This window comes from Mytilus trossulus, chromosome 6 (assembly GCF_036588685.1).
Source record: "Mytilus trossulus isolate FHL-02 chromosome 6, PNRI_Mtr1.1.1.hap1, whole genome shotgun sequence".
Lineage (NCBI taxonomy): Eukaryota > Metazoa > Mollusca > Bivalvia > Mytilida > Mytilidae > Mytilus > Mytilus trossulus.
In genome coordinates, this window is record NC_086378.1 from 87,563,964 (window position 1) to 87,708,142 (window position 144,179).

The window sequence follows — 144,179 nt, forward strand, 5'->3', positions numbered from 1 at the left end:
TAACATCATAAGAGGTGTTCGATTTTTCGAAACATTTTAGGCTAAATAGAAATTGATGACATGACCATTTTTACAATTTCATTATTTTCAATTATTGCCATAGTTGTAGAATGTTAGCCTAAACTGAAGTTTCACCATAACGACCATTGCTGGTTGATCAACTTGATGAAAAACACAAACATTATAGTTGACGACCATTGTTAGTTGGTAAAATTTTATGAAAAACACAAACTTTATTGTTGACGATTGACAATTGATGGTTGATCAACTTGAAAAAATTCACACAATTTATAGTTGACGACCATTGCTTGTTGATCAACTTGATGAAAATTACAAACATTTTAGTCGATTACCATTGCTGATTCATTATCTTCATGACAAACACAATTTTCAAAGTTGACGACCACTGCTGGTTGTTCATCTTCATTTAAAATAAATGTTATAGCTGACGACCATTGCTTGTTTGTCGACTTGATGAAAATCACACACTTTATAGTTGACGACCATTGCTTGTTGATCAACTTGAGGAAAAACACAAAATTTATAGTTGACGACCATTGCTGGTTGATGAACTTGATGAAAACCAAACACTTTTTAGTTTACGACCATTGCTGGCTGTTCAACGTAATCAAAATCACACATTGTATAGTTTAAGACTGATGATGATTGATCAACTACATGAAAAACACAAAATGTATAGTTGACAACATTGCGGTTTGACAACTTGATGAAAAACACAAACTTTATTGTTGACAATCATTGCTGGTTGGTCGACATCCAGAGCTTTTTATGAGGAGATTTTTAAGATTTTTTTTTTAAAGTGTATAGATGACGGTCGCATAGTAATGGCAAAAACTCACTTAATATTACCCTTTGTGCCAGGTGTGTTAAACAAGAAGCTTAAGATTACAAAGGTCTTCAGAAAATAAATAGCAATTGGTGTTGTTAACATCTATAATACTAAAATTACGAGGTCCAATTTGTCAGCCGTCATCACGTAAAAAGGACGAATCAAAGAATTCAACTTTATATATAACTAATATAGTACAAAGGTGTAGTCTAAAAATTACACCACTCCAGGCCCTTTTGTTTTCCACGTAATTAATATTGCCAATTATTAAGAAGTTCCGGGTTGAGTCCGATACCGATACCAATAGTATAATCACCTGTTACCTAATACCTTATCTGTACGTTCCGCATCTGATAGGCGCACCACCAAACGGTGTATTCAGGATCAGTATGCTTAGTTATATACACGGGTCATAATCACAGGGTTGACACTACTAAATTGTCAAATTGTTTTCTATTGTAGTATTAAAATCAGTAAGACTTTCTTAGATAACAATACGAATACTAAAAATCTGGACTAAAAAAAGGCGTATTGGTACAGTTTTCAATTTGTTAGCGGGCATGACGTAAAACAGCGAATCAAAAAATTCAAATTTATTTATAACTAATACAGGATAATGCTGTTGATTAAAAAATACTCCATTCTAGGACCTTTTGTTTTCCAAATTATTGATATTACCAATAACTGATAAGTTCCAGTTCGACGGGTTCAAACAGAAAGATTCGGAAAGCAGAGAAAACTGTGTATCTTACAATCGGCATGACTTTATCAGATGACAATTCTTTTACTAAAATAAGGCTTGCGCATAGTTATATACCAATCTAATTAAAATATTGATCTCTGATTACGTTATACTGCATATGAGCTCATGTGTAGTATAACGTAATCAGAGATCAATATTTTAATTAGATTGAGTTATATACTTTAATTCAGTCACGGACCCACGATATCACGGGTGTGTTCTAATATATACTATAACCCTGAGATAAATTAGAAAATTGTGCCTATAATTCTCATTAAACAGTTTGAAAGGTAATCGTAAACATTATGCTTTCTTCTAAAATATAGAAAAAATCCAAGATATGTATCGTTGTGAAAATGGGCTGCACTCTCATTGGTGTACACCTTAAATATACATGTATTGAAACTTTTTGTTTTCAATGCAAGGCTTGAAAATATTTAGAGTTTTATAACTTAAAGATTCATTTTAATACTGCACACATGTAAATTTTTAATCTCATCTTTGTTCTCATGGCATTGAAACACTATTCTTTATAACACTTTTGGTCTATCTTGAAAGTATTGTCGCTGAAGTTCTAATGCCTTCTTGTAAAGTACCAAGTCCATGCCGTCTATACAACGTACTAACCGTGCATTCAATACAGTTTCTCCACCGGAATACGATAGTTCTCCGATCAACTGAAACAGAGACCCTGCTTCCTCTAAAGGTTCTATGAGAGATGTGTTAACCTTCAAAGAACATCCGGTCTTCGGGTCTGCAAGGACTGCCCGACAGTTTTGAAAGTCGTGTTGAAGTAATCTACAATATAAATAAAACACAGATAGTAATAGAAGAAAATAGTCGAATAGTGTCCTTTTATTTATTTCGTACTATAGTTGTTCTTCCTCTGTTAGTTAAAACAGTATGTATGAATGGAAACAATACAACAATAAAGTACTACAATGTCACACGAAATTCAAACACTAGTATGAGATTCGGAAACATGTTTGAAAGAACTTACATAAATCCGATTCCCCTCGTCAGTTAGTGGAACAACTTATGTTGTCTTTGATGATACAATTTTGCAACATAACTTAAACAACTGATATAACTGTGTTTGCATGCAGCTCATCGGATTCAAAAAAAATCTAAACTTTATCATGCAGGTGCACTCAAGACTAAGTTAAATTAGTTTAAACATATTTATTTATAGGGGATTGAGAAACAAGTTTTGGAATTATATTAATCCCTTTCCACTTTGCGGGTGCGAGTGCTGCCTTATAGCGGCATTAGCCTGCTCGTTTTCGAAATTCACAAGGGTGTCTTTTACGTGCAACAGATATGGCTCTCTCTTAACACGGATCAGCAATTTATCGTCCCCTTCCAACGGACTATCATCGTTCCCTCATGACCATACTCGCAAATAGTGTCGAGGGAGAGCCGAAAATTCAGTCCTTCAAATTTTCTTCACGAAAGGGAATCGAACCAGGAACCTTTGTGTTAGTAGTCCGATGCACTAACCACTACACCACGGCTCTCATAAATAAATTCAAATAAAATTGAGAATGGAAATGGGGAATATGTCAGAGACAACCAACCGATTACTGGTGGAAAGATTATGTCCAATTATATTGAACATATATATCGCGATGATGGTGGACAATAATAACTTGCTATGGCACAAAAGGAGTGAATAACAATAACACTATTTCAGTGCAAGTACTCATTTAATATTTCCCCACATGGTTTCGGTCATATTTGCTTTTGAATATAGTATATTGAAGATCATAATTACAGTTCTTATCAATAGTTCGATAAAATTGGACAAAAATATGACCAATACATAAGGAGTCATCAAATGGTTTTGTATTGCACGTCGTATTTCTATATGTCTATCTATCATAGTATTTGGGATATTTGGCAAAACCAGAAATGAAAATTCATTAACGTATGGCAATAATTCCTTAAAGCGTCATATAATAATTATGATAAAAATAGGAAAGTATGTGAGTCTTAATACTGGTAGCATTTTAACCCCATATCCGACATCTATCTGTTATGATTTTCAAGTTAAAAGACAGGTAATGCATATTCCTTTTTCAATCTATTTTGCTATGGTGGCCATGGTTGTTGTCCGAATGAATAAAAACACAGTTTAAACTAGATCCCATATGACACGTCCAAAGTTTGATTGAAATTCTTTCAGAAAAGACCATTTAAATCAGTGATTCGGCATCCAATTGCTTCCGTTTCTTTTTTGTAGATATTACTCGATTTATTTCACTTGACTGGGCGGAGTTTAACCGGTTCGCTCATAATAAACCAGTCCATCTATAGATAGGTGTATTAGGATAAACTCACGGTGGGTATGGTTGTCCTGCGAGAGAACGTACTGTGCTGGTGATTCGGTCCTGACGGGTGCTGGTGGGTCCTGATTCTGTGCTGGTGGGTTTGTTTACATTGTATCAGAACGGCAATAAAACGACTGTCTTGTTGCTTAATTTTTCTCTGATGCGTTGTAAGTACCATGCAAAGTATATTACAACAATATTATATTTCAAAAGTCGTGCAAGTTCGTTAAACGGAATTGTCCTGACGCTGTGCTGGTGATAAGAAAAACGGTCCTGGTTCTGTGCTCATATGTCCTGGTTCTGTGCTTTTTTATTTTAGTTAAAAATGGCATATATTCAAGATCATTGATGTTGTACTGTTATTGACTAATTAACTATTGTCTGCTTTCTTGGAATTGACATTGTTGTGAATTTGGTTACTGTTATTATGAGAGAAAAAATACCCCTATTTTATATTTTTTTTAAAATTAACTGTACTCTTATTTATTGGCCTGTTAAAGGAACCCTTCTTGCCCCCTTTTAAGATAAGAAAATATGTTTACGGTTTTCGGGATTACGATCATTTTGCAAGATCACCAAAATACGTTGTAATGTATACAGTACTTATTAAAAGTAGATGATGTGGTATGTTTGTTGCCAATGGACAAATTTCCCAAAGAAACCAAAGGAAATATGTGCTAACAACCATACGTCATCGTACGACCTTCAACAATAACCCATAGATAAGTTAGAGCGAGGTTACAGTGAAAGTTGTAGGCTTAGAATAGTTTCCCGTAAGACTTAAAAGTTGTATTTTAAAAGAAAAATGTATCTTATAGCTATTAAAAATCACTTGTTGTATCTGTAAGAAACATATTTTTTTTTGTCTGAACGGTTATCAGGTATTTTTTATTCGAAAATTCGATAGAACACTAAAAAAATCATTATTTTATGAAAGGGCAGACTAGAATATGTCAGGAACCCTTACAGTTTCCATTCACCACAAATCATTTTAAATACAAAATACTTTTCGACTTTTTTCGAACAAATTGAAACATAAAATGAATTATATAGTATAGTGAATTTTAAATGCGTACTCGGCTGTCTATAATCGATCATTTTTAGACACCCTCCTAAAAAACAAGTCGGGGTGGGGTTTTAGAGATGCAAATTAAGTACTTAGATCAATATTTTATCTTTTCGTGTATGGCTTATGACCCCTTCTATGGTCTGTCAATTACGAAATGTGCAAACTGCAATAGTATTAAAACAGCACAGACAATGAAAAATAGAGATATAATTTTGTACATTTATCAAGAACTTCTTGCAAAGAATTATTTTTTTATAGTTCATTATTGTATTTAAATTAGTAGGAAAATGAAATCAACAATTTTTGTAGAAAATTCACAGACCTTTGTACAGAGAGTTTTGTTATGTTTAGCATGGGATCAACACAAGGGTACATTATCCTTAAAAATCTATTTAAAAGTATTTGAAACTAACGTTTGCTGTGTTAATTGTGCCTTCAATTCAAAAATTCTGTTCAGCAAGCAGGATAACCAAAGATATTTCCTTTATCTACATGTAAACTCATTGAAATCGGCTTTAATATTGCAAAAGTTCAAGCAATAAGGGCAAAACTAATACCGAGTGAAAAAAATCAAAATGTCTATCTACCTTGCACATTTCAGAAAATTCAGATCAGATAACGAAACTGGGTCCAGCATCATTCATAAGCAATTTAAGTTTTTGACAGTTTCCATTCACCACAAATATTCTCGTTACAACGAATCATTTTAAATACAAAATACTTTTCGACTTTTTTCGAACAAATTGAAACATAAAATGAATTATATAGTATAGTGAAATTTAAATTGTGTTCAATTCATTGGTTACACCTTTTACCAGGTTAACAATCCTGTCAAGTATGAGCTGGGTAAAATATTTCAGAAAAGAAGATGAAAATGTGAAAGTTTCCGTGCGTCAGGTGCAACAGCATACGAACAGCTAACATGTCTCGTCAGGGTGTAAGCTAAAAAGTCCACGACAATTTGATTTAAAACCTTTATTCGTTCCAACAAAATTATTGAGATTTTTTGAGGATTAAACCATCTACATTTGTACGACAAGATTTTTTTTTTTTTATAATTTAAAGCTCTTCTATAAATATATGCAAAGCGAGCCATTGATTAAATTGCTTGCTATGATTGTACTATATAATGCAAAGAAGCGTTTAAGTCTTTCGCCAAAAAAATACTATCAATTTCTTTTTGTCCTATGTAAACTTCCGTACCGTTTCCTTCCATTCATGATCATTAAATTGAACTGTAAAATATTTATTGGTACCTTCTTAATTCCTTTATAAGTCTTATGTTAACATTATTATGACAATATAAAGTAACTGTTGTGAGCACAAGATTCACTGCACACTTTTAAAGTTCTGCTTCATCAAACATTAAAATGTGAACTTAAGTTTTGAGACTTTTTTAATCGACACGATTGGGATTTTTGTATATGAGAATATGGTTTATCTATTAGTTGAAAATGCGGCTTTGAACTAGCTTTCAGTACCTGCGAGCATTCGTTGTTCAATAATGTGTGTCTTTGTGGGTTTTTTTATGTGATAAATTGTTGTGTTGCTTCACCACTGTAACAAAGAAGGAGGAAATGAGGAGGGTTTGTTGGGTGGAACTGGCCATGGGAGGTGTATGCGGAGCGCTAACAAACATGTCTATGCGGCATGGGCTTTGGTCATTGTTGAAGCATCAGTGTATAAGGGGCATTTAATATCGTAATAAAAATATTTTTATTTTAGATACTATATATTGTTATCTGATATTGGACGAAAGATGTTGCCCTTTTATGTAATTATGTAATACAAGTTAAGATCATTTGAAAACACATATTAAACAGCCAAATGGATGCACAAGAGCTAAAATAGGAGTCATAGATCCTATTGACAACAATTATTTGCCCAATTTTATTGATTTTGTAACATTTGTTTCAAATATGACCAACTTCTTATCCAAAATCACCAGCACCGTATCAGGACCCACCAGCACAATGACAGGACCCACCAGCACAGTATCAGGACATGAATAAATTGAGAAAATGCTAAATTTTAATAAATTGCAATGTTTTTTCACAAAATAGTTTTGTCGTGTGGATTGCGGTATAGAAAGCGGACTCTATGAGCATTTTTGTTTTATTTTTTCAGTTAAAGATTTTCTGAAAATGAGCATTTTTGTGTTACGCTTATCAAAACAGTTTAGATGGTCAACTTTTTAATGGTTTAAATATGAATCCATAAGAAACAAATTTGAAAAATCTCAACTGTTTTCTTCCATTTTTTATGAGTGAAAACGTAAAAAATCATCATTTTCGTCTTTGTTTACATTTTTTCATTTATCACCAGCACCCGTCAGGACCGAATCACCAGCACAGTACGTTCTCTCGCAGGACAACCATACCCACCGTGAAACTCATCAATGAAGTGTCCAGTAATTTGTTTGTAAATTCCTTTGATGACACTGATAGGTGATTAGAAATCAGTAATAATTATAACGGCAATCAACCTTATCACACACATCTTATTAAAACCTAGCTCCGCCCGATCAGTTGAAATAACATTGGTAATATTCACGCCATGCAAGTGAAAGCAATAGCTCACGTTGTATTAATATCCGGTGAGCTAAAACAAATGATTTACGGGCTTTTGAGTAGAATAAAGCAAACTAAACGATTCAACAGTGAAAGATGCGTATCCTTGCATCATGAGGAGAAAGTTTTAGTAGAGGGTTTCCCAATTATGTTTCATCATTCTTATAATTTGAGAAATCTTGTCTGGCATTGCTGTGTCTGAGGAGAAATATATGAGGAAGGTGTCCTGGCATAGGTCTCATATATGATGCTCCCGCTTGAATATACTTTTATAAAAGGACATAACTCAAAAGCGGTAAAAGTGATGCTACCAAAATTTACAGTTGATCTGAGCGATAGTGTAACAAGCATTGTGCATAAGTTTCACAAAATTTGGTTGAGGCAAACTAAAGTAAGAGAACAGAAACCAAAAAATCAACACTTTTTCCAGTTGTAAAGGGGTATAACTCTAGAACAGTAAAAGTAACGCTACCAAAATTTAAGATAAGCATTGAATATAAGATTCATAACGTTTGGTTGTAACAAACAAGAGTTAGAGAACTGAAACAAAAAAATCAGTATTTTTCCTTTTGTAGTAGGGCATAACACTAGAACGGTAAAGGTGACATCACCAAAATTCAAACATACATTGTGTGTTGTAGTAAGTAGCATTGTGTGTATTAATTTCATAACATGTGTTCCTTACGTCGTAACTACAATCCACTTCCCTTTCATGAATGTGACCTACCGAATAAGACTATTTACCGGATTTGTTATCACATAAGGTAGCAATAAACAGTTAGGAAAAAATATCAAAATTTGCTCTCATAAATTTTACCATCCCCTTTTCATTGCTTTCTTGCAATACTAAGCTTACTGTTTGTGTCATATATGTGCATATGTATGTAATCAGAATCTTCCATAGATTTCATTTCCAGTATATAAAATGGCAAAATATAATTTCTTTTGGGTGTATCCATGGCAACAATCTGCACTTATTTTCTATAAAATATTGCAAAAAGGGGGGAAAAGATGTCACATATTCCCCCCAAATTTGACTAAAAGTAGAATTTCAATCGCTTGAAGTAATACCTTTTCTAAAACTGTGTACATATATCATTCAGTAGATCCAATGAAAATCGTATGTCTTTCATCTCATTTTTTTGTAAAATTGGGTCAAAATATTCGTGTAGAAAAAAAGTGTTTGTAAACATTACATTAATTTCTGGACCGATGGCCGGTTAAGCTATGAAAATACGGATTGTCAAACAGAAAATAGCCCATAAAACATGTTAAAAACAATCTTGATGCTCTTATAAACCACCTTTGAAGGCTAAAATAGTACTCAGCTGTCTAAAAATTAATTTTATTACACAATGACTTTCCTATTTGAAAAATCCACAGGGGCCATAATGCGAAACTAAACTCCTAACTGTGTATTGCTACCTAAGCAGCACGACGGCTGCCACATGTAGAGCTGGATCTGTTTACCCTTCCGGAGCACCTGGGCATCTTTTTTTCCATTTTAAGCCATGGCGTTGTCAGTTTGTTTTGATATCTATGAGTTTGACTGTCCCTCTGGTATCTTTCGTCCCTCTTTGGTAGAGGCAAACTAAAGTTACAGAACGGAAACTAATTTTAGGACAAACGGACGTACAGACGGGCAAGGGTAAAACTTAATGCCCGAGCCGTAAAATTTAAAAACTGAGCTAATCCGATCAGAAGATTTTTTTTTACACTTTCCAAACATTGCAAAGTTGTGTTCAATTTGTCCTAGATGAGTTCTTTTAAAATAAATAGTCGAACTCTGCTTGAGTGTAAAATGAATCTTGTTCGTTCAATCATGAGCACTTCCTCCTCCATTCTCAAATTCAGAAGTAGCTATTTACAATATTAATGGAGTTCTAAATGTATGAAGCTCCTGTCGGAGCTCAGGGCAGCATGGCCTTGCACTCTTGGAGTATAGCTGATATTGTTTCTATTCCTTAGTTGATCTTAGAAAGACTGAGTATCTGTACTGGTCTTTTAGAATACGTTGTTGGTGTATGCGTTGACCTCCCCATTCCCTGGTCCATGAATCACTATGTTCTTAATATTTTTAGATGGTTAAATGTCTACCAATCTGTTTTTTTTTTATCGTATAGACCATGGTGAGGCGGTCCTTGGAGCGTCTATTTTTTATTTAAATCTCCCCATTAGAGGGCTGACACAAACTGGAGATACATTTTGATATGTCTCCTCTACACATGTTCAACTTCTTTTTCTAAGTTGTTTTGGATGTTGATTTTTGATTTTTTTTTGTGTTTTAACACAACTTTTAAGCACCGCATTTATGCTATTTCGTGGCCAGTTTTTATTAGTTGAGGAACCCGGAGTCCACCAACCTTCGATAGAAAAAACGACAATCCTAGTCAATTAAGATTGGAGTCGAGTGCACCCACATGAGCGGGGTTCGTACTCACAACATCAGTGTTGACTGGCAAATTATAACAGTAGTAACTACTTAGACCACTCGGCGACCGAGGCCTCAAAGTTGATTTGGAATGGGTCCCATTCAGTGGAAGCATTATTAGGAGTTGGTCTAACCATAGTGATATAGGCGTTGGCCTTGACATCAGGTTAACTTCGCCCTAGGTTCCTTCTAAGGAAACCTAGTGTCTTTGATGATTTACATAGTCTGTTTAATGTACTTTTTTTCACGAAATGTCGTGATCAATGGTAACTCCTATGTATTTCCCATGCTTATCTACAACTTAGGTGTGCCCATGTAGTTATTATTATTATTATTATTATTTATTATTTACAATATTTATATTGCGCATTATCTAATTTAAAATTACTCTAAGCGCTTAACATAAAACAATCAATGCATTTAAAAAAAATAAGGTGTTAAACATTAAAACAATCAATGCAATAAAAATGAAATAAAATTTTGAAACACATATAAAAAATAAAAACAAAAGGAACAGAAAATTTTAAAAATAAATTATCATAATTAAAAGGCATTTATACTACAACGAAAAGAACAAAGTTTAAAAAAAAAGTCATTGTCAGTATAAAAAGTTACATTTAATCACTGAAAGCGAGTCTAAAATAATGGGTTTTCAAATTTTTCCTAAAAAGTTCGATTAAGTGTTCATGTCTTAGATGGCTAGGAAGATTGTTCCAGAGGCTCGCAGTAGCTTTGTCGAAACGTCTTTCCCCATAGATTTTGGTGCGTACACGAGGTTGTATAAGCTGCATGGCATTTTCCAATCTAAGAGATCTTGATGGTTGATAGGCACTAATGAGTTCCTCAAGATAGACGGGCGCTAGGCCATGCAGGATTTTGAAAGTTTACAAAAGAAGTTTATATTGTATTCGGTACTGCACCGGGATCCAATGAAGAGACACAAGAACTGGTGTTATATGATCATGCTTCTTGGTACGTGTAACGAGCCTGGCTGCCGTATTCTGTACTCGCTGTAACTTATTGACTAAGCTGGCATTTACTCCATAAAGCATAGCGTTTCCGTAGTCTAGACGAGACGTGACGAGCGAGCAGACTAAAGTTTTACAGGCATCCTCAGTGATATATTGCCGAATTCGACCAATGTTCCTAATTTGGAAGAAACACGACTTCGTGATGCCATTAACCTGCTTTTCCATGCTTAATGTTCTATCAAAATAAACACCAAGATTTTTTACCACAGATGCATTGCTTACTATTGATCCATCAAATAACAGATGACAATTCGAAAATTCCTTTACACGATTTTTTGGTGAAAATAAGATCAGTTCAGTTTTGTCTTGGTTCAGTTTCAGCATGTTTAAGCACATCCATTTACTAATGTCAGCTAAACAAGTCTCTAGACTGGAAGATATGTTGTCCCAATTATCGAGTGGTTTGATAACTAGGTAGACTTGAGTGTCATCAGCATACCCATGATAGCTAAAGTTGTGTCGCCGACATATTTCACTGATCGGTTTTGCAAAAATACAATACAATCGGGGTCCCAATACCGAACCTTGCGGAACGCCATATTTAATGTTTATTACATCTGACAATACGGCGCCAATTGCTACACGTTGAGTTCGAATTTCAAGATAGGATCTCATTCATGACAGCGCAGAGCCAGTTATGCCGTAAGAGTATTCTAACCGATTGGGCGCCAATTGCTACACGTTGAGTTCGAATTTCAAGATAGGATCTCATCCATGACAGCGCTGAGCCAGTTATGCCGTAAGAGTATTCTAACCGATTGATCAGGATGGGATGGTCAAGTGCCAATGCTATATCATGGTGAACCCGCAGTAGAGCCGTTTCTGTTGAATGACAAGCACGACATGCTGACTGCATGTTGTCGAAAAGTGAGTTTGCTTCAAGATGCTGTTCAAACCGAGTTTCACTCACCTTTTCCAAGATCTTTCGAACTTCTTCAGTTGACGCTGGTTCAAGCGAAGTAAGCGGATTTCCGTCGAATTTTACATCGGCTTCAAGAGCATTGTCAACTTCTGTTGATGTTTTGTTTGAATTACTCAGGTTGTTGCGAATTGTGTCTATTTTCCCAACAAAGAATTCACCAAATCTATTTGATAGTTCATGTTCGTCCTGATGTGATGGTAGTACAGTTTCTGCTTTATTTCCCATGAGATTGTTCGTAAGTTTGTGCAGCTGTTTTTGATCGTTTCCAATTTCTAGGATTTTGTTAGAAAAGTACTCATTTTTACATTTTAAGAGCAGTATGTTTGATTGTACACTTTTGTCCCTATAAATCTGTTTGTGCACTTCTAAATTTGTTTTACGCATTTGTCTCTCCACTTTTCGGCGCTCTCTTTTTGCTGAATGCAATTCATCGGTATACCACTGCGTGTTAGGTCTTAGCAAAATGTCTTTTGTTTGTAATGGAGCATGTTTATCGATGATAATTTGAACTTCAGAATTATATACTTTCACTAGTTGATAGTTCTCAATTTATTTGTAGATTTCCTTTGTTGATTATCCGTTTCGAAATGCACTTCTCGTGGTGGAAATTAATCTGCCATGGTGTCTTCCACTCTTGGAATTTGTTTAAGTCTTGTAAAGTTTGGCTGTTGTTGCTGTTCTTGATATTCTGCTTTATAGCTAACATTGTGGAAGGTCGTTTGTGTACAAAATGTAGGTCAGAAATAAAAGTAGTCCAATGCAACTGTCAACTGTAATCTAGTGTTGGTCAAAGTGGTCCATGATGATGTGTACAATATGTTCCAACAGTTTACAGTCAGCAGAAGGGAGTCAATGAAACTGGTCGGCAGTCGGAAGCTTTTGTATTTTCTCGCTTTTTTAGTACAAAGTTGTCAGCTAACCAGTCGCTGGGTATGGTTCAAGTGTCCAAAGATTTCTAGTGTCAGATATGGTGATATATGTTTAGTTTCTTCTTCAAGTATACATAAGCTGGAATTTTATTTGCCTCACAGTGACTTTTAATGGCCCCAGCTTGTACACCCCCGTCTGGCTAACTGTGATAGTGTTGTATCATGTGTACTATTGTTTTTCTGTTTGTCTTTTTCGTTTTAGCCATGGCGTTGTCAGTTTGTTTTAGATTTATGAGTTTGACTGTCCCTTTGGTATCTTTCGTCCCTCTTTTAATAATTGGAACTGGACTTGGTCCCATATCTGGTATGTTATTGATATGTATGTCTTCTAATCTTTTGTGTAGACAGATTGAAATTGATGGGTTAGTACTGAATATGAATATATGTTGGTGTATCGCTATGAATCGGAGTAGGCCATCTTTGTCTTTTATGGTTACAATGTCTGGTGAGTCTTGGTTCCTAGCTGCTCTATATTTTTTTTTAATGATAGAAATCACAGCCTTCAAAGAATACTTGTGTGCCACTGTAGTCTATAGGATCAGCAAGAAATGTTGCTCCCTAATAGACCACTTTCGAGTTCATCCGTCACCGGCAAAAACTCGCCAATTATGCACGCCTTTATGACGTCATTTACCAGATAGAGGGGCTCGCCTGTATCCCTGCACTATTTACGTTCATCAAGCGTCTTAGTGATCGTTTTTGTGCAGGATAAACTAGAAATAATGGTTGCTCTGTAGGTACTTACTGACAATTCCCTAATGACAGCAGTGTTGATTGTCTATTTTTAGAATTCAATTTGCCGAATAATTCGTACAATATAGAATTATAATTTTCCAACCACTCGCTCAACCTTGTAAGGAAGTGACGACGCCCCTAAACGCACAGATGACTGCGATAAAGGCGCGTATAATTGACGAGTTTTTTCCGGTGACGGATGAACTCGAAAGTTGTCTATTGTAGAGTGTCTCCAAATTCACTATTAAATTCTAAAAAAATTATAACATTTCACCTGTTAGTTTTAGATTAGCTGCAGAACCGTAGCTCTTGAGCTAGCTTCAGATGAGAAGAATTTTTTGAACCATATATATAACATAATTTTTTTATAAAATGCTCCTGAATTTAAAAATCAAGTATTAATTAATGTCTCTTTGGGTAACATGTTTTGTCTGATTACGACGTAATGAAAAACTTTCATAGACACCTTTCAAATATTATTCATGTGATAGTTGACTATATTGGTTACATGCAGTTTATAAAGAACAGTGCCTCTGACCAAACTGATTGTGTCCGAAACGTCAAGAAAAGTGTGCGCCGCGTTTTAAAAATTCCCGCGAAAAAGGTTTTTGGCGGGAAATATTTCTCTTACCTTCCATTAATCCTTACTGATATTCCATCCATTGTGTAGCCATTTTCTACAATTTCGTTCAAAAGATAAGGTTCTCCATGTTTAATACCACCCACACTCTGCATTTTGAACGATGAAAACAACGTATAGCCAGAACAAATTACGTTGTTTGACTCGTTAAAGAACAAGTTAGAGAGGTTCGAATGGAAAGATGTTACAATGACAACAAAATTTGATTGGCCGAAAAGGATATTACAAGTTACCATATTGCATTCAATGATACAAACAAACGAAGTCATTAATATTTTTATAATTTTAATTGACTTTTTCTATTTCAATTATTAAAGGATTTTTAATGTCAACAATCTAGTTGTTATGACAACGTCCGAATCACGTAATCAAAATGGCGACCATCGGCAAGAAATTTTGACAGCCGTAAACTTGCAGAGGTTGTTTTAACATTTATGATTTTACAGGGCTTTAAATCAAAATATTTCTCAGTTAAAGTTAATTTTTGTTTACTCTTGCTACCTATTATATTCTTAAAGATAAAGCAAGCGATGCTGATCTCAAGGTAAAATGATATTTACATCCCTACGCCTCTATTTGCTTTTGACTATATTTGGTAAATTTTGTTGAGAATGAAGCTGATTTTGTGCAGTATAATCATAGAATCAAAACATAATGCAGTTTATAATTCAGAGAAGTGTTTTAATAATGTTGATGATTCAAGAAAAGAAGGCCAACATTTTGGCATCTTTCCATGTCAACAGACAACAGTCAGAACAAATTTTAGTTCTTATTCAGTGGAACTTTTCCATGACATTTTATACACCAATGTTTACAAAATATTTGCTTACTTAAGAAAAGACACTTAATGTATTTTTCGTTGTTTACAGTTAAAAATAATGCAATTATAAATACTTAATACTCCTATCAAGGATTTGTATAGTAACTATACAAATCCTTGCTCCTATTAATGCATTTGGATGTTTAGTTTAGAGGAAGGGGACAGTGATAATTGATGATATATCTTAGTCTGGTCAAAGTTGAAAAATAATCTTGCATTAGACAGAATAAAAATGTATCTTTCTGCAACACTAATTTACTTCATCAATTATTATGATTATGTACAAACGTGTAAATGAATTTCCATGAAAAGGATACAGGACAAAATATAATGCATGTACATGTAACATGTGTAAACAAATTAAACAAACAAACATTTTCTTTGCCAATCGTGGTGCCAAAAATTAGTTGAAAATTACAATATGATTTTCAAAAGTAATATATAAGTTAATTATAAATAGGGTAATCTTTTACAAAGTACATAATATGATTGATTTTGATTTATGTAATGATTTAATTAATTTTAAAACTAAATGAAATAAAAAATTATCATATAGCAACAGTTGAAAACAAATATACCTCCCTTTCCATCAGAATACCTGCAAATGACCTGATGATAAGAAAATATAATGAAAATATATACATACATTGTAGCTCAGCTAGTTGATTCACCCATTAGTTAGGAGATCTGTTTAGTACTGTGAGTTAAACATGTCTCTTGACTACAGCCTGGCACAGTCCATTCTCAGCTGGAACAGCAATTGATTTCAAAATGTCGGAGGAAAATCATGCTTCTAACAGTAGTAATTCAATTTTGTGTTGATGGTCTTCACCCAGATTTTTGGTACAGTCACTGTACATTTATATATATTTTGTACAAAAATTACACCTATGGGAGACAACTATATAAGTTTGATTAACATGTTTCTCATCCCTTTTGCACATTTAGGGTGCTATAAACAGTTTCGTACTAAAAACTAGGGGTTATTCCCCGTCTAAAAATAACCATGGAGGAATACCCCTGTTTATTTACTTACTTGGTGAAAAAGTATCATGTTTTTTGTATTTGATTGTAAAAATTAGTTAATTAGCTTTCAATTAAAACAGGTTGAATGATTGAAATAATTTTAAAAATTATATTAAATAAACATATTTCGAGGGGAGACAACACTGTAAACAGTCTGTTTTTTTAGAAGTGAAAATTGAAAACTGATTTGCAGCCACTGTAGCTCTTTTCGGAGCAGGAAACTGTACCCTGAAACAAGATTTTTTTGAAAGGCCAGGTAAAAACCTACAAAATTCATACAGTTTTGATTATGAAAAATGTGCATGGATCATGTCTTCATGGGTGTGCACTTGACCTGATTTCAAGTTTTTTATGTTAAAATTATACCTTTTTTCCCCCATGTTCATTGGATGAAATTTTTATAATATATTAAAAGTACACATTATTTTTATTTAATTATAAACTAGAGAACATTCTGATTCCAGTGATATCTAGTTTTATACAAGTATCTTTATTAATCAGTCCACCAGTAAGGGTCACATATGCATGGTCCCTCAAAACATGACGTCATAGAAAAAAACTGTTGATTGCACCCTTAAAGGGACAAACATAAAATATAATGATGTTTTAGCAAAGAAATGTGTTAGCAAATGTAGTAAAATTATTTTGAAAAATATTATATGACATGTATACATTAATTTAAAAGCATCAGTTTGGTACATTTAATGCAAATATTACAGATTTGTACATAGCAACCAGAAATAAGAAAACCAGACTCTGTGCGAATATTGAAGTTTTTCGTCTTTTTGCGACGTCATGATATTTTTATTCAATCCCTCATATATTTGAAACTAAAAGTTGCACATGAAAAGTGTAGATTTTTTCTACTTTGACCTTTATTACTGATCAGAGTAACATACATTTTTATTCATTATATTGTATATTTGGTTCTTTTTATAGTCAAAAAGGTACAAGTGCCATTCCTAAGAAAAACATCATTTCAATATTTTTCTCAACTCAGCCTCATCTTAGTTCATATAATACTAGGTACAAAATATGCTTTAAGTACCTTTATTCATGCTTATTTCATAGTTTTTATTCCATTTATTCAAAAGAAACCCTGTTTTATGATTTATTTTCTTTGTAAAACTGATGAAAAAGGGATAGAGGAAATGTTTAGAATTTGCCAGTTAAACTGTTTGCCACTGGCCAAAATGCCATTACTACGCGACATAAAAAAAGAGCTGTAGTTTCACTATTTGTGGTCACAATCCTTAAAGTAAGACATCTTTTTAATCGGTATAGTGTACAGATTCAGAATAGCTGAGAAATTTTAATTTGTCGCATACAAAGTTTTGCCTTAAAGGGACAAACATAAAATATAATGATGTTTTAGCAAAGAAATGTGTTAGCAAATGTAGTAAAATTATTTTGAAAAATATTATATGACATGTATACATTAATTTAAAAGCATCAGTTTGGTACATTTAATGCAAATATTACAGATTTGTACATAGCAACCAGAAATAAGAAAACCAGACTCTGTGCGAATATTGAAGTTTTTCGTCTTTTTGCGACGTCATGATATTTTTATTCAATCCCTCATATATTTGAAACTAAAAGTTGCACATGAAAAGTGTAGATTTTTTCTACTTTGACCTTTATTACTGATCAGAGTAACATACATTTTTATTCATTATATTGTATATTTGGTTCTTTTTATAGTCAAAAAGGTACAAGTGCCATTCCTAAGAAAAACATCATTTCAATATTTTTCTCAACTCAGCCTCATCTTAGTTCATATAATACTAGGTACAAAATATGCTTTAAGTACCTTTATTCATGCTTATTTCATAGTTTTTATTCCATTTATTCAAAAGAAACCCTGTTTTATGATTTATTTTCTTTGTAAAACTGATGAAAAAGGGATAGAGGAAATGTTTAGAATTTGCCAGTTAAACTGTTTGCCACTGGCCAAAATGCCATTACTACGCGACATAAAAAAAGAGCTGTAGTTTCACTATTTGTGGTCACAATCCTTAAAGTAAGACATCTTTTTAATCGGTATAGTGTACAGATTCAGAATAGCTGAGAAATTTTAATTTGTCGCATACAAAGTTTTGCCTTAAGGGTGCTATAAACAGTTTCGTACTAAAAACTAGGGGTTATTCCCCGTCTAAAAATAACCATGGAGGAATACCCCTGTTTATTTACTTACTTGGTGAAAAAGTATCATGTTTTTTGTATTTGATTGTAAAAATTAGTTAATTAGCTTTCAATTAAAACAGGTTGAATGATTGAAATAATTTTAAAAATTATATTAAATAAACATATTTCGAGGGGAGACAACACTGTAAACAGTCTGTTTTTTTAGAAGTGAAAATTGAAAACTGATTTGCAGCCACTGTAGCTCTTTTCGGAGCAGGAAACCGTACCCTGAAACAAGATTTTTTTGAAAGGCCAGGTAAAAACCTACAAAATTCATACAGTTTTGATTATGAAAAATGTGCATGGATCATGTCTTCATGGGTGTGCACTTGACCTGATTTCAAGTTTTTTATGTTAAAATTATACCTTTTTTCCCCCATGTTCATTGGATGAAATTTTTATAATATATTAAAAGTACACATTATTTTTATTTAATTATAAACTAGAGAACATTCTGATTCCAGTGATATCTAGTTTTATACAAGTATCTTTATTAATCAGTCCACCAGTAAGGGTCACATATGCATGGTCCCTCAAAACATGACGTCATAGAAAAAAACTGTTGATTGCACCCTTAAGCAAATAAAATATGTTTAAACTAAACACATATTATACATAGCTGTCAATATGAATTACAACAAAATAATTAATTAATCTTTCTTTTTCTGAATTTCAGATGTAGAAATGAACTGAGGACTTCTGTACTGGTGATTTTTCCACAATTCATGAGTACAGTATGGTGTAAAAGTTTTTACTGAATCATGATTAACACAGAGCAATCTTATTGAATTCAATGTCTCTTACATCTAATTCACGATTATACAATAGCTTATCAAGTTACGCTATGCCAGGTGAAACAAGGTCCTCTCGTGCTAGGGCAGGAAGTTATGGTTTGTCTAGCACAACTCGAGGTGCCAGTCTAGATAGAAGAAAAACCTCTCATGGTTTGTCAACAAGTGTTACTAGTACTGGGTCAAGGTCTTTATACCCAAGACCTCTACCGCCTGGCCCTGGGCCATTGGATGCAAGTGGAAGGCGATTGACAGAATTTAAACCAAAAACAAGAACAAGTCCAACAAGTAGCAGTATTCGTAATGGTCCACTAAAACCTGATTATAAAAGTACCTATTCGAGTACTTACTCTGATTCTTACCATGGTTCATCTTTAAAAGCCAAATCTCCACAAAACGAACATTATGGAGTTTCAGCTACAACCAGTACTTCTTTACGAAGGAGATCATCCAGTATTTCTAGTTTAAGTGATGCAACCAGAGACATGAAGTTAAACGGTGGTAGAGAGGATAATTATATAACACCACGGTCAAGAGATATTGCAGACAGAACTCTGTCGAGGGCTTCAAGGAAAGATTCAAATGACATTGATAATCATGACAATTTATGGTCACCAGCCTCACGAAAAACATCTGTAATTGAGAATGGTACTTCATTGAAGTCAGATATTGGAAGACCTCCTTCTGGAAGGCGTCGTGATAGTAACCAAGATACATTACAAGAATCAAGTTCTAGTAACAGTCTTTCGTCTTTAGTAAGTTTTCTTGACAGTACATTTCTTTTTAGATATTTACATAAATCAGTACACATGTATGTGTAAAATAGTATCTTCAGCAGGTAACACACACATTTAGAGCTTTTACCTTTTATTTGAAATATCAAACTTCAAAATACAAAATTGCAGAAATTGTGTAGGGATACATTGTATAAAACCAGTATCATCATATTGATTTCCAAATAGCCCATTTATAAACATTGATACATGTAGCATATTTTAAAAATTGAATGATTATCATTTATTATGAGATGATAATTTACCATTTCATACATTAAGTCTATTTGTTATTCCTATATGCATGTATATTAAAAATGTATAAACATTAACTACTTTTGCAAATTAAGTTTATAAAAATAGCTCGCCTGGTGACAAACAAAAATGCAAGTTTTTTTACAACAATCAGATGTTATTTGGGATTAATGAAGGCAACAGTAGTATACCGCTGTTCAAAACTCATGAATCCAAGGACAAAAAACAAAATCAGGGTAAAAAACTTAAACTGAGGGAAACGCATTAAATATAAGAGGAGAACAACGACACAACATTAAAATGTAACACACACAGAAACGGACTCAGCATAAGACAAAATCCTATGAGAATAACAAATATTACATCAAAACCAAATACATTATTCTTAACATTAACCAAAAGCTTTTGTTGCAAGTACATGAGCTACATGTACATTTGTAGGTGCTAAATGCATAAATTGGAAACACATGACGTAATCAAGAAATTATTCACACAGAAAACAGCTCAAAGCCAGATAAGGGTCTTCAAAGTAGCGTGTAAATCCCACAACCCAGAGTTGGGCTTCAGCTGGCCCATAAACAATAATGTATTATAGTTCATAGAAATAGACACCACACTAAATTAACATTTTTCTATTTACAGAATTCCAAATACTACAGTTCTGGTAAATGTGGGTTACGTAACCTTGGAAACACATGTTTTATGAATAGTGTTCTTCAGTGCCTTAGTAATACCAAACCTCTTTTAGAATATTGTCTGAAGGAAGATTATCTACTTGATAAAAACACATCGACAAGTTCTCTAAAGGGACAACTTATAACAGGTTAGTTTAATTTAGTTATATACATTGTTTTGTCCTAAAGTGAACTTTTCAATATACAGAACCCTTGCATTTTAAAGATGTTTCAGTCTATCAGCCATTGTCAGCATTATCAGAGTATGTTTTACATATGTATGTATACATTTTTTTCATGTATATATAGTGGTATGTTATAATACTTTCACTTGATTGAACTCAAAATATATCATATATATGTTCAAACTCATGCCTGAGACCATCTTCGCTAGCCAAGAGTTACGATCCACTCCCGCTCTCTTCACCCTTGGCGGATTGAGCCAACATTTGTGAAAACAATGTTGCACCATCTGTCGGAAGATTTAAGTCACGCCAATTCCGAATACATTATTCCTGACAAATGGTAGCACTTGAACTCTTCAATTTGGAGGTAAAAACACGGAAGTTTCTAGATTCTACACACTTTTTAAAGCCGGAAACGAAAATATACGTCACCATTCATGCATTTGCATGAAACATACACATGAAATTCTATTAGTTGATTAAAAACATTCAAGTTGTCACTAAATATAGTCGTATGTTTAGGGATGTACATGTAAAAGTTTGTTGCACAATAAACACGTGGCAATTGTTTACAAACACTTTCTACATTTTCACGTGATCATGTTAAAGGCGCTTTTTGATTGATGCAGCGAGTTTTGACTGCAACCAATAAAAATCCAAACCCTGTGTCTCCGAAATTTTATCTCAATCCGACAAGGGTGAAGAGAGCGGGAGTGGATCGTAACCCTTGGCTAGCGAAGATGGCCTGAGACTGTCCTGATATTTAAGTACATGTGTAGTGTATGTTAACTATGTTTTATTTTTATTACCTTATTTTTTTACAGCTTATGCCAAATTAATGGAGGGTATTTGGAAGGATAAAGATTCTTCTGTTTCGCCAAACTCTTTCAAAACACAGATACAAAGATTTGCTCCTAGATTCATGGGCTATGCGTAAGTTCAGTGAACTTTTTTATCATTCAGTCTTCTTCGCAACATAACATCTTTGTAAATAGTTATGGAAACTTACATTATAAGTTATAACTCTTAAAATAGTATTGACATTATTGAACACATGAAAAAGTAGAAAAAAGTTGTATAATTAAAAAGAAAGTTATTTGGTTTAGAGTATTTCCTAAGCGTAAAATCAAATTTGGAAAGAAAATATTGAAGAAACATGTATTTGTTCATACCATTCATTTGTCATAATTATGTTGTTAATATTTGATCTGTTAATCTTACTTTAATACTTTTTTCAGCCAACAAGATGCTCAAGAATTCCTGCGATATTTGTTGGAAGGACTTCATGAAGATGTTAATCGTGTCACAAAGAAACCAAAACCTGTCACAATTAAAGATGAAGATTTTCCTCAGTAAATTTCTTCTATTTGCATTAATTGCATAGTATTTACATGTATTTGTAAAGAAATTTTAAATCAATGACATCGCAATGTTGATGTGATGTGGTGTGGAAGAGTGATCTAGTAAATTAACTCTATAAGATTAAGGACATGAGGTATGATTACCTCAATCTACTAAAGTTTACATGACTTTGCGGTCACTATATATATATTCAGCCTTCAACAAATCTGTATAGTCAGCTATAAAAGCACTGACATGAAATATAGATATTTACCTTAGATGAACCTTTTTCCTGCATAAGATTTATAAATTACACACTTTCATCACTAAATGATGTTGACATGATAGACAGCACCAGTAGAAAATAATCAAGTCTTCATCCGGATTATGAATTAGATATTTGTGAAATAATATATGGCAAACATATAAAAAAAAAAGTTTCATACCACAGCCAATAATTAAAGTTTTATATTAATAAGGAACTTATTTAGCATGGCAGTTATATGTATTTATATATGTATTATTTTACCATTATTAAATCTGTTGACATTGTGACATTTTATTTATTTTTTCAATTTACTTTGATTTTCAGGGACAAAGATAAAGGCCAAGAATACTGGAGAGTTTACTTAACTTATGACAATAGTCATATTGTTGGTTAGTACTTTTAACATTTATGAATATATTTAATTTGTAAAAACGTAATTTCATAACATGTTTCCTTTTTTATGCCCCACCTAAGATAGTTGATTTATGCCCCACTTATGATAGTAAAGGGGCATTATGTTTCCTGGTCTGTCTGTCCATTTGTCTGTCCTTTTGTCTGTCTGTCCTGCTTCAGATTAAAGTTTTTGGTCAAGGTAGTTTTTGATGAAGTTGAAGTCCAATCAACTTGAAACTTATTACACATGTACCCTATGATATGCTCTTTCTAATTTCAATGCCAAATTAGAGTTTTTATCCCAATTTCACAGTTAACTGGACATAGAAAATGATAATGCAAATTTCTGGTTAAAGTTTTTGGTCAAGGTAGTTTTTGATGAAGTTGAAATCCAACCAACTTTATACAAAAATTTCCCCTATGATATAATCTTTCTAATGTAAATGCCAAATTAGAGTCTTACCCCAATTTCATGGTCCACTAAATGTAGAAATGATAGTGCGAGTGGGGCATCCGTGTACTATGGACACATTCTTGTTGTTTTCTGTGATAAGTGCATTTTCTAGTTGATCATTTGATTATAAAAAAGTTAAAAAATTGTAATTTTTTGTTTAAAGATGTCTGACATGTGAGAGGCTAACATTTTCCAACTGTGTCTAATATTTGACATTAGAGTATGATAGTGTTCAGGTATCAACTTGAATAGTGACCAAAACACAGAAATTAACAGCTATAGGTCACTGTACAGCCTTTAACAATGGAAAAGCCCATACCTCATAGTCACCTATAAAAGGCCCTGAAATCACAAATTTAAAACAATTAAAATGAGAAAACTAACAGCCCAAATAATGTACAAAAAACAAATATGTAACACAGCATCAAACTTCAACCACCGAAGTCTAATTAATGTCAGGATGTAAGCTACCATAAATTTTCTGACATCTATAATTACTTTGGATAAAGTTAAGGCTAAATCTACTACGACGTACTATAAGATCTATTTGCTTTGCAGACCATCATATGTGCTTTTTTTATTTAACAGATATTTTTGTTGGTCAGTTGAGAAGTACTCTGAACTACCATGATTGTGGTCACAAGTCAACAACTTTTGATCCCTTTTGGGATCTGTCTGTACCCATACCAAAGGTGAGTCATTATCTCTCCTTTTTGATATTCTGTCTAATATGAAAAAAAAGATGTGGTATAAGTGCCAATGGGACACCTCTCCATCCAAGTCAAAATGTGTAAAAAGTAACCAGTAATCTGAACAACTTTTAAAGGGCTAAAAAAGACTAATATAAAACAATCGAAGCGAACATCAAGCTATTAAGCGACTCAAAATGACTAGTGTAAAACAAATCAAACAGGATAACCAACAATCTAATATATATATATTAGAAATGAGAACCACACCAACAAACAACAATCACTGAAGAACCTGCTCCTGACAATATTAGCTTTAAAACTCTGTAACAGCATTATCTATCAGAATGGCTGAAGAAGTAATTTTCGGTGAAACTTCAGAAAAAAAAGAAAGGGGAATGGTGGGCAGCACTTTTAATGATTATACCATATGATAGGGTTCAGGCCCATTATCACAAAATGAATCAAATTTTGATAAAGATTATTAATTATGCAGGGACGATCGAATGTGACCTTAGAGTTGTATTCATCTATAAATTTATATTTATTATTCAGGGACGTTCAGATGTGACATTACAGAGTTGTATCAATCTATTTATGAAGGAAGAGGAATTAGATCATGATGAGAGACCTGTATGTATTCGTTTACTGTAGCATTTGAAAAAAAATGTTTATTTTTACACCAATAACTTTAGATAAAAATCATGAATATAGGGTATTTCTAGTTTTATTGTAATATTCCTTTTAAGATAACATGAATTTGATATGGTTATAAATTTATTATCCAGATACAAAAAGTTGTTTGATCATTACATTGAAAAATGAAATACAACCAGCACCTGTCTAAGATAACTATTATGCTTTAGACCATTGATATTTTTGCTAAGGTATCCTGTTCAATTTGATAAGGGCTAGATGCCTTTGGATGTGCATTTGTAAGAATTATTACAATTGTCCTTAATTTTTTATACAGCACAGAACTCAATGTGCTATTTTATCATTTCTTTTGTTATTGACAAAAATACTTGTATCTCTTTTTTAGACATGCTCAAAATGTAAAAGAAAAAGTGCTTGTTCCAAGAGTTTTGCAGTGCAAAAGTTCCCCCAGATATTAGTGATTCATTTCAAACGGTTCAGTCAGGGCCGATACAGTCAAAAAGTGTCCACACGAGTCGAATTCCCAGACAGTTTGGATGTCACAGAATACTCATCAGAAAAAGGTAAACTTAAAGTTAAAGCATGCAGCCTTAAATCTAAGTCATGTAAACTTAAAGTTCAAGCATGCAGCCTTAAATCTAAGTCATGTAAACTTAAAGTTCAAGCAAGCAGCCTTGAATCTAAGTCATGTAAACTTAAAGTTCAAGCAAGCAGCCTTGAATCTAAGTCATGTAGACTTAAAGTTCAAGCATGCAGCCTTAAATCTAAGTCATGTAAACTTAAAGTTCAAGCATGCAGCCTTGAATCTAAGTCATGTAAACTTAAAGTTCAAGCAAGCAGCCTTAAACCTAAGTCATGTAAACTTAAACGTCAAGCATGCAGCCTTAAATCTAAGTCATGTAAACTTAAACTTCAAGCATGCAGCCTTAAACCTAAGTCATGTAAACTTAAACTTCAAGCATGCAGCCTTAAATCTAAGTCATGTAAACTTAAAACTTTAGTCATGCCAAACTTTAAATGAGGATCTGACATCTTGACAAATTTAGAAGTACATACTAACTAATGGAATGAATTACAAGTGTATGTGAATAATTTACAGAGAGATTTTAGTATTATTCAGCAATATATGGATATTATAGGCATGTAAAAACCAATACTCAATTCTACATTATCAAACACTGAACATTAAATCAATTCATCAAAAGCAATATACTAATATGAAAGTTATATATTGATTCAGTTCACATGTAACAATACAAACATAGGCGTTTGAAAGTTTCTTACTATATATAGTCAGTCGGAAGAATGTTTCATTGGACAGTTTGTCAGGTTAAAAAGAGTAATAAAAATGTTTTATTTTGAAGGAAATACCAAAATTATCTACAACTTATATGCAGTCAGTAACCATTCTGGTAGTGTGCATTCTGGTCATTATACAGCTTCCTGTAAACATCCGTATAGTGGAGACTGGTTCCACTTTAATGATAACAGGTAGGTACCAGTGCATGAGTTTTAAAAAAATCATATAATAAAAGTTATTTTAACGTCATGAAATTTTCAGATTTGAAATTAATTTATTGGTTGTTTGAGTTAAGGTTATTGCATGTATTTAAGATTTATGAAAATGATTTACAGTGGAGTCCCCGGTGTCTGCACAGCCGGTGATGCCACTCATTAGCTGATTTCATCATATCAACAAAGAAACACAATTGAAATCATTTGTGCTATTGTTTTAGTCTTCCAAAGAAAAAAAAAGAATAAACTTGATAAGTTTAAGACTTAAATAATAACTGCAATCCCGTGATTTACCATATTTGGACAATTTCTATTAAAAAAATTACATCATCAGATACAATTTGTTTTATTTAAGTCAAATTTATATCAGATTGAAATAATTTTTGCTCTGAATCCTTGGCAGTGTGCTTGGTTCAAATTCAGCTATATATCAGATTAGAAAATCTTTCCTTTATACAAAATAAGCTATTTCTGAAAGGCATGCACGAAATCACTGGAAATTAGAGGAACTCTCAGAACACAGGTTTCCCTAATTTTGGACACACATTACACAAAAACTTATAGGTGAAACTGTACTAAAAGAAGATTTTACAAAATAAAAGTATGTTATGTATGTATTCACACAATATTATTCAGTTATTGGTTTTATCAGTTGAATGAAGTGAAGTCATGAGTCTTAGGTGCATGGATACACCGAACTGCACCGTACCTTAAAGCTAGCAGAGAAAGATTTTAATTTTATGCAATTATGTTTTTGTTTATGAAATTGAGGAAAACTGAATCAATTATCATTCTTGTTATTTACAATTTTCATATTGCATCCATATTGCTTATATTGTGATATACTTATAAATTGATATATTTCAGGGTATCATCAACTTCAGCGCATAGTACAGTATCATCCGAAGCATATTTAGTATTCTATGAACTTTCAAGCAGGTCTTCTAGATTATAGCACAGAGTAACCTGATGGATTTACAGAGGAAAACATAGAAAATTATAAAAGACACTAGAAGAACAATGTATTGTTGCGAAAAATAAATTCAGTTTGCATTTTTCTCTGTCAGAGTCTGAACTTCTTAAAAGAAAATCATAAAAATGTAAGTCCAGAAATGCTAAATCAGCTGCTGACTTCAACTCTCTACAGTTACATAAATATTAACCATATATGATGTTTTTAACAATGTGAATGATGGTATCTACCATTGCTAGAATCACAATATACAAACCTCAGATCCTTTTTGTTTAGATTCATTTCATAATGTAACACAACCTTAAAGTAAAATTGTTTTATTGGCCTCCTTTGGAAGATTTCCTAGTGTAAGAACAGGAGCAGAAATCTGATATTGCATTTATTGTAAGGCTCCTGGAAGTCCATTCAAACTAAAAAAATCTAGGAATATTTGTCAGTAAGGATGTAAAAAGCTAAACTCTAAAAAGTTTGAACAAATTTGAATGTTTATATTTAGTAGTACACTACAAACGTTGTTTATCATTCATGCATGTTATTGTTTTCTGTTTATTGCTTGAATTATTAATATACCTCTTACATGTAAATAATGAAATGGGTAGGAATGCTTTATCAATATATATTACTGTTATGAAATGAATGGTTTATATCCAAGTTGTGATTTGCAATCAGGTTGTACAAAGTTATTAACTTGCAGTGAATGGTTTATATCAGAGTTGTGATTTGTAATCAGGTTGTACAAGGATTTTGTGAATGAGTAAATGTGTAAATCTGCAGTGAAGGAATAAATGTTTTCATTTACGTAAAAATAGTCTCAATTTATAAAGCCGTCTCAGATATTTTACATGAAATCCGAGCCATATATGAACAATACTCTAATATTTATGGCAAATTTTTTAGCTTTTGAATGATTATGTGAATGTTTTGATGTCAGAATTCACTTATTGGGATCAAATATACAATGTACTTAAATTTTGCATCTTTACTTTAAACTGCTTTGTGTTTGTAAACAAATTATTGTAAAGTGCAGTGACTAAATTTTTGTATGAAAATTTAATCTGAAAAAAGTGAAAAAAAGTAGGTTTATGATTTGTAGAATGAGATTTAGATATTGGCCAAACATTTTGACTACAACGAACTTTCTGTGTTGTCAAAGAAAGCAATTAATGTATTTATGGATTATTTAGAAGCTTGAATGTTGATAGTTTGACAGTCCTGACTGTGTAAAATCTTGTGAAGAGTGTGGGCAGCTTTGACATTGTGAAAGATCTTGAATGTTATATTAACTTTCTACATATTTGTTTTTTACCATTTATCAATTTTATATGTTATGAGGTATAGATGTGATCAATATCTATTTAAGTTTGTTATTGAACTTACAGTACTTGTCTTTATTAGTGAGTCTAGAGTCACTGATATAGTCCTAATGAGCTAATTGTTACTCAGTAATCTCTTTAAATGTCATCATTTGCATACTCTTCATGTGTTTCTGTCTGACAGATTTCTTACAACTTGTCAGTACAATTTTATGTCTTATTGTGAAGCTTTCTCCTACATTTATTTTCCTCAGTTCAGCCTGAGCAAATTTAAGTTAGAACACTAAAAATAATTCTCTAGGTTACAATAGAATTGCCCATTTTAAAGAAAATATATTGACACTTGAATGAGGGTTAATCTTTTCAATTTAATGATTCAGTAAAAATATTACAAATATATATTGAATAAGCATCTTAAAACATGAATATTTGACAGACTCATATTTCTGGAGCACTAATTATTCATTAGAGAACACAAAAGGAGGGGAGGTAATGATGATATTTTTAGATTTTAATTACAGCATTTGAGCATTGTTATCAGGAGATATTATACTATGCATTCTAATCATGTTACATTGTATATATTTAAATAATTATTTATTATTATATATACCATGGAAAGTTTTATGTAGTGAAATTTTTACATATTTTTTTTGTCCCAAGTGTTTTTTTAACATGTTTATATCAGTTGTGATTAAAAAAATATTTTATATTTTATTCATCAATACATACATTTTCTTAAAATTTATTAAAAATTAACACCTATTTGTTTAATTCAGACATTTATAATGAGATTGTCAATAATGAAAGAGATAAAATCCTACCTACAAACATGCCTAGACATTATTATAAAAAAACGGAGAATTTTAAGTCCATAAAATGTTTTGCAATGGAAATTTGCTTTCTTGGTCCAGAATCCAAGTTGACAAACATTGACAACAGAAGTATTCCTTATTTATATGAAAATTATTGAAAAAAGAAAGAAAGAAAAAAGATCAGTATATAAATTCTGATTTTTATCCATCTCCAGATGATAGTGCTCTTCTATATGAAGATAATTTTGTTGTCATAAGGCCATTCATAAATAATGTTTAGTTTCTCAATACTTTTATTAGATACAATTTTGCAACACAAACAAGTTAAAAACTACCACTATAGCAAAATCCGTGTTTGATGATGAAAACAAACAGTAACAAACGGTTTGTCAAAAACAGTAAATGTGTAATTCATGTGGACAAAAAATATTATGAAGCAATACCAAACTTTTGCAAAATGAAAGGAGGGAGCATAAACATTAAAATATTTTAAGCCCATCTCATGTTCATGTGTTTGTCCTTTTGAAGTTGAGATCCTCATTATATTGAAATTCATTGTTTTACAGAAATTTTGTTTTGGCAATTTTTTGATAGGCTTTTAAATTTATTTTTGTGGACACCAGTTTTAACAGTTTGACATACATGTATTATATATTGCATTTTCGTTGACCTCTTTTATGCTTGTTTTTGTTGTATTTTTGGATTGCTGTCACATTGATGTAAACCTCACATCAAACAAGAAACCAACGTTATTTTGAATGGCCTTTTTTATCATTTGAATTTGATTGTGACACCAAGCCTGTGATATGTACAGTTAGTATTGTAGAAAATGTAAATACCATATATTTATTATACCCAACCTGGAGAGGGTACCTTTATATAATTCCCTGCTAGGAAGATGTTTATAATGCCCATCCAAGTAGAAGGTGCGAATTGTTAACAAATTATACACTGTTGTTGCTTGTTAGGGATGTTATTATTTCTTGCCGTTAATTGATATTGAGTGTATCAAGCATGTTTCACTAAATTTTATTAAGCCATTTCTCTAGATCAGATATTATTTAACAAAAGTTTAATTTTTGGCTTATTGATAAATAAACAAGGATAAAAAAAAAATCATAAAGATAGTTTCCAAAATTTGAAAAAAAGTTATTTGAAGACACTTTTTCTTGATATGAACTTGATCTTCAATTGTGGACAATCACTTAATAACCAGTCTTTTTAGAAATACTCTATTCGATTAAATGATTCTTTAAATTATATGTATTTGAGCAATGTTTATGAGAAAGGCCACTTACGATAAATTTTTTTAAGATTCTCATCTTCCTGTTCCATTCATTTCCTTCAAGTTCATTTTCAATTTATTAATTTTCAACACAAACAACTACTTACTTTGGTGTTAATCAACATTGAAACCTCTCGACTCCTTAGATTTTTAATAGGGGGGTGATAAACTTAAAATAAGTCATACTGATTTTGACTAGGAATTGAGTGTCACCCATAACAGAAAATGTCAGTTAACTTCATAATATTATTTAATGCATGATATATATGATGTTACATTGAGAGTTTCATGTTTTATATGTGTGGTATTGTATTAAAACACTACATAAGAGTTTAGATATTTTGTCATGTTGAATACATTGATTGTTTATAATGATACTGTTATATTATTGATAAAAGTAATGAGAGACTTGTTTCACAGCTTAATTTATTTGCTCAACCTTTTATATATTTTTTTTAGGTTGTATTAATATTGATTCATAATATTAGTTACATAGTGTGTTAGTGACCTAATATGATATATACAGGGTCAGTAAATTCCATATGGGGTGAGAGCGAAGCTCGAACCCCATATGGAATTTACTTACCCTGTATATATCATATTAGGTCACTAGCACACTATGTAACAAATTTATCTTACTGACTATCTTTACGTGTTGAATTTAGACTAAAGTTGTCTTATTTGCTTTCATGACACATCTCCTTATTTCTGTATTAAAGTGTTCAGGTGTTCAATTTTAAGAACCTACTTCAATTGATATGCACTAAAAAAACTAATGTAAACGATAGATCTTTATAATAAACAACCTTGATATAACAATATTAAAAAGAACTTTCAATATTTGAAATAATCAAACAGTGCCTAAGTCGCAAATTCACTACTAACCTAATATTGAAATAAGCCCCGCCTCCCTACTAACCTAATATTGAATATACACGGTCTCCACGAGGTCGCTTTTAACCAATCATATTCCTAGAAATGTATAGGAGGTAAGATAAGAATGTATACGACACCCAAGTTTAAGTCTATACATGATTTGAATAATAGATTAATTGTCACAAGAAAGTTGATAGCAACTATTGAAAAAAAAATGAAGTAGTAGATTAATTAAATACACTGTAAAAGTTAATTCAACCCTTGATAAACTTGATATCAATGTTAGACAGACCAGGTTGTAAGAAATCTTAATTTTTGTTGATCACCTCGGCTTCATATGATTTATTGACGAGTCCCTATTTGTTTGATTAATTTATTTGTTATTGCTTACATGTATTTCCTATGAAAAATAAACAAGCTGCATTTATAGGGCAGTTATAAATAAAATAGTCTTTCATAATGAATGGCTTTGTTTGTTACCTCATTTCTACATAGGTTATTGTCTATATATTTCTGGTTTATTTTAGAGCCCTACCTAGTGGTGGGTCGACCTATTGTGATCAATCTGACTGTCCATCCAACTGTAACAAATTGTGTCTGCTCTATATCTAGAGAACTGTTATAATTTCATACTTTATACTTGACATGTTTATTAACCTACACCAGAGGATGTTTTATAATGTTTGTACGACTTCCTAGATCAAAGTTCAGGGTGAAAAACTAGTTTCAGTTGACAACCCCATGTCTTATGGTAAAGATTGTGTCCCCTTTATAGCTTGAGAACCATTAGGAATACAAAGGTTATACCTGACAAGTATTATAACCTACATCAGAGGAAGTGTCGTAATATTTGTACAACTTCCTAGGTTAAAGGTCAAGGTCAAAACTGGTTTCTGTTGACAACCCCATGTCCTATATCTTTAGAACCATTGTGATTTCAAAATTTGTACTAGACATGTATATTAACCAACACCAGAGGGTGTGTCATAATGTTTTTACAATTTCCAAGGTCAAATATTTAGGTTAAAATGAATTGGTTTCAGTTTACAACTCTATGTCCTATGTACCGATCATGTCCTCTTTATATCCTGAGAACCATTATGATTACAAAGTTTATACATCAACCCTTATACATCAGAAAGTCACCTAATGGTGAACAATGATTTCACACCATGCAGTCATATCACTATTATACTATGAAAGTAAGTTCAGGATATTTATCAGTTTGATTAAATTGACAAGTATAACACTTCAACTAATAAACATAGAGTAAAATCACTCTCTGCACATAACTAGACTATGTATTAACTTCAAAAAGTGCTTCTTATCAGCTATTGCATATTTTTAGCTCACCTGACCTGAAGGCCTAAGTGAGCTATTCTAATCACTTGGCATCCGTCATCGTCGATAACTTTTTACATTTTGAACTTTTTCTAGACCGCTGAAAGGAATGGTACCAAACATAGCACTAATGTTCCTTATGATGTGCTTAACAAAAGTTGTAACTTTGTAGCCGATCCATCTGCCAAGATAGGCACCAGAGGGGACTCAGTTTTACATTGGACCATATGGGAAATATATACAAATGTCTTCTTTTAGAAAACCACTGAATGGAATGAAATCAAATAAAATAATGTCATAAATGTTCCATATGAGGTGATGATGAAATGTTACGACTTTGTTGCTGATTGACTGTTCAAGATGGCCACAGGGATTTAATATGGGGCCAATGTTAAACCAAATTTAGTCTCAATCATTATTTAAGTATCTGTTATAATTTGTATTTTTCATGCCCCACCTACGATAGAAGAGGGGCATTATGTTTTCCTGTCTGTGCCTCTGTTCGTTCGTCTGTCCGTTCGTTCGTTCATTCATTAGTCCGTCTGTTTGTTGTACCGTTCGTCCTTTCGTCCCGCTTCAGGTTAAAGTTTTTGGTCAATATAAAACAGAAGATGTGGTATGATTGCCAATGAGACAACTATCCACAAAAGACCAAAATGACACAGACATTAACAACTATAGGTCACTGTACGGCCTTCAACAATGAGCAAAGCCCATACCGCATAGTCAGCTGTAAAAGGCCCCGATAAGACAATGTAAAACAATTCAATGGAGAAAACTAACAGCCTTATTAATGTAAAAAAATGAACGACAAACAAATATGTAACACATCAACAAACGACAACCACTGAATATACAGGCTCCTGACTTGGGACAGGCACATGCATAAATAATATGGCGGGGTTAAACATGTTAGCGGGATCCCAACCCTCCCCTAATCTGGGACAGTGGTGTAACAGTACAACATAAAAACGAACTATAAAAATCAGTTGAAAAAGGTTTAACTCATCAGATGGACAAAAATACAAGTGGACAAGGTAGTTTTTGATGAAGTTGAAGTCCAATCAACTTGAAACTTAGTGCACATGCTCCCTCTGGTATGATCTTTCTAATTTTAATATTGACCCCAATTTCACGGTCCACTGAACATGAAAAATTATAGTGTGAGTGGGGCATCCCTGTACTATGGACACATTCTTGTTTTATATGATTTCAAAACCCCACTAGAGTCAGGTGAGTGACACAGGCTCTTGATAGCCTCTAATTTTTTAACCACACTTTATTTACAGATGTGTCTTCTATCTCAATGATGTCTAGTTATAAGTCCTGAAGTAATTAGATCGTCTATACATGTCAAAGCCATTGTATATTTAAAACTGTACAACTCCAATCTTATTGATCTGGACTAAAAGTATTGAATTTGGTACTCATATAAGACAGGAGATTGTTGTTCACAGTTAATTAATTATATTTATGTGCCATTCCTTTGTATTATGTGCAGATTCGAAAAAGGTATGCCAGTATTGTCTTCCTTTAACTGGTTCATTATTTTATAATTAAGTTTAGGTTTCTGATATAATTTTTGAATAATTACAAAATGTATCAATTCAATATATTTCAGTTTTTGTTATTGGTGTATCAAAAACATTGATGTACGAATATACTTTCATAATTTGAAATGTTTAAAATGATTACATACCAATATAAAGAACCGTTCATCATTTTTTAAAAGAACTATAAATGTAAATCAAATTATTTATCTCCCCTTCGTGATAGATTGATTGGGAAATCAACCAGAGTTATATTATATTATTCACAGAGCTCATTTAACGTTTAAACAATTTTCCACTATAAATGAATGTTACTTTATACAAATATAAGGATTTGTTAGCTTAATCTACAAATTTTATTAGATATTATGAATTTTTAATACAATAGGTTATTATGCAAGTGTATGGAATGATTGTAAGGTGTACATGTTTTTATGGCAGGTGTCAAGATAAGGTTTACATGTTTTTCTGGCAGGTGTCAAGACAAGGTGTACCGTATGTTTTTCTAGCAGGTGTCAAGATAAGGTGTACCGTACATGTTTTTCTGGCAGGTGTCAAGATAAGGTGTACATGTTTTTTCTGGCAGGTGTCAAGATAAGGTGTACCTATTTTTCTGGCAGGTGTCAAGATAAGGTGTAAATGTTTTTCTGGCAGGTGTCAAGATAAGGTGTAAATGTTTTTTCTGGCAGGTGTCAAGATAAGGTGTACATGTTTTTCTGGCAGATGTCAAGATAAGACAAGTACATAGACAGCAGGTATGGAATGATTGTAAGGTGTAAATGTTTTCTGGCAGGTGTCAAGATAAAACTGGTACATAGACAGCAGGTATAGAATGATTGTATGTGTACATGTTTTTCTGGCAGGTGTCAAGATAAGGTGTACTGTTTTTTTTCTGGCAGGTGTCAAGACTGGTACATAGACAGCAGGAAAAATAAAAACAATTTCAGACTGAATCTAATTTATTGTTTATAGATTTTAAATCTTTCATGTACAATTCATCAACAAATCACAACTCTACTCCATAACATTAAATAACAGTTTTCTTCATCAAACTTATAAATAAAAATGTGTATTATATTAAAATTACCTATGCATTGAGTCCATTAAAGTTCAATATGAACAGGATTAAGAACTGAAATCACTCATCTTATTCAATAGTGTATATCTGACCAAAATTTTACTTTATAAGAGTTTAGATTCCAGCATCTATGCTAGACAAGGTTCTGGATCGTAACCTGTGGTAAGCAAATATAAGATTCTATAAACTAAACCAAATCAAAAGTGTAAACTTAAATCACAAATGGTCAGGATTTATTTTTTTCCAATTCAGAAATATATGCTTTTTTTAGGGTTTAGAGCATTTAATTCTACGTCTTTTCAGAATCTAGGTGGAGTTCAATATTGTAGCAGCTACATAGTGCTACGAAGTTTTGTGTCTACTGAACGAGTAGCTAGCCTAGCTGCTATCAATATCTATGTAGCAGCTACGCTAGCTACTCATTCTATAGTCGTGAATCTACGTAGCCTTATGTAGCAGCTACAATATTAAACACAACCCAGTTCTCATGCTAAGCAGTATAGTATTTTTTATTATTATTTTTGTATTAGTTTTAGACTTTCCTAAAATGCCTTGAAAAACTTGGCATAATTTTAATCTTTTTTTTTTGTCGGTGGTCTTCTGGTTGAATTTTCTATTAACAATCTAGATATAATTGAACTGATAATGAATAGTCTAATATTGAAGTTGATTTTAGTGGACATTTATAACTAGGTCATGACAAATTTCAACTGTTTTCTTTCAATTGCTATGGTAATAATCCTTACTGACAGTAACATATCTATTGGTACAATAGTTGCTGATGGTTCCTTTGGTTGTTGGAAATTTAGGTTCTACAGCATGAATTAAAAGATCAAAATCAACTTTATTTTGACTTGTTATAAGAGGTCAGCTCTATCAAGCAATAAACTGTCGTCTCGATAACCCTTATTTTGTTCTGCTAAAATACCTTTACAATATGAACCCCAATTTAAAGGTCACCTCTTTTCAAGGTCAGTTTTTTCTGGTCCAACTGATGACCTTTTTATACTTTTATACAGAATGACTTTATAACAATTATGCAAAAAATTCAATAAATGCTGAACACTTATCAATAATAACATATATCATATGGAGTACATGTAAAACAGGTAACCCAACAACATGGGATAACCATAACAAAATGTCTACAGGTTAAAATAGTCTTTAAACAAACGTTAAATTAGTATCTGTACAAAATGTCAAGGTCATAAATACCCAAGGTCAAGATTAGATTTGAACACACTATAAAAGGACTGCCATCTTAGTTTGTTTGCCGAAATTCTGCTACAGCTATTTCGAGTTTTATCAACAATTGGACTGTGATAAATTAATTATATAGTTCACTACTGAACCCATTACAGACATAGAGGATGAGTAAAATACAAAGGAGATTCAGCCTTTAGCCTCATCCCTATTAGGCCTCACCCCCTAAGGATTTATTAACCCTCTATGAATCTGAAGAGGGTCAGTAGCAGCCATATGACTTATAAAGTTACATTATTTTACCTATTTAATTTGTAAAATAAAATAAATGTAAACATAAATGGTCAAAGTCCAACATAATTGCTTGGCACTGTGTACTGTTGTTTTTGGAATGCTGTTCAACAGTGAATATATGTAAGCACAAACTTCATACTGTCATTTTGTTTCAATGCAAGATAAATACATTTAATTGCTATACATATACAATTATACACACATAATGTAAAACTGTGATAAAACAAAAATTTATGACACAAATTTAGGTTTTGCTTGAATGCTTTAGAATAACCTCCCCTGATCTATAATTTATAAAATCAGATAAATATAGATGATTTTCCCAATAATATAACTCCAACTCTACATCAAAATTTAACTCCCAACTGATTATGGCCGTATAAAAGAAAGTAAAAATAAAATAAGCACCAATATGGCACAACATACAAACTGGAGTATCCTGTAGAACCCATCACTTTTGTACTAAAATATGTACTTATCACATAATTATGGTAATGTTATTTACAAATGTGTTCTTACTTACAGGACTTATAATAAGCCCTCAAAGACAAAGTCACATTTATATCAAGCAGAGAATCTCTGTGAAGTGATATTGACATTGTGCTACTTTAATGACCTTTTGTGCTGTTTTGAAGTGCAGAGATTAATAAAATTAAGATGTAAAAAGCAGTTAGCTATGAATTTAATAAATGTTTGCTAAAAACTGGATTCTAAGAGAATTAACCCGAATAATTCAGTCGTTATATTCCGCTGATCTACGAAAGCTACATTAACGCCTGAACGTCTTCCTCGATAAAGACTGTCAACCGGAAAATTCACACCGCTATGCAATATGGGAATTTTGATTTAAGTTGGCAGCTAAAGAAGGAGGAGTTCAGGATGTTAATTGATGTTAAATGATGTAAACTGATGTTAATTGATGTTAATTAATTATTATCGGATTTGTGTTAATTGAACACACGTGTTTGGTAAGACAATTACAAGACAGTTGCGCAGACTCATTATCCTAATCGCCACCGATTGGCTCTCTCTCACAGAGAGCAGGCGACGCGGCCAATGATCATAAGGAGTTCAAGCCCTCGTGTGGGAGAAAATCGGACACGGAAAGGGCTTGAATTATTCGAGTTATAAGAGAATTTGCTCTTGTGAAAATAGAGATTTTTCAACAATAATTATCATTATTCAAAATGGACTCTTCATGATTTGCTTTGTAGAGAATTTTTTTATTTAGTATGGTATCTTTAAAATTCAACCACAGTCTGAGTCACAGCATTAAAATGAGATGTTGAAGTTTATGATATGGTCAAAATAAAGGAAACTGTAACTGCCTATCTGAATTAATTGCACATATAAATTGACCCAATTACACCAAAATAGTGTTAATTGCACATTTATTATAAGTATTTAACAGTTTGCAATTTTTTGGTAAAGTTAGATGAATTATACTGGAACTGGTTTGACTGTTGAAGACAAGATTTGTAGCTTTAACTTTTTTTGCATAATCTGAGGAATTTTCTGTGCACCTGTGCTCAATATTGTTTAAACAATCTCAGCTCTGCAAGATCACATTTAAAACAAACATTGACTTGTGAATGTATGCAAGTTGGAACAGAAATTTATTGGAGTTGACAACTTTAAATCTATAGGATGTGTGATGGACGTGAAAATCTCATTTAATGAGTAGCTTTATAAATTTACTACTTTAAATACATAACACAGAAAACATTTCATATTTAGTACAAACTGCTATTCAGTTTTATGTCTATGGTACAACCAGTTCATGTGGTAACTCCTAAATATATAAAATATCAAGCTATATGCACCAATAGATAAACAACAACAATAATATTTACTTATAACAATGAAGGCAAAACTTGCAGTTTGCATAGGATATACAAAGAACACAATAAAAATGAGCATTTTTATCAACATAAACATGGAAGTGAAGGCTGTATTGTTGTCATGGCAACTGATGAAGTTTGATTATCACATGCCGACATAGAAACTTGCACATTTTGTGTTTCTATTCTATCATCACCATGGGAACTGTCTTCTGTTGTCACAGGAAGAGCAACAGAAACAGCTGTAACCATGGTAACATTGTCTTCATTACCACATAATGTATTATCAGAAGTCCTATTTTTTGTTATCACATATTTTTCTTCTAAACTACTGGAAGATCTGTTGTTGCTATAGTTACAATAATCGGTTTCATTTGAATTTTCATCCTGGTCTGAGAATGGAGTTTTGATGAATGATGGTAAGTCAATTGAAAGTATGGATCTGTCAGTTATAATCTCTTCAGGAGATGTGTTGTCTTTCGTGGTTATGTCTTTTAATTTTGTCAATTTTGTATTACAAACACCTTCTGTCGAATCTATCAAAATGTTAGAACCATTAGAAATATTTACTGCTGTACTTTTCTCTGTAATGTTACAACACTGTTTATCTAAAATCTCATTTGTTCCCTTGTCTAAGATTGGACAACTTGTCCTAGAATCTACACCTGCATTTAAACTTATCATTTCATTCACAGTCTCAACTGAGTTATCTCCCTTTGAAATACTTAATTCATTTCCTTCTGAAGAATTGTTTCCCTTTGAAAAACATAATTCATTTCCTTCTGAAGAATTATCTCCCTTCACATCACTATATTCACGAGTTTCTATTAGCGGTTCGATTGTCTGTTTGATCAATCCTGATATTAATGTTGTTGTTTTATCTGAAATATAAAATACTATGTAGAGTTTAATGATATGGTCTTTCTTTCAGAGAAAGCTTTTTGGAAACTTGTGAAATATATTGAAATTTTGACACTATGTTCTTGAATTTGGTTTGAACGAAATTTCATTAATTTGACACTATAAATGGAACTTTATAAACTAAATAATATTATCGGGAAATTGCAGAAGTTATTTTTTTTTCTAGAATACCTTCCCAAAAAAATCAATTAGTTATAAACAAGCGAAACTGTGAGCTACTGCTCACTAATGAAATCCTCATCCAAATACTTGACAGTGAACAGGAAGTTGTTAATTTATATAAACCCTGAAAACAAGTTTCAGAAATCCTGGTAATGCAGTTCTTGAAAAAATATGAGGAAAATTTTCAACTTGGATGTCATGTGTAAAAAAATGTAAGTGTTCTGAAAGCAGGAAGTTATTGAGTGATGAATTTGAAAACGCATCACAATGTATAGCCAACTCATATAAATTCTGTAACTCAATTTCAGAAATCCTTGTAATGTAGTTCAAGATGAGACAAAAATATTCATGGGAAGGACAGACTGAGGGTTGATGGCCCTGCCAGACTGACTGACAGACAGACAGAGTAAATACCCACTTTTTTGAAGAGGGGTTATAATAAACCTAATGTGATTTCAGCTAATCAATGAATTCCACTTAGCAATCTTCTTACATGGAACATATGAGTAAGCAACATGTTTTTTGTGAAATGTCCCAAATTTAACAGATTTTTAGTGGTTTTCTTACCAATTTTTGGAGCATCTTTGACAGGCTGTAGATGTGTAATGGAGTGTTTTCTAGCTTTTCTTTTCCTACTCCCAACAACTGGAACACCATCATCGGTTGGCTTGGCTTTAATGTGTGGCGGAACTATCAGTTTTACCTCTAGAAAATTTTCTACAAAACAGAAAGATTTTATTTTCAAACATGGAGGGAGTTGATTAAAAGTATTTTCCATCACTTATTTATTAACTGTAATAACAGCAGATATGACTTTTATACTTCTGCAACTCTTCTTTTCTTTTACTGTACGGTATATGATACCTTTTATTTTGAAATTCCATGGTTTTATTTTTGTGCTCTACTAGATTTTCAAAAGATTTTTTGTGTTTACCCGAGGACATTACAGGGACTAAAGTTTGATAAACATTTTTTAACCAATTGTCACTCCTCCCTTATATGATCTTGATTTCTTTACTGTTTAGTCAACAGCTCTTAACAAAAAATGTTTTAGCTTTCAATATTGTGCAACTATATTTTGTCTTATTTTGATGTGAGCGTCACTGATGAGTCTTATGTAGACGAAAAGCGTGTCTGGTGTGTTAAATTATAAGGCTGGTACCTTTGATAACTTTTTATAAATCTTATTGTTCTTTGCTCATAATTTCGGTACACTTGATATGTTTCATTGTGAAAAAATTGGCAATCTTAACTTTCTACTTATTTAGAAGACAAACAGACTATACCTGGTGATGATGATACATCCATCGCTTGGTTACCAGAATCACTCTCAGACAAACATTTCCCAACATTTCTCTTTGGTTTCACCACTTTCTCTAATGAACATGCAGGCAAAGTCTTAATATGGGCTTCCAAGTCAAAATCACTGGAAAATAATAATATAGTACAGCAAAAATATATGAAATTCAATAAAATTAACTTTTAACAAAACTTTGAATTTTTGAAATGCTAAGGCTTTTCTACCTCAGGAATAGATTTCCTTAGCTGTATTAGGCAAAACTTTTAGGAATTATTGGTCCTCAATGCTCTTAAACTTTACTTTATTTGGCCTTTTTTACATTTTTTTATTCGAGCGTCACTGATGAGTCTTTTGTAGCTGAAACTAAGTCTGGCGTTAATTTAATATTTCAATCCTGGTATCTATAATGAGTTTGGATAGTAGACACATTGACGATTATACCACATCTCCTTATTCTATATAAGGAAAGAAAACTATGATCTATCATACCCTGTTCTGTATCTACTAGACTCATCATAAAATGTACGATTTTTCTCTGATTCTGACATGGTTCTTTTGCGTATTTGTCTGGGGTAAACTGACAACACTTCATCTCCTATGTCTTCTGCTCGCTTGTTCAGGAAAGATTCTTTAAAGCTACAATTACATAGATTAATTATTTAAGTGTCTCCTTAAAAGAAAAATGTTGGGTTTAATTTAATAGTATGATTTTGTTTATTTGCAAACAGGCGGAACACCCTTGGAAAAGTGTCTATCAGGTTATATATTATCAACTAAAAGTTCAATCTTCTCTTTTTACAACAAATTCAATTTCAGAAATCAGAGGCCATGAATTCTTTACTTTCTTATTTGTAGATTGAAACAAAATTTCTATTCAAAGACATAACACTCAAGTTATGCAAGTAGGAATTTGATTTGGTCCACCAGAACTTAGTTTGAAAAAGATTAGGTTTAGCAGATTTTTGCATGATAAATGAAATCTGGTTTGGTCCATGGACTCTTGCTAGAAGCATGGAAGTAATATTGAAAGGTTAAATATTACTTTCATGCCCAAAGTAAGTAATCTGGTTTTATTCCATTTAATAATATGAATCATATCTGAATAAAATTCGAAGAATTTTTAAGGCATTTGAGTGATCAAAATGTTAGCAACTGTGTGTTTGACCATTTAAAACATGTTTATTCCAAATGTCAATTAATTCCAGTCATTCTATTACTTTTATCAATTCTTGCTGTGCCTTCTAAACTCACCTTATGCTCCTGACGTTAGCTTCAGTTTTCATGGCTGCAATCCTGGCTTTTGATGGCTGTATAATCCCTTCATTTATCAGCTCTTGGTATCTCTGTCCTCTATTCCTCCGACGAGACTTTCTGGTGGGTTGATAGTCATCCCCATTGGTTGGACTGGTTGATTTTGTATCATCACCATTTTCATTAAAATGATCAGTTTCCATTTTAATTCTTTTCTCTTGATGTTTGTACAATTCTGCACAGCTTTCAGAATAGCATCTTTTTCTCTTAAACTCCTTAACATCAAAACTATCTCCACAATTTTCGTTTCCACTTACAACTTTTGGTCTGCCTTCTTTCTTCAAACAGAAGTCTTTCAATTTCTGTTTAGCTTCAGACACTGTATTTGTAATTGGTTCTTGCATTGGTGTTACTGACTGTCCCTCTATGTTAGCTGCATCACGAGCTGCAGCCTTACGAGTAAATTCAAGAAGGTTTTTAACAGCAATACTAGTGTGATAGGATTTCCTTCCTTGTAAGGGAGGTAACAAGAATGGTTTATTAGATGAATCAATGGTTTCATTTTCTCCTTTTTTAGGAGATTTTTTAGCAGCAGATTTTTTGTTTTGTCCAATATTTTTGATGGTAGACAAATAAAGTTTATCGATTATATGATCCATGACAATTTTTCCGCAAGAATATATGGCATCATCATCTGGATCATCTGGGTTCTCTTCTTGCTGATCTGGGTTAGTTAGATGCTCTGATGAACATGCTTCTTGTTTTACTTGCACTGGGTTAGGTGTGGTATCTATAAGAATGAAAGAAAAAATAAAAGCCTGATAAACTACTCAATTTCACAATGAAGGTGATATTAAAAAGTATTCATTTCATAATTGCTCAATTTGGTGACAAGTCTATCATAAATAAGAAAAGATGGGTTTATATTTTTGTACAGAATTCTTAAACTTTGGACAATATATCAAAAATAAAATTCAATTACCTTTTTTGTAATATTAGCATAAACAAAGTCAGCCAGTGAGAACTTTGTGCAACCTGATCTAATTGAACAAGAATAATTTCCTGAGACAATGCTGTGATGGTTTTTCCTATGAAACTTAAAAAAAATGCCATGTAATTTCAGCCTTTAAGTAATATATGAAAATTGGCATTTTAAAATCAAAGATATCAAAACTAAATAAGGATTTTTTACAAAAGGCTTCACACAAATATAATTCTTGCTTTCAAATTTACTAGGTAGTTTCAGAGAAGATCAAATATTGTGTAAAACATCAGTATAATGGATACAAAAGAGATGCAAAAAGCTCATAAAAACTAAAGTAGAGGTCCTTATAACCATGTGTTGGCGGATAGGTTTGGTTTGGTGAGCTTAAAATGAACTATGAATTTTTGTAACTACATTTAACTTGTCAACATTACACTGATAGTACACTGATAACCTTTTCTTTATTGTAAAAAGCATTAAATAAGCATAAAATATCTAAAATATTCAACAAACTTGTAGTTTCTGTATATATACCTTTTTCTTCTGGTTTTATATTAACTTCATCAATCACCAACTTCCTCTCCTCTTCAAGAGCAAAATCCTAAAATATACATGCGTTAAACATTTTAAATGATTCAAATTATTCCTAGTGAACTTTTGTCAAAAACCACAATAAGTCAGTAGATTTATGTTTTTTTTCTTCAAACTTCTTTTTTGTAAACTTCAAATTTTTTTAATCACTTACAGTAACTACGGACTTTTTACCTCAGGATTAGAATACCTTAGCTGTATTTGGCAACTTTTAGGAATTTTAGGTCCTCAATGCTCTCAATTTTATATTTTATTTGGCCTTTTAAGGTGGTAACCAACACTTTAACTAAAATTAATTTGGCTCATTTAATTTTCTTAAAATTTTGAAAAGTATTTACTTTGACCCTTTGACAAAAATATTCAAAATTTCAAAAAATTTGTTCCAACTGTTTTATCAGAAAAATTACACCGGTTATATAGAAGTTTGACAAAAACTTTTTTTGATCTCTGAAAAGCTTAATTTTCCCTTATCAACACAACGTAATTAAAACATTTAGCTGATTTTACAGCGTTATCTCCCTGTAGTGTTAGGTACCACCTTCAACATTCTTGATTCAACCCTCACTGATGAGTCTTTTGTAGACGAAATGCACGTCTGGCGTATATATAAAATTTGAATCCAGATATCTATTGATGAGTTTATTTGTAGCTAACTACTATATTTGAGCATGTATAATCCATATTTTTTTCCAAACTCAAAATATGCAAATTGACAGACTGGAGTGAGATCAGTCCAAATAATTATGACGTTTTGATGAGCTCTTTTAATTTTTTTTCATTGAAGCCGTCCTAATGCTAAAGCTATATTTGTTTAAGACTTAAGAGAGAAAATTTTGAGTGGAACTTTGAGACCAAATTTTGGCATTTAATCTTCAATGATGGTTGGAAAAAAAAACATTGCCTGTTTAGAAATGCAAAATATTTCCAGAAAAATCCAATAGAAAAGACAATATAAGATACGATTCCATTGGTGGTGCGCAAATATTTAATTTCAAATATTGATTTCAAAACATTTCCAAGATTTTTAATTATACATCACTTCCAGAGAATACAAAATATCAAACTCAGTAAGATTTAATGGACTGGAATTACCATAATTTTCAATTCTATTCTGCCAAATTTTACCAAGTTTTGTATTTTGAAATTTCATACTTTTAATTTACCTGTTGAGAATTCCATGATTGAAAGGGAGATATGCCTGTCAACAAGGGGAGGATAACTGGTTTAGTATTTTGCTCAACATTCTTGGCTGCAATAAATTGATTACTTTTCACTTGGATACCTTCCATTAACATACTTAATCCTCCCATGTTTGATGGATCTGTAAGAAAAAGAAGTTTTTCATAATACAATAAATGGAGAATGTATCCATTAAATGATATCCTCCTAGTGTTGACCGCTATAAAGGGAAATAACTTGAGAACTGTAAAACCACCCAAATTTGATCTTCAGCTGTGTTTTATGGAAATATACGCACAGTCTATTAGTTTTATAACATTCGATTGAGGCAAACTTAAGATAGAGAACAGTAGGAAAACTTCAGCAATTAAAAAGGGGTGTTACTCAGGTACAGTTAAAGTGACACCACACAAATCCAAACTTGATTGGTGTTTTGTGGTAATAAGCTTGATGTGCAAGTTTTATAACATTTGATCAAGGGAAACTAAAGTCAAAGAAAGGAAATCAATTTCGGAAATATATGCACAGACTGACAAAACGAATACATTCATACCAGAACTCTACTTAAAATTATCATATACACATTCTTATATTTAACATGTTTAAAGTTTATTCAAACAAAATGTTCATTACTATTTTGAATGTTAATATTTAAATCAGATAAAATGAATCTGGATGTCAAAAGACATGAAAAATATGACCTTTCTGAAAGAAGTAACACAGTTTTTGGGTATATTTTACCAAATCTAAAGTAGTTTTATTCTAGTTGTCTACTATAAAATTACCAGCAAGTTTCCCTGGTACAATAGGACCATCATCTGGAACAAATGTACTAACAGAAGGTACTCTCTCATTGGTTGGTTTATTTGATGATTTGTTAGTTTGTAACTGTGTCATCCTCTCTGGATTATGCCATTTGTAGTCAGGATTAGCCTTCATGAAGGCATCTTTATACTGTCAACAGATAGAAATTGAACATGATAAAATTGAGAAAGGAAATGGTGAATATGTCAAAGTGACAACCACCCGACCATAGAGCAGACAACAGCCGAAGGCAACCGTGAATTCCTGCACCCGTAGGCGTCCTTCAGCTTGCCCCTAAAAATATGCATAATAGTACAGTGATAATGAACGTCATACTAAACTCCGAATAATACACAAGAAACTAAAATTTAAAATCATACAAGACTAACAAAGGCCAGAAGCTCCTGACTTGGGACAGGCGCAAAATTGCATTGGGGTTAAACATGTTTATGAGATCTCAACCCTCCCCCTATACCTCTAGCCAATGTAGAAAAGTAAAAGCATAACAATACGCACATTAAAATTCAGTTCAAGAGAAGTCCGAGTCCAATGTCAAAAGATGTAACAAAAGAAAATAAATAAAATGACAAATAATACATAAATAACAACAGACTACTAGCAGTTAACTGACATGCCAGCTCAAGACCTCAATTAAACTGATTGAAAGATTATGTCTTCATCATATGAATATCAGGCACAATCCCTCCCGAATGAATTCACATAACAATTCTGAAAAGTCTCAACCTTTTCAATTTACATTTTGTGTACCAATATTTTTTTTTATAATTTATTAATATAGATATACTGATATTCTAATTAGAAAATATGGTAGTTTTTTTTAGTTTTAAATAGTTGTCATTTATACTGTATTTTCCGACAATGAAAACCTTGGAATCTGCTGCATTAGTTTTAAGTCAGGAACCTGTTGTTCAGTGGTTGTCATTTATTGAGGTGGTTCATGAGTGTTTCTACTTTTTCGTTTTTATAAACCATTGGTTTTCCTTTTGGATTGTTTGACTTTAGTCATTGTAGGGCCTTTTATAGCTTGTTGTTTGGGTAGACAAGGCTCGTTGTGGAAGGCCATACTTTGACCAATAACTTTTAACACATTGTGACTTGGATGGAAAGTTTCTCAATGGCAATCATACCACATCTTCTCATTTCTATTCAGTGCTTGTTTTTAATAAATTCACCTGTTTTGCAAGGTCAAAATACTTGAGTTTTTACTCATCACGAATGTTTGTGATTACTAAACTCACCTGCTTTGCAAGGTCAGTATATTTGTTTTTTTCCTCGTCACCAATATTTGCCCACAGATCTCCTAAGATACGAGTCACACTTCGGTTGTCAAGGTGAGGATTTCTCTCCCTTACAATACTTCTATGTCGTTTACAGAAAATCAAAAAGGCATTCATTGGACGACGTACATCTTTCTTGTCCAAATCAGGATCTGCATCCATAATTAATTGAAATTTCTTCTGTTATCTGAAAATGAAACAACTCAATACATTCATAGCTCATACTTAAACAAGTCTATGCCTATTTTGATTTTTGAATGCAAAAAATATTTATATGTTTGTGTGTTTAAATCAACTTGATTTGGTCAGATCAGTTTCTGCTTCAGCTAGTTCAATCACCAACAAAAGTAACCAATTATAACTTTATCTACATCTATGCAATCACAGTGTTTTCAGTTATTGAATTGAGTATTAGATACCACTGAGATTGTATGTAACAATAATTTAATTTTGGAAGTAACACGTCTTCTGATTGGCTGACGTAATTTTGTTATAAGCCCATAGACATAATTTAGTTCATCTAACTGTGACGTCATCAACATTTTTTCGTGGTTTTCTACGGTTTGAAATGGAATTTAAAATTAAACTATAAGAAATGACTGCATGAAGAAATAACATAAAAATTTGGCGCACACTGAATAACGTGTGTAGCAGGTTATTTAACAGTGTGCACCACATTGTTTTATGTTATTTCGAATAGACAGAAAAAATATTACAGTCATTCCTTAAATAGAACATTGATATTTCAGTTTTAAAGGTTAAATCTATTATCAATATACAACTTTGATAAAATTCTCTGATTTCAAGTTTATTATTTTTATTTTGACAGATGCTGAGGTTCATTTATATATGAGCTAAAACTTGTAATCTTATCTGTGTGCTGAATATCTAAGTTGGAGCCCATAGCCTTTGAAATGACCCACAGGCACTAGTTAGTTTTTGATTGATTCTCGCTATAGCATTCTCAAATGTTTTTCAATAACTGACTTTTCATCAACTCTTTTGGTTCAGTTCAATCAACTGACTTTTCATCAACTCTTTTGGTTCAGTTCAATGTATTTTGTGTACAAAAAGGTTGATTTCAACAGAATTTTAAAAAAAACAGTACAAATTAATACATTGTACCATCCAAATTCTTTCAACCATTTTAAAGGGGAAATCATTAATTGTGTGTTTCTCAATGATAATAGTGAATTAGCTCTTAAAGTGTCCCTAAATAAAAGTACATGTAGTTTACCCACCGGGGGCACCCCACCACCCCTTTTTTCCCAAAGTATGAAAGAAACAATTTAAGCAAGCCCTAGGCCATTAAATGTTATGTCCACTATTTAATGATGAAAAGTGTTTAAACAAGGAATTATTTGGATCTGGAATAAGTTTCGAAATCTGGATGAAAACTTAGCCAACAAAATAGTGTTATCCATGGGAGCATGGCTAACAGGTCAGTTAGTTTGTATGGAAATGATAGTGAAAGTAAAATTACTTCTGAAAAAGAGTGCATGGCTAACTCTATTTAGTTGGGTTAGTTTTCATCATACATTTCTAATCAATTTTCCAGATTAGATCAGTTCAAAATTATTCCTTGTTTTGAAGTTTATGCATCAGCATGTGATAAACTGCAATAGAATGAAATGGATTATTGTCATTGCATATTTTCTTATAAAGCTTCTACATTTACAGACCAAGTTAGCCTGTGAAGAGTACATAGTTTAATAAACAAAATGATGTTTCTAGATACAAATAAAAGATATACATGTATTTGGTAGTCACATGTGCTACATATTTTCTTGTTATGTTATTTGGACTTGAAAAAAAAATATACAAAGACCTATTACCTATCAAACCATAGTTGTGTTTACTATTAATTTTCATATTAACACATTTATGTAGTTTGAAAGAAGGGCCAATAATTCCACAGATAAAAAAAACTTTTTACAGCCCTTTCTATTTTTTCACCCTTGCAGAAGCCCCAATAATTGAACAACCAATCAAATTTCAATTTTATTACAGGTGTCTACTTTGATTTACAAACAGCTGATCCAAAAATAACACAATTTCAAACAAATGTCAAATGCACATCCACATTTTAATTCTGAGAAATAAATCCACTTTTAATAATTAGCATGGGCAAACTTAAAAAAAAATATTAGTAAGAGTCACATGCCTTTCAAAATTCCCTTGAAAACCATGCGCAGAAAAAGTTCGAATCTATGCGCACTCTCGTGTCAAAAATACCAAAACAAGCAAAAGAAAAAACAATTTTCTCGTTAATTTCAAAACACTGCGAACATTTTACTCAACTTTTCATTTCCCAATCAACTTTGTCAACTTGTCTGTAACCTCTAAAACTCCTGACACCTTAAATTTTATCAACACAGGCACATTTTGTACTCGGCATTTTAGGGTTGTGTTTACACGTGTCCTTTTTGGATATTCAAAATACACAAAATGTTTACTGAAAATTACTCTAAAGATTACAGTAAATCAGTATATAATGACAAAAATTAGCATTTTATTGTATAGAATTAAGTCGTTAGTGTGTAATATTCCTTCATTTTTATAATTTCGTTACCTCATAATTTATGAGTAACAATGGCAGCCGCTGACAGAAGTTTTGAAAAAGTCAGAAACCATGCGGGCAATATGTTTTTCCAATTTCTGACGTCCCTTTGCCGGATCATCTGATTCTTTTCATACCAGATCCTTTCTTCAGATTTATTTTATATTTTTTAACTCATGAAATATAGTATAATATCGCGTAATAACTTACCGGCCGTTCTTCATCAAGTAAACAGAGGTGCTTGGTCAAACTAGGTCAAGGTCTGCTGCTCTGACAAACATTGGTCGAACGTCGGCACTGCATAGGCCGGTACCGTTATGTTGGGGACAGAAAAGTTAAAGATGAACCATTCGTTTTTAAACAAAAAAAAGATGTATTTAAATTTAATCTGTAAAGGTTAGCGATGTTTGTAATCCTAATTTAACTGTCATTTCTATATTTAGAAATAAAACTACTAGGCTAATCATGAATAATATGGTGCGCCTTTTTTGTCATTTTGCAGAAATTATAACCTTCATCATGTCAATCATTAATTGGTATGATTTCAAAAAAATAACAGTTTTTTTTCAAATCGTGTCATATGACTTTATGGTAGTCTTAATACATTTTTCGACATGTAAAAATTGGCTTTTCAGTTCTTACTCGATTTTAATAGTAATAAAAAAAATATATAAATATTTCAATTCTCGACAGAAGCATATATGTGTACAGATCATTCTAACTTGTTGATCAGATCGTTTTATTATAATATATTTAATGTATAAATGACATGTTTATTTTGTTGACCCTTTTTTTTTAATTGAGTGCGGACGTCAACGAAGACACCAAGCACGTAGGTGAACAAATGTACGTCCTTACAGATATTTTTTTATTTTTGGGGAAAGGGGACTGACAATATCAATCTAACTAGATTTGTTAAAAAATTCAAAGTCCAAAACAGACTCACAAAAATTGTCTAAAAAAGAGAAAAATTAAGCAGGGAAGAACTTAAAGGTTCTACAGAGAACACTATTGAGTATTGTGTCGCTGAATTTTCACACTCTTTAAAAAGACAACAAATATCTAACAGTTTTATTTCTTTAATGCAATTAATAAAGATTAAGGATGGATAATTAAATAAGTAAAGCAAACATGCAAGAATATCCAAAGACCAGTTTTAATCAAGACATTTTGAATTTTTAACTCCCCGTCCAAACATGGACAAACTCAAACTTTTTGATTCTCAGTTAATTCAAATATATTCGTGCAAGCAAAAAAAACCTATTTTCCCGTCAAATTAAAGATAGTGTAATATCATAGGTAAGAGTTGCAGTTTGATTGTCATCTTTTGAAGTTCTATCGCCGGCATAATTGGTAATGGCTATATGACCACACTAAGCGTGCAGCAGAAAGTATTACATGCAAATTCTGGATACGTGGACGACCATTTGATAATATGGAAATGGAATGGGGGAGGGTTGAAAAAAAACTGATGTCATAAAAAATCTTTTCAAAAACATCTTAAAATAAATTTTAAGTCCCAAAAGGCAAATATTATGTGTACATTCCGGAAGACTACCAACTGACCAATGTGGGCATATTAGTTGAAATAAATTAAAAACTTGAATCGGTTTAGTATTTAGGTTTTCGAAAGGTTTATTGATTAGTTTAAAACCTGACTTCGATGTATCAGTATTTAAACAAATCAAAAGCTCTGGTGACTGTTTTTTAACGTTTTAAACCACACCAAGAGGTTGGTAGTTTTAGGAAGCTGAAATCAGCTTCGATGAAACATTTTCCTCCGATAAGTTTAAAATCTGCAAGGTAGATGAACAGCCAGTAATGAAAGTTTGGGAAATTTGGATCGTACCTATGATGGATATTTGGATACAATTTTTGCCTTTCGTCAGGTCGACAATGGACCAAAGGGACTTTTTGCAGGGTTCGGTAACAGTCAAGAGATAGTTGCATTCAAACCTATATGAGGCATCGCATTTCTAGTTCTCAGTCATTCCGACACAACTTCGTGTTTGCATATAGCCGTTTAGATCTGTTTAACACGACCTAACTGAAGTTGTCAACTTCTAGATGTAACGGTTAAGGTATGTGGAAGACTTAAATTCATCTGTGATATCCTTTATTTCGAGTACGTTCAACAATGTATCAAAACGTTTGATTATTCAGAAAAATGATATCATCCATACAAAGCGTAATAGCTAAAAGTAAATTATTTTCAAAGTCTGCCTCACATGGACAAAGGAGCATAAGTACATGGTTTGTGATCAAATATTAAAACTGACAGTTATAGAATTATATTGGATTGACAACGAATTTCTTTTAAACAAATGTTTCATCTTAATGTTTATACCTTATCATATGTATCATCCATCTCATTCCAACCGTTAACTCCTGAGAGTACGTTCCCCCCCCCCCCCCACCCCACCCCCAAATCGAAACACCGCCCGACTGTTAAGACATATTTTCATTTTTTTAGACTTGTGGATGTTATAGTTGGTTTAATGTTGTTGTACTGATGTTTCATTGCCGTATATGTCCCTTCATCTCCGTGTATTTGTAGTTAAAGTCATTACCTAAAATACAGGTGAAATAGATGACGATAATTAAAATAGATAATTAAAATAAGGAAAAATGAAATTCAATATCATACCATATGAAATAATCATTGCAGTTACTAATTGCTAACTCTAAATACTGATTATGATGACAAGGAATAATGCCGTCCTTGAGGCTTATACCAGTTTATTAAGAAGATTTCATACAGCAACACAATAAACAGTATATAACATCGAAATCTTAAATCAAGTAGGCTGACAGACAGATAAGACAGGTGGAAAGTTGTCTGATAAGTAATCATACCGAACCAACTTAAGACCAGCGAGACAGATAGACATGCAGACAGATTTGGTAGGTGGAAAGTTGTCTGATAAGCAATCATACCGTACCATCTTAAGACCAAAGAGACAAACAGACAGACAAACAGACAGACAGATAAGACAGGTAGAGAGTTGACAGACAGACAGACAGACAGACAGACAGACAGACAGACAGACAGACAGACAGACAGACAGACAGACAGACAGACAGACAGACAGACAGACAGACAGACAGACAGACAGACAGACAGACAGACAGACAGACTTCTTATAGCAAATTCTGAATATATAGATTTTTAACAAGTTATAATACATTCTTTTATAATTTATTTATTTCAACTAAGAAACAGGCAACTTTTTGTCCAACTTTCTGCACACCAAGCAGGTGATGGCTTTTCAAAAGCAAATCCGGCAAATCCACTGACCGCCTCAAAGTATGTATATGCAGCTGCAGTACATTGGTAATGGGCTGGTAGTATAAATCTTTTGTTAACATTAGTGCAGGCACTTTTCATATTAGTGTGGAATGTTGAATCACAGTCTTCTTTAGTTTTCCCATAATGATCAGCCTGTAACATAAAAAAAATCGAAATACTAGGTGGTCGGATATGTATAAATCTTTATTTTTTTTTATTTTTTTTTACTTTTAATCTCATATTCAGTATCATAATATTGTTCATGATCTTTTATAGTACTTTCAAATTATTAGCAGGACGGTGATCATAGTCTGTACAATGATTAGTTCAGACGTCATAAATAATCAGGACTAGTGATAGTTATGAGGACACGTACTGGTTGACCAATTGTCTTGTAGACTGACTGGTTGACCAATTGTGTTGTAGGCTGACTGGTTGACCAATTGTCTTGTAGACTGACTGGTCCGGTAGACAATATAAGCACCCGAGTCTTTTCACTTATTTGTGTTGCCTTATTCATGTTACGCTATGTTTTTACACTAGTTTATCGGTCCAGACGTCATTATGAGAACGCTTTGTATTTAAATTATATTTTATTGGGGGGGGGGGGGGGGGGGGGGGGTCAAATTGCCATTATTTAGAATGGTGTGTATGTGCACTGGTTGGTCCAGTCATCAACATAAAGCACTGCGAGTCTGTGCACTGGTTTGTCTAGCTTATTAATTTTACAGTTTGTTCACTGAACGCATGTTTCAGAGGTCATTATGAGAAAATATTTTAAATGTGTTCTGACTATATATAACTAAGCTGACTAAGCTTGAGAAAGGGCCAAAGTTCATCAACTTCACCAAAGGAGGTGGATAGTCATCAAAAAACACATACAGCAAGCCAGTGGTAATCTAGCAACAGCAAATGACTGGGAGATGCAAGCCGACGTCGTGGGAAAGACCACCTTCCCAAAAGAGATTATAACAACAACCCTCCGACCAGGCATTGTGCTGTGGTCCAGAATCAGCAGACAGGTCATTCTTGTAGAGCTAACAGTGCCATGGAAACAAGTCTGGAAGAAGCCTGTTCAGGACTGTGTTCATTAGACGTTCGCGGTACCGCTATGTATGTATTGTAACGTCATGCCTTATGACGTTGAGATTTATGTGCAAATAGAGTTTAGAATCAATACAAGTAGAAACAGCTAGTATTTCTTATTGTGCCTAAAAAGTCTGATATACCACTCTAAGATAAAGCCCATGAAAGAAAGCTTGCCAAGAACCATTCAGGAATTAGCAACAGACATCCTAGAGAAGAATTGGAGGACATGGTATTTCCCAGTGGAGGTAGGCTGTAGAGGCTTTGTTTCGTAAACATTATGGAGAGCCTTGGGGTCCCTATGACCAACTGGATCAGTAAGAAGAAGCTTGGTTGGAAAATTTGGTAAACAGGCAGAGGAAGCTTCTGGTTGGGAGAAGAGGAAGAGAGAAGAGGAGTGGAAGAGCTAGCATGTTCCTGCCTGAGTCTGATGAACTCAGTCGGCGCACCCCTGGAGATTGTCGTGGACAGCGCCGAAACAGTCGAGGAGAGGGGATCCACCTGATGACGGAACCAGCTGAGCAATTGCCATTATCTAGAATGATGTGTCTATGCACTGATTAGTCCAGTCGTCAATATATAAAAGCTCCCGAGTCTGTGCACTGATTTTTCTAGATATGTTGTTATAGTTTGTGCACTGATTGCATGGTTCAGACGTCACTATGAGAACGCTTTGAATGTGTTCTGACTGGGTCAATTGTCATAATTTCGGATGCTGAGTCTGTGCAGTAATTGGTCCATTCTTCAGTTTTAAAACTGAGTCTGAGTGTGTGCAGTAATTGGTCCAGTCTTCAGTTTAACACTGAGTCTGTGCAGTAATTGGCCCAGTCTTCAGTTTTAACACTGAGTCTGTGCAGTAATTGGTCCAGTCTTCAGTCTTAACACTGAGTCTGTGAAGTAATTGGTCCAGTCTTCAGTTTTAAAACTGAGTCTGAGTGTGTGCAGTAATTGGTCCAGTCTTCAGTTTTAACACTGAGTCTGTTAAGTAATTGGTCCAGTCTTCAGTTTTAACACTGAGTCTGTGCAGTAATTGGTCCAGTCTTCAGTTTTAACACTGAGTCTGTTCAGTAATTGGTCCAGTCTTCAGTTTTAACACTGCGTCTGTTCAGTAATTGGTCCAGTCTTCAGTTTTAACACTGAGTCTGTGCAGTAATTGGTCCAGTCTTCAGTTTTAACACTGAGTCTGTGCAGTAATTGGTCCAGTCTTCAGTCTTAAAACTGAGTCTGTTCATTGATTGTTTCATACACCATTGTTAAGACACTAAGTCACGTGTACTGATTAGTTACTAGTACGATGTCATTATAAGACCCCGAGTCTGTTCTGGTTGGTCCAGTCTTCATTATCAGGATGTTGGGTATGGATAATGAATTGATTGGTTGAGTTGTTGAATAGGACACTGAGTATGAGCTCTGACTTGTCCAGTATTCATTTTTTAGGATATCGAATTTGTGCAATGTAATTTACGGGCTAGCCTTTGGCTTGGTCCCAGTACAAACCCAGTACATATATACTTACACAGAAGTAGCAGATATCATGTCTGTTACATGATGGTGTAAACGTATCTTGATAAAATAAATGGATCCCTAATGGAATACTACAGCCATTTACATACTGGTTAGTCTGACATTTATCTCCACGTGCAAACCATGGTGACAAACACAACAGTGTTATCAGGGAGATACAGCTAAACATGATCTGCAAAAAACCAAAGTACAATGAAATGTTGAAAAGAAAAAACATTCACTTACTAGTATCTAGTCTGGGGTTAATATATTTTAAACCCTTCTTTAGGGTAATGAAATACAATGTCCTTTGATGTTCTAGTAACTGCTTCACCATTTTAAGCAACTATAACTGATAATTATGAATAAAAAGTGACTGAAAAAAAAACCTGTAACACCGCATTTGTAAATTACAAACACAGTAGAACCAAAAGAAAGAGTTTGGCAGCCGCATTATATAATTACGTATCAGCAGAAAAACGATCGGAGCAATCATTTTAAACAAAACTTTCATTTCAATGCATTACGATTTATTTACTTTCGGTTATAAAACAACTGTGTTTTTTTCTTTAAATTTTACTTTTATATAAGAAAACCATATTAAGGACACTGGTCATCCAACAAAGGTCTTTAAGTCGGTTCTTCTGTTCAAATTTATCCACATATCTGATGTACGGTAGGATATTCTGTCATTGGTTATAAAACAAATACTAACGAGAACAAACAGTAGAACTTACCTCTCGTACAATGGCTAGTAGTTCCTGATTACCGTAGTTCGTGACTTTATCATAAGTACTTTCTGACCTATGGTAACTATATCGGTCTTGTTCTGTCCTGTCATTTGGGAAGAATGTCACATTGTGGCAGGATATCAACATCCTGATGTTAAACTGATAGAAATTAACAAAGACAGTATTCTAATTGACAAAATGGTAATAGTGCGTAAGCTAAAATGCTTTCTGGATATTAATTTTTATTGAACGTGTTTCCTGGGAAATATATGTCTGTTTTATTTCATTAAACGACTAAATTTCTCTGTATATTGGTTTCTACCAAAAAATTACTCCAAAGGATAACGTACGGATATACTTTATGTAAAAGGCCTCAAACGTCATATATTTAAAATAATACTTCGACTCCTATATGTTATACATGTTCAAAAATTTCTAGGAACTCTATATCTTCATATTAATATCCCCCCACCCCCCTGAAATGCATGAAATATTTGTCACTGGATGTTATGTTATCAACCGTAAAATCCATCTCACAAGTAAGTAGAAGAAAACTCAACAAGTTCGAGTCAAATTATCAACAACAAGTAAACATCACGATTTCGGTGGTAATTCATGGTCAAAATAATTTATGCCAGAAGTTTTTTTTACACAAAAAGTTGTACTGAGTGAGTCCGTTCGAAACCACGCTGGGTGACTGCTCATTCTGGGTACCTAGATTGGCAAATACAATCTAGTGTTGTTGTCAACGAGACAACTATTCAAAGACCAACATGACAAGTATTTTTGTGTAATACTGTATTCTTGTGTAACTGTATTCTTGTGTAATACTGTATTCTTGTTTAATACTGTAATCTTGTGTAATACTGTATTCTTGTTTAATACTGTATTCTTGTGTAATACTGTAATCTTGTGTTATACTGTATTCTTGTGTAATACTGTAATCTTGTGTAATACTGTATTCTTGTGTAATACTGTATTCTTGTGTAATACTGTATTCTTGTGTAATACTGTATTCTTGTTTAATACTGTATTCTTGTTTAATACTGTATTCTTGTTTAATACTGTATTCTTGTTTAATACTGTATTCTTGTTTAATACTGTATTCTTGTTTAATACTGTAATCTTGTGTAATACTGTATTCTTGTTTAATACTGTATTCTTGTTTAATACTGTATTCTTGTGTATTACTGTATTCTTGTGTAATACTCTATGCACAAGAAAGTGAAAAAATCATATCTTCTCTCAATTATAAAATGATTAAGTAGTGCTATAAATCTGTCATTTCATACTGATAAGGCGACTGATATTATTACAACAAACAGATGTTTAAAACAAGAAATTGTTAAACTTTAAAAGTTTAGGGAAAATGCACAGGCACCTTGGGGGTTGACCCTCCCCCTTTTTTCTTAATTTTTTGTGTTAAATTATTTTTTATGGAAATGTTCTTGATGTTGTTTATCCTGACTTTTAAGATTAATTTGAAAACCCAGTTATTTTTAAATATTTTTTTTTTAATATTTTAATCTTGTAATTTATTGAAAAAAATAAATTTTGTAAAAAAAATCAAAATCACATATATATATAAGAAAAAAAGATACATTTCTTGATTGGTATTGTGTATTTATTATAATCTCTTCTTGCAATTGTCACCTATAAATTGAGAAAGAAACCATGTGGCATCTGTGAACTAACATAATATAATTGATGTGACAGTTTAATTTGAAAATATTGTGTTTTGGAAGTGGTGCAGGAGATAAGTTCACTTTTTATTCAACATCATTTTGATGCAAATTCTTGGGCTTAGTTTGAAGACTGTGTAATACTGTATTCTTGTTTAATTCTTGTGGTTTTTAACAGAACTTTGATTCCTTCTGCAATCCTGATGAATGAATATAGCATTGGTGGTACGGACAGTATTTCCTTTTATGTGAATGATACACCAAATCGTCCTTGAATACTAGGTCAATACATGCAATTACTAGTATAATAAAACATTAACAAACATTCTGACTTGTGACCAAGTTGGCTTATTGCTGAAAGCTTTATATGATAACTCACACTTGCTCATATCCACGTTTACTCTAGTGGGTTCTTGTCTCAATTTCAATCATACCGTCATCTTCCTTTTTTAGGTGGAGATACATTTATTTTGGTAATGAAGTAAAGTTGGTTTTTTTATTTTTCAATTGAAACACGTTTCATCTACTAGTCTTTCAGAGTTTTTTTTGTGCATCACACAAGTACATGAACAAAACGTGAAGAACTCGGTTACACGAGTTCCAAAATTTATGCAATTGAAAATCGACTATCTTTTTTAATATCAACTCATAAAACTCGATCCAGTTTTTAAATAAATTCTACTTTGGTGCTATGAAATGGAAAGGATAGGTTTTAAAATTCATGATAAATCTTTCTCAAATGCACATGACAAAACTAAATGAGCAAAAGAACAGTGACTGTATAGCAGTTCTTTGTCTCAAAGTCACAGTAAGGTCTTTTCTTAGCTTCTGCAATAATGGTTTGTGAAAAATAGCATTTTAGACTCATACAAGGAAGTAGTATGATTGACATGTATACGTTTATTATCGACAAAACAATTTTTGAAGACAATATTGCACAAAACTTTTTTTTTATAATTGAGAATTAGGAATTGAGGTGTTAAGTGCACAAAAAAATAGACGGACTTTCCCCCATGAAAAATGAGAGAAGAAAATAAAAACATGTGAATGATATGTTTATATGTGCTGGCAAATGAAGCGAAGGATGAAAAGGATATACCACTTTTATTAAAGCAAGAGAGACAAACTAAACAACGCATGTTCTAGTCCAACTCTCACTACACCACGATGGCGACGTTGTCTGGAAAAACAAGGCACCAAATCCTTTAACTGATTCGTAGAAAGTCAGCGCAGATGCCTTGCATGCAGCATGGTCTGGTAGTAAAAATCTTTTACTCAAACTATTGCATGCTGTCTTCATATTTTGATAAAACTCCGAGTCACACTCTGCTTTTGTCTTTCCAAAGTGGACTCCCTGTCAACATATATAAAGTACAATAAATAATAGATACATACAAGGCAATAACAAAAGTAAGCTGAATGTATGATTTATATGACATTTCAGTGAGGATATCAGAAGATTGTTATGCAGTTTAAACTTTAAAAAGCATGTAATTCTATTTAATTACGGAATAAGATAAGATCAGATAAGATAAGATATTTTTATTTCCTAATCATAGGGCTCATAACAAGCATTTAATCACACAAAGTAAAAATAAAAAGCCTTTCTCTCCCACTTGCATACATACACTCACACATACAACTATCGTTCTGATTAAGGATGATTGATTTAACAGTACAACATGTAAATGAAAAAAATAGAATACATATAAAAATAGTTATGTTGTGTTGCAGTGCTGTTTAGTCATCGTGTTTACATATGTTCCTATTATCAAAGCCCTTCAGTACTTATACTTTGTCCGAAGCATCTTTTTAATTGATGAGAAAATACAGTTGCCCTATCATGTAACAATACTTACACACTTATAGCACATGTCGTGTAAGTTACAAGATGGTGTAAACTTTTGTTTGTAGAAGAAAGGCATGTGGAAAGGGAGGCTGCATCCATTGATGTACGGGTTAGACTGGCATGTTTCTGCTGCAATCAATGGCAAAACGCAGAGCAGAACAGTGACCAAGCTTATTGCAGACATATCTGGAAAAGTGACGAAGTAATAATAAGAATATTAAAATATCCAAATAAGGAGATGAATAACCATGCAGGGCTTTTTATACTAGAAAGTCCCTGGAATAACTGACCATAATAATGACAAATATCTGCTGGTTGAATCAATAGAGATATAAGTCAAGAGGAAGTATATCATTAAGGTTTTAAGTGTATTATAGTCCATACTATAATAAGACAACAATGTTAACAACAATATCAGGTAGAAGTATTGGCTATCTTTAACAGTATGTTTAGCCATATGTAGCTCTCGCATGCATTATAGTTGTTTTTTCTCTGTATTTTATGGTATATATGAAAGTATCTTCTTATTGACAGAGTTAAGGACAGCCATGTAGCACTTCAATTATATATATAGTATTTTAAGAAGTACTTTTCTTTTCTTGAAAAAGTTATTGGTCTTTTAAACCTTTAAATTGGTAACATATTTTATAAAGTATCAAATTTATAAAAATAACAGTCGAGAGAAACTCTATAATGTATATTTAGACGGTTTCATTCCGTAGTTTACGCAGAATTTAACAGACTGACGCGCGTAAAAATTCCAAACAGATGGTTATTCCTAGACGGTAAAAAAGTTATTCAACTAATAACGCTTTATTTATTTGCTGAACGTCCAGTGGCAAATGTTTGAAAGCTAGTTGAAATGATCCCTTTACGATGTCATAATTTGAATATTTTTTCAACCATAATTGCATATGATGACTTACCTAGATCCCGACCAAAACCTTGAAACGTTCACCAGTTATATCTACATATAAACCAAAGTATAAGATAAGAGTTAGCCTGAAATCAGTAGAACGAACCGAAAGATATATCATTAGTATCGCCTTTAATTTGGAAATCTGTACAAACGCAATTCTTCAGAGTTTTTTTTCTTTTCAAATGTTTCATGTAAAAACAAAAAAAAAAATAACGTTTTTTTTTTACGAACAGCATGAAGTTCCTAATTTTTATCAGAGATACACATATTTCACAATATATGTGCCTGCATGTCTTCATTTTTATTGTCAACACTTTTGACGACCCATTCCGGAACGACATTTCAAGTCTGTGTATACTTTGACCTATTTGGCCATAGCTTATCTTCAATGATAAAATATCTTTAATCATGATGTCTGGGGTTGAAGTCATAAAACTTTGCTCAGTGCTCGGAGTACGAAAATCATGCTCGAAACATGAAATGCAACATTTTGATTGGTTGATTTTCGAGTACGAGTACAAAAACAGACTCGAGAGTTTTATGACCACAAGGCCTTGTATGTCAAGCAGCATTTACCATTCTAAGTTTGTTATGTAAAATAAGAAGACATAGTATATGATTGCCTTTGATACAACTATACACCGGCAAAGACAACAGAATACGAGGACTGATGATCACTGATCATCCAGTTATACAACCTTTTTTCTTATTTCAGAATTTCTGTTTCTGTTGTAAGTTTATTGTTTGTGCACTTTGTAAAATAAAATTTTGTTCAATACTAAAGAATGATATGATCAAAAGGTCAACAAGCGACCTTCAACAAAGAACAAATCGCTTTTTTCTAAAAGACTATAGTACGCTGTAAATGTCCAATTTTGTACATGTAAACCGCTCATAAACATACAGTAGGACAACCGAAAGCGCCTGAGTAAGTGAAACTTTTTTACATTCAATATAAAATCAAACAGACCTGTTCATCTAATTGCACGTGGTCGTTATCTGTTTATATGACAGTCGGAAGTTTTTTGGATATCATCTCGATGGTTGATTAGCATGCTTTACTAAAAGAATAGAAAAGTATGGATCATCGTGTTATTTCTAAGCTACAATTCGTGCAAAATTGACAAAATTTGCAGATTATTCATGAAAAAAAAGCACTTATCAGTCAATAAAAAAGCAATTTATGAGAAACAAATTTGAAATACAATATGAGAAGATAGGTTTTATGTTTTAGGAATATTTGAATTATATTGAGTTACTCCCCCTTAAACTGCGAAGTTGAAATATTGATTCAAACAAAGGCAAATAATTGGTATTTTTTAAAACAGTCTCAACCATTCAATAAATCACTTATTTTTTCTTTGTTCAAATAAACTGTTCTATACATTTATTGTCAAAATGTCTCAAAATTTGCAGATTTAAGCAAAAGACAGATGTTTAAGAAATTAAAGCCATACCTTAATGTATGTTTAAGACATACCATCACCATCGATGGGGTATCAAACACCCTGTGACCGACCATGCAAGGGCTGTTATACCAGTCAAGGTCAACATTCCCAACGTCAGTTTTCAACCATCATATAGTCAAGCAGTCAGTTCATGCAGTAATGAATGACTATAACATGAACTATGATGCCACCACACTTTATGTAAACTTACTCAACAGTGGCATTGACAGGGAGACTGGAGCTTTTCTCTTTTCTAACATCGGATTTATTAGTCACTCATTGTAGATGTTATCATGGTGCTTTTGGAACATTTTTTTAACTGATAGGTAGCAGTTATCCAACAGTGTCCAGTGGCGGATCCAGGAATTTTCATAAGTGGGGGCCCGCTTCAGTGATTCCCTATATAAGCAACCAATTTTTTCCCAAACAGGGGGGCCGTGCCCCACTCCCCCCCTAAATCCGCCTCTGGTGTCATTTTAAACTGTAACAAATTAGTGAGCTGTACCCGAGGGACATAAAACTTTTATGATAGATTACACCTCTGGGGACTTATTAAGTCAATTAGGTTGATTAGTAGACTAGTTGCTTTACAGCAGATCTATGTGGTGTTGGTTAGACAACCCTTCAATACAACAGAACACCATACAAATATTCCATACACAAAACATAGGTGACCTTTTGCTAACAGTATTTGAGAAACATATTTAACCATGAAAACTCAATATTGACCAATGAACCATGAAAACAGAGTCAAGGTCATATGAGCACTGCAAGACAGACATGAACACTCTACAATACAGAGTAGACTTATTCAAGTTATTACTTTTCATAACAGATAAGTGGGCAGAACCATGAAAACTAAACATTGACCAATGAACCATTAAATGAGGTCAATTTCAGATGAAACATACAAGATAGATATGTATACCTTGATATCATAATATCATTCAATAAACAAAAGATATTGGCTCCATTGCTTAAGAAATTGACCAAACCGTAAAAACTAAACAAATGACCCATGGAAATTGGTGCAAGGTCAGATGAATTCAAAGTTATACAAGTCTATCATGATACTAATATGACTTATTGCTTATATTTACTATCTGAGATACAGACCTGACCATCATGAAATGAAAACATTACCTTGATCCAGCTGCCTTGATCACCAATCCATAAAATGAGGTTGAATTCATGTCACTTCTGTCTGACAGACAAGTACCCTTACAATGCAGACTGTTCCAGGGAGATATGTTAGTACCCTTACATATGTCAATCAGACTATGAATCAAAGTGTGTGTGAGCACTGGAGGATAAAGATTGCTAACTTAGCAATTTTGAGAATTTAAAACAAAACATTGATTTATAAGTAGGAAAGGCCCATAATAAATTTGAGTTGGAGTTATCTTTCTTTGATCATGATTGTACATTTAGAAGATTTAGGAATCAAGTGATTGCATTTTATGCAATCTTTACACAAAATCAGAATAGAAGACTACATATCATTTTTATGCATTTTTATAGTTTTTAAGAGATGTTAAGTTACACCTTTTTTAAGTTTACCAAATGTAACTAATACAAGATTAGTCAACAGACAAAATGAGAATAAATTAACACATGCGATCAAACATGCTAACATGATAACAAATTTAACTTAACACATAAAGTACACATATTATAATACATTACAAGATAAATACCTAAATCATAATAAATAAATTGCTTTGTCAAATGCCTCTAGATACAACCGCAGAGGTCCAACCCTGAACCTTTGGGGCAAAAATGGACACAATATTCAAGCTTGATACAGGTTTGAATTTCGATTGTAATTAAATATTTGACATATAATAGATTTCTGAAACAGAATAACTGTAGTTTAAGAACCTTGAATTGAAATGGTTATATGATTTGAATTTATACTAAATTTTTGCCCCATCCAAAAATTGCAAAAACAGTTACCTTTTTTATTTTATTTTGTGCAATACACTATGCTTTACACTGTTTCATATTGACCCCAACCAAAAAAATGCATTTTTTTTTTTATTATAGAATTTATATATATGAATTTTTTTATTTAATTTCTGATATCTGAAATGAGAAAAAATCCCCCCCTTTTCCAAATTTTTGTTTCACCTCCCCCTGTCTTTTTAAAAAAAAAAAATCTTTCCCTCAAGCTATGGTCATGATTTCTATTCAAATTTCTATTGGATAATTACCCATTTAAATACATGATAAAAGTCTTATAATAGAAAATAATATTCCTTAATTAATCGAAATTTAGTAGAGACTTCTAAAAGTAAATTGACAGCTTATCACCTGGAGAAAATACCATATTTCTTAATATAGAAACCCATACACTTAAACTAAAGTTATTGTCTGGAAACTAGAAAAATGCCTTTTTGGGCCTCTTTTTGGCCCATAATTTCTAAACTGTTAGGACCATAACCCCCAAAATCAATCACAATCATCCTTTTGTGTTTATGTTCCAGACCATATTAGTATTTGGACCATACACGTATGGTCATGACCATATGGGTATATACTCATATGGTCCAGAACACTTATAAACCTTGTGTTTAAATTTCATAGATTACTATTTACTTTTAAATACGAAAGTCCTTGTCCAGACTGTCTTCTGACAACGCTGACAACAACGTGATATCAATATACGACCATAAAATTTGTTTGGGAGCATTTAAAAAATACTTTTAAAAAATAGCTCTTAACCATTGATAACCATTGCCTAAAGTAAAGGAATTGGCTTTTTTCTATCTATCAAAAGTGTTTTTAGAAATGACCCCATGACCATAACTTCCTATTAGGTGTCAATGCATTATTAGTGGTGCCCATCTTATTCTTGTAGATTTTCTTTAGTACAGGTGAACCATAAATTTAAGTGTACATTGACATCAGGTTTCAATGACAAATTTTTTTTTTATCGGTCCACTAAAATTGGCACACAAAAATAAATCCACAGTAATTGAGAAAAATAAGAAAGTAAATACAAGACAAAACACCTGGAATGTTAAGAAACAAAAAAGAAGTGCTTCATTTGGCAGTCTGAAGAAATGTATCTGACTGTTTAACTACGATAGCTTGGTGTTTTTTCAACTCGTTTTCTATACGTGTAATATGTATTTCTGTCAAAGATGCATACGGCTCTCCTAATTCATGTATCTGTTTATTCTTCATTAAGACAGATGGTTCTTCTGATTGGGCAGCTATATCATGTGACTTTTTGTTTTTTACTTGTGCAGACGACTGTCCTGGTTGGATTGGTTCTTCATGGGACTTTTTGTGCTTCATCAAGCCCCATTGATCAACAAACTTATTTCCACATATAGTGCATTTATAAGGCTTTTCTCCAGAATGCATTCTTAAATGTCGCTTCAACCCTACACTAGAAGTCAGCACTTTATTACAAATCTCACAGGGGAGATAATCACCACCGTAATGTGTTTTGACATGTCTTTTCAAGTCACCAGGCATGGAGAAGGCTTTAGAGCAAATATCACACTTATGTGGTTTTTCTCCTTTGTGAGATCTTTCATGTCTAATAAGACCACTTTCAGCACAGTACCTTTTATTACAAATTTCACATTTGAATTGTTTAACACCTGGTTTCTCTCCATGCACTCTTTCATGTCGTTGAAGGTCACCTTTAGTTCTGAATTTCATGTCACATTCCTGACATTTAAATGGTTTAACACCAGTATGACAGGTAGAGTGTCTTATAAGGTATGTATTCTTGATGAAGGATATTCCACACACATCACATTTAAATGGTTTTTCTGCATTCTCTGAGTGTGTATACAAATGGTTTTCATATGTTTCTTTGATTCTGAATGACTTTCCACAGACTTCACATAAGTGTGGCTGTTTAGTAGAATGTCTTTTTACATGACTTGCTAATTTTTTCTGTGTTTGAAATGTTTTATCACACTTTTCACATTGGTATGATTTATTTTTATGGTTTTTCATATGTTCTTGTAATGTATTTCTATTGGAATACACTTTAGAACAGATTATACATCCATATGTTTTGGGCTTTTTGTCCACAGTACTTTTATCTGTTAAGTTTTCTTTGAGACTGTTTTTTGTAGAATTTCTTGTTTTTGGTCTTTCATATACTGGTAGACCTTTTGGCTTATTCTGACTCCCCCCATCTGACTTTTCTTTATTGTCTTCCACCATTTCAAGACTGGCTAAGATTTCCTTACATGTTTCGTCATCTAGTTTTAGAGCTGTTTCCATCTGATTAATTTCTTCTTCTGTGATACTCTGATCTACATCTGAATCTGATTCCTCCATGCTACTTATATTATCATAATCATCCTCACTGGTTTCTAAAGCAGATTCATCCATTTTATTTTCACTTTTGGAATCACCATTGTCATTTTGTTCAGTAATATTTTTGCTAGTCTTATTTTTAGAAAATTTATGGACTAAGACTTTGGTTAATGGAACCATTTTCATTTCATTCATTATATTTATTTCCTCTTCTAGTAATTCCCCATTGCTGATTTCCTTTTCTGGTTCTGCTGACTTTTTGATGTTAATTTGTCCATTTTCATCTTGAACTTCTTTCCTTATCTTATCATTTTCTAATGTCTTTTGACTATTAACCACATGTGACCTTTCTGTCACCTCTGACATTGTTGTTTTATCAACATTCACTTCTGAAGATAAATCTTTTGGGTTTTCTATTCCAGATAATACAGTAAGTGGTGCTATTACAGAAGGTTTTGGTTCACTAACCACATCTTTTATTTCAGATGCTGTAAAAATGACCTTGGGTAATTTAATTGTAGGAGGAAGGACAACTGTTTCCCTGGATACTGGTACCTTAACAGTTTTGGATACTGGTACCTTAACAGTTTGTTCTGGTTCTGGTTCCAGGAAATCATCCTCAGTCATTGTTCCACAACTTCTGTCCTCAATTTGTTTAAGTTTTTCATCTTTCTCTGTATTTATGATAACTACGTTGTCGCTTTGCTGTGAACAGACATCTTCCTGCAATTCAGGCTGTTCATCTGTTATTTTTTGTAATGTAATAGATTCAGCACTGACGATACTTTCAACACTACTGATCTTTTGTTCTGAGGTCCCATCAGTGAGTATATATAAATATTTGACACCATTGTCTGAAGTGAGTTCGATAGCAAGCTGTTGAACTTGATCTTCCTGTATTGTTTGTCCCACTGGTAAAACAAATTGGTGCTCCACATTATCAATTATACCATCAATAGTAATCTGTTGTTGGTTTTCTAATGGAATGCTGTTGTTATCCATTTCAGTAGGCTTATAATAGTTCCAGTAGGAGAACTACCTGAAAAAGAAAATTGTTTTCTATGTACATTGTATACAAATTATTTTACTCTTTAGTCTTTTTGTAATGTGTTATTGTATTTTCATTTACATGTATGCCATCAACCCCATTGGGGTATAATAGTGCTTTATTATTAATAAACTATATATTAAAAGATATAAATAATTTTTCAGAACATTATTTTAATTTATCTGACCTAATAAATTGTAAAGATGAATTCTGGAAACGCCTTTGAAATTATTTCCCTTTGACGTGTATGGTTAAAAGTAGTCTCCCCTGCATATTTAATCAAACTACTGGGGGTTGGAAATTTAAGTTTATAACAAAATAGTATGGATACTTAAAAATTTAAGGGATAAATTCACCAAAAACAAGGTAAGACAAGCATAGTTAGAAACCAAAATCGTTATTTACTTTAATTCCGAAGACCAATATTCCAAATTTTTCTTATTTGGCCGAAAATAATTTGCAAAAACTCACCAGTCTGAATAAAATTTTACTAGTCTGGGGATTCATACTAGTGGGTTACTGTGCAGACTGGCATAGTATTGTTAAGTACATTGAATGTAACTGTATGTGGTATACATGTACTTATAAAAAGATTATTCACAGCAAACAATGAAAAGAATAAATCAAAATAACAAAATTACATTCCAACTGTCTATATTACGCAAGCAATTTTAAAGAAAGATGCTTAAAGAAATCTGTACTGAATACAGGGATAGGGATTGATGGCTGCTACTACAAATGGCAATTTAAATGTTTTACTTAATACAGAAGCCACATTGGGCCAGCATTTAAACTATTTCTTTTCAAGGTATAACAGTCCGCAGGAAGACTTTTCAACCAGACACATTAATATAATTGAATTCATACCCAACCAGTCTTTGCCCTTACACCTATAAAATACTGTGTGTTAAGTAGTTAAGCAGCAGATACCAATTTTTAAGTCTTTGGTTTACCCAGCTGTGTCGTAATCTATGGTTCACTATGAAAACTGTCTAAATATGGAAAAATAAAAGGTGAAACTTACACGAATGAATAGAAAAATGAAATATGAAAAGATTGATTCCCATTTTTATATAATATAATATTATTTGCATAGTCATGATAGTAGAATACTGGAATGGAATGTATTAATTTATCTTCATTGATATCTGTTAACAAAATAATTGTTTTCAGTTGCTGTAGACAATAAATGACTAGACTCAGAATATAATAAATTAACTTGTAAATCCTTTAATTTTCAAGATTTAAAGTGTGTACATCATTGTTTTTATTAATTCGAAGCTGACTACTAATAAAAACATAATTTTTGTTTTTAATTATTAATCTATCAAAAGACAAGTCTCACAACAATCAGTGACAAATATTATGTCATAGACGTATTTACACTTGTATGCAAATTTGTCCGCCATTACAAAAAATCACACAGGTTCCCGTTAACTTTGACATCATAATTTAAAATATTTGATGTCACAATTAAACAAATTAAAAGTGATTGTTGCTTGACGTCAAAAGGTGATTCAGAGTCAATCTAAGGTCATTCAGAGGCAAGATACAGTTAAATACCAAAAGTTTAAATACGTTTATTGAACAACTAAGGATCCTAAAAAAGCTATCAACTTTTAAATATTTCCATATTATGTTTTCATAAATTTCAAGAATATAAACCATATAAATATCTGAATAAGTTTATTTAACTTCAATGCCCTGAATATTAATATTCTTTTAGTAGGGAGAACAGACTAAAAAGGCGAACAGACTCAATACCATTTTGGACAGGCAAATATCCACTTTTTGATTTGCTCTGACGTCCCACGGCACCAGCTTGTCAGGCAAAACACCTGTTGAATGTCAGAGTAATCTCGGACTATAGGTTACTTTAGAGATTGCTGTTTAGTGTTAAATACCTAGTCCAAATAATTATCACGTCTTGAAAGGCTATTATAATTTTTTTCTTTGACGCCTCTTCTTCTTCTTTCAGTAACTTCCTCCTGTGGTTAGGAGCACATCAATTTCTTGATTTTACACAATGGGCTTCTATGGGGACGAAGTCCCCAATAACAGTAGAAAATTCATTAAAAAAAAATCGGGAAAATTTCCCGAATTTTTCATTGTACTAATGAACTCAAAATCGTTCAATTTTTTTTATGTCATGTTTTGAAATCCTGGACCTGCGCAGAAATGTACAATGTACTTCCTTTTTCCGGTCTGGTGTTGTATGAATCTTTGAGAAAAATATATATTTATCAGTCTAGTATAAAATAGGAAGGAATGCAATACCAATTTCATTTTTAATAATTCTTAGATATGAAAAAACGTTACCTGATGATAGCGTTTCTTTGTTTCTCTGCATTTGACGTCATAGTTAAATAACGTCACAACTAAAATCCCTAACAACTGAACCAAAATCGGAAACGTTACGGTATTTCCGTTTCTTTGTTTTAACAAATATTTTTAAGTTACAAAAAAATAATTCATACAGACTTCGTCCCCATTTACAGGTAATGCCTGCATCATATTATTACACGGACTTATACAGCTAAAATCATTTTGTTATTTCACAGTATAAAACGCCTTACTTCGAAAAAAAATATAATAGCCTTTCAAGACGTCATAATTATTTGGACTAGTTGAAATTATACCGTACTTTGAAATTTAATGGTTAACCTTTACATTTAATATATTTAGTGTGGCATTTAACCTAATGGTTTTTAAGTCGGTGTGTATCTTGGCCATTAATTGGTCCTATTCGTAGTAAAGAGACACATTTGAATAGTTTTTAAAAAAATACCTGAAGAAAATATTTGTCCTTTTGATACCGGAAACTTCAATGGATGAATAATTCTTGAGTCGATTGGGTGATAATTTCCGCGTCTGTCAGCTGCTGTCCAAGTCGTCCTAATACAAACTCGGCCTACTACTATTTATATAAAGAACTAAAATCTCGATTGTTACTGACGTTATAAAAATGTAATGCTGACAGTTATTTTTTGAAATACAGATTAAAAAAAAACTTTTGAAATATTTACATGAAAAAAATATGTCATTGAAATCTTAGACTTTCAGTAAAATATACAAGGGTCGTAATGGGGATACCGGCTAGGTCCTTCTTATAACTGTATTTTTAGCTCACCTGGTCTGTCGTCGTTGTCAACATTTGACATTTTAAACATCTTCTAGAAAACTGCTCAAAATGGAATGAAACAAATATGGCATGAATTTTCCTTATGAGGCGCTGACCAATTGTTGTTACTTTGTTGCCGATCCAACATCCAAGATGGCCAACAGCAGGGGACTTTAATAGTTTAACGTTTTATGTAGGACCCTATGGGAAATGTATACAAATGTCTTCTTGTAGAGAACCACTGAATGGAAGAAACCAAGCATAGCATGAATGTTCCTTTTGAGGTGCTGACCAAGTGTTGTTACTTTGTAGCCGATCCATCATCTAAGATGACCACCAGCAGGGGACTTAGTTTAACAAAGGACCCTATTGGGAAATACATACATTCAAATGTCTCCTTTAAAAGAACCACTGAATGGAATGAAACCAAACATAACATCTGTTATTATTTTATCTTTTTTTATATGATTTCAAAAGCCCAAGTTGAGTTAGGTGAGCGACACAGGCTCTTGAGAGCCTCTAGTTTATTATAAGATAAATTATCTTGTTAAAAAAAATGATTATGCGATGAAAATTTGTGATTATGTGTAAGTAAGTAAGTAAATTTTATTTAGAGTCGGCATATATGTACATAATAGAGAAAACATGAGCTCTGGTGAGCTCTTTAACCGACTATCACATAAAAAATCATGCAGCATCATGCAAATACTACCAAATAAAACTGATAAAACATGCAATATAATGAAAGCAACTCTATTTGATTTGTGAGCCTCCAGAGTCAAAGCTCATGTGGCAAGCGCCTCTATGTGCATTGAAACGGGGGAATCAGCAAATCACTTGAAAATCATAAAAAATAACAGACTAAAAGCATAAAAACAATAAATAAATAAATATAAGCACTAGCATTTAATGGCAGATATATTAAAAAAAAATGCATAAAGCAAGTAGTTTCACCTCATCCTCACATGATATAGAAATACCATTCAAATCAAAGCGTTATCTGCTCTATGGTCGGGTGGTTGTCGCTTTGACATATTCACCATTTCCCTTCTCCATTTTCTCAATCTTTTTATCATGTGTTTGTTTTGCCAAGAGAGATAGCTTGAAATTTCTCTGGGTTGGCCTGCATTTTATTAGGAGAAAACCGCTGTATTAAATAATTGCTGTATTCCTCAAGAGCAGAAATTACATCTTGTAAGGAATTTCCAGACTTTGACAAAGTATTGTCATCAGCATAATTATATAAAGAACATTTTTTTTACAAAAAAGAACAAATCGTTAATAAAAATATTAAATAGGATGGGTCCAAGGATAGAACCTTGTGGTACCCCTTTAAATATGTCAAGCATACCACTTAAATTTTGGTTTACTTTCACACATTGTTTTCTTTTTGTTAAATAACTATATAACATATCAAGTGAGGATTTGGATAGACCATTAAGCTTTTAGTTTCAGTAGCAGTAAGTCATTTGATTGTTACTAAGACACATCCCAATTAGTGGCCTTTTTGCTTTTATGATTCAGATACCTGTTTTAGACAGCAACCATTTAATTTTCTGGCGAAGAACAAATTATTTTTTTAGCGACAAACCGAAAACAATTTTTTTTTCTATCAATTTTAGCATTACATATCTTGGGAGATGAATGTGAAACAAACATTTTTTTTTCTCAGGGTCCAAAACAAATTAATTTTTTCACCAAAACCTGGAAACAAGCTTTTTTTTCCCAAAAAAAACCATACCACACGCTATAAAACCAGGTTCAATCAACCATTTTATGCATAATAAATTTATTAGGACTTATATTTAGAAATTGACTATGAGTCAGTTGAAAACATAAACTTTACGACAAAAGAGATGATTTCAGCTTCCCAATTGTGACCTTTTCGTTTTTAAACCAAGAAGTTTTAACAATCACTTCGTAAATATGACGGACATCATGAGTTGGTTGACAGTAATAGAATATTTGTTATACAGATGATAATTGGATAAATTCCTTATGTCGTAACTACAATCCCCCTTCCCTTTTCATATGACAGCCTGATTTTCTTTCTCAAATGTCTTTCAGCACGCCACGGCCCATACTGGTCCTTAATTGTATTTAATGCAAGGAATCAAAGCTTTGGCTAAGTTACGACATGAGGAACATATCTGATATCATGAAACGGTTAAACGGTCATCCAGCTCATGACGGTGTCCGTAAAATATATGAAGGGATGATTTCACATTCACAATTTGGCACACTTTAATAGTTTAATAGCTTTCTTGTGAGCAGCACCCCTCTATCAAGGAAATCATGGTAGGAATAACAAGCCCGGGCATATCGTATCAATTTGGAGATGTATACGGCGTATACAGGCACTGCTGGAATCTTGCTACATAAAAATGGAAAGTTAATAATTGGGAAGCTGAAATTGTCTCTTTTGTCGTAAAGATTGCATTAACCGACTCTTGTCAATTTCTAGATGCAAGTCAAGATATGAGGCAGACTAGGCTTATCTGTTGTTTCCTTCATCTCTAGTTCCATGGTTTAGTTGAAGGATACTGCTAATTAGTATTGCCAATGTCTTATCTTTCTTCCAGAGAAGTTCCTGTGTGAACTCAGCCTCATAACAACAAAGAAACAAGTCAGCAATAAGAGGGGCATAATTGGTTCCAATTGGAATGCCGGGCGACAGTGTATTGAAAAATACGTTATCAAAAACATAACAAATATGTTGTCAAATAAGAAATCAAGCACCTTGACAATGTCAGTTTCGGAGAATTATAGTGAATTTTTACAAAGTCTGATTTTCCCTCCCTAAGACAAAATCCTTGTATCTGCGTTGCAACTTGGCCATTCTTTTTACAAAACTTGGCCACAATCATCATTGGTGTATCTTGTTCAAAAAATGTGTCTGGTGACCTGGTCAGCAAACCAAGATGGCCACCAATACTAAAAATAAGACATTGGGGTAAAATGTAGATTTTGGCTTATAAATCTGCAACCAAAGCATTTAGAGCAAATCTGTCATGGGAACAAAGCAATCTTCCTATTTCTGCCTTAGTTTCTCTTTCGTGAATTGATAGCTTTATAATATATGTTCCGTGGGCCGCAGCCAAAGATTTTTCTAATCAGATTTCCCAACTCTGTATTTTGTATCAAGTGACATCAATATTTTACAATTTTAGTAGACTATATACAGCTTCTGCAGGACATGAGGACGGTATCTTAAGCATTTCTTGTCAGTTTGTCTAAAACGTACTAAGCAGTTGTAACATCGTTTTCATGCATTGTGAATTTTTCAGCTATCAATGAACTTGTCCTATATTTTATATCCTTTATTAAAGATTGTGTAGGACTTATGGACTAACATGTTATTGTTTTTCATCAGTGAACTTAATCAGACAACCATTACAGATTTTCTTAAATCCGTTAGACAGGAATATGAACATGTGGCTGGAAAAGGGAGATGTAAACGACATCAGTTGCCTAACAAATTGTTTGAATCAAGACCAAGATATTTCTTTACATTTTCACATGGAAAGAAAATATATTTTTTATTGGGGCCTGATCGACGTGGGACCGGATCGACCTGTCTCATTTACACAGTTGTATATTAAACCCACATTGATTGGATACAAGGCAAAATTAAAGAATTAACTATTTCAATACTGGAATTTGACATGCATGGATAGTTCTTATTTGGTTCTTATTGGCCAATAGTTTCTGTGGAGACAATCAAAGTTGAAGTCTACTGATGAAGTTTATAAACAACCAGACATTTGAAGTTTGATTCGTCACTATTGCGACAGTCATATTTTATTGGTGTTGTGAGCTAGAGGGCCTGAAAAAACAGATAGTTGTGCAACATATTTCATAGAATTTTGCACCTTCAAATCACAATAATTGTGAGCACTTACAGGATGTGTGGTATGGCTTTCATATTGCTTTGTGCACTAAAAACAAACCATTTTAATAATACATCGTAATATTCATGCTTTTTAATGGCAGACAATACAGTATAGAATTTTTCACTGTTGAAGGTCCTACAAAGACTTATAATTGCTTACTACCACTTCATTTAAACACTGGTGGATAGTTGTCTCATTCACAATCCTACCACATCCTCCATTTTTTTATGAGAAAACAACAACAAATGGAAGTTTTTAACAACCTTGACTGGCTATGCTGACCCTTTTTATTTAAGGAAGAACAGTGATTTACTACACAATGCACTACTTTCTGCAACTTGTGTTTTTCTTATAAAATGGTTGTTTATTCCAAATATATGTACAACCGTCATTATGGAGACTATCTGTCAGATCATATATTTTTAACAAGTTGATAAGATCCAAAAGGTTTAAGCACTCAGTGCAGGTGTTTGCCTGTACTTAGTAAGTGGCAGATCCAGGGGGTCTAGGTTTTGGCCCCCCCCCCCCTTTTTTTTTTTTTTTACCATTGATGCTCTTGAATGAAGACATATGATTGGAACCTATCTTTTTAAAATGGCTGGATCCTACCCTGTTAGTAATACAACACACATGTAGATATAATGTAAGAATTTAGCCAGTGGTTCAAGATTTCCCCCCTGTGCAATGTGTGCAAACTTAACCTACATTAATTTAAAGCAAACTATTCCTAGCTATAACTATAATAAAATCTTTATTGATCTGTAATTGTGGGTACTGCATACATAAGTGAAAAATTAAAAGACTGAACAAAATAATAATTTATTCAAAAATATCTCTCTATCATTTAACATCATAACAATAGCATTCTTACAATAAATACCGAAAGCCTGTGTCACTTAAAGTGATAGACAGGACACATCAATGCTTTTATCCACAACATTTAACATTTGCAAACAAAGAAACATTAATTTAAAGATTAGGAAATAATCAGGAAAAATGTCAACACTTCAGGGAAAAGAAATCATATTTTCATTTCACACATTTTTAACTCTTCACTAGCCAAAGGTTACGATTCTCTCCTATTGAAAGGTAGATGATTGTAACTCTTGGCTATTGAGAAAGATTTTTGAGATGCCAGGGTTAAAAAGAAACAAGAACAAATTAATAATGTTGGCAGTTTATTCTTAGGCTCTACCGGAGTAGTACTATCAGTGGCACAGCTAGTCATAAACTTTAGTTGCTGCTTCCAATCATAAGAAAAATAAAGACCTCTATATGAGTTTCATTGAGATGTTGATGATCCAGCATATAAACACTAACATACACCACTGAATGATTGTGTAAATGTATCATTGGTAGAGTACGGTCAGGTTTCATTTGTTAAATCTCATACAATCCTCACGCTGGCTACCAACAATAAAAGAGTAATACAATACAATATCCCATTTAACATTTGAATAGAGTCTAAATCAAAACTTTTTTTCTAATTTCAGGTTCTAGAACTAAATAAATATGTTGCCAGAACATTTCCCTCGAATTTTCATGCATTCTCTCATTTCCAAAAATCAAGCAGAAAAAAAAATGTTAACATACATGACCCACACTGCTAATTTTACATTGGAATGATAGACTGTTTCTTTCAAACTACATACACACAAGACTTACACTCTTAAAATCTCATAAACTAACTGTATATACAATGATAATTTGTTTACTCATCATGATAAGTAGTTGCTGAAAATTTATACAGTGAGTGATATACTAAGACATATCTCTTACTTATAAGAGATTCAATAAATTAAAATCATTTACACTTTGGAGCTTTTTCACATAAAATCACAAGTACTTGTTTCTGTCAATGGGGAATTTGACTGTCAATGTATAAAATGAGCCTAGTATACATTGTTAGTTGACCTTCTCATTGATAGAAACAAGTGCCTTAGTAATAAATCTTATGGCTAAATTAATCATACGTTGTAACTAATAAGTGATTTTCACAGAAGATATTTTAAACTAAGCTAGCGCTTGCATTTATATACAAGTTGTTCTTTATCAATATGAATATTACAAATGTTATTTCCCCCCAGCCCTCCCAAATGTCATTCAAAGTTAAAAATTAATCTACATAAATACGATCACCACATATCACTGTATATCACATAGTTTGCGTTCTTTTCTTGATTGACTACAGAGTCAAAATCATCAATTTGCACCATTAACGATGTATATATTAAATTCTTTGAAATATTTATAAATTTTACAATAATAAATCTCTTAAAATAACATTAGTATATATATGGTTATTTACAACTAACAAAAAAGCACTTTAAACCAAGAAAATTGTAGCATCTAACAATTAATCTGTTAAAGCCATGGTTTTCAAACTCTGAACAATTAAATAGAAGTCTACTAGAGAGAACTAACAACAGAATCATTGATAAACACCTCCGAAATGTTAAAATAAAAAATGAACCTATAGAAGAAATCATATTTAACGTTTATGTTTCATTTATCCATTCATAGAAAAAATAATGCATCTAGTGGATACATAAAACTGAAATTGTAACAAATAGTGTATAAAACCAAACAAATTTTAAAACTGACAAACTGAAACATATTTCATACAATAACCTTGAAATGTTTATAATGCTTATGTAAACATACATCTCATTGGATTTCTACAAATGTTTACTAAATGCAGTACATGTATTCTGAACCAATTCAAAGCTCTTTGAGAAAGTATACCAACTGATTCTTCATATCAGGTCATTATTATTAACCAATCACAAAGCAATTCAAAACTGGATATATCTGTATCCGTTAAAACTGGACCTATTTGCTATTTGCCTGAAGAACAATCAGAACTTGATTCATAACATGACAATGAAAATTAAAAAAAACATAAGCATAAAAATATTGGGCTGTTTGGACGTTTACATGAAGCAGTATTGAAAGACTTTGATGATTTTCTGCTGGTCTGTTGGAACATATATGGTCAGAGAAAAACTGGCTCAAGTGGTCCAAATTAAATGTCAATTAAATATCCTAGGTTCAGCTTGTGTTATAATTCTCCCGGATCATGTTTGGATTTTTCTGTTGGTTCTACAAATATAAAATGATTGTTTAGCTATGGCTGAGATATATATCATGCATATGGATGAAATATTTAAGACCTCTTCATTGACAAACAAAAAAAATGATGTTGCTGATAGTGTGGTCTTATAAGATCAAAAGATGATGAGTTTTTTTTCACAATCTAAGTAACAACCCAAGAAATGATGCTAAAGATCTTACTTTTCACTTTTAAAAAATTGACAAAAAAAGAAATTACTAGCTACATACATTTGACAGAGTAGGCTTATTGGGTGCCATTTTTGTTTATAAGTTTTTGGTCTGAGAAAAAAACCTTCATGAAACAAGCGAATTTCCATCATTATCCCTTTCATTAACATGTTAAATACATGCAGCCATTTAGAAGGAGATAAGATTACAAGAGACTATAAACATTATAGCAATACTGTAGTTGGTTAGTTGAATTATCTCCCTTTCACATGAAGGACCAGGATTATATTCATTTCTGCACATTCTAAAGTTAAGCTCTACAACTGTGTAAAATATTATCAATACCCATTTAGCCATTTAGGAATTGGGCTATCAAGGTTCATAAAGAAACCATTTCAAAACTAGGGTGTAGAGGGGTAAATTAAAGTAATCCAGATGCACACTTTTTCAGCATAGGTCTACTACTCATTATTGGCTTTCAAATAAAAACAGTTGAAAGACCAAACCAGTAATTAATAATGACGAGCACTAGAAACATAAAAAGCCTGGCAGACTAGATAACAATGATTGACAAAACTACACTTTAAGGTACCTATATATATATAAACTGTTCAACAAGGTATAAAAGGAGATAAAATATAAATTGGTTTGCAACTGTTTTACATTCCACCAAACAACTACATTGCGACAGACATTTCTAATTTACACATTTAAACACCTTCATGATTTAAAAAAAACAAATTACTAGGGTCAGGTATCTGCATGCCCCTTTTGGGTTAATTATCAATGGAGCCGTCTAGCATAACTGGATTAGAACTACAAATTACCTGTTAAAGTCTCTAAAATGATAGATTTTCTTTTAAAAGGAGCTACAAAGGAAACAGAAATCTTCAAAAAAGGATTCTAGCTTTACAGAGACAAAAAACATCAAATTTATTATAAAATGCCACACATTCAAGACCTGAGATACAAAACACGTCCCTATGCTAGTCTATACATATAAACTTATATAGATACCAGGCTTTAAGTTTTGTACGCAGATGTAAATTTCATCTACTAGACTCATCAGTGACACTCCAATCAAGAAAGTTAAGAAGTACAAATAATGTAGAAAGTTGAAGACCATTGAGGGGCCATAATTTCATATTATCAAAAAATATGACGCCAAATTACAAACCCAGCACACCTATGCATTTCATTCTTTAAACCCTTGCACCTTTACCATTAAGATTTTTGATTTGTCATTCCATAAACAAACTGTTACCTGGTAGAAATTATTGGTATGTTACTTTTTTGTGCAGGAATATAAAAATAAAGATCATGTGCCAGATAGAAGAGTAGACCAAGATTTTGTACAACAGAAATGATAGAGACATTGAAGACAACACAAAGGTAAATACAAAAACAGACAACAACAAAAATGATAAGTTTGAATATCATATTTACCTTCTTTAACTTTTTCTGATTTTTCTATATTTTCTGTAAAGACAAAATAATATAATTTATATACAAATGCTCATCATAAAATGTAAAAAAAAACCAACCATGCTCTACAATTATTTGTATACCTTTTTTATTTTATATTTACAAGGCTGTGGAAAAAATAAGTATCAAAATATAATTCAAAATCCCTTGAATATAATTTATATACCATAAATATTTGTTACATTTTTTTCAAGTTTCTACTACATTTTTAAACAATAAAGTTGGGTTTGAAGACAGGCACTCATAATAATTTAACACATTTTTCAGTAGCTTTACTCAAATTAACTGCTGACACATCAGATGTACTATAAGCAAAACAGAACACAAATGAAGTCTATTTAAATTTCTAAAATGAGTGAATGTAAAGGCAGATAGATCTCAAAGTTGGTATACAAAACGAAATGATCATTGACAATACAAAACTAAATATATTCTAAAAGTTGGAAACTTAATGTAGGTAATTTTCAAAGTTAAAATGATAAGTAAATAACCATTCTCAAGAGTTGGATACAAACCTTCTTTCGATTCTGTTTTTGTTTCTTCATCCTTTGTATCTGTTGGTTTATCTATAGGTTCCTCTACGTTTATTTTTGTCTCTTTTTTCTTCTCTGCTTTATTAGTTTTATTAGTATCAGATTTTGTAGTATTTCCATCGGTTTTTGTTGTATTTGATTTTGCTGGTTTTGGTTTAGGTTTGGGTTTGAAATTTTTAGCTTTATTAATTAGATATTTGACCTCTCTATCTAATGCCTGTAACTTTAATGCTATATCTTCCACTAATAATTTAGGTTTTTCTGAATCCGGTGTTTTCTTCTGTTCTTCAATCATATCATCTCTCCATTTCTACAAAATAAGACATAAGATTACGATCCAACTGCAATTTATACATGCCTGAGCATAGACCTGAGGTGTCATTTCTGTTCAGATAATCCCCTCAAATATAAGAATTTTTTAAGCACTTATTTGTTAAACTAAGTCCCAAATTAAAATGGTTGTTATAGTTATTCAGAGAAAACAAGTGAAACTTCGAGCTACTGCTCACTGATGATACCTCTGTCCAAATATGGATAATTTTAATAGTATAAAAATATGTAAGTGTTCTGTAAACTGTAAGTTGTCAAGTGATGAATCTGAAAACATATCACATGTTATAGCTGACTTAGCCTGAAACCAAAATTTCAGAAATCCTTATGATGAAATTCCTAAGAAATTGTGTAAAACAATTTTATGGGTGGACGGACAGAAAGTATCAAAAGACGAAAAGTTATATATATAATAACTAGTCGCTCACCTTGGTCTATGTGAATATTAAACAAAGGAAGCAGATGGATTCATGACAAAATTGTGTTTTGGTGATGGTGATGTGTTTGTACATCTTACTTTACTAAACAGTCTTGCTGCTTACAATGATCTCTATCTATAATGAACTTGGCCCAGTAGTTTGAGTGGAAAATCTTGATAAAAATTTACAAATTTCTATGAAAATTGTTAAAAATTGACTATAAAGGACAATAACTCCTTAGGGGGTCAATTGACCATTTCAGTCATTTGACTTATTTGTAATTCTTACTTTGCTGAACATTATTGCTGTTTATAGTTTATCTCTATCTATAATAATATTCAAGATAATAACCAAAAACAGCAAAATTTCCTTAAAATTACCAATTCAGTGGCAGCAACCCAACAACAGAATGTCCGATTCATCTGTAAATTTCATGGCAGATAGATGTTGACCTAATAAACATTGTAACCCCATGTCAGATTTGCTCTAAATGCTTTGGTTTTTGAGTTATAAGCCAAAAACTGCATTTTACCCTTATGTTCTATTTTTAGCTGTGGCGGCCATCTTGATTTGATGGCCAGGTCACCGGACACATTTTTTAAACTAGATACCCCAATGATGATTGTGGCCAAGTTTGGTTTAATTTGGCCCAGTAGTTTCAGAGGAGAAGATTTTTGTAAAAGTTAACAACGACGGACGCAAAGTGATGAGAAAAGCTCAAGGTGAGCTAAAAATTCCAGAGAAGATAAAATTGGAATTAGTCTAGTTACCTTTGTATCTGTTATCAGTTTTTCTAAAGTTGTAATTTCTACTTCTGTAAATATTCTATCTTCTTCAACAACAGTAAAGTTTTTAACTGACTTCAGGAAATATTTAGTATGATTCAACATGTCTTTCAAAGCCTTCAGAGCCTTTGGTCTTTCTTCAAATTCATACACACGGGCCTTCAAATCTTTTATTTCTTTTTTTAAGGATTTCAACTTGTCTTGGTAAACCTGAAAATGTAAATGATTAGTAATTTCATTTTTAAAAGACTATTTCATAAAACAAATAAAAACCAATATATTTATACAATGACAGAAGCTGACAAACAGGAAATCAAATTATATCTTTCCTGACAAGTCCTTTACATTATTGAGGAGACTACAACTCATTATAATAATGTTAACAATAGAAACTGCTAGAAACTGAGAGCTGATGATATTCCCACCTAAATATTTTGGTAAACAGGAAATTGTTGAGTGAAGAATCTGACGAATGGACAGATTGCAGAGGTAAAACAGTATACACTTTTTTAGAGCGGGGTATAATTAAAGTAGTATGTAATATCAACAATCTTACTATAATGTTTCCATACTTGCTCATAAAATTTTAAGTCAAAGTTGATCATAATTCTAATATGACATCCTTATTAATACGCTTTGTAATATAAATGTTTACCTCAGCCTTCGCATCCTCCTCCTGATCGTACATCCAGTCTGAAGCCTCAGACAGAAGTTTAGTTAGTTTTTCTCTCTCAGCCTCTGTGGAACATTTCTCATACATTTCTTGTGTTAACTTGTCACTCATATCAAATATAAATGCCTCCAAATCATTCTTTGACTTCTCTAGTAGTTTCTTTGCTTTGTCTTTGGTAGTTAATTCTGCTAATCTGTATAAATAATTTATCAAAATTTTAATATTTTACTTAGTTTATCTATTTGACAACAAACAGAAGAAAAAAAAGATATTTTTATAACCGTGAGGTTTTTAGATGATCCTTTTTTTTAAATCCCTTTCGACTACTGGTCTTGGAAGTCATAAAACTTTTGTGTCTGTTTTTTGTACTCGTACTCCAAAATCAACCAATTAAAATTATGGATTTCATGCATCAAGAATTACTTTTGTGCTCCGAACACTGAGCACAAGAATCATGCTCGAAACATGAAATCCAACAATTTGATTGGTTGATTTTCGAGTGCGAGTACAAAACTCATGCTCGAAAGTTTTATGACCGTGACTGGTCTCTTCAAAAATATATATATTGTCAATGATTTTTCACTTTTAAGAGAGAACAAAATTAATGCTTTGAATGATTGGACAATTTTGTTGCTTCTGATAACCAAGTTAACCTAGAATGAACAAACATGTCACTCTTTCCTTTATCCTTCTTTACTTACTTTTTCCTCATAACCTTCAATGAGTCTTTGTTGACCTCTGGGATATCAAAAGATTCTGTCTGTGTGTCTATTTTCTCCCTGACAACTGTTATATTTGGCTTTTTATCCTACAAATATAAAAAAAAAAGAACATTAAGATAACAAATATTTGATTCATTTGGACAAATTCCCAATCATAAAAAATCCTGTGAAAGGCTTATCTAAAAGAAAGTGATGCATGTCATTTCTACCACTCAAACAGCAACCTTATATTGAATCTAATTTGATTGATAATTTTTTTGTCTAACTCCACTTTAATCACCATTATTTATTTATTTGTAGCTTGTGGATTCAGCAATCTTTAACCCTACAGTGTCAAATGATTTTTCAGTTAAAATTAATAAGTTAATTTATCAGGCATAGTTGTGTTAGGCTATTTTCTATTTTCATTTTGATTTTTTATCAATCTTCAACTGGTTTGATCAACCTTATCTTTCTAATATGTCATTTAGCATTCTGAATGATGGTAAATCCAGAAAAGTTCTTTGAATACATGAAAATAAACATGTAGTTATAATCTTTAAATAGAAATAGCAAGTTAATGTCTCTCCTTTTCTCAGCTAAATCTGAATCCCTTCTTAACATATTACCTTTAAATCGGCTTCAGTTTTATTGAGGGAATCGGTTCCATTAAGTTTATCAGTGGCATCATCAGTCTTGTTTTCACTTTTTTCTTCTTCTTTTCCTTTCTCTGTCTTTTCTTTCTTTGTTTCATCTGTTTTCTCTTCTGTCTTGTCTGATTTTTTATTACTTTTATCTTCCTCATCTGCTGGTACCTACCACCACAAAAAACATTTATTAAAATGAAGTTCTAAAACACATACCATATTAAGATATTTTTTATAATACATGTATACATGTATAAAAAAAAAGATAAAAGGCAAAAATAAAGTTCTGAAAAAAGTAAAAGACATCTAATCCATTATTTACCTTTATTTAATCCAAACCTGCATTACCAAAAATTGTGATTTGTTTTATTCACAAAATTCAACTTACAATCTTAGATCACATGTGATTGAAATCATGGCTCTACTTCTTTTCACCACTTTACTTTTTTAGTTTAAAAACTTTATCTAATATTTTTTGGGGTTTAAAAGAATAAGTGGATTATATATATCTGAACTGAAGGTTTAAATTTTTCTATTTATATATAGAGATAGTTTAACACTTTGGAAAAGGAACTCTCCTTTTATAAGAAAGTCATACTATAATCTATTCATTTGGAAAAATTGTTGATTATGATTAATGAAAGGATGGTGAGGAAATGTTGTTTTGTCCTTATTCTAGAAACTGTCTTTTACTAAATTTCTTGTTCTTTTTATCAATTTGTGATAAACGAATGACCCAGTCCGTCATCCTATAAGAGCAGTGTTTGAACACTTACAAATAAAGTGACAGTACCCAAATTGCACCTATTTTGACAGTTTTTTCAACTACATTTTTTTATGATCAAGACAAACATTTCCATTTTGTTTTTATTTTGTAGCCGTATCCTTCTTTATCATATAGGTACATCAATTTGATTTTCAATTCATATGGAATCATAGAAAAATTGGTCTGAACTAACCTCCAAACCATCAATGATTCTGTAATGAGGAGTACCCAAATTGCATCCATGCTTAAATTTGCATCGTCAAAAGTTGAATAACAGAGCTTTTGTTTACTTTTTTCAAATATTTTGAACAATTGGATATTTGTCCATGCTGACTCTTCATTTTTTAAGAAATTGAAAATTTTTCAAAGATGACGTTTGATGATGTCGCATGGCGACGTTTCAGTACATTTTACTTTTTCAGTAAACACTTCATCTGTTGATCAATACTGTAAACTTTGTGTGTATATCTAAATATATTTACCTATGTTGAAAGATGTGCATACTATCGGACCATTCAAATACAACTTGTTTAGTCTCTAGGAAATCTTACACTGCTATTTTTGCTAAATAGGTGCAATTTGGGTACTTGTTGCAATTTGGGTATCGTTACATTACATGTATATAAAACATTTCATTTGCTTGTCCTAAATTGTCTTATTTCACATGACAAAATGGACAACATTTATTATAATCAAATTTATTTTTATGAACAAAAAAAACTTTGAAACAGATTCTAACAGAAAGGCGCATACTAATAACACATTAAAACAAAAGCAACATCAAAATAACAATGCAATGCTTGAATTCATAGCTCCACATAAACTGAGGTTTCAAAAGTTCTTTGAGGATAAAAGAGTGGGAACACATACAGAACAATCAGATCACCGACCACCCAGATTTAAAGATTGTTGCATTCTGGGTTAGCTCGTCTAATTTGATTGATTGATAAGTGTTTCCCATATCAAGGGAGACAAGTTAACATTCATTCAGTAACTATTAGGAAAATAAAATATCTTTTGAAATATAAATATTGATAATGATCACATTTCAATATCAGGCAATTCAGATAAAAAATTTCATCCTTTTTAGGTTACATAATTTGATCAAATATAAATAAAAAGAAATGCAACAAACTTAAATCCTAACTACTGTTTTAAATAATGCCTTAATGATTGAGAACCTCAGGTTTCTCTTTTTTGTCTTTATCTCCATTTTCTGTTTGTTTTTTCTCTTCCTGTTTTTCCTGTTCCGATGCAGTTTGATCTGGTTTAGTTTCCTCACTTTCAGCCTCTTTTTCAGAATTTTCACCCTTCATGTGAAAGTGAACATGCAATAAGTGTTAGTCCAAAAACCCAAAATGTATCAGTAGTAAATAATAAATATATAATAAATCAGGAAACTAAATCATGCCAATGAGTAAATAATAAATAATAAAGAACAGATTTTGAAACATCAAACAATATAGTGTAAATTCAGAAATTATTGCATGCATTTATTTTTGCGATTTTGTCATTTAAGACTAAAACGTGATTTTTTGTTTTGCGATATTGAGAAAATCCTGTTTAACTCGTACAAAAAAAATTCAAATGCTAGTTTAAATTATTGCAATTATAACCCTGTCTCAATAATTTGTGAATTTACAATAACTAACACTACATAGACCACACACTTTCACTGGTTCTTTAACTCAATTAATTTCATTGAAAGATTAAGAATTAGGAAACAACTTCTGTTTTCTGGCATGCTTGCAAAGAAATTGGAAAAGATAACAAATAATAAGGACATAACAGAAAACAGAACAAGAGGCTCCTTAGATTCTGAATCCCTCACTTGGCAATAATACTAATAATGGGCAAAAATCATGATTTATAGACCTAAATCAAGAATGATGGAATGTTTTAGTACTTTGTCAAATTTGTTTATAGCATGCTTTTGTTCTATTTTCAGCAATTGACATTTTATAATAGATATCATTGAATTCAAGTAGATTTTAAAACTTTTTTACAAGGAAGGATGCCAATTGACGACAAGCTTCTGCGATAAAAAAAGCAAAGAAAACAAATCCACAGTCAGTCTTACCTCAACTGGTTTTTCTCCTGCCTCTTCTATTGTCTCTCCTTCCTCTTTTTTACCACCAAATAGGCCACCCAGAGTATTTCCTAGTTCTAAAAATAGAACAATGACATATTTGAATATGCAACTACAAAAGAAACTCCGACTCTGTATTCATGAATGACTCATACAATTCTTTTTAGTTTCCGTTAGAAATATAAAATTACTTATGCATCTTGATAAAATATGACAAATTTTTACAATAGTTATAACAGTATTTTTATTCCCAAACAAAATCTGTATCAATTCAACAATCAACTTGTAAAAACCCTAGCTTTAATACCTATTTCTACATATTCCATAATCAAAGTAAATAATGTGGGTGCAAGAGGAACAAAAATTATTTTAAGAGTACTGTTTTATTAGTAAGTATATATACAGCAATATTCAATAATTGTTGATTAAGTTGCTACACAACTCCCATGTAGACAGATAGATTATAATACTTACTTGACCAGGTGGATTCTTCTTTTGCTTCTTCCTTTTCAAACACAACTTCTACCTACAAACCATTGTTTTTAATTATTAACAGTGTTTTTTACAGGAACATACAACAATTTCATATACATGTAGAGTAAGTCATACATAAAATTGAGAATGGAAATGAGGAATGTGTCAAAGCAACAACAACCCGACCATAGAGCAGACAACAGCCGAAGGCCACCAATGGGTCTTCAATGTAGTGAGATTAATGTAATTGTAGAAAGTGTAACTGCATATTTAAAAAAAAATAATTGATTTATTGCAAAATAACTCAACACCCATAACACATCCTGATATTTTACAAAAAATTTCTAGAATATCCCGCTCTGTGCCTTCATCCCGACAGACATGTCCATTACTGGACACAAACAAAAATCAAATAAAAGTTATTCATGCGAAAACACTATCTCATTTAATTCCAGAAATTACTTGACGCAATTGAACCAATAATACAGATTTGTTTATGTCCAAACTTCTTAAATGAATTTGAGTTTGAAAAAGAAATTAACCCCAACTCTATAAAACTCACATAATATTTACAAATTTATTTTTAAACATGTTTAATATTTTACCTGATCCAAATGAAGTATTCCACTTTCGTCCAGTCTGAAGTGTGCTTTGACTCCTTTACTATCACCAGCTTCCTTGTGTTTGCTGAAGGCATCTTCTACTCCTGATAGTTTAAACTTGGCCAGAGACAGATCTTGGAATGAACTGAAAACGAATGACATGGCAATGTAACATTACATATTATCATACAGTATCCTAACTAATCAAGAATTCCTGAAGAAGGTTAATACAGAACATGTTTATAATGCAAGAAATTTATAAAGAATTACTTTCATTTTTTTATTCATTTTGAACTTTTGTATTTATCACTTATAAACAATACTTGGTATACATATTTCAAACAGACAGTAAATTTGCATAAAATTTATTATGCAACCTTAAAATTCAAATTCCTGCTCAATATCAGATAAATAAAAGGTATTTGTTTCTTTGTTTCAACAATTATTAACTCAATTATGAAATGCAAAAGTCAAAGTTTGATGTAATGTAACTTACCTTTTGTCAAAGTCTGATAGGAAATCAAGATCACCATAACTGACATTGAAATCAAAGTCCTTCAAATGTTTGCTGAAGGTCATGACCTTTTTCTGTGGGTAAGGGTTCATTCTGTTAAACAATGTCCTCTTAACAACCCTTTTACTATCACTGCCGTCTTCTGCAAGTCTGTGCTTTTCAAATTCAACCTATGAATAACATATTGAAACAATCATATTACATTTTTTAATTTTACATTCATAATGATAGAGAAAAATGTAATATATATTTAGGTAAATTTCTCATGATATAGGTATAAAGTTGTTTTTTTTAACACTTTTCAATGTATGAAATTCCATTTAATTTTCAACAGCTATAAATAATCAAACATATACATCTACAAACAAGTAAGAACTAGATGTGACAATATTACACAATAGTGATGCCTTAAAAATATACACTTTTTATAGATCACATGAAAAGTCAGAACACATCATTACCACTTTACTATTTGTCTGATATAAAAGTAAATAAAGTAATTACAATTTCACTTTGATTTTTGTCATGTGCTTGCAAACAACAAATTTACCTGTTAATGTCTTGATATCAATTACCATGAAAGAATAGAAAAGAAAAATTTGGTTGCAAAAATATCTCCAGAAGCTTGATTTTGTCGACAGAGGAAATAAAAATCGCAAATTGCAACATAAGCGCAGCCAAGCGCTGTCTTTGTATCGCGGATGATGATGAGATATGCCAAGTGATAAAAAAACTGGTCCAAACCATATCATCAAGTTGAAACTAATCCCATTATTGACCTACCATATTTTGGGCATCATTTAGTTTGTAATCATTTGATAATAAATTGGCTTGCTTTGACAAATTCATTGCTAGTATTAAAACATGTGCATTAAGCCTTTTCATTTATTGCCGGTTTTATCGCATTAGCGTCAGCCTATCACGCGAACAATTGCATAATATCAAAAAGTTGATTTTAAGTCATCTTTAAACACCGTAGTACCAAAAAACCAGCACCTGCTGCGCAGACATTACCAATATTAAACAGGTCAAGAACTAATTAAGAAAAGTAAGTTCAAAACCATAACGCCATCAAAATTCTGTAAACCCTAACTCCATCTGTAAGTTATAATTAAACATTACTGTACCAAAGCCCAGCTGCATAACTTGGGACAATACCAACAAATTAGTACATTTTGTTTGTTTAATCATTAATTATAGAGAAAAAGTGAAATACATATTCCCTTTTAGCAGCCAGTTTAGTTCAAGTTTGCAAAATAAGTCAAGAATCATTGCTGATGAATTAAATTATTCACTTGCAAGTGAATTCTTATTAAAGTGATCCTCAATTTAACTTAAAAGGAAAAGAATGTCAACATTGGAAGTGAAACAAGGGCAAACCATTTGGTTGACCTATTCAATCTACTAACATGACTAAAAAACATTCTTATACCCTATTTTTTTTATACTACAGTATTAAATCAATCAGTCCTAAAAATAAATCCAATTTCACATGGTGGCAACTTCTATAAATGTATATCTATGTTTATGTTCATATCAGGTTTTATAAGACTGTGGGTCATCTCTGGAGACCTTCTATGGTTAATTAGATGATGTCTATGAAGAAAATACACACAAAATGCTGATATATATATTGTTAATCGTTTATTAACACTGATTGTAATTTAGATAAACATTTTAGAGAGTTATAAATCAAATATGATAATTTGACAGCTTATGCCCCATTCTAGTCCTGGACACATAGTGGCAGGAGCATCCTAAATTAAGAAGTCATTTTGTTGAAATCATACTGACTTCTTATATAGTTATAAGTATTCTTATCAATTTAAAATGTTAGTTTAAATGACAATACATTTGTAACACTTTTTCTTCTTCAGTATAACTTAAATCTGAATGAGCAAATATTTAATACTGATTGCTGATGAAATTTGATTTGACAGAAAATTCCTTGAAGGGAATAATACAATCTAGTCTATCAAGTAAAAATTTGAATAAAACAAACAATGAACAGTGGCTGTGTTATAAATTTAAAACTTACAGTTATAGGGTAAATACTAGCTTCCTTTACACCAAATGTTTTAACTTTAAATCCTTTTCCCAGATAAGCAGCTTGGTAAACAGCTCCCATAGCAGCTGCTTCATCTGTGTTAATACTCTTTCCAAGTTCTGTTCTGTAAACAAAATATGTCTTCTGTCAGTAAAACTATGTTTCCCAGTACAAATCAACTTCAAGGACGTTGTAATTCTTTTTAACAAGCATGTGTCCATAGTACACAAATGCCCTACTTGCACTCTTTTATTTTATTGGAAACATGCATACTAAGTTTCAAGTTGATTGGACTTCAACTTCATCAAAACCTATCTTGACCAACAACTTATCCCTTTCCTCCATAATGACGCCTTTTGACGCCACCCCCTTTACTCCATAATGACGCCTTTTGACGCCTGTGTAGTACCTCAGTTGAAACGCTTTGACTACGAAATGTCTGCATCGGACTTGGAAAAAATTGTATCCAATATGAAAAGGATATTCATGAGAATATCTGAATTCAATTTTATTTATGAAATATTTGTTTTCACAATGCATTTATACTTTAAACCTGATGATTTATTCTTAATTGGAAAAATCCTATGCGAATCTAGTACGTAAAAAAAAAATTCCATGGAGGAAAGGGTTAACCTGAAGCTTGACTGATGGATGCACGAATGGACACAGACCAGAAAACATAATGCCCCTCTACTATTGTAGGTGGGCATAAAAATTCGGATAGGTGTGTGTATGGTCTAAGTTTGGGTACAATAAAGGAAAGTTCCGTTGTACAGATGTCTAATTAAGATAATTAAGTAATGATATCAATATAAGTCCATTTGTACTCACCTTCCAAGATATTTTTTGAGTATTTCTTGTACTTTAGGAATTCTGGTTCCTCCTCCCATTAATATCACATCTTTGATCTCTCCCTAAAATAATTCATTGAACTCATACTTTTACATTCTACACATTAAACACATTATCTAGTCATGAATGTACAAGTGTTAACTGGTTATCAATGGAATATTACAACAAAACTACTAAACTTGAACTTCATAATTATTCTCAGGAAGTAATTATCATTTTTCCTCTGTACAGGGATTTCAACTTTTTTTCGTTTCATTTGCACTTGTGTACCAGAAGTGCAATGATCAGGAATTTATGTTAAATTCATGACACTAAAAGCACTTTTGAATTACTGTTCCAGAATAAAATTACAATGTAGCAATGGTTGATACTATCATCGAACTCAACTTCTGGATAATTGATGGATTGATTGTTAGTGTTTCCCATGCATTAGAACTTAGAACCTTAGTGTTGACAGGCTACTAATACATAGGCTACTTAGATCACTCTGCCACTTAGGTTCAACCTGGATAATTCAAAATATATTCCAGACATAAATTATAATAATGTTTGATAGCTCAAAACAGCAAAGGAGTAAGCATTACAAAAACACCATATATCTAATTTTTACTAAAATCTTTTCCTTTTGTGGTGTAAACCACTTCTTAGTTTTAAATGAAGAACTTGAAAAACTTGTTTCCCAATCCACTATAAATAAATATGTTTAAACTAATGAAGAATGAAAGTTCAATAAATTTCAGGTCAAGAAAGGCCCAATTTTTTGTCTTGAAAATATGTTAATATAAGATGGTTTCATCCTTATTGGCATGTACGGTCAGTGCTTCTGACCATAACTACCTTTCAATCTTTTAATTCAATTTTTTTTAACAAGAAATTTTAATATCATATCTTTTTGATGTATAGTGTACCAAGATGTGCAGTGATCAGAAATTTATGTTAAATTCTTGACACTAAAAGCACTTCTGAATTACTATTCCAGAAAAAAATTACAATGTAGCAATGGAAAATACTATCACCGTACTCAACTTCTGGATAATCAATAAATCTGTGTACATAATTGTGTTTACAGAAAGGAGTTGGTATTACAAAAAGTTGTCAGACAGCTCTGACTATTATTACTACAAAAATAATTAATTTAAACTTTACAATTACTTTACTAAGTACATCATTTTGGCCTTTAAAATCTGAAATCTGCACCTCTCTCCCTTAAATATTTTTGCTGAAATATTCTCTTTTCACCATATTGTTTACTTTTCAAACTAAATTTCAATAGGCAACACATAAAATGATAAGAAAAATAGAAGAAAAGGTCTCTAGAAAAAAATTAACTAATAGAAATCTGACCCTATTTCAGACAAATTTATTTATGAATATGAACCTGCTATACAATTTTTTAATTATACTTTCACAACTGTTTTTTTTAAATATATATATACCTTTACAGGGCCATTTATTGAGGTTAATGGCTCTACTTCTTTGTTAAGGTAGATATCTGATTTTTGACGGGACAGGGATCCATATAATTTTCATTGAATTTCTGTGATCATATTGTTTTATACTTTAAAATTGGTATATTCCTACACTTTAACCGGTTCTTCTGAACATAACTATATTTTTGTTTTCATAATTTTTCTAATCATATATCCTTAAGTGTACCAAGATGTGCAATGATCAGGAATTTTATTTTAAATTCTTGACACAAATAGCACTTCTGAATTATTGTCCCAGAATAAAATTACAATGTAGCAATGGAAGATACTATCATCGAACTCAACTTCTGGATAATTATAAAATAAATATTATCGATACCACTGCAGTTTCATTGTTCATATATTAATTTTTAAAGCAAAGAGGAAGTGTTACAAAAAAAGCATTTATATCAAAATGTTACTTAATCTTTACTTTTAAATGTAAACAACTTCTTTAACAGTTTGTTTAAACACATAATGCCAATTTCAAATGCTTTTGATAAAATTTCTAGATAAAAGCAGGACTCTTAACACATAAAGATTAATATACAATAGTTACACTGAATATTTTGTAAAAATCACAATGATAATAGCAATAAAAATATCATTATTTGCCCATAAAACAAAAATAAATCCCTTTATTTTGATCCTTAAAAGGCTTTGAAACTCTTTAAAACAAGAATGTGTCCTAAGTACACGGATGCCCCACTCGCACTATCATTTTCCATGTTCAATGGACCGTGAAATTGGGTAGAAAATCTAATTTGGCATTAAAATAAGACAGATCATACCATATAGAACATGTGTACTAAGTTTCAAGTTGTTAGGTCTTCAACTTCATCAAAAACTACCTTGACCAAAAACTTTAACCTGAAACTCGCACTTTCATTTTCTATGTTCAGTGGACCGTGAAATTGGGGTCAAATGTCTAATTTTGCTTAAAAATCAGAAAGATCATATCATAAGCAACAAGTGTACTAAGTTTCAAATTGATTGGACTTCAGCTTCATCAAAAACTACCTCGACCAAAAACTTTAACCTGGAGAAGGACGAACGAACGGAGGCACAGACCAGAAAACATAATGCGTCTCTACTATTGTAGGTGGGGCATAAAAACCTATTAATTTAAACTTTACATAGAAATCTATAAAGGCAACCATCCTATTATTTTACTACAGAAGGATCTATAAATTTTCTATTTGATTTTAGTGACTTCTTTTTGTATATTGGCATAATCCTAAGCTTTTTTAACAGTGCTTCTGAACGTAACCATTACTTGTGTTTTTTTTGTTTTTTATCATATATCCTTTTGTGTACCAAGACGTGCAATGATCAGGAAATTTCATTTTAAATTCTTGACACAAAAAGCATATCTGAATTACTGTTCCAGAATATAATTACAATGTAGCAATGGTTGATACTATCATCGAACTCAACTTCTGGTTATTAAAATATATAATCTCTTATTTCATGATGATTCATTATAGTTAGGAGGAAATGTTTACGCATTAGAATTAGTTTTATTTTATTTTTATTTACTTTTTATACACAAGTATGTTAAAATTTAGAATGCCAAATTAAAAATAAATCAGAAGGACAGAAAGAATTGTTAGCACTAACAAACTGTCTATTTTACAAGGTGTAAACTTACCAGTGTTATTTGTGAAACTTTAAGGTGTAAACTTACCATGTTATTTGTGAAACTTTAAGGTGTAAACTTACCAGTGTTATTTGTGAAACTTTAAGGTGTAAACTTACCATGTTATTTGTGAAACTTTAAGGTGTAAACTTACCAGTGTTATTTGTGAAACTTTAAGGTGTAAACTTACCAGTGTTATTTGTGAAACTTTAAGGTGTAAACTTACCATGTTATTTGTGAAACTTTAAGGTGTAAACTTATCAGTGTTATTTGTGAAACTTAAAGGTGTAAACTTACCATGTTATTTGTGAAACTTTAAGGAGTAAACTTACCAGTGTTATTTGTGAAACTTTAAGGTGTAAACTTACCAGTGTTATTTGTGAAACTTTAAGGTGTAAACTTACCAGTGTTATTTGTGAAACTTTAAGGTGTAAACTTACCAGTGTTATTTGTGAAACTTAAAAGTGTAAACTTACCAGTGTTATTTGTGAAACTTAAGGGTGTAAACTTATCAGTGTTATTTGTGAAACTTAAAGGTGTAAACTTACCAGTGTTATTTGTGAAACTTAAGGGTGTAAACTTATCAGTGTTATTTGTGAAACTTAAAGGTGTAAACTTACCAGTGTTATTTGTGAAAGTGTTATTTGTGAAACTTAAAGGTGTAAACTTACCAGTGTTATTTGTGAAACTTTAAGAGCTTCTTCAATTGGTTTTGTGACTTTATCAAATAAATCTTTGGACAATTCTTCTAGATCGTCTCTTGTCACTCTTGTTTTGAAATCTATTTCTTCCAGTAAGCCTTCAACCTATCAAGCAAAGTACATATCTTTGAAACTAAATCTTGAATACTAATCTTGTATTTCCTTTATTCAAGGATCAACTTAAAAACTTCCTAAAATAGATATTAAAATGCTTGTTTACAAATGCAATAACCATGACTAAATAGTGCTAATATTAACTTTTCTATAGAACAGCAGTTAGATTTTTTCTTTAGTAAATTACATCACACAGTCTCTGTGTCGTCCAGACTTCGGGGTCGTACATATCGTAAAAACAACAATATGTACAATTATCATTATCACATGGAAACCAAAGTGTCTGAAAATGATACCATTCTAGTAATACGTTAACAAATATCCAACCAACCTGTGCAAAATGTGCATTGTTGGCACTTAAAACTTTCTTTAACTTCTCAGCCTCTTTAAACAATTTTCCCATTGATCTCTCGTTAGTAAATACATCTGTTTTGGTCTTTTTCTGTTCATTAAATATCTGGGCCAAATGTTTTCTTAATCTCAATGTTATTTCTGTGCCTCCAAGTCCTCTGTCAAATCTAAAATCACAAAAGGATAGAAAGATATTAAAACCTGTCTAATCTAAATTCACGGAAAAGGGGGAGAAAGATATTAAAACAACGAAGCAGCATTGGAAATTCAACAATGATAAAATATATAAACAAGAAGATACTGGGAAGTTTACTCAATATTGATTACATTTATTTTGATATTTTTGATATTCCTGTTTTAACACCTTAAAAAACTTTGATATTTTGATCAAGGGACACAACTCTAAATCTGCATTTACCAACTTAACAGATACCTTGTTTTTATGACAAGAGTGCACACACAAAAATGTTTCGCCTGTTCTCTAGGCGTAGAATCCCTAGCAGGAAAAACACATAATTAACAGTACCTGATGATGATTCATGATGGAATCAACTTTGTATTATGACAACTCACCCTACTCCTTTGATAATAAGCTGTGGATTTGTTTCCAATCGTGTTCCCTCTTTCACTTTTGTAACTTGATATCCTGTAAGAAAAAACATACTTTTCCTTGAAACAAAGTTTTGGCATCCTTTAAATTAAAAGAAGTTCTAAAGAAAATAATGAGCAAAATAAAGGTAACCCTTGATCATGTTACCTGTCAGAAAAAAGGTCATTGACGTTTACCTTTCAGCTCTTTTAATATCAGTGCACACAAATTAAATGCTTTAACCATATCATATGGCTCATATACATATAGGAAAATTAACATCAACTTAAAAATAGAATACTGTGAACCAACTTATTTTCGAGAGTTTCGCGAGTAGAAAAATAACGCGAATATAAATCATCGAGAAAATGTAAAGCTTGGATCTTTCATTATTAAACTATAATTTAAATTACAAAATCCTGAAATTAAATTGGTGGGAAGTGGACAAGAAAGACTAAAAAGCGAAAAAAAGTATCCGTGAAAATAAGTCGGTTTACAGTATATATTTTCATTCTCCATTGAACTCTATATAAAATACATACCAACTATTGTAGCTGTAGTACTAGTAGCTCCCATATCATAAAACATGTAATATTGTACTGTCCCATTGAATTCTTTCCTTCTGAATACACCATAGTTTAATGCCACTAAAACAGAAACAAATTAAATAATTATAAAATCTCACTTAAAGAATATTACATGTAACTATAAATAACTCTGAATGTGCAAATTGTAAGACATCAATCTCAAGTCATTAATAAATTCACATTCATTTCTAAATGAATTCTTACATTCCAGTGTTCTCCCCAGGCCGATATGACGCTGCGGTGCCGCAGCGCCTTCATAATATTTTCGTAGATCCCGCAGCGTTTTAATTGGTCGTTGTCCCTTGACACTTGATCCTGCAGCGTGTTAATTTTCACATTTTCATTATAAATATTGGTTAAAATTGACAAGTTGCTGATCACCACTGAGAGGTCAGTCAGTGTTACGCAATAACTGATTCTGAAGTCTGAACAAGTTTTACCTGAGCCACGCTTATCTTATGTTATCATGTAATAGCGTAAATGATTATAAAAAAGATAGACATGTGTAGAATAAAATTAAAACAAATAAAAACTGCAGTGCAGAAATTAAAAAAATAGATCGCAAATACATTGTATTTTCGCATGGTGTGTGTGATCACTTGACCATTTAAATAACGGATTTTTTCATTGGTCGAAAAGAAGAATCTATTTTAACACGACCAATGTACGCGCTGATTACACGTGATAAATTTGAATACACATGGATAAAGATATTTACGATGAAAATTATGAATGAGAGTATTTGTAGATGAAAAAAAATAAATATTAACTAGGAGTTATTTATTTAAATAGAAAATGAGAAAAAGTTGCTTGCAAGGTAAATTCGTCTCAAACTTGTGTTTTTAAAAATAAAATGATCATTGAACATCGATCGTAAATCCGTGCGTCGGCAAATATGTGACAATCAACACGACTGGGTACGGATTTGCTGCAGCTTCTGTATAATGTCACTAGTAAATAATTTCAATGCTTTTAACTTAAACGAATTTGTAAAGTTTCGTTTATATTTACCTGCCAAAGATAGGTTTTAAGAATAAAACACACGGAAGGAGTAATATCAAACTACGGAAACTAGTCAGCTGTTCATTAAAACATTTTTGTTTTAAAAAGTTGTATACCAAGTATCTTAACCGTAAACAATTTTATTAATTCTGAATGAACATGTTCTCTGCTAATAACAAAGGGTTGACTTCTAAGCTGAAGGCAGATGATGGAAGTAGGTTTTTTTTCACAACCAAATGACTTCTAATAAAAGGAGGAATACACCTTCCTCTACACTGACAGTATAAGCAGATGTCATTGCTTCTCCTACCAACCGAGCTAAAGTTTTAGCAAGTGATAACAGCAAGCACCTGTCTCTGGTTTCAATAACATGGCTGTCTGAGTTTTTCATAGCTTATATATGTTAAAGGGGGTATAAGCAAAAGCTATTGTACATTTGTTGTAAGAGGGGGTTTTCAACCCTATTAAAAGAGAATAAAGGCAAAATTGAGGAACAACCTGTACAACAAAATAACACTATCTTGAAACAATATAATCCCTAGAAGGAGCAGAGAGTATAGAGATGAATATTTATATTTTGACTATTTTTATAATTGACTGAATATGAATAACTTTTGTGTTTAAAATCATTTTATTTCATATACATTCTTGTACTTTATACTCTGCATTTTTAAACACATAACACAAAACATTATTACTCATATAGCATGTCATGATTTATAACTGATTGCTTCAGATCACACAAGTTCAATCTAAAAAAAAAAGAGTTACACGCCCTTGAATTTTGCGCCTTCAAAAAATCCTGGGGAGAACACTGCATTCATGATGACACACGTTTCCACATCAAAGTGCACAGATAAATTAAAGGAAAACTTGATATAATTGTGTCTTCATGATCATAGCACAAAAAGGAAGTTTTAAGCAGTGATTTTGCTAGTGCTCGTCACTTTCGTATTTTATGAAAAGGTTTTCGAAATGACGAAAATATTTCATATCAATTTCATCACTTAAATTTGGAAAGTGTAAAAATATTTACACATCAAATTACTTGAATTCTACCTGTCTTTATGTTTCTGACAAGTTTATGACCTCAGGTAATTACCGTTTACCAAAGGTGTTAAAAGTTGTGATGACAAGTAATCCGCCTATTGCCAATTAGATGGGTCACTAATCCCTTAATTAATATTATAAAACCTCATAAATGACCATCATAATAATCTATTTAAGTTAAATCAGTCAGTCAGCATTTCATTTTAATAATTTCTCACAGTTCTGTCGTATTTTCGTCATTTGAACACGATTGATAATCTTCCAGGACATTTCAACTTTATATAAATTTTAATATTTCCCTTACGATCATAATTAGCAGTCTGCCATCGTAGTTTCGTCATTTTACCGTATTTTCATCTACTTTATATAAATATTCATCAAAAACTTTCGACAACTCAAAAAGAATGAACTTTATTCAAAACGTAAATATTTTCACTTGCAAACAGGTGCTTCCTGTTCTATGTATTGCGCATGAATAAAAGTTCGTAGATGAATCCGGTTTTATTCTGAAATTATTATTCAATTGTCACTTCCTGTTTTCATTTCATTTCGTTTAAATCGAAAGTAAACGTGATCTACAGACTACAGTCATTAGAATTGTCACATTAAGGTTAGATGCAGATCCTTCTATCCAATATTAAAGAAATTGATTCCAAATAGATATTTAAACGTATTTTCAAGGATATAAATGATTGTGAAGTGAAAAAGTCGTTACAAGTTCATTTGTGCAGTGGTTTAAAAAATAGAGGCACCCAACTTTTGTTGATAAGGGGTGTGCCCTATAAATAACTGAAGTGAAGTTGTGAACCATATTACAAGATCCCTGTTCTTATCAACATATCTTAGCATCACATCAGTCAATTCATTCAATATTGCCAATAACTGCATACATTAGCAATCCTAAAGTATTCAAAGATCCTAGACTAGTTCTTGAAGGACTTAGACATATATGTATAGCTAGTTTGATAAACATCCTAGACCCATTGCTATTATAAAAAAAATAAGGCTGATTTTTATCACGCGCAAAAGTGACTAAAGCCCTCAAAATCCTAGCTGAAACCCTGGTTTTAAGTAATGAATGCTTCTTTTAGTAATTTCATAGGGTTGTAAAAGTATTGACCGTGCATATATATATAGAATGATGCACTTCATACAAAATGTACTCTTGTCAGCGTTTTTACACCCAAATGAATTTACAAAAAGAAGCATTCATTTCTTAAATTAAAATACTTATGTCATCATGAAAACAGATCAAAATCAAGTGATCAATGTGATACCGCTGTAGTATGAAGTTTGGTCAGTCCTTTTGATCCTGATGCCAATATAGTGAAATTTGATTTTAGTATAAAGTGCACTTCATCACTATATAAAGGTTCTTTTATCTTAATTTTATCACTAGATGAAAAGTTTTAACTGATGGCACAGCATTTGTGTACCTATATGCTTCTTTTTTTTATATCAGCAGTTGATTTAAAAAGTCATTATACATGTATCTAGTTTCAATTAAATTAAACAGCTCAATTTAAAGAACTGTAATAAACAATAAATACATTCTATTCTACTATAAGGTAAATGCAACAAATGGAAGTTTTTAACGACCTTGACTGGCTATACAGCCCTTGCATGGTCCGACAAGGTAAATGAATTAATTGCCTACTTATTTATACGGATAATGTGGCAGTGTATTAATAAAAGTATATTAATCAAAAATAACTTGCAATACCCTTTTTATTGTACGTCCAAACACATTTTTTTATCCTTTAAGTATCATTCTTTAAGAGTTTTGTGTTTTATTTCTTTTTTATTTCTATTTTCTGAAATAGATAATGATTTAGGAGCACTTATTTAAAATAAGATAAAACAGGGGAAGTAACTCTAAATAATTTCATACACAGTTTATTTAAGGCCATAAGGCATCCTGTATGTTTGATGCTACTGTAATTTCTATGTCTGATGTGTATAGGTGTAGATGTGTGAGCGTTCATTTTTATGCAGTAGTCAATATACACATGTGCAAACAAATTATATATTGATATTGAGGCACAGGTTTGTTTACAAAGCAGAAGAGGCTCTTCATATTAGAATGATAATATTAAGGATGGTTCAATGCTTGATTCTCACTGACCTGCAGCATTGTCACTTATAAGTTGTAAGACATTCAAATCAATGAGTTCAGCAGCTGATAGAATCCCTTTCCTCTCAGCCTGTGTAAAATAGGCAGGCACTGTTATCACACAGTCTTTTATAGACTGATCTGCAAACAAAATCAATAACATTATTAATTCATTTACACTTATCAATTCATATTTTGATTTCCAAGCTTTATAAAGTCATTGTTCTAATCCCAAGTCCTATTTTTGTTAAATTTTCCTATTTTTCCAGTAATAAATTCAGACTTCAACTAAATTCAAATTCCACATTGTTTGTAATTATGTTGTCAACGATCTTTCGCTGGTCATTCTAATCTTTAAAACAACATGGATACATGCATATCATGTCTGTTGTAGCAGGCCATTGCTAAGTACTTTAAAAATAAATTACAAAATTGGTGCCAACACTTATGGCAAGATAAATATGTTGTTAATTGAAAAAAAATACAACTACAAAAACATCATTAATACATCTTGGTAGAAAACACCTAGACAACTGAGATGATAAATTATAATGATTAAATGAATGACATACATTTATACATGTGGTGGCTGAAACACAATAAAATATTTCATACCTGTAAAAGTTTCTGCATATTCTCTGCCTTTTTCTAAAAGCATTGCTATTAGTTCTTCTGGACTGTAGAAAGTCTCACTAAAGAATAAAGCAGAAAAATGTTATTCAGTGCAATTTAAACATTTGTTTTCTGAAAATGTAGATAGAAATGGCAAATTTGTATTAAATGTTTCAACAGGAGTTAATAGAATATGTAATTGTTTTCACCTTGTCATCCATGTTTGGGTTGGTTTTTTTTGTATATTTCTTGCTACTGATTAAAAAATAAATGATTTTTTCTACTGTTATATCACAACTGTAAACTAATAGACATAAATGACTGCATGGGGGATGAAGAAAAGTAATTTTATAAATATAAGTCTAACAACTCACTCATCAATTTTAAAGAGAACTGTTCCTCGTTCTTCATCTTTGACTAAATCATAATAAGGAAACCTTTCTTTGTAAAGCTTTACATCAGCACTTTCAAACTTTCTGCCTACTATATTGGTTAAGTACCAGAAAGCTTTTCTGGGAAACTTGACAGCCTGAAAAATCATGTGGTTATCAAAATTATTTAATTACATGTGAACATTAGGCATATGGGTTCTAATTAAACATTTTTAAAAATACTGATATTTTTTATGTTTGTGATGGTAAATAGCTTCTGATGACCTAAATTTACAGAAATTGAAAAGTTAATCCTTAAATTTTCATTATGACAAACCAGTACTACCTCATAGGAATGAAAATTACTTGCTTCAGCTTAAGATTTGTCTGTAAATAATAAGTTGTATGCATTAAAGATCCTGATTGGACTGTAAAATTCAAACTTTGTTGAACTTGAATCATTTCAGTAGTTATGTTAAAATAAATTATTTGGTATTTTATCTCTGTCAGTTATAAGTAACTTACAGTATTCTCTGCCTCCTTTCCATAAAATCTTTCTCCATTTCTAAGTGCGACTATTGTTGAGGTTTTCCTGTCAGATTCTCTGGGTAAAAAAAATAATTCAAGTTTTTATTAAATACTACAAACATGACAAAGGTAAATATGTCATTCCTATTGCCATTAAAATAAATACTCAATAATACAAAACTTGCTTTTTGTGACAGCCAACATTAAAAGTCCAATGAAAGCAAAATATGTCTGTATATAGTTTTCCTTTAAATTCCCTGTGTTTAATCCAGAAAGACAATTGAGAGCATACTTTCAGGTAAAAATTCTCATCAAATCAATATAATTTTTATATTTGTGAAAAGCAACTTTATGTAAATGTTGAAGATTTTAAGTATAAATGTATAGAAAACAAGAAAACTTACTCATTCAAAACAATTTCCATAGGAACTCCAGGCTACAAAGAAAAAGAAAAAAAATTAAAATACAAAAATCAAGTCGCACATGAGATAAAGATGAAAATTGAGATGGATAAAGGCAAAAAACATGCTGTTTCTTTGCTTTAAGTGTTTTTTGCTGTGCATGGACTCATTTTAGCCCTTAGTGCACTTTCTCCTTTCTTTGATTCTACCAAACAGTGTTTCTGATATAAATATAGCAATATTTTCAAGCAAAAGGTACATCTCCATGTATCTATAAATAAATCCTACAATATATTTAACAACTTGTACATGTTCATGATCATGTTGTAATGTAGAGCAATACAAGTCATATTTGCTTACATCTTTTTTATTGTTCTATCATCTGGGATCAATACAATTTATTGCATAATTTTACAGGTGTTAAATTTCTTAAGATGATCAATCATCTCTTTAACATTTTTTTTAAGTACTAAAAGTTGTTTGATCAAACTAAAAAAGACATCATTAGCATATTAGTTACAATAAATCATACACTGTTTGGTTTCTTTGGTACAGTAAAGGCTATGTCATGACCAGACCAATATTACCCTTTTCCATATTCTAAGGTCTTCTTTTTAATATACACTGCACATTTTTAACATGTAAACATATTTATTTATTTCTATGTATCTATGATCCAGGGACTAATTATGTTTCTAAACTTATCAGAACCAACATCTGTGTTGTCTAGGATGACCAGGTCATTTCAGGTGATGACCTTGTACTGAATATAGGATAATGACATAAACATCACTTGTTGAAGTATCATACCTCAATTTCCTTTCCAAAAAATCACATCTTTAAGTACCATTATTTTAATAACCTCTACTTATTTCAACACCCCTGAACAGTGAAATTTTTATCACAACAGTAGAATTTTATTACATAATCTGAAAGATGAAACCTTAAACTTTACAGGAAAAATAATCCCACTGCTGGGAAAAATCTGTTAAGAAAGTATCAGTTCATTATGTAAAGCCATTGTTACATTTTTCACCTAAAATAGAATTTGCAGCTAAACTATAGCATCAAAGGCATAAACCTTGCTACTTAAAAGATGCCATAAATTTATTTTTTTCTATTTTACTAAGGCCACACCAATTTAATTTCTTGTTCTACGGATTTTTGGACTCCAAAATACATGAAATATGGGGCGAGCGAATGATTTGAAAATTTTAATAAAAAAAATATTTAATTTGCAAATTTTTGAGGCGAAGCTTGAAAAGTAAAGGCGAGCGATTATAATTTTTTTTTGTAAACATTAAAAAGTAAATTTTGACAATATTAAAACTTGATTTATCACTTGTACGTTGACATTTCTTTAATTTCTGATGTATTTTTTCCCTGTTCACCAAGAAATAGTTAAATCTGGTCTATGTGTGTGTGACTGACAATGAGACAATTCTCCATTCAAGTCATAATCAGTTTGGGGGCAACCCCTTAATGTTATAAATATCCCTTTTACATGTTTTATGAGGGATCAATACAAGTTGTAAAATATTTGTTTGTATAAAAGAGCTCATATTTTCTCAAAGAACTATATATCTATCTGGTATTAAATGGTCAAAACATGTCCAAGAATTTTGTAATATTCCTGGACTTTAACCATGTTAACACATTTACTTTAACAGTTTAATATTATTCAAAATAAGTGGACCCCTCTTTTAGAAAAAAATGTTTAAAATATGATGCAACTCTCCTCTTTTTGAGAACAACATTCTAAGTTTTCAAAGGTTTTGTATAGAAGAATTATACAAATCCTTGGTATTTCTATTTTCTTTTCTTCATCAATAAAATGACCCCTTATCTGAGGGAGAGTTGTTCTCAACCTGATTATAACAAACACAGGTCAAAGTACGGCCTTTTACACAGGGCTTTGATACAGAACAAAAAGCAAACTATAAAGGACCCCAAAATTATTAGCTTACACAATTCGAACAGGAAAACCAACGGTCTAATTTATATATATATATCCAAACAAGAAAATACCAAATTATGTGCAAACAAGAAAATACCAAATTATGAACAACATCAACAAACGATAACTGCTGAACGACAGGCCCCTGAATCAATCAGGACAGGTACATAAACATGCAGTGGCTATAGATAGTTTTGTTTCGCCAGCAAACAATATAATTGCAGTTGAAGGCAAATCCTTCAGAAGTTCTTCGTACTTTATTCTAACAGCAAACATGTTTTGATAGGGAATATAAGTAAGGGGGAAAGAAACCAATTATTTGTTCTTTACATGCATTTCCGCGCTGTTATAAATTTATATCGGAGCACTCCCTCTTTGGATAAATAGGTTTTATGTTGAACCACAAATATTCTCACAGATATTTACACTTTGTGGTAGGGTGAAAAGATATTATTTAAACTAATGTGTTTAAAATTTTGGTAAAATCACAATTTGTGACAAAACTTCAAATTTGCTACTCGAATAGACATTAGGTGATTTAAAAATCACTTGTATCAGCAAGTCCCCTGACTGTATGAAGTCTTTGTCTTTTGTGTACCTTTGAATTTACAGCGGTTTATCAGAATATACACCCTCGGAAAACTATGCTTACTTAAGAATCATTGCAGTAAGTTTAGAAAAGTATTAAAGCAAAATAAAATTAATACAGTAAAATTGAAACATTTTTTTAGAGATACAGCATTCAGCATTCAAAGGTGTTTTAACGCTGAAAGTAAGATTTTCACACAACTTCAAAAATAAATGATTGACTCAATATAAGAAATATTTATCAAGAAAATCATCACCTTTGGTTACTACAGCTATTAAGAAAAAATTATTAAGATCACTTTACCTTTACAATGGCTATTTTCATATATTCACTGCCCAAATCTATGGACATCACAGCATTAAATCCCTCTGAAAAGAAAATAAGACATTGTATAATCATGCATATCAATTATGTCAATGCTATATTCTTTATTATTCAATACAAATTTAAAGTTATTAGAGTGAGTCAGTCAACTTAATTTTATTTACTATACGTGTAGTTTTTTTTATATAAATAAAGCCGTTAGTTTTCTCGTTTGAATTGTTTTTCATTGTCTTATCAGGGCCTTTTATAGCTGACTATGCGGTATGGGATTTGCTCATTGTTGAAGGGTGTACGGTGACCTAAAGTTGTTAATGTCTGTGTCATTTTGGTTTCTTGTGGACAGTTGTCTCATTGGAAATCATACCACATCTTCTTTTTTTATATTTGAAAATTTAGTTTTTATTCCTATATGATGATGATGAATGGTTGCTTTAACGTCCTGGCAGTGTTTATTTCTTTATAAGTGACAACATATGTTGTATTAAGATAACACCACTGAAATGATATGATGAAAAGGAAAAGTGTCCTATTCAAAAAGCTCACCATTCATGAGACAAGACAACATTTTTATTTGTGTAAATAATTCAACAGCCATAACCACACTGTTTGTATATATGTTAACCATTTACATTGCCTTATGACTTCATATAAAAAGTCACCAGGATTACTTTTCACATCTTCAATGGCTATTGATTACATTTTCTTCATTGTTTTATAAAATAACAAGAGTCAAGATTTGGTATGTTTGTAATTGTGACAATCTTCTAAGACTAAATGACTTAAAAACAACTTTTAAAATTATGATCGATCCTAAATATATATACTTCTCATTTTGAAGGTGACAGAAAAAACAATCAAAATATACATGTTCATGTAGATCAGACAGAATATCTGAAATCTATTTATGGATTTTAGCCAAACAAATTACTTAATTCTTAAACAAACTTATTGTTTTGTTATAATACATTACCTGTAAATGATGCAATACATAGCAACAGCGACACAGCTATCAATAGCTTAAGTGCCATTTTATTCTGAAATAGAAAAAAATATATATAAAAAATTTCATGTGGACATAAATAACCATTTTGCTGACAATATATGTAGCAAAATGGGTTTTCCAACATTAAGGAAGTAATAATAGTGTCATATTCATTTATGAATGGATTTCATTTGAATTTAACACACTCCATTTTTATTTGAAGTTTCAGCGTGTTTACAATGACAATCATGATTTTCAAATAAAGTGCAAAAATATCGATATTAAGTTTAAGCATTTTGAAACTATTTAGCGACTTCCTTTGTTCATGAAAATATAAATATTTTGATATAAACATCTAATTTATACAGATACAGAATAAAACTTGACAGACCCAAGGAGCGAACTCTTATGATGTGAATGTGTAGGATGTGAATGTGTAGGGTGCGGACAAGTTTTTGGTGTGAAATGGAGCTGATGCTGTGATCTTGTTTGGAGAGTAGCGGTCAGTGTTTTACATGTACATTATCATATCTAAAATAAACATCTCACAGGAAAATAATAAGTGGTGCAAAGTCTCGTTGAAGTGTTGCATAATCAAGAAATAGTGGTATTTTGTCTTAAATCATACAATTTGGCATCAACAAGAACACGGTATCGAGTCTGTTAACATGCAAAAAACATTCTCACCATACACGTTCCCTCCCCGATTGACAGGGACTGAAGAAGGCAACAACCAAAAGTTAATTACAACCTTCCAAGACGTCACAAGAATTTGGACTAAATATAAATAAAGTAAGGTGTCTGTTGACTGTTGTAACTTCACTGAACAGCTGATCACACGTGTTTTTGCTTACTGAAATTTCTTTTGATAGGTATGAACTACATAGATATTTTCAAGAACTATAAATAAGTAAATAAACCTTACCAATCCTTTATCTTTAATCTTTTGCAATGCTTCTTTCAAAGAGTTGTGTTTGAATACAAGAAATTTATGTGGACCGGCGACCTGGCGACACGCGATTGGAGAAATTAATCGCCGAAAATGCGCAGAAAATTGATACACGTAAACTTCCGGTGTCTAAATACGTTCCTAAAACGGTCTGACCGTGAACTGAATGCGAACCATTGACAAAGTGAATGGACCCCTTTACGATTTATAGTTCAAGGTCACGGCAGTTTTTGGTTTTTTGTTAATAATGAGGATTTTCCTAATGAACTTCAAAAGATATAAATATAACTAACATGATGAATAAATACATTGTCCCGGTCACATACCGCATCTGCCGAAAAAGTAAAATAGCAAAATTACCACACTCAAAGGAAAATAAAAAACGGAAAGTCAAATTCAAAATCCCAAACGCATCAAACTAATGGAAAACGAGTGTCATATTCCTGACTTGGTATAGCGGACATTTTTAACCCATCTTACCTGCTACACATGCTGTGTTAATATTATCACGGGATCCGTACAAAAAACAACACATCACTCAGGTTGAGCAGGTATACAGCGTAAGGCAGCCAGGTTTGTCTTCAATGATTATAAACTTTAAGACAGATCACCTGGAGCAGTTTCAATTAATTAAATCATTGGAATTTGAAAATTTAGAAATAAGAAGGAAAAAGGCAAGATTAACTATGCAGTATAAAATAAATTGGGGGTTACGCCATATTTTATTTAAACAACTGAACACATGCAAGAAAGCTAATAGCACACTAGGCTTTCTAAGGAGGAACCTGAATATAAGTTCAACATCCATTAAAGAGCAAGCATATAAGTCCCTAGCAAGACCATCACTAGAGTATAGTTGCCCTGTTTGGGACCCATACTTACAACAAGACCTAGATAGCATTGAAAAGTTCAAAGAAGAGCTGTGCGTTTTGTTACCAACAAATGCAGAAACACACCAAGCGTTGGTAACAGAAGAAAAGACTGGTAATGCTTTACAAAATTGAACACGAAAAGGTTGCAATACCTAAAAATAATAAATTATTTCCACAAACAAGACAAACAAGACATTCTAATTCGAACAGCTTCTAAATTCTATCATGCACATTACAGCCTGAAAAGAATCCTATTTTCAAAGACCTATTACCGACTGGAGCAAACTACCGCAGAACATTGTATTTCAGTAGACTCTTTCAAATCTTCAATTTCAAAGCATCAATATAAACTCCATTATAACATCTTACTTAATAATACAAATCATTTCATTTTTTTATTTTTTTTAAATTGTACAATTTTCAATATGATACTGACTGACTTTAGAAACGCATCACTAGATTATTTTTGAGTTGTTTTTGAGTTAATGTGTCACCGTCAAAAGCGATGACTGTTACAAACGCCAAAATGATTGGCAGAAAGTTCAACAAATTCTGTCTGACATGTTTTAGGTTCTGTTTTACACCTTCTGATTTTGCATTTGTTCAAACCATTTATTGGTTTTGGCAATTATGCGGTTGGAACTTGAGGGCTTAAGGTAGCACTCCACAGTTAGGTGTGTAGTTTCGCATTTTGGCCCCTGTGGATTTTTTAAATATGAGAGCTAGTGTGCAATAAAATTCATTTTTGGATAGCTGAGTATTAAAATAGCCTTTGTATTGGGTTTATATGAACATCAAGGTTATGTAATGTATGTAATATAGGCTGTTTTCTGTATGACAGTCCGTATTTGCATGTCCATACCATACATTGGTCCGGCAATTATTGTAATGTTTTTTTCCAACTTTTTATCGCACGAACTTTGTGATTGGATTTTACGAAAAAATGAGGCGAAAGACACCCAATTTTTATTTGATCATTAGGAAGATTTAAGAAAACAGTTTCTAAAAAGGTATCACTCAAAGGCATTGAAATTCTAGTTTGATCCAAATTTTGGGGGGATATTATGACATGTTCACCCCCCTTTTTGCAATATTTTATGGTAAATAAATGCTGAATGTTGCCATGGATACACATAAAAGGAATTAATTTTCACCCTTTTAACTTTGGAAAATTGAATCTATGGAAGATACTGATTACATACATATGCACATGTACAACACAAACAGTTAGGTTAATGTATTAGAAATCCAGGAATAGGAGATGATAAAACATTTTGGGGCTCATTTTTAATTTTATTTTCTAACTGTGGAGTGCTACCTAATGTTTTCCTTCAGTCGATTCTTTGGTAATCAGTTTATGGGAAACATTTATGGCATGAATCTGTACTCAATGGCACTCGGCAATTTGATAAGCAGTTGACGTTGCGGCCGTAAACTTGTCTTACATATGACGTTGCATATTCAAATTCTGTTGACGTTTCATTGTCACTATACGTTGATCTGTTCATTGATGGCCAGAAACAAATCTGGTCTACTTGTTTCGTTATCGGAAGGACAGTAAGACGAGTTTCTGAAGTCAAAAAGTATGGTTGCAACACGTTTATGTTTTCATGTTTGCAGTATTCTTAAGGGATAATTCAGTTTTTTATTTCTCAGTCTTGGCAAAATGGAGATGCAACATTTTTAAACTGAATAAAATGAGGCAAAGGATTGAAAGAACTGTTTCACAAAGCAAAAAAAAACTGGAACAATCTTTCATGGGTGTAAAATTTCGCTTTTATAAATTCATGCGACTTCAAAAATTCGGTATGTTCAATTACCAAAGGTAAGCAAGATTTTGATTTTTTGTAAGGAGAAAGAAGTATGATAAGCATGAACAGCAGTTATAAGAGAATCAAACAAGATTTGGTAAAAAACAAATTAACAAAATGAGCGTTTCTAAAGTCGTTCAGTATAGTCTTGTTGTAAGTTTCCTCCCGTGACATAATCTTCAATTTGTTGAAGGCGGTCACTAAATGGTAGAATAGTATAGAATAGAATAAGTAGTTGTCTTTTGTTGTTGGGATGTACAAGTACCCGGCCGCGTCCACTCTGCATGTTTTTGTTAGATGTATTTCTATTTATTTCCTTCTGAAGAGTGAAGCATTTTCCAGATCGTTCTTATGCTGTACTGTTACACCACTGTCCCAGGTAAGGTTGAGGTTTGGGATCCCGCTGACAAATTTAACCTTGGCACATTTTGTATGTATGTGTCTGTTCCATGACAGGAGTCTGTAATTATGTTCGTTTGTTGCTGTGTTACATATTTGCATTTCATTCATTGTTTTGTACATTAAGTAGGCCGTTAGTTTTCTCGTTTGACTTGTATTACATTTATCATTTCGGGGCCTTTCATAGCTGACTACGCGGTATGAGCTTTGAAAACCGTACGGTGACCTATAGCTGTTAATTTATGTGTCATTTCATTTTGGTCTCTTTTGAAGAGTTGTCTTATTGGCAATCATATTTTATATTCACAAAATTTGACAAGCTGGTTTATTTCTTACAACAGATGAATTCAAGAGTGGATTTGCAAAAAGTCCATTCAATTAGTTTATTTTAATTAAATCATTTGGAAGAGTAGTGCAAAAACGGAATACATTCAACAAAGTTACCAAAAAAATGAAAATATGATTTATCGTCATAAGTCTTCAACGGAATTTCACTTTGCGCCAGAAATGTGCTCGTATTTTGATATTAAACTTAATTACAATATTGAATCATATCACATCCAGTAGGGACATTGTCGATATCTTCACTTGCTGGTTGAATATGTTCTGTGTCAAGCAAATGGTTTTCCTATAATGAATTCTTATATCTTAATATGATTTAGTTAATTATGGAATGTAACTTGGCCAATTGGTCGGCGATATTTTTGATCCAGTCAAATCTTCCATAAAATTAAGGTAATAGTTCATATTATGAAATTCTTAATATTCGAGTATTTAAATGAAAAAGACCAAATTTTGATTGAAACTCCTATAGATTCTTTCATTATTCGTACATTCAGTAAATTACTAATGGGGAATTATCTGCAAACAGAATAATCAAGTTTTGCAGATTTTATGTGTCAATAGACTCTTGAAGTCAAAATACATTTATTGAATCTAAAATTTTGATAGCACGAAAAACTGCGAAATTAAAATTTTTACCGTTTTGTATTTTTAGTGATGGTACTAAGGTGAGAATTCCCATATACAATGTGCAATTAGGAATATGAACATTAGTCATTAAATTATAGAAATATATAATTAACAGTTGTGATTATAGGAGATTAAATTCTGACACGCTATGACGTGTTTTACACATATAGTATATGATTACGGTACAAGTTTGTATGTTTATACCTGAATATTCTGTATAAGAAATGACATTTCCCTGGAGATTTTAATCAGTTCAGAAGAAGACGTAAGTGATAACCATTATTTATAGAATAAGTTTCTACTTGTACACTTATTATTCAGTATGCGAACTTTTAATTGCACATGTAATTGAAAGTCAGTGTCTTCAATTTAAATGTTTTAAATGTTTGGTAAATCTAGAACTCGTACAAATTCAATTTTAATGATTTTACAGTACTGTAGAGATCATTTAAATTGAAAGTACATCCCCACTTAGTTCTTGTTAACAAAGAAGATCCCTTTTGATGAGAAGTGCACATGTGAAAGGTATTTATGACTATTTACCGCTAGATTTAAGGTTAATATCCTTCCTTACTGAGACTACTATAACACATGTGTTATAGTAGTCTCAGTTCCTTAGTAATAGCGACATACCGGGGGAAAAGGGGGTTTCGAGTACGGAACGTATATTTTCAAATTTGTACCCAATTATATCAAGCATATTATCGTACTACACGGAAAAATAAAAGGACTTACAACTTGTCAGTTTGTTTAAATCTTTCGTAAAATTTAATAAAAAAGAAGTCCGACTTGGCTAACATTTTTTTAGATGATACTTTAGAGTGATAAAAATTCAAACCATCGGTTTAGTTGTATACATCTGTTGTGATTCTGATCTCTATATGGACGAATACAATATTCATACAAATCAAACTAGGAAATTATAACACGGGTTTCGTAAACGCCTCATATAGATATATAGTGTTAAATTTAATTTAGACAAGTCCTCAAGTTCAGTCGTGCATTGGCAATTATATCACATCTCCTCTTTTTTACGCTTCTTTTATATTTTAACAGTAGGGAATCTACCTATTTCAACAAATACCTTTAACGAACATGTTTAAAAATAATTTTAATACCGTTCCACTGACAAATTGAGGAAATCACGGTCTTGTCACAATAGTCGGCTTTCAAATTAACACATCTATAATTGTTTTCTATATATTTTAAAAGTTTTTAATTGGCTCTCAAGTTCTTGACCCAAGGTGTTACGGGTATACATCGCAAGTATAATTTCGTTTCGGGGTTTATGATGATCAGTATGAATTTCAGTATTGATTGAATATTTGGTGTTTTTTTCATTCTCCTGATTATATGAAAACAGAGACATATATACATATGTGTATATATGTCTCTGATGAAAATAAGAAGCCTGACGATGAACCTTATACCACGATGAGATGAATTGACTAGATACAAGCAAGTACCAAAAACATAAAGCGAATTTTTGATGAACGTAATATGGGGGGTCTTATTTAGTCCCTGCTAGTATTTCCACAGAGTTATCATTGAAAATCTTAAACGGACTTTTTAAACGCCTTCATATATTGAGGAAATTTTATGTAGTGAGTCTACTATGATATGTAAAAAAGCGAGATTTTGGTTTAACTCCGATGATATATTCCGAAATTACGGGCTTGGGATTTAAAAAAAAATCGTGAAAATAAGTTTTTAAAATATAACTGGGCTTTCTTACTAAATTTCTACTCCTACAAATGGCTTCACACATCTAGTTTGTATAAAGTTTATTAAGAATATTTATATTAATAGTTTTTTAAATTTGAAGAAAAACGCAAAAAGCGAGTTTATAAATACTTTCATTACTCACATTCTCAAATTAACTTAAACCGGTTTGCCTACGGAAATGATACGCACCGATGATTGGATCGAAAACTAATATCCAAATTTGACCTTCACCCTCCATTGTTGTCACGATAAACATGGCGCTGGACTAGACTCTGGTTGATTCTTCATTCTTCTTCAGTAATTTATGTTATATGTGTTCTGTTTTGTTATATTTTAATCAGGTAAATTGATGTAACTTGAATTTCATGAAAAGTATATTGAGTTTTGTAATTTGAGGACACATAGGACATGGAAATAGACCCCCTCCCTGCTGATTTGAACTAATGTCGATATTTCATTCAAACTCATACCAGAAAGATGTTTTATTTATAATCAACATGAAGAACATAACCTTTGGATTTTAGTGTGTATATGCATGTTAAATCATTGATACAAGACGGACATTGTATACCAGTGCCAGTCTCAAATCCAAAATGTTAACAAAAGGAGGAAAAAAAGGGGGGGGGGCATATATCTTATTGCTATTTGTTCCCCATTACTTGGCATCACAAAGGTTCCTGAAAAATTTGAAGTCATAATACAAAATAGTCTGCGATTACTCTGACGTCCAACGGCTGTTTTGCCAGACAAACTGGGGCCATGGGACGTCAGAGCTTGTCCCATATCAAAAAGTGGATATTTACCCACCCAAATAGATGCGCTGCTTTGTCGCTTCTAAAGTCGACTGACGGCCATGGAATAATATAAATTAGGCATTAATCTTTTCATTTATGTAAGTTCCACCTACCTGCCAACCTTTATTTTTCCATTTTTTAACAGGTTTCACAGAGTCCCATCGATTTCGGCATTTTGCCTTTGATATGGGACGAGCTCTGACGTTCCACAGCCTCAGCTTGTCTGGCAAAATAGCTGTTGGACGTCATAGTAATATCGGACTAAACACAAAATAGCTGACACCATAATGAAAAAGTGAATGTTGAATGACCTTAATATGTCATAAGAGAGGACTTGATCCAATGGACCTATATGTTGTAAAACATTTGGTTAATAAAGAATTGAATCATACCTCAACAATTCCCTTTTTAATCTACTAACATTTTTCCCACAAAAGGGGAAGGGGGTGCTATAATTTTGTTTGATTAATCTTGTGATATTTAAAATGAAATACATTGTAAATAATAAAATAAAAAACAAAAGTATTTAAATCCGGGACATAATATAAAGTCAAACAGAGAGAGATAAGCATATGTTTATGTACTTCACTAATTAATAATTAAGTGATTATTCAGATCATAATACTGATTTGTTTATATAGAAATAATCAACCTTTGTAGTACATTGTACATGGCCTCTCCTCTCAGGGTGTTTATTTAGCAATATGATTGTATTACAATTAGAATTTACAATTCAATTAAAGAATGCTATAAAATGCATTTTATCTTACTTTTGAAACAAAGGCTTGAAATTAACAATATATCCTGATATATTCAAAATTTGTATCCTGTCTATACAGTCATGACAGTATAATCAATTAGTTGAGAAAAGGATGAGATTAAACTTTTCTAATTTTATTTCAGCACAATGACTAAGAACCATTTCACTATCCTTGGTCTCAAACCTGGTGTTACAGATGATGATGTGAAAAAAGCATATAGGACACTAGCTAAAAAATACCATCCAGACAAAAATAAATCTCATGATGCTGAAGAAAGGTTTAAAGAAATTGGAGCTGCATATGAAGTGTTAAAAGTGAAAGACAGAAGAGAAATTCATGAACGGGAAATTAACAGACCAAAGGAAGCATTTGTTAGAACTGAGTTTAGAACCCCTGGTGGGAGAACTCAAGAACACAATTATAGAGCTAAGGAAGAATTTACTCAAAGACGTAGATCTGAACCACCACCTAGGTTTAAATTTGATGAAGATCCTTTCACTGGCCCATATTCACAATACAGAAATTCAAAAGGATTTAAAGAAAAAGATTATTTTGATCAGTCCCAACAAAAACAAAAGCGGCCAACAGGACAAAAAAGACCTCAGGAAAAACCAAAATGGAACAATAACTGGACTGAAGAAGAAGAAATGAGTTTTCATGACTATGGTGATAAATCCTCCTTTTCTTTTGCATTTAAGTCTTTCATGGATGACATGGACTTTTCAATGTCTTTCACAATGGGTGGCGATATGTTTGGAGAAGAGACTCCTTTTACAAACTTTAATGGTCGTGGTAAGTTCAAAAAAACGATTATTTGGTCATGTACATGTATCATGTTTTAGTTTTTAGTAGGGGTAGTTTACCATAATTTCATGGTCCTATCAATTTGAAACTTAAAATGAAAATGTGATAGTGTGATCTGGGCATGGTGTCCTGGTGAGACACATAATTGCTAATCCTGTTGACTTGTTATCCTGAAAAAGATAAACTCATACATGTTCAATGTAAGTCTTTTTTTCTAATAAAGGTGATTTGACATCATTTAGGTATATGAGACAGCAATCCTAAAAACAATACAGAAATGGACCAACAAGTTCTTAAGCTTCAGTCTTAATTTATAATAAACATGATTTCATTTAATTGTTATGCTGAAGTTTTATCAAAATCTGAAGATGAATTATGCATGTAATTTAAACAAAACTTGACAATCTCAATTTGAATATGATGTTATCCATTGTAGGTCCTGGCCCAAAGAAACCACATGCAGCTTATCAACATCACAAAAAGAATGTGGCTGGTGAACATGGTTATAAAGGGGGTCTTAGTGAGGATTACTTGTTCTCTCCACGGTCAGGAATGGAGTCATCAGAATCAGAATCAGAGGACTCGGATGACTCAGGTTTGTTTATGAACATACAATGTCTGTTAAAATTAAGTTATAGGGAATTTTGTGAACATGTTTGTTTTTAATGATGTCTATGTTCAATGTATTGTATTCTTATACATGCAAATTTAAAACTGTCAAATGTACCTATTTGCTCAGAGATATTCCTTTCCGATCTATGTGACTTGAACTTAATGGATTGTTTAATTGATACATACAGCTAACAAGTTACCTTTACTAATACATGTACATACAAATTACCTTTACTGATACATGTACATACAAGTTACCTTTACATACATACATATACTCTTTGATATTGAGATGATGATAGTATTTCTATAAACAGGTAATTACTTGATCCATGGTTATTTTTATATTTTGATTGAATACTTCGTTTGGGTCTTACATGTAAATAGTATGTAGTTAACTAGATGAACATTATGGAACACTCATGGTGGTCCAGTACCATGTAATACACTAATGGATTATATCATAGAACATTGTAGAAAGGATTGTAAGAAAGTTTATAAAAAAAATCAATCTCGCTCCTTTAATTAGCAGCCCATTCTCTATCATAGAATATTTTTCTCGACTTACCTTGTAATTGATTAATTGCAAATTTTCAGAGTGGTCAGAAAAATACGGTTTCTAAATAAACTGAATGTGAAACTCTACAGGAACTCTTCTGGTGAAAACAATGTTTGATTCCACCATTGAAATCATCTAGGATAATGTTAAGTTTGAAATATTTGACCAAAAACTACCACCTATGTCACCTATTTTACATGACAGCTATTTAAGAATGTTTTTGTTTACTTGATGAAATTTGTTTACCCATTCTTGTCAAATTATGAAAGAAACCTTTGTAATTTCATTACAGATTTTGACTACTCGGATATGAAATTTTCATGTGCTTTCTGTGGAAAAAGATTAAAACTTGAAGATTTGGTAAGTTTTATAAACTACGACACATTTTTTATCATTTCTTCCAACTGGTTGAGTAATACGATTTCACAAATCTTTGTTTATTTAACTAAAACATGATTATAAATATGGAAAATTAAAAAAAATCTATTTTATTTATAAAAAATCCTTTGAATGAAAGCTATGGTATCAATAAAGTCAAATTTAGGTTTTCTTTGAGACACAAATCGTTTTTATAAATGTCTCTTGACAATGTTTGATATTGAAATGGTACTGTAACTCAATCATAAGGAAGTATATTGGTCAAGATTCTATTCTCATTTTGATAACAGTTTAAATACAAGAAGATGGATGTTCACAGCAGATGACAATTACCACTACTGAAATGATTGACAGATTTTAGATCCATGTAACAGCTGTTTTAACTTTTCTGTTTATTGTTTTTCAGAAAACACATGAGCCAGCTTGTGGTCATAGGAAAAAGACAAATATAAACATTGGTGGTGATGACGATGAGCATCGGAATGGTTATAGAAAAATGTTTCAAGACAAAAGTGGAGACTGGAGGCGGGACCATGAAAAATTCCAGGAATATGTCAAGAGAGCAAAAAGGGCTTACCGAATAAATAAATCCAGAGATGGTGTTAGAATGGAAAGTAATCAAAAACTGTTATGTAGTTTATGTGGTAAAGTAATAGAAAAAGGCGAGGCCCAGACACATTCATTATTCTGTCATTCAAAAGCTGATCCAAACTTTGGACCCCCACCAGCAACACACGAGGACCCTCCTATGAAAGACAGTAAATATAAACGAGCAAAAGAGGTAAGTTACAGTTTTAAAATAGTTCTAGAGAATAGGTATTATCAGCAATTTGTACATTTTTCCTTTAGTCTCACTAACTATTTATTTTTAAAATCATGGACAGTGCCTCACAGTGCCTGATACTCAAAAAACATCCAGCAATGAAGTGACATTTGATGTCAATATACAGCAATTAATCAATGAAATACATGCCACCACGTTCACACAATTAAAATTCTATCAATTTCACAAGGTTTTGCTGGCATAAGATAGCTTTACTTATAACTTTGTGATTAATAATATTCTTATAAAAAAATATTGTTAAGACAAATTGCTGATGAATTAAATGATACATGTAACATATGATTTTTCATTAGCTTGCTAGCAGCTTGATTTTCTTGTTGATAGTCAATATCTAAAACAAAAATGATATTATTCAATATATATGGGATCATTCTTATCAAACACTTCCAATTATGTCCTGTGTCAGTGAGAAAATCTGTAACAAGAACTATTGAGTCTTTGATTAGGACTTACACAAATTAAAAATTTTAAAATTAAAAAAGTTACCGATGTTATCATAGGAATATCAATGTTATTATCATATCTTATTTAAAGTCTATGCTCCTCTAGACTTCGACAACTGTGGATGCAATTATTTTGGTATGTGAACCAATTTTCATGGCTTCAGAAACAATTTTGTATTTGTGTTCATTTGATTTTGTGGATTTGCCAAAGTCTGCATACAGGCCTATGGAAAATTGATACTCAACTGGACATTTATTTTGCATGGTACATTTGGAAGAAGTTCATGATTGTTCTGTATAAGTAGTACACAAACTTATACTTTTGTAAAAACTCAAGTCATATAAGCACAGAGGAGAATAATAGGAATGTAAAAAAAAAATCCAAGGAAGAGCAACTTAATTGAATAGTTTGATAATCTATAAAGGAACATGTTATTATTGATATTTCATAAATCATATTTTTGAAACCTCATATTAAAGATTATTGTAACCTGTATTTATGTTTTTCAGTATGCAAAAAGGAAAGTGCCAAAATTTAAGAAAAGTTTTTCTGCAGATGATTCACAACAGCAACAATCATTTAAAACACCTAAAACAAAAGGAAGAGATACAATGGGTAAGATTTCAGTTATATATACTCAGTAAAAAGTAAAATCACAAAATACTGAACTCTGAGGAAAATTCAAAACAGAAAGTCCCTAATCAAATGGCAAAATCCAAACCTCCAACACATCCAACAAAGCCTGTTTACAAAGGTTCCCATTAAGTGTTGAGTTCATAATACAAAATATCTGACGCCACAACGGAAAAGCGATTGTTGTATAATGTCAAAATCTCAAGCAGGGCAGACTCTTGAGTAAACCACAGCAGATTTCCAAATAGTGATAGGTGTATTTTTCCGTTGTGAAAAAGGGGCCTTGGGGATGCATGTTTAAAGTCAATGTATTTAGATAATGTTATGTTTATGTGATATTTGAAGTACATGTAATACCTTCATGTTACAGACTTGCAACATAAATTCAAGGATAAGTTAGACAAACAAGACATTTCAGAATGTAACTCTTGTTTTTTGTAAATGTTTTATCCAAGTGATTCATTGACAAAGTTGTGTATTGTTTAGTAAATATTTAATCCAAGTGATTCATTGACAAAGTTGTATATTTAGTAAATGTTTAATCCAAGTGATTCATTGACAAAGTTGTATATTTAGTAAATGTTTAATCCAAGTGATTCATTGACAAAGTTGTATATTTAGTAAATGTTTAATCCAAGTGATTCATTGACAAAGTTGTATATTTAGTATTAGTAAATGTTTAATCCAAGTGATTTATTGACAAAGTTGTATATTTAGTAAATGTTTAATCCAAGTGATTCATTGACAAAGTTGTATATTTAGTATTAGTAAATGTTTAATCCAAGTGATTCATTGACAAAGTTGTATGTTTAGTAAATGTTTAATCCAAGTGATTCATTGACAAAGTTGTATATTTAGTAAATGTTTAATCCAAGTGATTCATTGACAAAGTTGTATATTTTTTCAGATGAACCAATGAGCAGCAGTGGCACTGGTCTGAATCCTTCTCCGAAGTCAAAATTTGGTAAAACAAAAAGGGCCCCTGCACCACCCCCTCCAAAACCTTGCCCGTCAGGACCCACTGTAGGACCAGCACCAACCACTACCTCATCTAGGACAGAAACACCAACAAAAACAAAGCTAGGGCATAGGGCAAGTTGTCCGCCTGCACCACAAAGTAATCCAACATCAAGTCCTGGACAAGACAGTCCCCCTGTTAGACCCTCATCACAGATATCAAGGTAAGAACTACTCAGGAGAATGTCTTTATAGTACAGACAGTAGGATCAGAAATATGCAGGTGTAATCCCTGACATCAATCATGTTAAGAAAATCAACTTGTCAGTGAACATATTTAAAAAAAAAATTAGATAGGTTTAAGTGATCTTTGAAAAAATCATCATCATCATCATATTTCACAAAATACACAACTAACAACCCACATAGGCAGTCACCTCTTGGCAGAAGGTGCATTTTTCACTTTTAATATACAACACATAATGCCTCAGTCTAGTGCAGTGTACTTGATTTCTTAATTAAAAGCACTATTTATCTGTTTATACAGTAACATATAATGGAAAATATACAGTACTATTAGAATAGTTTGAACATGGAGGGAAATTCAAAATTTGCTGCTGCTAGGGATAATTTGACAAAATTTTTGATATAATTCTGTGATCAAAACAAAATAAAAGATTGTATTACCTTGAATTCATTATTATTCTTGGGATACCATTTTTTTTGTGGATTTCTTGGTTAACGGTAACCCATGAATTTAAATCTTCAACAAATTATAACCTTAATAATTCAACATGAAAATAAACATTCACAAAATTAAAATCTTTCCAAAAGTTTGTAATCAGCAAAATTAAATGAACCCACTCACTGTAAGTTAAAAGTTGAAAATAGATTTGGAAAGTACTGTGGATTCGTCATTATTCGTTGGATACCAATTTTCGTGGATTTCGTGGGAACAGGTGAACCACGAAATTAAATGTTCAACAAACACCGAATTTTCTATAGGCTTGTATGCAGATTTTAGCGAAGCCACGAAATAAAATATCCACGAACATGTAAATTTTTCTCAATCCACGAAAATTGGTACCGACGAAAATAAAAGAATCCACAGTAGTTGTTTTTAAATAAACACTTCAAAGCTGAATTTTCAGATTTGAATTTTCAAACCATTCAGGTGCAAATAGACATACTTTAATTTTATATTTCTAGTTTGATATATTTAGTATTCTTGATGTTTTACCATTGAATGTATGCTAGACACTTAGCTTTTAGTATCTAATAGATGGCTGTCAGATTGCAGTCTTTTATATCCGAATGTCACTATTGCTATGAATAATACTTGTCTTGTAGTGATTGTTAGTTTTCTTATTTCATTACAGAAATCCTATTATAAGGTTATTCAGAAGAATTTGCTGGAGGAGTAAAAAAACTCCTACTATATTACATAGAAGAAAGAAAGCAGAATATACAAAATTTCAAAATATTTGTTCATTTTTCAAGAAGTCAAATAGAACAAATCAAATGCCAACACACACAAGAATCTTTACTAAAAGAAATATTGTACCAAAAACTGATCAGTCAAATAAAACTGTCAAAGAAAATCCACATGTTTTTAAAATATACAAACATAGAAGAATAGTGCCTACTAAATATCAAGTTAAATCAAAAGGAAATATATGGAATGAGGATCCTAAGAAAGAAAAAGCCAGAATTTTTAGAGTTGTTAAAACTCCTTGGTAAATTTAAAAACAAATCATTAGATGTGAACTGTAAATAGTATCACAGATATTTATTAAATCTCTTTGGTTGCCTGGGCTACTGAGGTCTATTGTTAACAGGCTATTATAATATTTAACAAAAATAAAATCAGAACTTGGAAGGAAAGGCTTTGTGAACTTTTTCAGAAAAGAAGATGTCCCAGTGAAAGTAGGAACTTACCAATTAGTGAGGACTCGCTACGTTGTAGCAACCAAACCTCCTCCTATATATTCTGAATCAGACACAAGTTCTGAGGAAAGTGATTCTGATTCAGATAATGACCAGCAGGTAAAGTTGTTAGAGAATATGGTGATAGCACTAATAGTATTAAATAGCTTTAGTTGTACACATTAACAATTCTCATATATAGAAATAAGAAAACGTAAAAGTATGGTTTCACTTCCAACAAAAATTATAAAACTGTGCTGTAATACATAAATTTGATGATTTACACAAAAAAGTTAAATATCTTTAGTCATACACATTAACAATTCTTTCAATTTGAAAACAAGAAAAAATATAGATTCATTTCTGACTAGAAAATATAAATTCATTGTATCGTACAACATAACACAAACAAGTTAAAAATGCTGATCAAATTTCATTATTAATCCTCCCTTATTGGGATATTGTACATTAAATCACTCCATAAACATCCTCATTGAAACATTACATCCATTGCAGTTAATGAACTTTTTGTTTCTAAACAGTTTTACAACAAAGTAAAGTTTGATATCAGTATTAACTGTTATAATGAATGACATCAAAATAAATTATCAGAATTTATTAATAACTAAAAATCTACACCAATGACCATTTAAACATCTTATATAAACTCATGATATAACTTCTGCATTAACCTAAAAATGTACAATAGTGTACGTGTGTTATGACTATCATATGACCAATGTGAACATACAATTTGACATTTAAAAAAAAGTATACAACTTAACCCTGCTTTCATTAACTTTTATACAGACTGTCTATCAAACATTATTTATCACACAACTTATATTTACAATACATTGTACTACATACAAAGACTTACTCTCACAAAACTTATATTTACAATACTACATTACTGTCATATATACATATACTCACTCTCACATAACATAGACTAGCAAAGTATTTAACATGTGTGATCAAATGGATCATACTGTGTACTTATTCCTATTATAAACTCAACATATAGTTGCTCTTAAATACATATAGATAAATAATGAAAGAAGGTTCCCACTTGTGTACACCTTATACATGGGAATTATCATTATTTATTTATAAGGTGTACAACAAGTGATTGTTAAGCCATTCCAACCACTTTCAATTCAACAGAAAAGAAAAATGTTTTGAAATTGTCTAAGATGTTGTATATCCCACTGGAGTTAAAACAGCATTTAACCACCGTCATGAGAAGACAAAATCTCATTGGTTTTCTACTTGACCTTACACACCATTCATTAACAGGTTTAACTTCATAGGGCATCCCTATATTGCTTAGTTTATCAATGGAGTTTAAAAAAAAGCAATTGTTCAGCAGTATTAAAAGTGATATTCTTGCTATGAATCTCTATGGTTTTTAGATTCCTACTGGAGTTAAAACATAAATTGGTCATCATTATCAAAAGTGAGTAAGAGGTCCTCCCTTTACTTTCACTCTCCCACTGGAGGTTATACACCAATCATTCATTATCATAAAAAAGTAAGATTCTTAAGAGTATTTCAGTACTGTTAAGTATCCCAGTGCATGATAAAAAGTCACATGGTATCTCTATATTGTTTAGTTTCCCTGAAGAGGTTGTCCCTGTTCAACACCAATCAATCGTTATCATATACAGAACTCTAGCTTCACATTGGAGGTTAAACATCGTAGACATCCCTAAGGTTTACTGTTCGATTGGAGGTTTAACACCAGAATGCATTCCTTTTCTGTTTAATTTCCCAGTGGAGGTGAAAAACTGATCGTTGATCAACATAAAAAAGTAAGCTACTCATTGACATCCCTATACTGTTTTGTTTCCACTTGATTTTAAAGACTAATTAATAAATATGATAAAAAGTGAGATTCTCATTTGCACCCCAATATAGTTTAGTTTCTACTGTTCTATCACCATCATAAAAAAGTGGGCATCCCAACACTGTTGTATTTCCCACTGAAGTTTAAGCACCAAAAAAGCATCAACATAAAAAAGTTAGATTCTTGTACAAATCCCTATACTGTTTAGTTTCTCACTGAATTAGACAGCATAAGGTATCCCTATATTGTTTAGTTTCCCACTGGATATTAAACATCAAGTATCATCATCATAAAAAAAAATCTCATACGCATCCATATATTGTTCAGGTTCCCACTTGAGATTACACACCAATCAATCATTGTCATAAAAATGTGAGCTACTCATTGACATCCTATATTGTGTTTAGTTTCCAACTGGTTCACTGGAGTTAAAACAGCAATTAATCATGATCATGAAAAAGTGAGCTTTTCATTGGCATCATTATTCAGATTCCCATCGGAGATTATACTCCAATAAACCATTCATTATCATAAGTAAGCATCTTGTTGGCATCCCTTCACTGTTTTGTTTCCCATTCAAGTCAAATCAGCAATAGGTCTTCATCATAAACAAGTGAGCCTCTCATTGGCATCCCTGTACTGTTTTGTTTCCCACTGAAGTTAAATCATTAAAAGTGAGATTCTTATGGCATCTCATCTTCACTAGGGTTGGGATTTACTTCCCTCCTGTCCATAATCATAATCTTTGGCTAGAGAAGATGATGGCATCTCTATACTGTTTAGATTCCCACTGAAGGTTTATCACCAATAATTCATCATCACAAAAAAAATTGTTTCTCATTGGCATCCCTATACAGTTTATTTTCCAACTGGTCCACTGGAGTGGGCATCCCTACACTGTTTTGTTTCCCATTCTAGTTAAAACAGCAATCAGTCATCATCATAAACAAGTGAGCCTCTCATTGGCATCCCTTCACTGTTTTTTTTCACATTCAAGTTAACACAGCAATCAGTCATCATCGTAGAAAAGTGAGCTTCTCGTTGGCATCCCTGTACTGTTTTGTTTCTCACTGAAGTTAAATCAGCAATAGGTCATCATCATAAAAAGTGAGATTATAATGGCATCTCATCTTCTCTAGCCAAGGGTTATGATTTACTTCCTCCAGGAGAGGAGGGAAGTGGATCATAACCCTTGGCTAGTGAAAAGGATGGCATCTCTATACCGTTTAGATTCCCACTGAAGGTTTATTACCAATAATTCATCATCACAAAAAAAAAGTTTCTCGTTGGCATCCCTATACAGTTTATTTTCCAACTGGTCCACTGGAGTGGCATCACTTTGTTTCCCACCGGAGGTTAAGCACAAATCATTCATCAGCAAAGAAAGTGTGAGCCTCTAATTGGCATCCCTTTATTGTTTAGTTTCCAACTAGAGGTTTCCTTAGTTATGCAAGTTATTTGTAGATATTATCTTTTCTTTCTGGCAGTACTCTAATGCCTTCTCATGTTAAATAGGCCAAAGAGAATGGCGGAACTTTTTTTTGGATTCTAATAGGAAAATTCAGAACTTTTGTACTTTAAAGGTTATATTTAGGACACAATCTCAAAGCAGGCATTCTAATTTGCGCAAAAAGGTTGTAGAAAATAGATAAATTAAACAATGAACAGATACCTGTAACTTTAAACACCAATCCTTCATCATAAAAAAAAAATTGAACTTTTAGAACAATTAATTTATGAATAAGTTAAAAGGATATCTAAAAGTTCATCCTCTATTAAAAACATCTTCATAAATATCCATAAAATTTACAACACTTATAGATATGACTTGCTATCAAACAAATCACTAAATTTGTATTTACAAATATATTTTGGTTTTACACAGTGTTATGAGACACATTCAGGCACTGTAGATTCAGAAAAATTCACTTAGTTTTTATTATTTCAAAAATAAAAACTTGCATTTTGAATTAATAGATTTTTCTATGCAGTATTTTCTAAAATTTAACATTCACAATAATTAATGCATGAACAAATTTCTGAATGTACAGTTTTTTTGTTTTTCTGATAATTTTAAAACACTAGAGACTTGAATATACAATTGAACACACAATGTGATCCTGAATATGCACGAAATATTTGCGAATGGACAATAAGCAAGCAACACTCATCAACCATTAAAAGTAAAAGAAATAAATATGAATCAAACCAGTTTGAAATATTGAATACAGCCATGGCTCTCATACATACTCATTCAAGTCAATATAGACTTTAAAGTAAACTAAATATAGACAAATTATTTAATAACAACCCTGCATCTTATGTAAATACAGTTAAGGTTAGTTTTAGAAATCAGCATTTCTTTCTAACGTTTTTGTACAAAACTTATGACATAAAATACATGGGAAAAAGCTGCTCACCCTCAGAGAAGAAGTGATTTATGTTTTAAAGATCTTAAATCAAGATTATTGACTGACAAAACTATACTTTGAATTAAAAAAATGTTCTGACACTCAGTCAAATCACAGCTTAATGTAAGCTTGAGAATTTCTGTGATGAAATTGAAGTTTGAATTTTATTTTAGCTAGATAGACACAAAAAATCATGTAACAATTAACTGACCAATTTTAATTTTAGTAATGCAGCTTGCTGGATGTCCTAAAATGATAATTTTACTTGTTTTTTTAGCTAGTCCCAAGATCTAGACTTGTTTATGTTGTCCAGGTAACAGAAGATTCCTATAGTTGTCTCCCCTTGCACGTTTTTCACTGCTTATTATTTTGTCATTAAAGTGTACAAGCAGGCTTCTGACTTAACATAAAATTTCTTTATGATTCAGGAAACTCAGTTTACACAGCTCAGCAATTTTTGGAAATAATAATTCAATGTCAGGTTTATTTTGAGGTTTTCCCTTTCATTAGTCTTATTATATAAGACTTTGTAGGTTCATATTGTTTGCATTCAATGTTTTAAATTTGAGGAAAAAAGAAGTAAAAAAATATCCGATAAAAAACATTAAATGCAAAGATATTAACCTATGAAGTCTTATATTATATGACTACCCTTTCAAATGTATTCCTATAAATATCTGACCATTTTATGTTCTGAAGTCTGCTTGTACATGTTATCACTTGTATTATTTAACAATACCATTTTGTATATCATTAACATTCAAAGATCAATCTAAACTATGTGGTAAGTGTAAAAGATTTGATTTTACTATACATTTACAGTTTTAATTCAAAACTAATGCATTTTTTAATGAATATGAAACATGCAAAAGAAAAAATATATGTAAAGGATAACATATTTTTGTAATAGTTTTGCATTTCCGCTTTAATATTTAAATGCTCGTAACTGAAATTTTAAATTTATGATATTTTATTGAAAACTATTTTTTTGGAATCAATGGTATTGTAAACTCAGAATATAGACGTTATGGACATCAAGGTGTAGTGTGGCTTTAATTGTATATTGGAGGTTGCTTTTTACTGTTTAGCCATGCCTTTGTATAAATAGACAAACTATATGAAAGATGAACTATTTGTGGTAAAAGTTACTAATGTTTCATTGATTGTGTAGGTAGTGGTAACTACTTTTGGAAGAGGAGCAAAATTTTAAATATGTTTTCTATTTGAATAATTAAATGTTGTATCGTGTATGAAGTTCATCAATCATAGTTATTTTTGGATAGAAAAAAATCTTTTGTACAACTGCACAGCAACTATATGACATTAAAATAATTTAAAAAAAAATTCAACATCTATTACACATTTTAAGGGCTATATTAAAAAAAGGTTTTTCTTAAGTTTAAGCTTATGCTTATGCTATTGCTTTATTTCATTATTCAAATTCTGACTTACTCTTTAGGGGACCAGAGGCAAAGGCGTATGGCTTGTATTGCTGTTCTTCCTCTGAGGGGAAAATTGCAAATAAAAGTTCTGTTCCTTTTACATGGCTCCTTTGCTATGAGTTTTACATAGTGTATTTATGGCTTAAGCCTTCAAAATGGAAAAAAGTCTTCCAACTGTAATTTAAAGACATCCCCTGGTTAAAGCAGAAATCTATGCTGTTCAGAAAGAATAAAAATACTGAAGTTCAGCTAACCTTTATGTCCATATTGTTTATTAAAGTGAATGTCCACATAGTTTATTTATTGTTGTTGTCCCTTATGTTGTGGGAAACACACCTAGCACAGATGCACAGCAATCATTCATTTAAAACCATTTGTAAATATCTGTTACTTTATTATTATTATTTGAAAGGTAAGTTACAAAGGGATAAGTCAGTATAAAAGTGCAAAGTAGTTGGTTAAAATATGATTTCACAGTTACATGTAAAAAAATGTGTATAAAAATTTTACTCATATACATATACTAGTTGTAAATTCAGAAATTATTGCATTCATTGATTTATTTATTTTGAACCACCTAGATTGGATTAATATGGTTGCAAAAATTTGTGAAGGATTTACCACTTAAATTATGGATGCAATTTTTTGTTGATTGTGATCCTGACATTATGCATTTAAAACTTGCATTAATAAAACATCTCAATAATTTCTGATTTTACAATAATCTAATTTTATCTTGTCTGTGGCATTCTATTAATAGAATGTGATACTCTTGTTTTGAACAGAGAAACTCCTGTTACTTCCTTTATATGTCTTTCACTGTCTTTTTTCTATCCTGACCCACACTATCTATCATCTCCTCTTTATTTCTTTTCTTCTTCTGTCTTCCACTATAGATCTAACTGTATTATGAAAGCTTTTGATGAATGGAAAAGGTCCAGATTATTCTTCATGAGAAATGGAAAGGGTAGGCCATCATGCAACAGTAACTAAACTTTGTTCTCCATATTGTCAATTGATTAGCATGTATGAAATTGTGATATTTAAATTTGTATTTAACCCTTTAAAGTTCCTATCGGTCAACTTGACCAATAAGCGAATTTTTTTTAGTCATGATTTTTATGAAAAATATTATTATATCACACATGCTAAACATATTTTATTCTTCAATTTTTTTTTATAATGTTTGTCAATATAGCTTCCATTTACACTATGAAGTATATATTTAGTTTTTGCTTCAGTAAATCCACAAATGTTATACATATGGAATAGACTGTATCCCGGTCATTCCTATTTAGTCAGCCAAAATGAAATGCAAAAATTTATTCCTATTACAGTTAAGAATTGAATGCTTCTTTTTGTAAATTTATTGGGGTGTAAAAGCGTTGACCGAAGTACATTTTGTATAAAGTGCAGAAGCAGCGCTTCATTCTAAAAATGTACGCCTGGTCAACGCTTTTACAACCCTATAAAGTTACAAAAAGAAGCATTCAATTCTTATAATTACATTTTTAGCTAGGATCAAGAAAACACGATTTTTATCCAGTTTTATTTAATTCACCTGTGCACTTTGTTGTGGGACTTTGTGTCATCATGCATGATAAATGTTATTGTCTCATGCAATTGTTTACGGAATAACATGTGATGTGCAGCTAGCCAATCAGAATAACGCATTATAATGAAACATACATCTAATGTGATTATTCCACAATAACGACAAAGAATACGGTATCCATAATATTCAAACTAAGTTACAGATTTAAACTGTATTTATTTTCATTTCAGCCCAGAGTTGTTGTTCGACCACGACCAAAGAGCGAACAACTTTACCCCCAGAACATCAGAGTCAGAGTACCTGTTCAGAACCCACAAAATGGACTACAGCAAGAAAAACCCAAGATCACGGAAAAGCCAAGCAAATCAAAATCATTCAGAATCGGAAGGAAGTGATCATTTTCCTGACATAAATGACACTTATTCAAGTTTTAGTGCTCATAATTGTACTCCTAGAGTCTTTCTGAAAAAAACTACGGTCAAGATCTAGACCACACTTGGTGCATAAAATATAGAAGTTTATTATAATGCCATTAGATGTGCAAATGTAAAAGACTGCCAGTTAGGTTGTGCAAATGTAAAAGACTGCCAGTTAGGTTGTGCAAATGTAAAAGACTGCCAGTCAGATTTTGCAAATGTAGTAAATGACTGTCATGCAGGTTGTGCAAATGTGAACTACTGCCAGTCAAGTTGTTGAGGTTTATTTATTAATATTATTGTTATTTAAGGCCATAATGTCCTTTTGTTGTTAGCTATATTCGTGGTTGTTTTAGCATGGTTGTATATTATATATACATATCTAATATTGTTGTATTGTTACAGTTACTGTTGATCAGTATCAGTTCATACTGTATGGTAAAGAGGGATACCCAGTCAAGTCAAATGATCTGTAACTATGTAGGGGCGGTTGCAACCGTTTTTAAAAGGGGCTCCCAATGAAGGGGTGTTCCAGCCAATATCTCCTTTCAAAACATTGATCATCCAATAAAAAGGTTGGGTTCCAATTTATTTATTTCTAACAATTTCAATTGGCAACTGTTTGAAAACTGCTATTTGTATGAACTAACGATTACTGTCATAGAAAGCAATATTTAATTTTCATGAACATATTAAGAAGCGTTATTTTACCAGCGTAATAATAAATTCTTGAAACCATTTGAGCTACTACTGCCCATAGATAATAATGATTACTTAGTATATATGATTGAATGTGATTCTAGTCCGTATTAGCTGTAAACATGTAGATCAAATATATGAGAGAGAGAGGGGGAGTTAAATTATTTGTAGAGAAACTGAGTTATCAACATAGTTAAAAATGGTAGAAATTTGAAATAGAACATTTTAGGAAATTAGGACTCAGTAGAAAAAAATAATGGAACTAACGTTTATTTTTAACATAATCAGATTCAGAAATTTTATAACCAAACTTACAAGTCTTGAATCTTTTGCAATTTGATTAATTGATGTGTAGGGGTAACTGATTTTGAATTATTATTACATCAGATCACCAGATATCCTCTGTGAAACTCATGGCTTGCATGAAAAACATGAAATAAGTTCTATCTTGAAGAAAAAAATATTTGTGTACTATATAATAGCTAGAAAGTATAACACTTATGCTATGTGATCTTTATGGTATGAAAAATATTAGGCATTGCTGTAAATGATTTTATCTGACATATATAGAAAATCGGGGCACTGCGCTATAAATGGTTTTAGCCCTGACTAACTCTGAGGGCGATATTTTATATAAGAGTAGTAGATGTAAACTTAAAAGATATTAGGTATGTGAGATTATTTTGAACTAAGATTTACAGAGTATTCGGGGTTGATTCAGGGAATTAAGATATATGTAGTGATTTATGTATGATTTGGGTTTGTTGTTTGAAGAAATCCTTTTTTAACAAGAAAATACATATAACTATGCAATTTACTGGGTGTATTTTTATTAAGGTAGAAATGTATTGAAGAAGCTTTATATGATATTTTTAGGCTTATATTTAATTTATAGTTATGGTGTATATTTTTGCAACAGGAAATCTCACAAAGGAAATCCAATTGAAATTAAAAGTAGATTTTTAAAGGAAAATTATAATTAAATATTGTCTCTGGTGTGAAAAAAATGGTGCAATTATGAAATAATATATATAGATAATCAGTTGTCACAAAGTACAATATAATCCGTAGTGACATTAAAACGGAATTATATCATTATACTCTTACAATAATTGATATTTATTTAGTTCATATGTACTCTCTGAAAGATTATGAAGCAGTGTGTTTATTTCAAGAATTTTTATTGAAATGAAATGATAAAGTTAAAAACGTGTTACTAAAGTACAAATGACAATGACACAGCTGTCCTCCCCTGACATTTATATAAATGATACATCACAATAAGCTGTTATTCCTGTTTACCATAGGATTATATAATAGAAAAGGAGGGATAGCTATTTCATCTTATTTGTCAGGTTGACCATGCTTTAAAAAAAAATTAAAAAATTGGAATGACTGACAAATGTGATTTGTTTGTTAGGGGAAAAAGAATAACTGTTTCCTGTTTCTTTACTTTCTATGGATTTTCATTAACACATTTTATAGATTTCACTGGTTAAACACTGTTAAAGTCTAGACTTTTTTGGTAACACACCATTATTTAGGCAGCAGTCCTTTTGCGCCAATTACTGTTTTTAATGGGTATCATTTGCGCCAAATTTTATTTTTAAAATGTATCAATTGCGCCAATATTCGGAACTCATTTGCGCCAATTTACCTGTACATATATCTATCATAAATATTAATGATTACTATATCTTTTTTCTTATTTTTGCCTCAAAAGATATCACATGTTAGGAGATATTTCACCATAAAGACGAGTTTCTGAAGAGAATTAAATGACTTAAGCAGCACGAGATAGTCAATGTACAGAGAGAGAATAAAACGTATTGCTTTGCTTAAAAAAGATATGCCAATATAGAAAATAGAAGTGTTTGCTCTTTATGTTTTAGCCACATATGTTGATGCGTATGGACTTTTTTTTATTATTATGAACTAATATTAACTATTTTATGGATTTCATCCTTTAATGTTTGTGTTTTTGGACAATAAAAAGAAGTTAAAAGCTACTACATACATTAAATTGGGAAGTACCCATGCAGCAGCAGTAAGAAAAACATATGTTTCGGAAAAGGAAACATGTGCCGTGTTACACTGCCGGTTCCAAGTCCGAATAAAAGAGTAAGGAAGCATTTTTCTTTTAACTGGCGCAATCGTATGTTTTATTTTTGGCGCAAATGATACCATCTAATTTTAAAACATGTGGCGCAAACGTAGCATTTGAGAAAAAAAGTTGTGGCGCAAAAGGACGCATTTTTGGCGCAAACGGATCTCTCCCATTATTTAAAAGTACAGACATTTTTGGGTTATATGCCAGGGGCAGACAACATGTGCACATTTTGGCCTAATCATTGTTTTGTGATGGATATGTTACAAGGTAAAGGTCAAGGTTGTAAAAGACTACTATTGGTCAGTGAAGTTTGTGTTGTCAGGCAGAAGTCAAGGTTGTAAAAGACTACTATTGGTCAGTGAAGTTTGTGTTGTCAGGCAGAAGTCAAGGTTGTTCAATTCTATGTTGTTTGGTGATGTTTATGTTGCCAGATAAAGGTCTAGGTTGTAAAAGACTGCTTTTGGTCTGTGAAATTTATGTTGTCAGGCAAAAGTCAAGGTTGTTCAAGTCTATATTGTTTGGTGATCTTTATGTTGCAAGGCAAAGGTCAAGGTTGTGAAAGTATTATTGATCTGTGATGTTTATCATTATGTTGTCAGTCAGGCATAATATTGTTCCATAATGTTTATGTTACAAAGAAAAGGTCAAGGTTGCAATAGTCTACATTAATGCATTCTTAAAATATTTATTAGAATAGTGTAATTGAAATCCATTGATCAAACCAATTTCTAACTTATTTCATGGGAATACTTGTTGTTTTAAAGTAACTTGTCTTCATTTCATTTCATTCGAATTCAAGTTATTTTAAATAGTATGTCAATATGTAGCTGTTGATTCTTATTACATGTTTTTTCTCAATTCTTTGAAAAAAAAATTTTATATCCATAGTGCATATTTTCCACAAAAATAACATCTTTGTACACATTCCATAATTTATACTGATATTTCTTAGTTATTAATTCTAATATTTTCCATAAACGGACTGCATATATAAGTTACTTTGAACAAACTTTTCTGACCAAATGTAGTGCATTATAATATATCATAATTATTTATGAAATTTTTATGTTCAATCTCAAGAACAGTCATCTTGCAAAGAGAAATAGAATCTCCATATTTGGGTAATTTGTCTCATTATATAACATGCATAATACATGTATATATATTTGTTATTTATAATGTGTATTGTCAAAGGGAGGTAACAATGGAATGATTGTCATTTTGTAATGTCATGGTTATCTCTCTTAACTTTGTAAGTGTAAATGATGATAGTCAGGTTTATAAGATGTGAGTCTGCAGTATCTTGTCAAAATGAAGTTGTAAAAAAGAAAAATCTCATTTGACAAATGTATCCTATTCATGTGATATGCATGTCCATTTCAATCCAATATTTATATATTTGATATTTTTTTAGAGAAGGCTAAATAAAAGATATAATAAATACAATCTTGTTTTAATTTCAATATATAGAAAATATATAATTGAAAGTATGGATTATTTGTTTGCATAAAGACAAAACATGTGCAACAGCACAGTTCTTCATGTGTGTATAATGGTAGAGATCAAGTCATCACTTATTTAACAATATTATACATGTTTTGTGCAAAATTAAAAATAAGACACAGACCAAAGAATGGACTTGGTCATGAAATGATTGCTTCTTACCAAATGTTTCAATTAAAGATGTCTTTATCAGTAGAAGAAAAAATTGGCAATGGTCAATTGGTGTTTTGATTGACCCTAAGTATCTCATCCCCTTCAGCAAAGTGAAAGGCTTCCTTTTAGTGTCAGTGGTCTGACATCTATTGGTCAGATTTTGAAAGATCTTCTTCTCTAGGACCTCAGAACCAAACTGTCAGATATGTTTTTGTGAAAGTCCTTGTCCAGTTTTATTGTTTTGATGCCTATCAAATATCAATCTTAGTGCTTTTGTGATAGCATGGTTGCCTCTAGTGTTTGAGGTTGACAGTTATATTAGAATTAATAATTGATAAATCAAAGACTTTAAATTTGTTATTTGCTGCTTCTCCACAAATTAGCATGTAGTATTTCTTAGTAAGAGCAAAGACGGGTTAACTTAGAATCAGTATAAATGTGTCTGTAGTATTTATGAATAAAAGCAAAGACTAGTTAGCTTGTTTGTATAATGTGACTAGGTAGTGTGGCATGTCTACTTGCAGACCATTACCGTGTATGCCAGCCCATTAAAAATATGGCTAAATTTTGATTTCGAGCAAGAAGAGGGTATTGACATCAAATTATCATTATCAGCTTGAATATATATTTAATTTGCCACTGGACATCAAACATCCATCCATGATCATCACCAATCAGAAATTATTTGCTTACAGCTGAGTTTAAAACCAAATGGCTAATCCCAGTTCCTTTGTCAAGTGAAATCTTACCAAACTAAACATTGCAGGAATTTTCCTTTTAATGTTACCAAGTGTTAAATTGTTACTTTTGTGGTGGTAAAAAGTCATATGGCTTCAAGTGGCAATAAAGTTGGTCAAAATTGTATTGATTTCCAAGGATCTTCTCTCTAATAATTAAAACCAAATTTATCATATATGTTCCTTTTTCTGACTGTTATGGTCCTGCACAAATTTTACTCAGATCGATGCTAATCAAGTATTAAATACCATTGGAAACCTTTGAATAGTTTCTTTAAGAATAGAGATTAAGATGGAAATAAACTTATCATAGATACCAGGATTGAAATTTTAAATTTTACCCCAGACAAGCGTTTCGTCTACAAAAGACTCAACAGTAACGCTCGAAACAAAAACTGTTATAAAAGCCAAAACAGTACGAAGTTGGAGAGCATTGAGGATCAAAAATTCCTGAAAGTTTTGTCAAATACTGCTGAGGTAATCTATTCCTGAGGTAGAAAAGCCTTAGTATTTCCAAAAAACTCAAAGTGTTAAGGAAATGAAAATTGTATGAAAATCAAGTGTTGTTTGTTTCCTTAGTATTTTCCCTCCCCAGTAAAGACACACTAAAAAAACCCAGGAAAACCTCAATATCACAACAAACTCAGTTATATTCCCGTTAGATACTCCTTAGTAAGTTACAGTGATGTTCCATTTGAAATAAATCTGATTGGTAACAAATTCCTGATTGTGACAGGAAAAGACAACACTGAAGTCAACACTCTCTGTTAAAATTGTCCTACATTAGATTCACCGGTGAAGAGAGGAATACGGTCGATCACACATACTTATAATGTTTGTATGTTATATTGTGACATATATTTATAGCTATTTAAGCATGTTATACATATTTTGTGGAAACATCTTAAGTATTTCACAGACAGTAAAATTACATCATCTTATAGTGTAATATCACAGTGTGACCGAATTCAAACAGCATATGCTCATTAATGAAATTAATTAATATAAATGGTAAAATGAAGGTACAAATGTACTACATTTGCAATCCTCATAAAAGAGATAGATGGCCATTTTCTGTAAAGTACTTGAATTAGTTACTATACTAAACTTTTATTTTCATTGTTTAATGTGTTCCGCCTTCAAAATTCTAACGCCGCATTGTTTTTTATTTTTTTTTCCGAATGATGCATTTATAGAAAATAAGTCAGAAGGAAAGTCTTGATCAGGATAAACAAGGGCTGGTTCAGGCTTCGGGGAAAGTCCAAAATGGTTTTAAATGATTTTGTGGGTTTTTTTTCCGCCCCCTTCCTCGCCCCAAATATCATACAGGTCACTGTCAATAGATTTTTATTCTTATCTGCATGTATCAGAGACATATAATAAAATTGTATGTATATTTTCGGTGTTGTACAAACTTGTCTACATGTTCATCGACCATGTGAAATTAATGAAAAGCCCTAAAGTGGTATGTACCAGTTGTATCTTTATTCTTACAAAGGTGCCGATATGCCTCACCAGATGGACATTTCTACATTTACTGTACCTTCAGTGAAAATCATGACAAAACAATATATGAAAATCTAAAACACAGTTTAAACGTTAGAGCTGATATTACTGAAACTGAGGACCAAAATCGGCACCAAAATGTCAAAACTCGTATAAGGAATCAGAAGATATATTCTTTAATTCCAAATGATTTCCAACGTTTTATCATTGTAAATTTTACAAAACAATATCCGAATATTCATGCAAGTATTAAAGAAGTTTAAAGACATTACCGGAATCAGATGAAACAATGTTTTAAGGAAAACACTTTGCTAGTTCTTTCACATCAAGTCAATAAGTGTAAACAAAATAGATGTAAGAAAAGGTGGTATGAGTGCCAATGAGACAACTCTCCACCAAAATCACAATTAATAAAAAAAAATAAACCTTCATAGGTCAAAGTACGGTCTTTAACACGAAGCCTTGGCTCACACCGAACAGCAAGCTATAAAGAGCACCAACATGTACTAGTGTTGAACCTTTCAAACGGGAAAACCAACGGTCAAATCTAAATAAAAAAGAGAAACACGTTTGAACCACATCAACAAACGATAACTACACTAAACATCAGATTCCTGACTTTCAGCAAGTTTCAAAACTTTCTGGCTTTGACACTTTGTGTTATATAAATACGGGGGTAATTAACCATGTCAGCTTTAGAAAAAATATGTGTTAAAGTTCGTTTAGCACTGCTGATTAATTCTAGGAAACAAATGCGTCATTGTAGAACGTATACGTACAGACAGAACATTCAAATATCATTGGCACTAATATATAACATTTACATTTTTGGTGTAGGCTAGGTTTATGAAATTTCGAGTATCTTTTGTGGCCTCTAATGATTGATTTTGGGTTAAGATTTTAAAATCGAATTTGCCTTCAAAACAATTAATGGTCACCATAAGACAAAAGAAGTAAAGCCAAACAAGTCCACAGTACATTACACTCGAAAAGCAAACTTCAGCCACAAAAAACCTCACCAAGAAATAAAGAGAAACAACAATACACAGGAATCTCGATCTTGAGCAACACAAACCCTCACCAAGAAATAAAGAGAAACAACAATACACAGGAATCTCGATCTTGAGCAACACAAACCCTCACCAAGAAATAAAGAGAAACAACAATACACAGGAATCTCGATCTTGAGCAACACAAACCCTCACCAAGAAATAAAGAGAAACAACAATACACAGGAATCTCGATCTTGAGCAACACAAACCCTCACCAAGAAATAAAGAGAAACAACAATACACAGGAATCTCGATCTTGAGCAACACAAACCCTCACCAAGAAATAAAGAGAAACAACAATACACAGGAATCTCGATCTTGAGCAACACAAACCCTCACCAAGAAATAAAGAGAAACAACAATACACAGGAATCTCGATCTTGAGCAACACAAACCCTCACCAAGAAATAAAGAGAAACAACAATACACAGGAATCTCGATCTTGAGCAACACAAACCCTCACCAAGAAATAAAGAGAAACAACAATACACAGGAATCTCGATCTTGAGCAACACAAACCCTCACCAAGAAATAAAGAGAAACAACAATACACAGGAATCTCGATCTTGAGCAACACAAACCCTCACCAAGAAATAAAGAGAAACAACAATACACAGGAATCTCGATCTTGAGCAACACAAACCCTCACCAAGAAATAAAGAGAAACAACAATACACAGGAATCTCGATCTTGAGCAACACAAACCCTCACCAAGAAATAAAGAGAAACAACAATACACAGGAATCTCGATCTTGAGCAACACAAAACCTCACCAAGAAATAAAGAGAAACAACAATACACAGGAATCTCGATCTTGAGCAACACAAACCCTCACCAAGAAATAAAGAGAAACAACAATACACAGGAATCTCGATCTTGAGCAACACAAACCCTCACCAAGAAATGACAGACAGACAACAGTCCACAGAACACTGACACAGAAAATTCAAACTTGAGATACAAGAAACCCATGAAGAAGTAAAGATAAACTACAGTCCATAGAACACTACACAGAACATTCAAACTTGAGATACAAGAAACCCATGAAGAAGTAAAGAAAAACAACAGTCCATAGAACACTGCACAGAAAATTCAAACTTGAGATACAAGAAACCCATGAAGAAGTAAAGATAAACAACAGTCCATAGAACACTGCACAGAAAATACAAACTTGAGATACAAGAAACCCATGAAGAAGTAAAGATAAACAAGTCCACAGAACACTACACAGAAAATTCAAACTTGAGATACAAGAAACCCATGAAGAAGTAAAGATAAACAATAGTCCACAGAATACTTTTATAGTAAACTTAAACTTGAGCAGTACGTACCCCAAACCAGTCCACAGAACACTTTATAGTAAACTTAAACTTGAGCAGTACGTACCCCACACGTTAAACAGTGTGAAACGTGGGTGAAGAGTAAGCATAGTCTTTCAATTGTGTAATCAGATGCTATACCAGCAAACCAGATGAGATATATAAAAAAAACTTCCATGATAATCAGATGTTCCAATCACAGGTTTGGAAGAGCTTTTCATGGTGTTTGAGATACTGGAATTACATATTATAAAGTTGTAAAACATTTGTAATCTTAAGCATTACAATGAAACCTTGCTTTCGTATGAAAATTGGCATCCTAAATCTAGGACAATGCTGCCAATAAAGTTAATATTTGTATAGATAGACAATTGGCCTATGTAAATATATATTATGCAAATGCAAATTTCTATATACACAACACAGAAAATAGGATTTTGATCAATAGAACATATAATTTAAATATAATTTACCATGTAAAAAAACTTGATCATTGTAATATTTGCCACTGAACAATCATCGATCTTGTATTGTATGTTGGATAAACCCTTTATTAAAATATAGGAAATATGTTCACAACAAGTAGATGTCCAAGACAATTTTATGAATTTGTCTTTTGTGGTGTTTTTTTCTTCGTCTTAAAATATTGTTGTTGCTGTCATGAAATATAAAAGTAAAGTGATCAAATGTCATAAAACTATAGGTAAAGTTATATCTGTCGGTTTATTTTGGATCAGATCTACCATTTCTAGAGATTTTGGTTCGAAAGTGTCCGTTAGCATTTACAGTTTTATTAACTTGTTGATCCAATTCTATATAAGTTTTACAATTTGGGGAATATACACGTCTTAGTATGTGTCCCTATAAGTCTTAAAGAAGCACACACCACGCAGTAGGCTGTATTTTCTGCTCGACTCGTCAACTTTGTAACTAATGTCACATTCACACTACCGGTATTTTGATTCCAGCTTCACTACTTAGTCTTTTGTGGAAAAAAACATCAAAAAATATGCGCCAAACGTTCCAAATGTGTTAGTCTGTTTCGTATCTTTGTATGGATTTTTTAGATTATCAATATTTATGTTTTCGTCACAAAATATGTCTCTGGTTTAGTCGTGTCATGGGTTTGGGTGAAGGTGAGTTCATAAACGACATAAGGGCATTGTACGTATTGTGTACAGTTATGTGGTTTCCTGAGAACTTTATATTTGTATAACCATGTGACATATATAAATGTGGTGCTCAGGTGACATAAACAACTGAATATAGTCCAAATAAATAATATGTGTGGTCAATATAACTAGCAAACAAATCCCTATGTAAATATTTACGAGAAAAAAACCAGTGGTCAAGTACTTTTAGTTCCGTGACACTCCATAGAATTCGGAGAAGGCAAACGTCCAGTTAGAAGTCGGTCAGCTTATATAGAGTTGTAATTTAGTGATAAATCAACCTTTTTTCAGCTTTTTTGGTCCGAGGGTCAAAGTACTGTCTTCAACACGGTCACGAAGCCTTGGCTCACACCGGACAACCAGCTATAAAGGGCCTCAAAAACTACTATAGTGTAAAACCATTCTATATAAAAAAAAAAAAAAAAAAAAAAAAAAAAGGAGAGACACCATTGAACCACATTAACAGACGACGACAACGACTGATCATCAGGTTCCTGACTTTTCTTAGGACATCATAGAATTGTTGTGTTTATAAGCGTATATTTAGGAAGGGAACAACATGAACTAATCAACGTATCTCTTTCAGTCAACTGTTCAAAATCATGATGTTCATAAATGAAAACAAAATATTAATGTTAATCCATATTAGTATTATTTTAGTATATTTTTTTTTAATAATTGGATTTTTAATATAACAGGATTAAGATAAAATGTTTGATGCACAATGATAATGGTTTTGGTAAACTTTTTTTTTATCAAATACATTTTTCTCTTGGAATTTAAATGAAACAATAGCTACCTTTTGTTTCCGTATCTATGTGGTTTTATTGAGAGAGAAAAACTCAATATATTGCTGCAGTTATGAAGAAGACATGAATGATTCCTTTCGTGTATACGCATATACCTTATGTTACAAAGTTTTTGTCTGTCACTTTTCCATTGTACTTGACCTCATTTTCATGGTTCAGCGACTGCTCGAAAAAAAGTTATATGCATTATTTGTCATGTGAAATACTCACTTACTATGAGTAATTTATTTACTCTATAATCTATTTATCTGGCGTGTGTTTGTTCCATACAACATTTACATGTATCTTCCTCATGCTTTGATTCCTTTCACGGATTTTGCTATTCTTTTTGGACCTTTTGGATTATAGCTTATCACCTTTTATGAAAGCTTTGGATTTTAAGTATTTTGGCCACGAGCATCACTGAAGAGACATGTATTGTCGAAATCCGCATCTGGTGCAGGACAATTGGTACCGTTAATGTTATTACTATACCACTGGGTCGATGTTTCTGATGGTGGACTGTTAGTTCCAGAGGGTATCACCAGCCCAGTAGCCAGTACAAAAAGTACTTTGGTACTGGCATGAAAATCGGGATTTTATGCGTTTTTAAAATTTGCTGTTACAAAAGGTTAGAAATTATAAATGTATCTCCCTCATGCCAAGCTCTTATTCCTTTCACGGATTTGTCTATTCTTTTTGGACCTTTTGGATTATAGCTCATCACCTTTTATATAAGCTTTGGACTTTAAATATTTTGGCCACGAGAATCACCAAAGAGACATGTATTGTCGAAATGCGCATCTGGTGCAGTTAAATTGGTACCGTTAATGTTATTACATCTATGTCCGTCAAACGATTCTTTTGACCTCGACCCCATTTCTGGGACCAGAGATTAGTGAAAAAGATTAAGTTTTCGTTGTTAAGTCTGCATCTCAAATACTATCAGCAAACAGTTTGTTCATTGTTGAAGGACGTATATACGGTGGCCTATAGTGAGTATCCTTGTCACTCGGTCCCTGTTTGAGAGCAACTTGATAAAAAATTCAGATCTATCGTAACTCGCTTAATCATCTATCATATAAGTGAAGAGAAATCAGAGATATATATTTTTTATTGAATTGTGTTGGATATTTCTATCATATCCCGTCTTCTTACCTTTATACTGCAGAACTTGAACCTATAAGAGTTTTTTTAATCTTGCTCTGAATGTCCATGAAAAATTAGCCAACAGTCAACAAGCCTTATATGATATTCACCCTTTTTAGTTCTTATTTCATTTCGGTTGTTTAAATTGTAGAAAAAATTGCCAACTATCGACAAATGCTCAAATAAATGTCGATAACAAGTACGATGTGATAATTCAGGGTTACAGAGGGCTGTTCACCTAATCTGACATAGTCAATTGATAACCTGAGCGCGTCAAGAAATGGTCTTGTCCACACTATTATGAAAACGATTTTAATGTGGCGGGCTTTAACAAATTTATAAATGAGGGTTGTAACAACACAAACAACACGAAAAAGCTTGACTCATCAGATCGATACATAAAAATACGCACAAACCGGACGCGGCAGGGTATTTATCTATCCCGCATCCATATAAACAACAACGCACAACACTTAGCACAGATGGAATAATTTAATTAGTGTAAAATGTTTGATTTTTTTCTACCGTCACAATCTGAACTTGATTACAGTTTCATATGTGTTTGTACTCTTGAATGCTAACAGCATGTAAAACAAAAGACCACGCCACAACGCGCAAAGAAGGATCGAACAATTACATTTATATGTGGATAGATTTTGGCCTCAATTCTGAATATTGGAAGACGAATACGACTATTTCAGATACAAATTATTTTGTGATAATTGTTGTCCGTATAGAATCATAGAACAAATTGTTTTATATGCAACATTGCATCGTAATTGTCTTATTTCATAGGACTATGTAGTGGCAGAACCTTGAACCCCCTTGCTTTGTGCAACGATGAGTAACATTTCAATATATAGATATATTTAAATTCGAAAAACAATATGCGCGAATTCCAGACGATTCAAAAACTTTTGATTTTTTTCAATATAATTGAAACAAAAATATTGGAAATAGGTTCTCCCACTTAAAAATGCATGTGCTCATATTCAAATGAAATCTTTTTATGTTCCAAGTATATGCGCATGATGATATAAGCTTTGATGTCTTTTCAAATTATTTGTATTTTATCTAGCTCACTTGATCCAAGGGGGCACTTTGTCGTTGATGTCGGCGTTGGACGTTAAAAGCCTCTTGTCAGAAACAACTTAATAAATATTGGAACCAAAATAGATACAATGTACTCGTGTTATCTTAGCAGTCTTGCATTTATTTAGAAAGAAGCATTATAGTTATGACGTGATTTCAAAGAAAAGTAAATAGTGGAACTATGATATTCGATATGAATTGATACCGCTTATAAAATTTGTTCAGAAAAAAAAACAACAACAAAAAACCATTAGGTTGTTTGCTTGCTTCTTTAAACAAATGATGTGTAACATGAAAACCTTTATCTAATGTACGTATGTCTCCTAATAGAGTCATTACAAGCTAAATTTCCAAGTACACATTAAGGAATTATGAAGGGGGAGGGCGTAATTCCTCATTCCTCAGTAAAACATTGTAAATAGGCAATGCCACTTAAACATGCATGTGATCTTGTTTAATTGACATCATTTTATGTTCCAAGCATGCGAATGATGATATAAACTTTAACATCTGTTCAAATTATTTGTATTTATCTAGACAACGTTATATGTAAGCTGCGAGCGAACAATTTAATGCAAAAAAGATATTATTTCAGACCAAAAGTTGGCGTACGCCTTATATACCCCGTGAATCCGCCACTGATTTGATCTTGTTATATTGAATAGACACTTTATTATTGTTGCCCCGCATGTTGACCTTTATATGTCGTTTGTTTTCTGTATTGGTGAGTTGCTGTACATAATGTTGACGTTTACGCATTTGACCCATAATTTCTCTGATGCACATCTTAAACAGCCGGTCAACCTAATTAAAATTAAATCTCTCACTCGCTCGCTCATTTTTTAATGCTTGGTCGCTGCGTGGGAATGCTTGGTCGCTGCGTGGGAGCAGCGACCAAGCATTAAAAAATGAGCGAGTGAGAGATTTAATTTTAATTAGATTGAACAGCAGGTCCGATATTTTTTTTCCAGCGGAAATCGTGCTTATCCGTCCCGTGTTCCAGGTTAACGACTACAAGCACCGTTACAAACTTAGTACATGGAAACTTCAAGTCAAGAACTTGGAAGGACCTCAAGTTATGAACAACCTACTTATGCCAAAGTATTAACACTACAAAGAACCCTTACTCTCGTGTCAATAAATGACGTCCAAAATCTGGGACAGTTCAGTGTTATCAATAGACAACAAATACCAAAAGTCAATATTTATTTAGAAATTACCAATGGATAAAGTCAATATACTAATATATTGTACAATTTGGTGATTACTGAATGAAGGAGAAATAATCTTATTTTACTCTTTTTTCATTACAGGAATAATTAAATAATTATCAATAAAAATTGAAAATTGTAATATTTGCCATTGGACATCCATCAATCAAATATTCTTCAGTCACTTTTCTCCCATGCAATAAGACGTGCGGCACTTTTATTTTACTACTATTGAAGTCATATA

At 32.0% G+C, this 144,179-nt stretch overlaps 7 protein-coding genes and 1 long non-coding RNA gene across 16 annotated transcripts; 3 read left to right on the forward strand and 5 right to left on the reverse strand.

Moving 5' to 3' along the window:
- Positions 1-2,068: 2,068 nt before the first annotated feature.
- Positions 2,069-14,427, reverse strand: LOC134723848 (CST complex subunit TEN1-like). Its single transcript, XM_063587387.1, has 2 exons — positions 14,241-14,427; positions 2,069-2,390 (listed from the first exon to the last, which is right to left on the reverse strand). Exons 1-2 carry the CDS (start codon positions 14,342-14,344, stop codon positions 2,123-2,125), a joined length of 372 nt encoding a protein of 123 aa, XP_063443457.1. The 5' UTR covers positions 14,345-14,427; the 3' UTR covers positions 2,069-2,122.
- Positions 14,428-14,555: 128 nt separating this feature from the next.
- Positions 14,556-29,792, forward strand: LOC134722121 (ubiquitin carboxyl-terminal hydrolase 2-like). Its single transcript, XM_063585661.1, has 11 exons — positions 14,556-14,668; positions 18,959-19,828; positions 20,744-20,924; positions 21,785-21,893; positions 22,199-22,312; positions 22,894-22,958; positions 24,005-24,108; positions 24,661-24,738; positions 25,148-25,325; positions 26,127-26,253; positions 27,145-29,792. The coding sequence occupies exons 2-11, from the start codon at positions 19,076-19,078 to the stop codon at positions 27,230-27,232; spliced, it is 1,797 nt and encodes a 598-aa protein (XP_063441731.1). The 5' UTR covers positions 14,556-14,668; positions 18,959-19,075; the 3' UTR covers positions 27,233-29,792.
- Positions 29,793-35,371: 5,579 nt separating this feature from the next.
- Positions 35,372-50,304, reverse strand: LOC134722122 (uncharacterized). The gene is made up of 10 exons (XM_063585662.1): positions 50,108-50,304; positions 47,299-47,524; positions 46,021-46,189; positions 45,220-45,377; positions 44,000-44,066; positions 42,481-43,270; positions 41,719-41,865; positions 41,216-41,355; positions 40,497-40,646; positions 35,372-39,727 (listed from the first exon to the last, which is right to left on the reverse strand). Exons 2-10 carry the CDS (start codon positions 47,497-47,499, stop codon positions 38,931-38,933), a joined length of 2,619 nt encoding a protein of 872 aa, XP_063441732.1. The 5' UTR covers positions 47,500-47,524; positions 50,108-50,304; the 3' UTR covers positions 35,372-38,930.
- Positions 50,305-53,090: 2,786 nt separating this feature from the next.
- LOC134723849 (group XIIA secretory phospholipase A2-like) lies at positions 53,091-55,969 on the reverse strand. Its single transcript, XM_063587388.1, has 2 exons — positions 55,789-55,969; positions 53,091-53,339 (listed from the first exon to the last, which is right to left on the reverse strand). The coding sequence occupies exons 1-2, from the start codon at positions 55,963-55,965 to the stop codon at positions 53,106-53,108; spliced, it is 411 nt and encodes a 136-aa protein (XP_063443458.1). The 5' UTR covers positions 55,966-55,969; the 3' UTR covers positions 53,091-53,105.
- Positions 55,970-63,573: 7,604 nt separating this feature from the next.
- LOC134722123 (zinc finger protein 286A-like) lies at positions 63,574-70,621 on the reverse strand. The gene is made up of 2 exons (XM_063585663.1): positions 70,528-70,621; positions 63,574-67,730 (listed from the first exon to the last, which is right to left on the reverse strand). Exon 2 carries the CDS (start codon positions 67,691-67,693, stop codon positions 65,450-65,452), a length of 2,244 nt encoding a protein of 747 aa, XP_063441733.1. The 5' UTR covers positions 67,694-67,730; positions 70,528-70,621; the 3' UTR covers positions 63,574-65,449.
- A 4,935-nt stretch (positions 70,622-75,556) lies between these two features.
- On the reverse strand, positions 75,557-107,408 carry LOC134722124 (hypoxia up-regulated protein 1-like). 3 transcript variants are annotated; one of them, XM_063585666.1, is made up of 26 exons: positions 107,257-107,408; positions 106,320-106,383; positions 105,329-105,393; positions 102,483-102,514; positions 102,076-102,154; positions 101,554-101,708; positions 101,183-101,259; positions 100,580-100,708; positions 96,358-96,462; positions 95,800-95,872; positions 95,207-95,393; positions 94,732-94,866; positions 90,932-91,014; positions 90,092-90,224; positions 88,036-88,223; positions 87,543-87,684; positions 86,938-86,989; positions 86,455-86,540; positions 85,556-85,684; positions 83,591-83,776; positions 82,962-83,068; positions 82,243-82,453; positions 81,573-81,797; positions 80,036-80,363; positions 79,482-79,514; positions 75,557-77,855 (listed from the first exon to the last, which is right to left on the reverse strand). In XM_063585666.1, exons 2-26 carry the CDS (start codon positions 106,375-106,377, stop codon positions 77,815-77,817), a joined length of 3,039 nt encoding a protein of 1,012 aa, XP_063441736.1. In that variant the 5' UTR covers positions 106,378-106,383; positions 107,257-107,408; the 3' UTR covers positions 75,557-77,814. The 3 variants fall into 3 exon arrangements, with proteins under 3 accessions (XP_063441736.1, XP_063441735.1, XP_063441737.1); XM_063585665.1 differs by lacking the exon at positions 107,257-107,408 and adding an exon at positions 107,019-107,156; XM_063585667.1 differs by lacking the exons at positions 85,556-85,684; positions 107,257-107,408 and adding an exon at positions 107,019-107,156.
- Positions 107,409-111,479: 4,071 nt separating this feature from the next.
- LOC134722125 (uncharacterized) lies at positions 111,480-131,680 on the forward strand. Of its 7 annotated transcripts, XM_063585670.1 has the most exons (10): positions 113,284-113,400; positions 114,757-115,406; positions 115,855-116,013; positions 116,882-116,949; positions 117,374-117,748; positions 118,765-118,870; positions 119,796-120,069; positions 121,750-121,891; positions 126,309-126,344; positions 129,259-131,680. In XM_063585670.1, exons 2-10 carry the CDS (start codon positions 114,761-114,763, stop codon positions 129,421-129,423), a joined length of 1,971 nt encoding a protein of 656 aa, XP_063441740.1. In that variant the 5' UTR covers positions 113,284-113,400; positions 114,757-114,760; the 3' UTR covers positions 129,424-131,680. The 7 variants fall into 7 exon arrangements, with proteins under 7 accessions (XP_063441739.1, XP_063441740.1, XP_063441741.1 ...); XM_063585671.1 differs by lacking the exon at positions 126,309-126,344; XM_063585673.1 differs by lacking the exons at positions 121,750-121,891; positions 126,309-126,344 and adding an exon at positions 128,370-128,440.
- A 739-nt stretch (positions 131,681-132,419) lies between these two features.
- On the forward strand, positions 132,420-133,699 carry LOC134722126 (uncharacterized). Its single transcript, XR_010107969.1, has 2 exons — positions 132,420-132,532; positions 132,588-133,699. It is a non-coding gene; the product is annotated as an uncharacterized LOC134722126 (long non-coding RNA).
- The last annotated feature ends 10,480 nt before the right edge of the window (positions 133,700-144,179 follow it).

Coding starts and splice junctions, on each gene's coding strand:
- LOC134723848 (XM_063587387.1), bottom strand. CDS start 14,344: ATGCAGAGTGTGGGTGGTATTAAACATGGAGAACCTTATCTTTTGAAC. Junction 2,391..14,240: donor TCAGTAAGGATTAATGGAAG/GTAAGAGAAATA, acceptor TTTATATTGTAG/ATTACTTCAACACGACTTTC.
- LOC134722121 (XM_063585661.1), top strand. CDS start 19,076: ATGTCTCTTACATCTAATTCACGATTATACAATAGCTTATCAAGTTAC. Junction 20,925..21,784: donor AAAGGGACAACTTATAACAG/GTTAGTTTAATT, acceptor ATTTTTTTACAG/CTTATGCCAAATTAATGGAG. Junction 22,959..24,004: donor TGACAATAGTCATATTGTTG/GTTAGTACTTTT, acceptor TTTATTTAACAG/ATATTTTTGTTGGTCAGTTG.
- LOC134722122 (XM_063585662.1), bottom strand. CDS start 47,499: ATGGATGCAGATCCTGATTTGGACAAGAAAGATGTACGTCGTCCAATG. Junction 45,378..46,020: donor TGTACCAGGGAAACTTGCTG/GTAATTTTATAG, acceptor TTTTTCTTACAG/ATCCATCAAACATGGGAGGA. Junction 41,866..42,480: donor GCTAACGTCAGGAGCATAAG/GTGAGTTTAGAA, acceptor ATGTAATTGTAG/CTTTAAAGAATCTTTCCTGA.
- LOC134723849 (XM_063587388.1), bottom strand. CDS start 55,965: ATGTTTAGCTGTATCTCCCTGATAACACTGTTGTGTTTGTCACCATGG. Junction 53,340..55,788: donor ATGATATCTGCTACTTCTGT/GTAAGTATATAT, acceptor TTTATGTTACAG/GCTGATCATTATGGGAAAAC.
- LOC134722123 (XM_063585663.1), bottom strand. CDS start 67,693: ATGGATAACAACAGCATTCCATTAGAAAACCAACAACAGATTACTATT.
- LOC134722124 (XM_063585665.1), bottom strand. Junction 96,463..100,579: donor TATAAGTGACAATGCTGCAG/GTCAGTGAGAAT, acceptor TTTCTGTTTTAG/TGGCATTAAACTATGGTGTA. Junction 94,867..95,206: donor ACAATGCACATTTTGCACAG/GTTGGTTGGATA, acceptor TTTGCTTGATAG/GTTGAAGGCTTACTGGAAGA.
- LOC134722125 (XM_063585669.1), top strand. CDS start 114,761: ATGACTAAGAACCATTTCACTATCCTTGGTCTCAAACCTGGTGTTACA. Junction 116,014..116,881: donor AGAGGACTCGGATGACTCAG/GTTTGTTTATGA, acceptor ATTTCATTACAG/ATTTTGACTACTCGGATATG. Junction 118,871..119,795: donor AAAAGGAAGAGATACAATGG/GTAAGATTTCAG, acceptor ATATTTTTTCAG/ATGAACCAATGAGCAGCAGT.